The sequence below is a fragment of the Haematobia irritans genome, chromosome 5 (genome assembly GCF_050003625.1).
Source record: "Haematobia irritans isolate KBUSLIRL chromosome 5, ASM5000362v1, whole genome shotgun sequence".
NCBI lineage: Eukaryota > Metazoa > Arthropoda > Insecta > Diptera > Muscidae > Haematobia > Haematobia irritans.
This window is the reverse complement of record NC_134401.1, coordinates 39740341-39884519: the sequence shown is the minus strand read 5'-3', so window position 1 is coordinate 39884519 and position 144179 is coordinate 39740341. Positions and strand designations below refer to the sequence as shown.

Sequence of the window (144179 nt, the reverse complement as noted above, 5' to 3'; positions counted from 1 at the left end):
TATAGAAATAAAATTATGACAAAATTTTCTATAGAAATAAAATTTTGACAAAATTTTCTATAAAAATAAAATTTTGACAAAATATTCAATAGAAATAAAATATTGACACAATTTTCTATAGAAATAAAATTTTGAGAAAATTTTCTATAGAAATAAAATTTTGTTTAAATTTTCTATAGAAATAAAATTTTGTTTAATTTTTTTATTAAAATGAAATTTTGACCAAATTTTCTATAGAAATAACATTTTGTTTAAACTTTCTATAGAAGTAAAATTTTGACAAAATTTTACTTCTATAGAAATAGAATTTTGACAAAATTTTTCTATAGAAATAAAATTTTGACAAAATTTTTTATAGAAATAAAATTTTGAAACAAATTATATAGAAGTAAAATTTTGGCAAAATTCTCTATAGAAATAAAATTTTGACAAAATTTTATATACAAAATAAAATATTGACAAAATTTTCTTTAGGAATAAAATTTTAACAAAATTTTCTATAGAAATAAAAATTTGACAAAATTGTCTATGGAAATAAAATTTTAGTAAAAATTTTCTATAAAAATAAAATATTGACAAAATTTTATATACAAAATAAAATATTGACAAAATTTTCTTTAGGAATAAAATTTTAATAAAATTTTCTAAATTTCTAAAAATTTGACAAAATTGTCTATAAAAAGTAAAACTGACAACATTTTCTATGGAAATAAAATTTTAGTAAAAATTTTCTATAAAAATAAAATGTTGACAAAATTTTCTATAACAAGTATATACAGTAGTAAGTTTAGCCGGGCCGAATCTTAAATACCCACCATGAATCAAATATAATAGTTTCCTTCGAAAATTTCAGGGGAGGTTTGATGACAGATATTCTCCCAAGCAGAGCAGTTCAACTAGTACACTTCCCGAAGATAAATTTAAAGACTAGATAAGATTCTGAATTTATAAGAACCATTTTTTGTTTGAGTTTTAGAGGAATCACAAACATCTCTTGTAAGTGTGCAAGAAAATGACGAAATAACGCCTTGATTTGAAACCTAAAATCTGTAGATTTTAATCCCAATTATTTAAATGATTACGAGAAGTAACGTCTGGAAATTTTGCATTCAGTTTCAAGCAATTTTCATGATCAATGCGCCTTCTATACCCTCAATAAGTGAAATCGGTCTATATGGAGGCCTTACCAAATAGACCTATAAAACTAAATCATATACACTTTGTTATGGATCCAGTATATTTTCAATTTATGGCAAATCGGATAAAAACTAAAATTTCTACAAACCCTAGGAGTTAAATCGGGAGTTCGGTGTAATGGGGGCTATACCAAAACATGGAAGGATACACACAGTATTCAGCACATCTAATTTGTGTTCTAGAATCTAGACCCCAAATCGGAGGGCCGGTTTATAAGGGGGCTATATCAAAACCTGTACCGATACACAATATATTCGGCACACCTCTTTATGGTCCTAGAATACCTCTAGATTTCCAATTTCAGGCAAATTGGATAAAAACTAAGGATTCTAGAAGCCCAAGAAGTAATATCGGCAGATCGGTCTATATGGGGGCTATATCGAAACATGGTCCGATAATCACAATTTCAGCACATCTCTTTATTTTCCTAGAATACCTCTAGATTTCCAATTTCTGGCAAATTGGGTAAAAAATACAGATTCTAGAAGCCCAAGAAGTAAAATCGGGAGATCGGTCTATATGGGGGCTATTCAAAACATGGACCGATAATCACCATTTTCGACACACCTCTTTATGGTCCTAGAATACCTCTAGATTTCCGATGTGAGGCAAATTGGGTGAAAATTACGGTTTCTAGAAGACCAAGAAGCAAAACCGGGAGGTCGGTCTATATGGTGGCTATATCAAAACATGGACCGATAGGCACCATTTTCGGTACACTTTTTGATGGTCCTAAATAACCCTAGATTTCCAATTTCAGGCAAATTGGATAAAAACTGCCAAGACCCCAAATTGGGATACCGGTTTATATGGGGACTATATCAAAACTTGGACCGATATAGCCCATCTTCGAACTTGACCTGCCTGCAAACAAAAGACGAATCTGTGCCAAATTTCAGGACGATAGCGCCATTATTGAAGGCTGTAGCGTGACTACAATAGATAGACAGACGGACTGCTTATATCGTCTTAGAATTTCTCCCTGATCAAGAATATATATATTTTATATAGTCGGAAATCGATATTTCGATGTGTTACAAACGGAATGACAAACTTATTATACCCCCGTCACCATTCTATGGTGGGGGGTATAAAAATAAAATGTTGACAAAATTTTCTATAAAAATAAAATTTTGACAAAATTTTCTATAGAAATAAAATTTAGAAAAAAATTGTCTTAGAAATAAAATTTTAATAAAAATTGTCTTAGAAATAAAATTTAGACAAAATTTTCTATGGAAATAAAATTTTGACACAATTTTCTATGGTAATAAAATTTTAATAAAATTTGTCTATAGAAGTAGAATGTTGACAAGAGTTTCTATAAAAATAAAATTTTGACAAAATTTTCTATAAAACTAAAATTTTGACAAAATTTTCTATAGAAATAAAATTTTGACAATATTCTCTCTAGAAATAAAATGTTTTCAATATTCTCTCTAGAAATAAATTTTTTTTTGTATAGAAAAAATAATTTGACAAAATTTTCTATAGAAATAAAATTTTGGCAAAATTTTCTATAGAAATAAAAAATTGACAAAATTTTTTAATTGGATAGAAAATACAAATTTCAGGACGATAGCGCCATTATTGAAGGCTATACCCCCGTCACCATTCTATGGTGGTGGGTATAAAAATAAAATGTTGACAAAATTTTCTATAAAAATAAAATTTTGACAAAATTTTCTACAGAAATAAAAATTGGGACAAAATTTTCTATAGAAATAAAATTTTGACAAAATTTTCTATAGAAATAAAATTTTAATAAAAATTGTCTTAGAAATAAAATTTTGACAACATTTTCATGGAAATAAAATTTTAATAAAAATTTTCTATAGAAGTAAAATGTTGACAAAATTTTCTATAAAAATAAAATTTTGACAAAATTTTATATAAAAATAAAATTTTAACAAAATTTTCTATAAAAATAAAATTTTGACAAAATTTTCTATAAAAATAAAATTTTGACAAAATTTTCTATAGAAATAAAATTTTGGCAAAATTTTCTATAGAAATAAACAAGTAAGGAAAGTCTAAAGTCGGGCGGGGCCGACTATATTATACCCTGCACCACTTTGTAGATCTAAATTTTCAATACCATATATAAAGGTTTGTCCCAAATACATACATTTAAATATTACTCGATTTGGACAGAATTTGATAGACTTTTACAAAATCTATAGACTCAAAATTTTAGTTGGCTGATGCACTAGGGTGGAACACAATTTTAGTAAAAAATATGGGAAACGTTTAAATCTAAAGCAATTTTAAGGAAATTTCGCAAAAGTTTATTTATGATTTATCGCTCGATATATATGTATTAGAAGTTTAGGAAAATTAGAGTCATTTGTACAACTTTTCGACTAAGCAGTGGCGATTTAACAAGGAAAATGTTGGTATTTTGACCATTTTTGTCGAAATCAGAAAAACATATATATGGGACCTATATCTAAATCTGCACCGATTTTAATCAAATTTGGCACACATGACTATATTACTAATTGTACTCCTAGTGCAAAATTTCAACCAAATTGGACCAAAACTCTGGCTCCTGGGGCAATATAAGTCCATATCGGGCGAAAAATATATATGGAAGCTATATCTAAATCTGAACCGATTCCATATAGTAATGGCACACATGACTATACTACCAATTGTACGCCTTGTGCAAAATTTCAAGCTAATCGGGTTAAAACTCTGGTCTGGGTCCATATAAGTGCATATCGTGCGAAAGATATATATGGGAGCTATATCTAAATCTGAATCGATTTCAACCAAATTTGGCACGCATAGCTACAATGATAAATCTACTCCCTGTGCAAAATTTCAACCAAATTGGTCCAAAACTCTGATTTGTAGGACAATATTAGTCCATATCGGGCGAAAGATATATATGGGAGCTATATCTAAATCTGAACCGATTTCAATCAAATTTTGAACACTTGACTATACGACTAAGTGTTATGTTTGTACAAAATTTCAAGCAAATCGGTATAAAACTCTGGCTGCTGGGTCCATATTAGTGCATATCGGGCGAAAGATATATATGGGAGCTATATCTAAATCTAAACCGATTTACTCCAAAATCAATAGGGTTTTATTCTGACCCAAATTAGGAACATGTGCCAAATTTAAAGGCGATTAGACTTAAATTGCGACCTAGACTTTGATCACAAAAATGTGTTCACAGACAGACGGACGGACGGACGGACGGACATGGACATGGACGGACGGACGGACATGTACATGGACGGACAGGGACCCACCCTGAGCATTATTGCCAAAGACACCATGTGTCCAGATCGTCTCCTTCTGGGTGTTACAAACATATGCACTAACTTATAATACCCTGTTCCACAGTGTGGCGCAGGGTATAATAAAAATTGTCTTAGAAATAAAATTTTAATAAAAACGCCTTAGAAATAAAATTTTGACAAAATTTTCTATGGAAATAAAATTTTAATAAAAATTTTCTATAGAAGTAAAATGTTGACAAAATTTTCTATAAAAAAAAAATTTGACAAAATTTTCTATAAAAAAATTTTTTTTTGACAAAATTTTCTATAAAAAAAAATTTAGACAAAATTTTCTATAAAAATAAAATTTTGACAAAATTTTCTATCGAAATAAAATTTTAATAAAAATTTTTTATAGTAGGACAATGTTGACAAAATTTTCTATAAAAATAAAATTTTGACAAATTTTCTATCGAAATAAAATTTTGATAAAATTTTGAATAGAAATAAAATTTTGACCAAATTTTCTATGGAAATAAAATTTTGACCAAATTTTCTATGGAAATAAAATTTTGACAAAATTTTCTATAAAAATAAAATTTTGACAAAATTTTCTATAGAAATAAAATTTTGACAATATTCTTTCTAGAAATAAAATGTTGACAATATTCTCTCTAGAAATAATTTTTTTATAGAAAAAAAAATTGACAAAAATTTTTATAGCAATAAAATTTTGGCAAAATTTTCTATAAAAATAAAATTTTGACAAAATTTTCTACAGAAATAAAAATTGGGACAAAATTTTCTATAGAAATAAAATTTTGACAGAATTTTCTATAGAAACAAAATTTTAATAAAAATTGTCTTAGAAATAAATGTTTGACAAAATTTTCTATGGAAATAAAATTTTAATAAAAATTTTCTATAGAAGTAAAATGTTGACAAAATTTTCTATAAAAATAAAATTTTGACAAAATTTTCTATAAAAATAAAATTTTGACAAAATTTTCTATAGAAATAAAATTTTGACAAAATTTTCTACAGAAATAAAAAATTGACAAAATTTTTTATAGAAATAAAATTTTATATAAAAAATAAAATATTGACAAAATTTTCTTTAGGAATAAAATTTTAACAAAATTTTCTATAGAAATAAAAATTTTACAAAATTTTCTATAGAAATAAAATTTTGACAAAATTTTCTATGGAAATAAAGTTTTAATACAATTTTTTTATAGTAGTACAATGTTGACAAAATTTTCTATAAAAATAAAATTTTGACAAATTTTCTACAGAAATAAAAATTGGGACAAAATTTTCTATAGAAATAAAATTTTGATAAATTTTTCTATAAAAATACAATTTTGACAAAATTTGCCATAGAAATAAAATTTTGACAATATTCTGTCTAGAAATAAAATTTTTGTATAGAAATTTTTTTTTTGACAAAATTTTCTATAGAAATAAAATTTTGACAAAATTGTCTATGTGTTAGCTTCAGAAAAAAATCCCCGTCCTCTATGCTAAATATCCTACGACATTTAACCCAATTTGTGTGTGATTACTTTCCTAACAGATTCCAATTTTTCGATACGTCCCAAGATACGAAATTATGTTGCCTAAAACGAATACATAAGTTTTAATAAAATCATTTACTCTCCCTCGCACCAATTCGATGCACAGAAGCAGAAGAGGCGAGAAGACAAAGAGATTGTCGTCTTTTTGGCTTTATTTAAACGATGACAACGATAATAGCTGATAAATCCTTGAAATATCATGGTATACTCAATTAATTATGATCCTTATGCTTATGCCTTGATTTTCAGTGACATGACATTGTGGGATAACAGCAAGCAAGGGTAAATGAGAGGATGTCGCACATACCTACGATGAAGATGAGAAACCGTTGCTTTTAGGATTTGCGATAGAAATGTCTACTTAAAAAATTGTTTTCCTTATATAAGGCCTTCAAATTTTATCCATTTAGGTTCTTAATCATCCTGAAATCTAATTCGGTGAGTGACACAACTCACATCAATATGACATCCATATAGATGTAACTCCCTTAACGTCAATTCTTGTCACTTCAAAGTCATAATGACAAAATGCTAACACACACTAGAGATCATCTTCCATATAAAATTTGAAACTGAGTGATTGACTACAAAACCTATCAAGCAAGTGCTGCAGAAGCCAAAACTATCAATATGACAAAATGTTAACATATTCGATCATCATCGAATCAGACACCAGACATACAAAATCCCAAAATGGATTGAGTGACCGAGTATGTGTCAAGCAAGTGCAGCTGCCAAAACTATCAGTAAGTACAAATGTTTTGGTAGGCAAAAGATACAACATCCCAGTGCTACCTATGGCACCCGTAAGCTAAGTAGAGCGTAGAGATGATAAAACTAATTAATTACCCTGATACTGCATTCGCATTATAAACGAAATCTCGATATTTACCTACAGTTTTCTATAGCAATAAAATTTGGACAAAAATTTCTATAGAAACAAAATGTGTATAAAATTGTCTATAGAAATCAAATTTTGGCAAAATTTTCCTTTGAAATCAAATGTTGACATAATTTTCAATAGAAATAAAATTTTGTTTAAATTTTCTGTAGAAATCAAATTTTGAAAAAATTTTCAATAGAAATACAATTTTGACAACAATTTCAATAGAAATAATATTTTGACAAAATTTTCTATAGAAATAAAATTTTGACAACAATTTCAATAGAAATAAAATTTTGACAAAATTTTATATACAAATAAAATCTTTACAAAATTTTCTATAGAAATAAAATCTTGACAAAATTTACTATAGAAATAAAATCTTGACAAAATTTACTAAAGAAATACGATTTTGACAAAATTTTCCATAAAAATAAAATTTTGACAAAATTTTCTATAGAAATTAAATTTTGACAACATTTTTTATAGGAATAACATTTTGACAAAATTTTCTATAAAAATGGAATTTTGACAAAATTTTCTATAGAAATAAGATTTTGACAACAATTTCAATAGAAATAATATTTTGACAAAATTTTCCATAAAAATAAAATTTTGCCAAATTTTCTATAGAAATTAAATTTTGACAACATTTTTTAAAGGAATAACATTTTGACAAAATTTTCTATAAAAATGGAATTTTGACAAAATTTTCTATAGAAATAAGATTTTGACAACAATTTCAATAGAAATAATATTTTGACAAATTTTTCTATAAAAATAAAATTTTGACAAAATTTTCTATAGAAATTAAATTTTGACAACATTTTTTATAGGAATAAAATTTTGACAAAATTTTCTATAAAAATAAAATCTTTATAAAAATTTTCTATAGAAGTAAAATCTTGACAAAATTTACTATAGAAATAAGATTTTGACAACATTTTCCATAGAAATAAAATTTTGACAAAATTTTCTATACAAATTAAATTTTGACAACATTTTTATAGGAATAAAATTTTGACAAAATTTTCTATAGAAATAAAACTTTTGACAAAATTTTCTATAGAAATAAACCGAAAAAATGTCTTTATTTCCAGATCGGATAAAAATTGCGAAATCTAGATCGATCTACATGGGGGATATAGGTTAGGTTAGGTATAGTGACAACCCGACTATACCATCTCTCTTATCAGTGAGTGCTGCCCGATTCTATGTTAAGCTCAACGACGAGGGACCTCCTTTTTATAGCCAAAAGCCGAACGGAGTTCCATATTGCAGTGAAACCACTTAGAGAAGGTTTGTAGCACTCAGAAATGTCCAACAACATTAGTGAGAGGGGATAATCCACTGCTTTTTTTGCGGGTTTGATCGAAACTGGGATTGAATCCACGACTCTGTGTATGCCAGGCGGACATGCTAACCATTGCACCACGGTGGCAAAACCTTACAAATTAAAATGATTGAAGTAGGGAAGAGATTGCGGACGTCTATTTCGAATTTTGTACAAGTGTCTGATTGTAGTCCGATAGTAGATGAAGCTCAGAAAAGCAAGGAGCTTTAAAATATCTTCCATATTCGGTGGTCGTTATTTTCACCCAATTAACAAGTTCACTTTAGTACTCCTTTACAGGTTGGCTCAAACAAATGGATGACTTTTTGTTTTCCTTCAGTTTTTTTTTTTTTTTGCTTAAATTCCAACAAATTTTATTAACTTGTCGTTGGCAAACTCATCGAAATACGTATACTTGGCATACAATAGATTACTGCTGTTCTTCATACCAATGATATCTCAATCAATTTAGTTGTGACAGCTCTGTCTCAGTTTATATCGGGGGCAAATGGAGGGTCAAAGAAACCACAGGGGTGAAATGGCGCATTGCTGTTGTTGTCGCCGTCACTTGACTTTGGTCTTTTGGCCTGTGATAGACTTGATTTGGTAAGGATACATTTGTATATTACACACGGTGGGAGAGGCAGGAAGCTCAATGCTGAGAGGGAAGGATATTCTTATGCTCAATGGGGGGTCTGGTCATGGTCTGACTTGATATTCCAATAATCTTGCCCACCATTTAAAGTCCACTCACCATAGTCTCTATCCTTTGGCTTTTTGGTAAATTCCATTTGTTTATTTGCTGCGTTCTAAACAATGTTAACCATAACTTAGGAAAATGCTGTGATATGTTTGTGGTGCCCGTCCCCCAATGATGATGGGTATTGCGTGGCCTATACTAAGTGGTACAAAAAAGGATGGGGATCACTGTTGCCATAGTTGGTAGAATTCTACCTAAAATGGTAGATTTTTTACCTTTTGATAGATTGATAGAATTTTGACAAAATTTTCTACAGAAACAACATTTTCTATACAAAATAAAATTTTGACAAATTTTTCTATAGAAATAAAATTTAGACAAAAAATTCTATAGAAATAAAATGATGACAACATTTTCTATTCAAAATAAAATTTTGACAAATTTTTCTATAGAAATAAAATTTTGACAAAATTTTCTATAGAAATAAAATTTTGACAAAAAATTCTATACAAAATTTTGACAAAATTTTCTATAGAAATACATTTTGTAAAAATGTTCTATAGAAAGAACATTTTGACAAAATATTCTATAGAACTAAAATGATGACAACATTTTCTATACAAAATAAAATTTTGACAAATTTTTCTATAGAAATAAAATTTTGACAAAACTTTCTATAGAAATGAAATTTTGACAAAATTTTCTATACAAAATAAAATTTCGACAATTTTTCTATAAAAAATAAAATTTTGACAAATTGTTCAATAGACATAAAATTTTGACAAACATTTCTATACAAAATTTCGACAAAATTTTCTATAGAAAATTTTACAAAAATTTCTATAGAAATAAATTTTGTAAAAATGTTCTATAGAAATAAAATTTTTATATAATTTCCTATAGAAATAAAATGTTGCAAAATATTCTATAGAAATAAAATTTTTGCAAGATTTTCTATAGAAATAAAATTTTATTTAAATTTTCTAAAGAAATAAAATTTTGTTTAATTTTCCATAGAAATAAATTTCTGACAAAATGTTCTATAGGAATAAAATTTTATTTAAATTTTCTATGGAAATAAAATTTGGACTAAATTTTCATTAGATATAATATGTGGACACAATTTTCATTAGAAATAAAATTTTGCCAAAATTTTTCTACAGAAATAAAATTATGACAAAATTTTCTATAGAAATAAAATTTAGACAAAGTTTTCTATAGAAATAAAATTTTAACAAAATTTTCTATAAAAATAAAATTTATACAAAATTTTATATAGAAATAAAATTTTGACAAAATTTACTATAGAAATAAAATTTTGACCAAATTTTCTATAGAAATATAATTTTTACCACTATCTATATATATATAAAATTCAAATTATGTTTGTTTATTTGTTTGTTTGTTTGTTTGTTTGTTTATTTGTATGTTCCGGGTTGGCGCGAAAACGGCTGAACCGATTTACTTGAAACTTTCAGAGATCGTGGGGGGCACTCATGTGCTGAAAATAGGGTACCTCATTTTTTGACATATGGTCGCGGAGAGGAACCCCTCCTTTGTCCGACTTTTTGAAAATTAAACCAAACTTGACCGATTTGCACGAAGTTTTCAGGGATAGTAGGGGGTGATCCCTAGACAAAGATTCGCAATTTTTTTTTCGAAATTTGATCGGGAGGGGGTACCTCCCCTTAAGCGACTTTTTGTTTGTTTGTATGGTCCGAGTTGGCTACGAAACGGCTGAACCGATTTACTTGAAACTTTCAGAGATCGTAGGGGGCGTTCATGTGGTGAAAATAGGGTACCTCATTTTTTGACACCTGGTCGCGGAGGGGGACCTCCCCTTTGTCGGACTTTTTGAAATTTGGACCAAAGTTGACCGATTTGCTTGAAATTTTCATTGAAGGTTGGGGTTGGCAGCTAGACAAAGATCCGCTACTTTATATTTCGATATTTGGTGGCGGAGGGGGACCTCCCCTTTGTTCAACATTTTTTAAAGTACAGTGAAAAAACTAAAATTCTCTAAATTATCTGAGATTTACAAAGAACATGTGGTGAGGTTATTTAATTAATATCGGATACCTGATGATTTCATATGTCGACGGGGAGAGGGACCTCCCCCTTGCCCTACTTTTTGAAACTTGGAACAAAATTATGCGATTTGCTTGAAATTTTCATTGAATGTTGGGGTTGGCATCTAGACAAAAATCCTCTACATTACTTTTCGATATTTGCTCGGAGGGGGGGGGGGGGGGGTGGGTTGTGATCAACCCCTTTGCCCGACTTTTTTTTAAAGTACAGTGAAAACAAAACTAAATTCCCCCGACTGAAATTTTACGGAAAAAATGGGCGAGGTTATGAAATTTATATCAGGTTTCTGATTTTTTAATAAAAACAAAGGGGCATAGGGAGACATCGGCTTCTCTTAAGTACATACAGAGAAACAATTAAACTTTACCGAGTTACTTGAAATTTACAGAGGACTGGGGAGAGGTTACGATATTAATAGTTGATACCTGACTTTGTGATATTTGGACGGAAGAGAGGCCACCCCTTTAGGCTTATAATTCCGATATCAGGTCGGTGTGGAGTGAAGGTGGGGAAAGCGTTCCTTTTTGTCCGTTTTTTTTTTTCTTAAATTGAAAGTAGAGGGTTGTCCATAAATGGGAACTCGGTACATAATTTTATGATTTTTGCACAGGCTTCTGCCAGACTTCTTTTTAGTAACGAACTTAAATTTACATGAAATTGGCAGCCAACATAGAGGGTTAATGTGGTAAACTTTTTCACTACTTTTGCTTTTTCCGATTTATTGGATGGGAAACAGTAATTCTTTGTATGTTATTATAATATAGTGCTTAATTTTGAGGAGAAGGATACCTTTCAAACAAACCACACTTAAAATTCTCAAGAAATATAGAAGATTGTCCAACTACTTGAATACAGAACATTATATAAAAAATTTGGAGGAAAGGGTACACCCTCTCCCAGACATTTATTAAGACGAATCGTTTTACATATGAATATCCTCCGTATTTTCGAATTTGTTTTCAGTACGAAGGATATGGTTGACTAAGTTAACGCAAATTGTTCCTACAAATATGCTTCGGAATGCGCAGCGAAGCGGGCCGGGTTACGCTAGTTTTCTATAAAAAGAAAATTTAGACAAAATTTTCTATAGAAATAAAATTTTGACAAAATTTACTGTAGAAATAAAATGTTGACAAAATTTTCTATAGAAATAAAATTTTGACAATATTTTGTATAGAAATAAAATTTAGACAAAGTTTTCTATAGAAATAAAATTTTAACAAAATTTTCTATAGAAATAAAGTTTTAACAAAATTTTCTATAGAAATAAAATTTTGACAAAATTTACTATAGAAAAAAAATTTGGCAAAATTTTCTATAGAAATAAAATTTTGACAATATTTTGTATAGAAATAAAATTTTAACAAAGTTTTCTATAAAAATAAAATTGAGACAAAATTTTCTATAGAAATAAAATTTTGACAAAAATTTACTATAGAAATAAAATTTTGACAAAATTTTCTATATAAATATAATTTTTACAACATTTTCTATAGAAATAAAATTTTGACAAAATTTTCTATAGACATAAAATTTTGACAAAAATTTCTATACAAAATTTTGAAAAACATTTTTTTTTACACAATTTTGACAAAATTTTCACAAAATTTCCTATAGAAATAAATTTTGTAAAAATTTTCTATAGAAATAACATTTTTATATAATTTTCTATACAAATAAAATTTTTGCAATATTTTCTATAGAAATAAAATTTTTGCAAGATTTTGTGTAGAATAAAATTTTGACAAAATTTTCTATACAAAATAAAATTTTGACAAATTTTCTATATAAAATAAAATTTTGACAAAATTTTCTATAGAAATAAAATTTTAACAAAATTTTCTACAGAAAAAAAAATTTACAAATTTTTATATAGAAATAAATTTTTTACAAATTTTTCTATAGAAATAAAATTTTTTTGGTAAAATTTTCTTCAAATTGTGGTAGATTTTATGTTGGTTCGAGTGGCAACCATGATGGGGATGCGTAGTGTCTGACTTGCTGGTTGGTTTGTTGGCTGGCATTTTACATTGATTGGTTACGACAACCACTGCCGTTGACAATGGACAAGTTCTTGTGCGGAACATCGCTTACAATGGAAACTATTTATATTCTTTGTTTGTAGACATTGCACGGAGAAGACTCCGAGACCTCCAATATAGCTATGGCCACTATATCACAGCAGCAGCAGTAGTGGTAGCAAGAGCACCAACGAGAAATGCGGCTAACAAAAATGCGACATGTTGCGACAAATTTTCCAAAGTTCTTTTTATCATTCTCAGACTCAATTTTCGCCATAGCCACACCATCATCACCACAGCCGTCACCATGAACATCATCAATGTAGTCGCCATCGCCATCCATGTAGTCGTCCATGTAGTTATTATTGTTTTAGTTGTCACCCGATATATGACAATGCGGTAAAAATGTTCCCGGCCTCTGGCCCCCATTAGGGGGACCCTTTCTTTGCCCTTTTGCATGTAGGTATATTCCCTTTAGCCTGTCTGCAATAGCATTTGTTGCCTTTTACACACTCTGACTCTCTCCTCTCTCTCTCTCTCTAGATGTCGCTCTCATTCTCAACAGCCTAGTCAATTTGTGTGGTGCTTGCTTGGAAATGAATTAATTTTGCTGCTATTTGCTTGTGCACTGTTCAATATTGCATGCATGCATCCTGGCCGGGTACACCATGCCACCAATCAACCAAGTCAAAAGCACTTGTATGGCAAAGCGTTTACATTTATTATTGGATTAACACCGAGTGTTACGATTGTGATGTGAGTCTGTCTGTCGCTGGATACTCTGATGAAATGCAAAGTGTCATTAAGTTGGATTACATTGAGTCGTCATCGTCAGTGACACCACTACACAGCGGAGTGCGCGGTGCATCCTATCCAACCAAACGATATCATTGTGCGATGTAGCAATGATGTGCATGCATTTGTATGCCATTCACTGTTGGCTGTGTTATTTCAAGGACTTCATGAACGAAAGAGTTTAAAATTATTCTCAGCTCTTTTGTTTGGCACTGATTGTATTAGGGCAATAATAAATGCCTACAGCCATTTCACATATATGAATAATTCCCAATGATTTTGACATAGAGAATGAAAATCAATTTCCGATTATTATTCAATTTAGCGTAATAGGTACTTAATGGGAATTTCTAGTGTGGTGGTAGATTAAGACACTATGCAACGAAATTCAACGTCATCTAATGGGTTGTCACCTTCAGGACCCAGTGAGGGGGCTTTGACTCAAGTGAACAACTTGGGCAATGATCAAAACATAGACCCTTTAACAGACTCCAGATTATTGCATGTTGTCATAATAGGTAGTTACGAAATTCAACATCATCTACAGGCCTGCCAGGGTCCAGTGGACGGGTTTCGACTGAAGTTAACAATTTGGGCAATGACTAAGACTTCGACTCTATTAGTAGACGTGTAGACGGGTCGACTGAATGCGAATTATTTCAATTTCGCGTAATAGGTACTTATTACGAATTTTATGAGATACTAGATCAAGCCACCATGCAACGAAATTCAACGTCATCCACTAGATTGCCCACTTCAGGGTCCAGTGGAAAGGTTTCCACTGAAGTTAACAAGACTTAGGTCCTATTAGTCGACCAGAAGACGGGTCGACACACTGCACGTTATTTCAATTTATCTTAATAGGCAGTTACGAAATTCAACGACATCCACAGGCCTGTCAACTTCAGGGTACAGTGGACGGGTTTCCACTGAAGTTAACAATTTGGGGAATTATTAAGAGTCAGGCCCTGTAGACGGGTCGACAGACTGCAATCCTTCTTTGGAAAGTCGAAATTTTTGTACGGTAAAGACATGAAGAGATGGTAGTCCCTCAAGAAAGGGAAACAATACTTTGTTTCTCGTAAAAAATTAGGATCTGTAGGGCCCAGGCACATTGTCAGCTAAACAAAACAATTCCTTCCTTTTTTCTTGATCGGATTATTTCAATTTAGCGTAGGTACTTTTTTAATTTCAAGTGTGGTGGATCAAACCACCATGCAACGAAATTCAACAACTTCCACTGAGCTGCCTACTTCAGTGTCCACTGAACGGGGTTCGACTGAAATGAACAATTTGGGTAATGACTTAGATTAGGTTAGGTTAGGTTAGGTGGCAGCCCGATGTATCAGGCTCACTTAGACTATTCAGTCCATTGTGATACCACATTGGTGAACTTCTCTCTTATCACTGAGTGCTGCCCGATTCCATGTTAAGCTCAATGACAAGGGACCTCCTTTTTAAAGCCGAGTCCGAACGGCGTTCCACATTGCAGTGAAACCACTTAGAGAAGCTTTGAAACCCTCAGAAATGTCACTAGCATTACTGAGGTGGGATAATCCACCGCTGAAAAAATTTTTTGGTGTTCGGTCGAAGCAGGAATCGAACCCACGACCTTGTGTATGCAAGGCCGGCATGCTAACCATTGCACCAAGGGAGCCACCGTGGTGCAATGGTTAGCACGTAATCGACGGACTACAGATAATTTCAATTTATCGTAATAGGTACTTACGAATTTCAAGTGTGGTGGTAAATCTACCCATAATGCAACGAAATTAAACGTCATGCGAAGGGCTGTCATCTTCAGGACCTGGTTTCGACGGAAGTTAACAAGGGTAAGGCGCTATTAGTCGACCAATAGACGGGTCGACAGAATGCGACACTTCAATGGCAAATCGAACATCAAGAGGTGGTAGACCCCTAAGAAAACGGTTTAAGATTTATTTATCCTAAAGAAATTATATAAGATTTATTTATCCTAAAGAAATTAGGAGCAGTCGACCCAAGCACGTTGACGCCTAAGCAAAGCACTTCCTGGCGTTTCGTCTATATCGAATTATTTCAATTTAGCGTAATAGGTACAAATTACGAATTTCAAATGTGGTAGTAGATCAAGTCATCAATGAACGAAATTCAACGTCATCCACTGGGGTGCTTACTTGAGGGTTCAGTGGACGAGTTTCAAGGAAGTTAACAAATTGGGCAATGACCAAGAGTTAGCAATCTGTCGAGCTGTAAACGGACTGCAAAACCTCTTTGGCAAATCGAACCTTTCCTAAGGTAACGACATCAAGATGTGGTAGTCCATCAAGAAAACGGTTTAAGGACCTCATACATGATTTGTTTATCCTAAAGATATTAGTCGACCCAAGAACGTTGTTGCCTAAACAAAGCAATTCCTGACGTTTTTCTAAATCGCATTTTTTTTTCAATTTTTCGTAATAAGTACTTACGAATTTCAAGTCAAGCCACCATGCAACGAAATTTAACGTCATTCACTGGGCTATTAGCTTCAGGGCACAGTGAACGGTTTTCGACTACCCATTTAGGCAATGGTCAAAAGTTAGGCCTTATTAGTCGACCCGTAGACGGGACGCTAGACTGCTCCATTTTCAGGTAACGTCATCTATAGTTGATAATCCCTCAAGAGAGAAGTATAAAGACCGCATAAAGAATTTACCGAGTGTGACATTCTGACGCCAGTAAGACGGTCATGGAGCCATGGCACCCCAGAACAGATACCAGAGGGAAATAGCTGGATCGTTGAGAGGACGGGACTGTGTGTATATGTGGGGAACCCAGACACCGTGACCCTATACCGATTACAGCAGAATTGCAAGCAGAATTGTGTGCCATAACGGAATCTGTTAAATGGATCGGCCAAAAAGCGTACATTTTCACAGATTGCCTGAGGGAAATTAAGGCATTAGCAGACATTACAGCTCGATTGCGAACGGTATTGAAATGCAAAAGCATGAGCAACGAATGCTCAGAATACGGCAGAAACCGCATTATATGAATGCCAGAACATGCCGGAATCAGAGGAAAGATAAAGGCGATAAGAGCTGGAGATCTACTCAAGGAAAGTAGGGCGACAATCAGAATGGGTGTAGGAATAATAACCAGGAACATAAATGTAAGAGCACATCTGCGCTGGACAGTATCAGCAAGGGAAGAGGTAATTCGGGACCTTGCCAAGCTTGGAAATAAATTATTTAGGCACACAGAGTTCCTATAATAAAAGAAGGGTACGATGGAAAGAAGAAGTTAGAGCGCACAAGCTGAATAATGGCTTAGGTATATGTCAGTGGGTCAACTTATCCTAAAGAAATTAAAATCAGTCGATCCAAGCAGGATCGCTGAATAAGCTGTCAACTTCAAATATCATTTGCCTCAGTTGCAAACGATGGTTTTGCGATGTCTACCATTAACAAGAGATCAGTAGATAGTATAGGATCAAAAGAGAAATTGAGAATGCAATGTCTGGCGTTTACTCACAAGAGTTGGAAGAATTTCCTAAGAATTGGAAGAATTTCCTCGACACAAAGAGGCTGGATGGTATCAAGGACGATTTAAGCTAATCGCATTTGCAGTTTCTGATGTCTACTCACAGGTGGGGGAAAATTTCCCCTGTCCAAGTCCTCCACACCAAGTGGCTGGATGGTACCAAGGTTTATTTAAGCTTATCACATTTGCGGATCAGAGGTATATAGCTTGTTCTAAAGTCGGTTTGATGCTAATTTGGCGAAGTTTAGAAAGGAGCCGCTCTGGAGTTAGTCGAGAAGAAGGATGTACCGGCTAGACCTAGACCAAATGCATCAATACCTGCAAACCTTCCCGATCCTCAATTTTTATTAAACAGACTAAAGGAATATCACCCAGATCTTCCCACCGCTGATGGGAAAGTTGGCCGTTTGGATGAGGTGGACGGAACATTGCACATTCAGTCTTTGCCGCAGCTAGCCAAGCCACAGGGTCGTTAAAGTTATTGCTTGCATTATACCCATATGAAGGCATTCAAATGCGATCAGGCTAAGGATTCCGAAACGGACAAGTTTCCATCTGAGTCAGACAAGAACGAAGTAGAGGAAGATACAAAAGATTCAGACACGGGGTATGGGGAGGAGGTTTCTACAGTCTCAAATCTCACCAATGTTGAAGAGAGGGTTGTTGCAAGAGGGTGTCGTCTACTCACAGGTGCTGAAAAAAATTCCCGGTCCTAAACATCAACAGGCTGAATGGCATCAAGGAACAAGTAGGCTAATTTTGTGGACCAGAAGTCAGAGCTTGTTTTGCATTGCTCCCAGAACTCTGATTGGAAAGTTGATATCCCAAAACGATCTTACCAAGAATTCTGAGGAGAAACCTCCTTCCGATTGCGAGGTCGAGGGAGATATCGTATGAGGGAAGTTGTTGTGCCAGTCACCGAGATCTGTGAAGGGAGCATTCCTGATTATCAAAACGGTTGATGTTACGGTAGTTGAAAATGCACATGGTTCACCTATGTTGAAGAGAGGGTTGTTGCAAGAGTCTGTCGTCTACTCACAGGTGCTGGAAAAATTTCCCAGTCCTAAACATCAAGAGGCTGAATGGCATCAATGACCAATTAGGTTAATTTTGTGGAGCAGAAGTCAGAGCTTATTTTGCATTGATGCTAATTGCTCCCAGAACTCTGATTGGAAAGTTGATATCCCAAAGCGATCTGGCCAAGGATTCTGAAAAGGAGAAACCTCCTTCTGATTGCGAGGTCGACGGAGATACCATAGATTCAGACATAGTAGAACATCGTATGAGGGAAGTTGTTGTGACAGTCACCGAGAAGGGGGGAATTCTTGATGACTTGGTGATCAAAACGGTTGATATGACGGTAGTTGAAAATGTACATGGTTCTTCGCTTCCCCCAGAAAAATCTTCACCATTGTAAGGCAGCCTGTGATACCTTATAAGTCCTCCTGATGAAAGGGGCTTGGATGTGGCACTTATTAAAGAATTTGTATATAAGGTCATATTTGGTTCAATAGAAGAAAATAGTCGGCTGCGTTCAACGGAAATAATCGGCTGGGTTCCACCGTGGTGCAATGGTTAGCATAACCGCCTTGCATACACAAGGTCGTGGGTTCGATTCCTGCTTCGACCGAACACCAAAAAGTTTTTCAGCGGTGGATTATCCCACCTCTATAATGCTGGTGACATTTCTGAGGGTTTCAAAGCTTCTCTAAGTGGTTTCACTGCAATGTAGAACGCCGTTCGGACTCGGCTATAAAAAGGAGGTCCCTTGTCATTGAGCTTAACGTGGAATCGGGCAGCACTCAGTGATAAGAGAGAAGTTCACCAATGAGGTATCACAATGGACTGAATAGTCTAAGTGAGCCCGATACATCGGGCTGCCACCTAACCTAACCTAACCTAACCTAACCTAACGGTAAAAACTAGAAATGTAACCGGTATTATTAGTTTATGTGGTATCACGAGGGACCGAATAGTCTAAGTGAGACTGTAATAAAAAGGGCTACCACCCCTTACAATTCGCCTATCGGATATTCGCCATCATAACAGAGAGTCACCGGAGGGAGGCAATGGTTAGCATGTCCGCCTTGCATACAAAGCGTCGTGGGTTCAATCTCAGCATCCAACAAACACCAAAAGCGGCGGAAAATCAGTTCAGACTCTCTTATTATAAGGAGGTAATTGAGTTAAATATAGAATTGAGCAGCCCTTACTGATAAGTAATGGACTGAATAGATTAAGTGGTCCCAAACTGACGGGCTACCACAATACATTACCTAACCTAACAGGTTGGCTGATAAGTCCCCGGTCTGACACACAGATGGCGTCGCTAGTATTAAATGCATATTATTTTTATATAGTACCAACCTTCAAATGATTCGTGTCAAAATTTGACGTCTGTAAGTCAATTAGTTTGTGAGATAGGGCGTCTTTTGTGAAGCAACTTTTGTTATTGTAAAAAAAAGGAAAAAACGAATTTCGTGTTTTGATAAAATACTGTTTTCTGAAGGGAAAAAATACGGTGAAGCAAAAACTTGGCTTGATAATGAGTTTCCGGAATCTGCCCCAGGGAAATCAACAATAATTGATTGGTATGCAAAATTCAAGCGTGGTGAAATGATCACGGAGGACGATGAACGCAGTGGATGCCCGAAAGAGGTAGTTACCGACGAAAACATCAAAAAAAATCCACAAAATGATTTTGAATGACCGTAAAATGAAGTTGATCGAGATAGCAGAGACCTTAAAGATATCAAAGGAACGTGTTGGTCATATCATTCATCAATATTTGGAAGTTCTGTGCAAAATGGGTGCCGCGCGAGCCCACATTTGACCAAAAACAACAACGTGTTGATGATTCTGGGCGGTGTTTGCAGCTGTTAACTCGTAACACAACCGAGTTTTTCCGTCGATATGTGACAATGGATGAAACGTGGCTCCATCACTACACTCCTGAGTCCAATCGACAGTCGGCTGAATGGACAGCGACCGGTGAACCGTCTCGGAAGCGTGGGAAGACTCAAAAGTCCGCTGGCAAAGTAATGGCCTCTGTTTTTTGAGATGCGCATGGAATAATTTTTATCGATTATCTTGAGAAGGGAAAACCCACCAATAGTGACTATTATATGGCGTTATTGGAGCGTTTGAAGGTCGAAATCGCGGCAAAACGGCCCCATATGAAGAAGAAACAAGTATATACGGCCGTAAGTTCGGCCAGGCCGAATCTTATGTACCCTCCACCATGGATTGCGTAGAAACTTCTACGAAAGACTGTCATCCACAATCGAAGTACTTGGGTTGTGGTATCTTAAAACTGGTTGTTAATGACCATATACTAGCACAATGTACCAAATTTCAACTCACTCGGATGAAATTTGCTCCTCCAAGAGGCTCCAAAACCAAATCTCGAGATCGGTTTATATGGGGCTATATATGATTATGGACTGATATGGACCACTTTTGGCATGGTTGTTAAATATCATATAAGATCACCACGTACCAAATTTCAAGCAGATCGGATGAATTTTGCTTCTCCAAAAGGCACCGGAGGTCAAATCTAGGGATCGGTTTATATGGGACCTATATATAATTATGGGCTGATAGGAACCAATTCCTGCATGGTTGTTGGATACCATATACTAACATCACGTACCAAATTTCAACCGAATGGGAAGAATTGGGCTTCGAATTGCTTCCCCACCCACCGTATTCTCCAGATCTGGCCCCAGCGACTTTTTCTTGTTCTCGACCTCAAAAGGATGCTCGCAGGGAAAAAATTTGGCTGCAATAAAGAGGTGATCGCCGCAACTGAGGCCTATTTTGAGGCAAAACCGAAGGAGTACTACCAAAATGTTATCAAAAAATTGGAAGGTCGTTATAATCGTTGTATCGCTCTTGAAGGGAACTATGTTGAATAATAAAAACGAATTTTGACAAAAAAATGTGGTTTTCTTTGTTAGATCGGGGACTTATCAGCCAACCTGTTATGAGAGGCTTTTCAAGCAGGTAACTAGAGGCATATCAACATATTCGAGTTTCCCTGGAATATGTTAAGTAGTCCCCAGCCTTGCTAAATCATCAGCTTCGAAGTTCACTGGTATGTTCCTGTGATCAGGAACCCATATTAGGTGAATATCGTATTGCTCAGCCATCTCGTTGAGAGATTTGCGACCGTTTTAGTTTTAAGGAACAATCGTTTTAGTTTTTAAAGGGTGATACGGTCAGAATTTGGTCAAGGGAAAACGCGTTTAAATCGGTGAAATCGTTTATTTAAAAAATCAAATTAAATTTCTTTTTCAAGTTCAATTAGTATAAAATTCAGGAAAAATATTCAGTTAGGCTTTCGCTTTTCCAAATCCGAATTGCCGGGCCTCACGCTTGACACCTGCCATCAGATTTTGTACAGCCACCTTGTCCACCTTCTTCGCCGCAGAAAGCCAGTTTGCCTTGAACTGCTGCTCGTCCTTAGCAGTTTTTTGGTCTTCTTTAGGTTCCGCTTGACAATAGCCCAGTATTTCTCAATTGGGCGGAGCTCTGGCGTGTTGGGAGGGTTCTTGTCCTTGGGAACCACCTGCACGTTGTTGGCGGCATACCACTCATGGCCTTTTTACCGTAATGGCAAGATGCCAAATCCGGCCAAAACAGTACGGAGCAACCGTGTTTCTTCAGGAAAGGCAGCAGACGTTTATTCAAACACTCTTTCACGTAAATTTCTTGGTTTACAGTCCCGGAAGCTATGAAAATGCTGCTTTTCAAGCCACAGGTACAGATGGCTTGCCAAACCAGATATTTCTTTGCGAACTTTGACAGTTTTATGTGCTTGAAAATATCTGCTACCTTTCCCCTTCCTTTTGCCGTATAAAACTCCTGTCCGGGAAGCTGCTTGTAATCGGCTTTGACGTAGGATTCGTCGTCCATTACCACGCAGTAAAACTTCGTCAGCATCGTCGTGTACAGCCTTCGGGATCGCGCTTTGGCCGTCGTATCTTGTATATCATCGCGATTTGGAGTCACTACCTTCTTGTAAGTCGATAGTCCGGCTCGTTTTTTGGCTCGATGCACGGTTGTAGACGATACACCCAGCTTATTTGCGGCATCTCGGAGAGAGGTTAGGGTTTCGCTTGAAACTACCGGCAACTCTCTTTGTCGTCTTAGCGGCTTCCGGTTTTCGATTTCCCCACGATCCAGACTTCCTGGCTGTCGACAAACGTTCCCCAAACACTTTGATTACATTTGTAACGGTTGATTTGGCAACTTTTAGCGATTTTGCCAGCTTTGCGTGCGAGTAGCTCGGATTTTCGCGATGCGCGAGCAAAATTTTGATACGCTGCTCTTCTTGCTTGGACGGCATTTTGACAACTGAAGAGTGAATCAAATCAAAATAGGAGCAACATTCTACACACAAATGAGGGGTGTTCAGGTTTTTTAAATGCAAAATTGAAAGAAATACGTCAAGTTTATATTGACCAAATTTTGACCGTATCACCCTTTATCAACATATTCTAGTTTCCCTGGAATATGTTAAGTAGTTCCCATCCTTGCTAAATCATCAGCTTCGGAGTTCACTGGTATGTTCCTGTGGTCAGGAACCCATATTAGGTGAATATCGTATTGCTCAGCCATCTCATTGAGAGATTTGCGACAGTCTCTAACCGTTTTAGTTTTAATCATTTTAGTTTTTAAGTTAAGGAACAACCAATAAGGTCCATTATAATGAAACGTAGATTAAAGTATTATGCCTTCAAACTTTGTTTCCTTGTTGGCAAGTGAATATCCCCAGTATTCCTCTTAATTATATGCAATTCCAACTGCAGTAGCCCAATTAATATCAGGTAATCTGTTTTTCTCTACTCCATCTCTCTGCTCACACACAATTGCTCTGTAATCCTATTAATAGCACATTATGTCCATATGCATAATATTAAAATGCTCGAGTTAGCCAGGTGACTTCATGTTTTGTTCTTTATCGAAATGCGAAGGAGGAAGGTTTGGAAGGAAACAGAACAAATGCGTAAAATTATTCGTTGCCATGTCACCCAAGAAATCGAGCATTTAATAAAATCAACAATAAATTTCCCTGACACTACATACCAACTACCATAGACAACTAATGACTATGGGCTCTTTGATGGTGTGTGTGCTTGTTTTTTTTTCTCCATCTAATTAGAAAGCGTGTTTTCATCTTTTATTACGGATCTTTGACGACTCCAAGAAATAGGTAAATATCAGGCCGACGTTGTTGTCAAGGATACAGGCCACAGAGTTTATCGAAACAAAACGCAACATGAATACTAGGTGTTACCAAAAACCCCAAAATTAGTCAACATTAAAAATTAAAAGGTCATATGCCAGAGAAATCTAAGAATAGACTCCCAGTGCTTGTGGAATAATTTCCTACGGTGTTTGGGTGACAGAGAGAGAGACAGAGTCGTTTAATCATTCAAGCTAATAAGCAATCATATCATTCACTATTAATAAACCATAGTTGTTAGCATTAATTGTTACCCATGTACTATAAAAAATCTCATTCTTCAATTTCCCACTATCCGATGACTAATGTCTGTAGGTGGTCGCTTTTTGGAATATCTATGGAAAGTTCTAGTCACTTGGGTAATACCGTGAAATATTTAATGCCAATGGAGGGATAATGGTAGCCTGGGGCTTAGCTCAGACTACAATCGGGGACAGCTGGATGACCTATGGGTCAGCTGTGAAAAATAAGCAGCCCTCAACGAAGAGCGACGAAGATTGAGGACGTGCTATAAAAAAGCAAGTATATCTGAAGACGTCTTTGCGACATGGCGACCGGATGGATGCCGCCATTTAAGTAGGAATCCGCCACAAGGGTACACTATAGATTGGCGCAGTTAGACGAGTGATGCTCCCGTGGCAGATACCCGTATATTTGACCTTGGCGAAATGATAAAATGAATACGATTAGAACACGGATCGGAATTGTTTGCGATGAGCCGACGAGAGTATCATCCCCCATCCCGTTAAACCCCTGACAAGGCTTGGAGGACGCTCTGTGCCGCGTCGTCATTAAGTTGGCTATGTAGGTTCTGCAGCCAGTTAAGTAGGCATCCGCCCCAAAAGGGTACCCTATATATAGGCGCAGTTAGGAGAGTGATGCACCCAGGGAGTGCCCAATTAAAAAATCAGATTCCAGTATATTTGACCTTGGCGAACTGATTAGGGGACTACGATTAGGAAACGGATCGAAATTGTTTGCGACGAGCTGACAGCTGACGAGAGTGTTATACCGGTGAAATGGCTTTCAGATTAATGTTGCAGCTGCATAGGTACTGTCACCAGTTAAGTAGGCATCCGCTCCAAAGGTACCCTATAGACAGGCTCAGTTAGGCTAGTGATGCTCCCGTGGACTCCACAATCAAAAAAAAACAGATATCAGTATATTTGACTACGATTAGGAAACGGATCGGAATTGTTTGCGACGAGCTGACAGCTGTGGCGTTCAGTGAAATAGATGTCTGGTTAATGTTACAGCTGCCCCCATCCTGTTAAACCCCTGGCAGGGGGCCCCAAAGGTTACCCTTTAGATAAGCGCAGATAGGAGAGTGATGCATCCCGGGAGTGCCCAATTAAAAAATCAGATTCCAGTATATTTGACCTTGGCGAACTGATTAGGGGACTACGATTAGGAAACGGATCGAAATTGTTAGCGACGAGCTAACAGCTGACGAGAGTGTTATACCAGTGAAATGGCTTTCAGATTAATGTTGCAGCTGCGTAGGTACTGTCGCCAGTTAAGTTGGTAGGTACTGTTGCCAGTTAAGTACCCTATAGATAGGCTCAGTTAGGCTAGTGATGCTCCCGTGGACTCCACAATCAAAAAAGCAGATATCAGTATATTTGACTACGATTAGGAAACGGATAGGAATTGTTTGCGACGAGCTGACAGCTGTGGCGTTCAGTGAAATAGATGTCTGGTTAATGTTGCAGCTGAGGGTTTCAAAGCTTCTCTAAGTGGTTTCACTGCAATGTGGAACGCCGTTCGGACTCGGCTATAAAAAGGAGGTCCCTTGTCATTGAGCTTAACATGGAATCGGGCAGCACTCAGTGATAAGAGAGAAGTTCACCAATGTGGTATCACAATGGACTGAATAGTCTAAGTGAGCTTGATACATCGGGCTGCCACCTAACCTAACCTAATGTTGCAGCTGCCCCCATCCCGTTAAACCCCTGGCAGGGCTTGGAGAACGCTCTGTGCCGCGTCATCATTAAGTTGGCTCTATGTAGGTTCTGTTGATAAGATGTGCAGATTAATGACCGACCTGACTCTCAACAACAAGTTCTTATGTCAATCCTCGCGAAGACCATACTGCACGCAAAGGGACCCTTGGGGTCAACGACATGAGCGACTACATCTACAGGCACAGATAACGGCTCCAAGTAGGGACCCAACCCAAATGTCAACCAAGTATAATACAATGGCGGTAGAAAAGGAACTCATAAACGATTTTAGGAACAGCACGAGAACCCCACCCACGCTCCCCAGGGAGCACACCACGATCTTCCGTGGCAAACCAAAGAAACACAGCGGATAAAGATTTCTCCATCCCTGGAGATAACAGCGCTGAATCGCTTCACAATGGAAGTAAACGGACGGGAAGCTCTCCCCGTCAAGAGTTCATACCAAGGATGAGACAATCAAGTGAAGAAGAAGCGATTGAAAAATGTATAGACGTTCTCAAAAAGATGCGAAATGCGATCAGCAGACATAAGCATGGAAGTCCAAAATAGCGTTTCCGAACTGGATGAACTCTTAGATGTTAGGAGCAAATATCGCAGAAACTGACAGATGGCCGAAAAATATAGAGACGAATCAAAACCACGAACAACGACTTAAAGGAAACGAGTCGTATCAAACCCACCAGATGAAAATCCTGGTAAAAAAAGGCCGGCAGGAGGCAACTTCCAAATACAACTGTAGTGGCGGGAAATACTGAATCTAAAACGTCGATAACACCGAACTCCTATAGGAAGAAAAGGCAGAATGTGAAATCAGAAGCCTAGGAAACGGTCCGAGGCGGTAATAATCAAATTGAGAGAGGGACACAGCTTCGCCAAACGTGCTGAAAAATCTCAGACAAAATGTAAAAAAAATGTATAGAAAAATTTCTCAGTACTGAACCTAGGGAGGAAAGAACTCGTTGTGGAATCGTACCAAATACCCTACGTTCCGCTGTAAATAAGTAAAGTTCCCGCTCAGGAGGGAGGGAGGGAGGGAATAGATATTTCCGAGGGCTTGAATAGTACGAATATTAAACTTGCCTTGGTAGGTTGGCCAGCTACATGGAATTCAAAATACCACATGATTAACAAATAACCCATGCTGAAGATTATTCCATAGTCAGGGTAGGTAGATATGTCAAATAATCTACCTATTTCGGCGGAAATTCCATCTTCCAGCCCTCATGTTTAGCATGCCACGTTTACGAAAACAAAGGATCTTGGCTGAAGGATGCTTTAAGAACGTCACAAACTGGCAGGTTGTTATAATTTCTAAACTGCTCCTGCGACAGCTGAAAGACAACGGCAACAACACCTGAAATTATCTGAAAAGTGAAGGCCAATATTGATCGAATTCCCCGCGGCAGTGTTGGAAAATTTCCTCGCGAGGTGAACCTTTCACGAGAATGGATGCAACGCATATTGAAAAAAGAGCTTGGCCTAGAACCATTGAAGTTTCTCACCGATTCACAAAAAGTTAAACAAGAAGGAGCCAAAGAGTTGCTTCACTATGACCAGTTATTGAATTTGGTTTTCTCAGCTAAGAATCCAAAATGATAGGGTTTAGTACCCACAGAAGTCAGCAGAAATTTTACATTCTACTGGCCAGTAGATCACAAGCGCCGCCCACTTACACTATTCAGTCTACTACGACTATTGTGATACAAAGATTTAGCTTCTTTATTATCAATGAGAGCTGCCTGAATCTGTGTTAAGCTCTTTGACAGGGGACGAACCTCCTTCTTATAGCAGAGACCCGAACGTCATTCCACATTACGGTGAAACCACTTTAGAGAAGCTTTTATACATTCAGAAATGTCACCATCATTAGTGAGAAAGGATTATTCACCGCTGAAAAACTTGTTGGTGTTTGGTCGAGACTGGGATTGACGTTTTGTATGCAAGGCGAGCATACTAATCATAGCACCACGGTGGCTCCCAAATGGTATGGACGGCCGAAACCAATGCCGATAGTCGCTCCCCGCTCTTATTCGTCTACCGTGGGGTCAAATGTCGAATGTTTTTGACATAATGTCCTAAAGACTGTATTGAAGTCCTGGGCAAAACGGACGTTTATCGCTTCATTTCTACCGCACAATGCCCACCAAAATCTCCCGATCTCAATCCGTTGGACTTTTGCCCCTGAGGCATTTCGAAGTGTAAAGTTGACACTAAAAAAATACCAAAGTGTCGATCATCTCAAGACGTCCGAAAATGGGCCAGAATAGCACAGAGCGACTTTCGTCCACTGATTCTAACATTAGATGTTATTTCCGACATTTGACACTGCCCCCGAATATGTTGACTCATCTCGACTCAAATTTAGCCGTCAATTGATCAAAAATATTGATTAAAATAAGAAAAATGTATAAATAATTGTTGTATTTTTTGCCAAAATGTTGAACCTTTCGCGAACAATTGAAATGATCGTAAGATTTATTGTACTACTAATCTCATTACCATTCGGAATACTCAAATTTATATCGGCTTAGCCGTCAAGCCGCCACCGGAGGCAACATTAGGGCTGTTTTCTTTTAGCACTGGATACCCTCAGCCGTGGAGGACTAAAAGAAAACACGAGTACTCGTTTATCCAGGACATCTCCAATAATATGCAACAATGTCATCAGCTGTTTAAAAACAATCGCAGAAAAGAAGTGAAATCTTGTATTTTTAATGTATGAAATGCTCAAATGGTAATAAATATTTACTGCTGCGATCATTTATGACACTGTACCACATTGAAATTCATGTTTTTCGATAATTTAGTCACAATAAATTGCTATTGTGAATCGAAGAAGCGTCACTTTATCAAAATACAATCTGGCAACATCGGCGCGACTTGCACTGATGAGATGTTCTGGATATAACATCAGTGCAACGATGTTCTGGATAGCCCATACAAATGTTGCATCCAGTGCTAAAAGAAAACAGCCCTATTTTAGTGTCAGTCGTCGCCGACAAAAATGGGTCGACTTCATTCTCTGCATCACAGTGAGCCATTGTACGTCAATGTAAATTTAGGAAACGGTGCCATCACCTTTCTAGTCATTGGGGCAGTCAATCCATTTTTCGGAGCATCTTCCTCGGAAGCGGTCCACTGTTTTAACTATTCCTTGTTTCCGGACTGTGTGGAAACGTCACAAAAACTACATCGACTTGTATTTAAACACAGCTCCGAAATGGTCTCAGAGTTGCGCATTTTCAGATTCGAAATTCCGTAAGAAATATCACCCTCAGGACCTTCTGATATCTCGCGCAACATCCATTGGCGGCCTCACCATGGAAACAGTATTACTGAGAGGGGATAAACCACCGCTGAAAATCCTTTTGGTGTGCGATCGAAACTAAGATTGAACCAATCACTCTTTACATATGCTAGACGGACAAACAAAATTTTTTCTGATTCAATCACGAAATTAATTGATCCAATTAATATTTTAATTAAAATGTCTTCCATCACAGAAATGATAGTCTCAATTAAAACAAGTATATACGGCCGTAAGTTCGGCCAGGCCGAATCTTATGGCCAGGCCACCATGGATTGCGTAGAAACTTCTACGAAGGACTGTCATCCACAATCGAATTACATGGGTTGTGGTATCTTAAAACTTCTTAATATCGTTTTCTAAATTGTGAGTTAGTCCATACGTGGTATATATTAGAAAAAAAAAATTATGGAAATTGATATGTAACTTCAAATATGGGAGTCGCTTTTATGGGGGCTATATAGAATTATGAATTTGATATGGACCAATTTTTGTGTGATTGGGAATCGATTTATCTGAGGGCTATAAATAACTATAGACCGAAATGGATCTAGTTAGGCATGGTTGTTAACGGCCATATACTAGCACAATGTACCAAATTTCAACTCGGATGAAATTTGCTCCTCCAAGAGGCTCCAAAACCAAATCTCGGGAACTGTTTATATGGGGGCTATATATGATTATGGACTGATATGGACCACTTTGGCTTGGAAATGTTGGAAGACAACATTTCCGAATTTCTTCGGAAATGTTGTCTTCCAAAGCTGGAATAGTTGCTGGCTTATTTCTGTAGCCTTTAGACTTGACGTAGCCCCACAAAAAATAGTCTAAAGGCGTCAAATCGCATGATCTTGGTGGCCAACTTACCGGTCCATTTCTTGAGATGAATTGTTCTCCGAAGTTTTCCCTCAAAATGGCCATAGAATCGCGAGCTGTGTGGCATGTAGCGCCATCTTGTTGAAACCACATGTCAACCAAGTTCAGTTCTTCAATTTTTGGCAACAAAAAGTTTGTTAGCATCGAACGATAGCGATCGCCATTCACCGTAACGTTGCGTCCAACAGCATCTTTGAAAAAATACGGTCCAATGATTCCACCAGCGTACAAACCACACCAAACAGTGCATTTTTCGGGATGCATGGGCAGTTCTTGAACGGCTTCTGGTTGCTCTTCACTCCAAATGCGGCAATTTTGCTTATTTACGTAGCCATTCAACCAGAAATGAGCCTCATCGCTGAACAAAATTTGTCGATAAAAAAGCGGATTTTCTGCCAACTTTTCTAGGGCCCATTCACTGAAAATTCGACGTTGTGGCTCGTTAGTAAGTCTATTCATGATGAAATGTCAAAGCATACTGAGCATCTTTCTCTTTGACACCATGTCTGAAATCCCACGTGATCTGTCAAATACTAATGCATGAAAATCCTAACCTCAAAAGAATCACCCTTTACTACCACCACGTACCAAATTTCATGGGTGCTGTGGACTGATATGAACCAATTCCTGCATGGTTGGTGGATACCATATACTAACATCACGTACCAAATTTCAACCGTATCGGATGAATTTTGCTCTTCCAAGAGGCTTCGGAGGTCAAATCTGGTGATCGGTTTATATGGGTGCTATATATAATTATGGACCGATGTGGACCAATTTTTGCATGGTTGTTAGAGACCATACACCAACATCATGTACCAAATTTCAGCCGGATCGGATGAAATTTGCTTCTCTTTGAGGCTCCGCAAGCCAAATCTGGGGATCGGTTTATATGGGGGCTATATATAATTATGGACCGATGTGGACCAATTTTTGCACGGTTGTTAGAGACCATATACTAACACCATGTACCAAATTTCAGCCGGATCGGATGAAATTTGCTTCTCTTAGAGCAATCGAAAGCCAAATTTGGGGGTCCGTTTATATGGGGGCTATACGAAAAAGTGGACCGATATGGCCCATTTGCAATACCATCCGACCTACATCAATAACAACTACTTGTGCCAAGTTTCAAGTCGATAGCTTTTTTCGTTCGGAAGTTAGCGTGATTTCAACAAACGGACGGACGGACATGCTCAGATCGGCTCAGAATTTCACCACGACCCAGAATATATATACTTTATGGGGTCTTAGAGCAATATTTCGATGTGTTACAAACGGAATGACAAAGTTAATATACCCCCATCCTATGGTGGAGGGTATAAAAATTATTGAAAGTCAATTAAAAAGTTAATTTTTCAATAAAAAAAAAAATTATTGAAGCTATTAATGTTTGTGATTGATTTTTGTTTTTTTTTTTTTTTTTTATTGAATCAATCAAATTTTTAATTGACTATTTTTTAAAATTCAATTAAGACTTTAATTGGAAGAATTTTCGTGACAAAATGTTTCTGTGTATGTGCAACATTGCATTTCCAAAAAGGCCCAAACGTAAACAAATGTTCGCCTATCGCTTATCGCTATGGTTGTGTTTACACCTGTACCACATTACAGCTTGACTATCAAAAGAAAACAATCATATCGTTAGGTCCAAATATGCACAGTTTATTATTATTTTTAGGAAAATTGGCGATAATGTTATCATTCAAATTCCAAGAACATATCGCCATTGATAAAAACGGAAATATTGTACCCACTACTTGACTCTACCATAACGATCATAAAAAAACACATAAAAGAAAACAAATATGCATGCATTTGTCATCACCGTGCAATGCATAGGCGTGAAAAAAAAAAAAACTAAAAACAACTGCTACCATAAGTTGTGACCCTGGACCCTGTCATTGTTTATGCCAATAAACAAAACAAGAAAGTCTATAAATTTAATTACAGAAAACAAACAAACAACGAATGGAGTACAGAAGAGTACCTATCTATGCACATGAATACTCTTAGTAACACAAACACATACATAGAATAATAAAAAAAAATTGAGAAAACTTCACTACTTACTTTACCGTTAGAAAACCAAGTGTAATTCAAAGAAGAAAGTACTTATCCCATTATAGAGAACAAACAGCAACAACAGTAATAACAACTACATACTTGCAAATAAAGTAGTGGTAGATATACACTCAGAGATGTATGAGACGATGTTATCAGCTCAACATCAACAACGATGATGATGATGATGCTAATACAAAAGCAACTGCAGAGAGTACTGTGTATCACTGTCATTTTTGTCATTCTTGTTGATCGAAGTTCAAAGAGCCGTCATTTAGAACTCAATGATGTATGATGATATATCATATGTACAAAAACTTATCGATGATATATGTACGTACGTACGTACACTTGTTTGTAACAGCGTTTTTGTATCTACTGTTTTACCATATACATAGATTATGCACATTACATTCTTTCTTTATTCGAAAAGTTTGTGTGCATGGCCACGGTGGTTTGGTTGTCTCTCTTTGTGTATATTAGGGTGGGGGGAGGGGGGATACCACGGTGTAAGCAGAGCTTTGTACTGTTGGGCGATGTTCCAATGTTGGTTTTGTAATTTTTTGCAGAAATGCAGACAATACGGAGAAGTGTGTGTATTTATTTTATCTGTACAAAATGTTCTTCTTTAGCATAATTAGGGGAGCATTCTCGGTAAACTCATGCAAAGTGATGGTGAATGACAGAGAGAGAATGTGCGCATGCAGAGAAAAAATCAACATGTTCATATGGGTCATTCATATATAGGCTTGCCAGATTTTAAATTGCCAAAAACCAGTACATTTTTATTTAAGCAATAGAAACAAAAGAAAACCAAATTAATTCAAGAGAAAAATTATTAATAAAATAAATAACAAGTATATACGGCCAGGCCGAATCTTATATACCCTCCACCATGGATTGCGTAGAAACTTCTACGAAAGACTGTCATCGACAATCGAATTACTTGGGTTGTGGTATCTTAAAACTTCTTAACATCGTTTTCTAAATTGTGAGTTAGTCCATACGTGGTATGTATTAGACAATACGTAGAGAGCCAGAATTGAAATATGGGGGTCGCTTATATGGGGGCTATATACAATTATGAACTTGATATTGACCAATTTTTTTGTAATTGGGGATCGATTTATCTGATGGCTATATATAACTATAGACCGATATGGACATAGTTAGGCATGGTTGTTAACAGCTTTATACTAGCACAATGTACCAAATTTCAACTGACTCGTATGAAATTTGCTCCTCCAAGAGGCTCCAAAACCAAATCTTGGGATCGGTTTATATGGGGGCTATATATGATTATGGACTGATATGGACCACTTTTAGCATAGTTGTTAAATATCATATACTACCACCGCGTACCACATTTCAACCAGATCGGATGAATTTTGCTTCTCCAAAAGGCACCGGAGGTCAAATCTAGGGATCGGTTTATATGGGGGTTATATATAATTATGGGCTGATATGAACCAATTCCTGCATTGTTGTTGGATACCATATACTAACTTCAGGTACCAAATTTCAACCGAGTCGGGTGAATTTTGCTCTTCCAAGGGGCTCCGGAGGTCAAATCTGGGGATCGGTTTATATAGTGCCTATATATAATTATGGACCGATTTCGACGGGAAGGGATTTATCACGTGGAAAACAATTGATTATTAAAATCAGCTGGTATTCAATTAAGGGTTAATACAATTGTTGGCCCTTTTTACTTCAAAATGAGACCCAAATGCATACACACAAAGAAAATTTCATTAAAATTGAGCCAACAACACTTTTTTATTGATATTACGAAAGATTTTCGTTTACAGAATGAAATTTTTCGTTAATAGTATGAAATGATTCGTTGATTAACAGAAAATTCGTCATAATAGTGAAAATTTTCGTTAAAACATTTAATTTCGTACTGTTTTCAGTACATTTGAAAATTCGGTATATGTTCTGATTAAACCAGTACGTCTGGTAAGCCTAAATGGGAGCAGTGGAAATTTAAGCGTTATTGTATAGCTTACAAAAAAGTTTGCTTCCGAAAGAAAGAAGATGGTCCGAAAAGCAGTCAGCCTCACCATCTTATGCTTAGTACTAAGTTCGTTTCTGCGAAAAACGAATATTTTCATCTATCTCCATATATAGGGTCTCAAACCCAGGGATGTTACCTTATTTATGCGAAATAATATGCCTGCCTATTTTTTCGTGCGAAAAATTCAGGCTTTCATAACTATGTGCTTTAAAATGTTCAAAGCAAAGAATTCGCATTTATTCCGCGCTAATGCTTAGTACTAAGTTCGTTTCTGTGAAAAACGAATATCTTCATCTATCTTATCTATATAGGATCTCAAATCCAGGGATGTTACATTATTTATGCGAAATAATATGCCTGCCTATTTTTTCGTGCGAAAAATCCAGGGTTGTATAAATATGTGCTTTAAAATGCTCAAAACAAAGATTTCGCATTTATTCCGCGCTAACGTTTTTTATATGGAGTATAACAGTTTTTCGTGCGAAAACGTGATCTTAGTACTAGGCTTAACGCTTTTTATATGGAGTATAACAGTTTTTCGTGCGAAAACGTGATCTTAGTACTAGGCTTAAGCCAAGCATATGGCAAGAGCAATTTACTTCCTGTAGCTTATCCTTAATGAACATTTAATGTAAGAGTTTCCGCGGATTCTGTTGATAAGGCCGATATTCCGAAGCGATATAAAATAGTCTTAAAAACCACTAAAAAGGGCATGAAATTATTTTTTTTTTCGTTAAAAGGCTTAAAAACCAGATCTAGAGTGAAAACAAGCCAAATCGGCGACACTGCCCGTAGGGATTCAAACCAGAATCAAAAAGTCAACTTTTGGACTTATTAAAAATTGCCAAAAACTTGATTTTTCGATAGTTTGAAAAGGCTGGAGTTTTACGAAGATCAAATTTACTATCTTTTGTCTCAAAATTGGGAAATTTCCAGTAATAGATTAATTTGAAATTTGGAAAACCAATGTTTCGACTTTTTTTTTGTATCACGACAGCAGATAAAAACCCAGTTTGTTCATATTCTAATAGAACTATATCGAAAATATATATGATATGATGTTGTTTGTTAAAAGGGTTATAAAATGTCAGATCTAGCGTTAAAAAATACAAATTGGCAACACTGCCCGAGGGAATTCAAATCTGGATCGAAGAATTAACTTTACGACCTTTAAAAATTTCGAAAAGTTTGATTTTTGAAAAAGTCGGTTTCCGATTTTTACGAAGATCGACTTTACGACCTTTCATTTTCCCAAAATTGGTAAAATTCGTGGGCCGAAAAAAGGCTGCTTTGAAGGTAAGGGACAGTGTGATTCACATCAACAACCTTGAAAAGGGTAAATCGATGTCAGCGCTGTACTTCGCGGAATTATTGGGCGGAAAAAAGGAATCTTTCACCATGGTAATGCTCCAGTTTCACATCCCATTATGCCACGGTCAAGACTCTCAAATTGCTACCTCATTCACCGTATTTTCTGATTTGCCCTTATGCGACTTTTTTTGTGTCCAATCAGTCAATTATAAAAACTAAACGCAAGCTCCCTACATTGGAAGAAAAATTATATTTTTACATTAAAGGTGGGTCCCTGCCAGCATTTCAAAGTTCCATTTCGTCCTGTAATGAAATATATAGTTTCTTTTTTTAATATCCACATTTTGTAGAGGAATTTGCTAAGATGGAATTATTTACAATTGTAGTAGAGGTTTTCGTTTCCATGACCCTCTTCTTTATCCAAAGAAAATGGCAACACTGCTACCCTGAACTTCATAAGCTTTTAAATCTTGCCAACCCTCAATGAATTTGTGGAATTGGCAATCTTTAGATATGAACGACTCATAAGCACAAAAGTGAGAGACCCTATTTCCTTGTCATTCATAATCTGTGCAATATCTGCATAGATTTGAGAGAGTTGCAGATTTTGCCAATTTTCCCCTTTTTTCAATTTACTCTCCCAATGCAGATTTATATGTTGTAAAAATACCAAGCGAAACGGTTAAAATGAGATTATATTATCGGTAGGGGAAAATGTATGTGGAGAGAAACCAAAAAATACGCGGTATTTTAACTACTTTTCCCAAATACCAAGGTGTTGGTGGCGACGGCTCCCAACAAGCCTCAAAAAAAAAAAACGCACAAGTAGGCACTCTCTCATTTATTTATATGGGGCTATTACATTGAATTGAATTATCAAGAGGTATGGGAGAAGGGGTAGCTCGAAAACGAACAAAAGGGAATAAAAAACAGTGAAACAGCTAAACGCAAAAGAGTCGTACATTTTCAGCTCAGTTGCAATTGTGTTGTTGACCGTGCGAGTTCCCTTTAAATTTTACCGTGAGAAAAACACAGAAAGAATACATATATTTGAAGCAAAAAATTTTTAAAGAAAAATATATATTCTAAGAAAATTAAAAATAAACAAAATATAGCGGGTATATATCATCATTACTCACCTTTTCAATTAAAATGCAAAAAAAAGATAAACGATACGAAAAAAAGAAACTTGCCGAATAAAGAAAATTACACCTAAGAAACGACGGATGAAGAAAAATTAATATGAAATTGAAAAAAAAAAAAAACGAGAAAATCTCAAGAAAATTCACTTCTCTTCTTCAGAGACAACAACATATTCTTCTCAACAAAAACAAAAATATAATTAACATATTCTGTCTGGGTGCTTGGAGTCTAATTTTTATTCTCTATTCGATTTGTTTTTTTTTTTTTATTTGTTAAATTGGAGATTGTCCGTCTGGCTGGCTATTAGTAATATGGAAAATAATTAATCGTCTCGGAAAAGTTTTGTTGTAGAAAGTTCTTTTTTGCTACTTAACTCCGTGGCAAATGTTGCCACCTTTTTGAAAATTGTCATTGGTTTTTTTTTGTGTGTAATGAAAACACGTTTTCCTCAAAATCAAAGCCTAACGGATGAAGTATGTATTTCATTATAAATGATGAGCAATTTTTGTCTTATTCTTTTCTCTAATGATTCACTCGCATTACTTTATGCTCAGTTCTCATAGCTTCTCTTGTGCCCCCATATGTCATATATGTTGGGGTTGGCAACCCCATAATCATTAAGTCGTTTTCTTCAATCAAAAAAATATAAAAAAATACCAAAAAAAAAGAGAAGCTGCTAATAAGAAATAAAAAACATCAGCTACTTTAGGGTTTTTTTCATTTTAATCCCACAACCAAAGAAAACCCGAATTCATGGCAAAAACGTATTTCTTTTTCAGCAGTGTTGACCCTATATAAGAACGAATTGAAAAGAAAATTTGTTGTAAAAGAAATACCTACCTACCCCCTCTCTCGATCGCTCGTACTCTCTCTCTGTGAACGTCATCGTGAGCAGAGACACCGTCGCCGCAATCAATAGCAGCAGTCAGCAGTACACTGTCAGTTTAACCGCTGTAGTGTGTACCAGCACCACCACCGGAGAGAACTCTTAAGGCCGTAAGACTTATAACGGAAGCATTTTCTTCACACACATCCACATCTACTTCAGCCGTTAGTAGTTCGAAATTCCAAACCGGCGGATTTCCAACTACTTATAACTACAGCAACAACAAAACCAAACAGCTTTAATTTAACACAAAAACCCCTACCCCCCAACAAAAACAAACACATAAAATGGTGAGTAGTAAAAACCCTTACAGATCATCAAGAAAATTGCAAAAAAAAAATTAATTTTCGCTTCGTCCGTTCACAAACCAAAAATGAAACAAAAAAAAAAAAAACGCAAATTCTCTATGAAAAAAAGCAAGATTTATTATTTTTATTTCGAAATATATTTTTCGTGTGGTGTGGTCAACAAACAACAGTTTTCGTGTGTGTGTTTTGTGTGGATTTTTTTTTATATAAAAATAAAAATGTATTTATATTATGCGTATATCACATGTACCACTACTTGCATACGGCGAGTCATACTATACAAGTACCAAGTTTCATCCAGAAATACTTGTGGTTCAATGTTTCATTGTGACGATTCAGCTTTTTTAACCTTAACTTGATGTGCGAAATCGAAAATGTTTCAATTTTGCTGGAAATCTATGGACTTTCTCCGTGTGAAATGAAGCAGCTGTCAAAAATTCCATTTTCGAGGTAGACAACAATCAACAAATGCCAAAAGTTTAAAATGTTTAATATCCAATCGGCTATTGTCACTATGAAAACCATATAAAACGATTCTAAGGCCTTCTAAGTTTGTGTTTTCACCAAGGATGCTCTCTGATAAAATTGCGAAATTTGTCCAAACCATATGTAAAGAATTTAAAGTTTTGCCAAAGTTTCTAATATGGATAATTGGCCCTTTGGGCTTATATTAATTTCAAAGGTATGACTATTTTCTTTGTGGTTGCTTTCTTATGGAAACAAACTCAAAAATGCTGAAATACCCTAAAAGGCTCTAGGAGAACTCTGCTTTTATCACAATTGGGTTTGCCATCCACATTATGCTCAAAATCTCATTTTTTCGAGATTGGCAAATCGCTTTTCTTAAGAGAGCGAAATTAAAATGTCAAAAAAGGAGGATATTACGAGAATTGTGTGAACGCAATATAATACCCATCTGATCAGACAATACAAAGATTTCCAACTGGAATGTAAGAAAATGTGAACAGTGCTGAAGAAATAACCATAAAATAACAGTGGTTTTGCAGCCTCAAAGAGAATCAGGACAGCATTTTATTAAAAAGTTTTTTTAAATTTATTTTTCAGTCAATATATGCCCAAGGTATTAAAATATTGGGATGGAATAGGCTGCAAAATCCAAAAATTGGAGATCTAAGAATAACCAAAAAAATCTCAGAAGCCAATCAAAAATAAGCGATTCAAGGACTTTTGTCATATAGCTTTGACGAAATTGTCAACTATTACAAAATGTATTACGAGGAAGCTATCAATAAGCAATGGGCCACTCTAAAATCCTTATGTAGACTATAAACCTTAAAATATATTTGTTTTTGCTTACAGGTCCCACATCCATATAATCTTATTTTGTTGAAATACAACAAATGTTCAGCACAAAACAAATATGTTAATTGTCTGCTACATACAAAAATGCATATTTTCTTAACATGTTTGAAATATTATCTCATTAAAATTAACCCTTCATAAGTAGACATCTCACAAATATGGACAAAATTAAGGTAACCGTGGGTTTTCACTTCTGAGAAGTATCATTGTATGAATTTTCAAGGAGGTGTTCCAACAAAATTCTAGTCTATTTAGAGAAACTTCCAATAAGAAACTGCAATATATTAATTGGACGCGAAGGCTTCTGTGTGACAATTCTGAATTAATGAAATTTAATTCTGTACCAAGTACTACACAGATTTAACGATCATATTAATGTACTTCAAATAGCCAAGTATGCTGGACACATTTTTAATGTCTAAACAATGCAATTTCCAAAATTATCAATTTTTGGAATTACTCTCCCATCTCATTAAATCTGCATTAAAAAAGGACAGTATTTTTGATGCTCACACATAAATGGTACTATTAATACCGTTAACGTTACCTGTTTTAAAACCCCACAAGCACATCCAAAGTTTCATATGGAGCTCATCAATAATTCCCTAAGGTTCCATTCTCCTTAAGAATTACACGGCAAACTGCGATGTAATTCCTTGATAAGTTTTTTTTTATCCTAAACTCAATAGGGGCACCTCCAAGGAAAATTTCGTTCGCTTGCCAATCAACAAAAATAGTTTCGCCATTTATTTCTAATGGAAGCAAAATCCAGAATAACACCCCTATTGAATTTTTATCAACTTTCCCAAGATTTATACTTTTAATTGGCTCTACAAAGACCATATAAGGTCATATGCTGATTGGAATTAAAGTACTACACCTAAAGATATGTTTATCATTTTTAGATTTTCAATGTTGACAGCTGTTTACTTATCAGTTCTTTTATAGAGAGGGTTAATGATAACATTTGAACCTTTTGAATTTCTTTTTGTTCCCGAATATAACCAGATTATACTAGAGAAAGGATAAACCAAACCACTCTTGAAAAATTTATTGTTCCATTGAATCTGGTCTTGAATCCATGAACCTTTGTATTCAAAGCGGCCATTACTCCAAGGCGAAGTTACCCGACACTAGCTAATGTTATAATCTTAGGTTGCGGTCACTGTGAAAATCATTAAACTAAAAACTTTCAACTATCCAAAAATTAATTTATGACTAAGGGTCTTTATTAAGTTCGCATTAACGCACTAAAATAACCATGTTTTCAAGGTTACTTTAGCAATTTATTTCACAGAAAATAAACGTTTCAATAGTTGCATTGGATAATTTTATGGTTTTTGCAGTTTTAGTTTTGATATTAGTGGCTAAACTCAAACTTTGTAATGAAATCGAAGTTTAAATTAATAGTAAGGTCAACACGATGAAATTTTTGTAAATTACATACATATGTAAAATTATAAATCCTTTCATACCAAATATCAGTGTAGAATGGAATAATAGTGAGGGCGAGCTATGATTATGTACTTAAACAATCTTGTCTTCGGAGCTATAGATGGACCTACACCCAAAGAAATTTGTTAGTAGGGACAGCAGAAAAGTCTGCTAAAAAAGGGACAGCAGACACTGTTTGCTGAAATAGCAAACATTTCCCGCTATTTTTTAAGCTCGATTACATGAGTGTAAATATTTTCAATATTGGAAAATTGCTTTTATAATCTTTTACCTGTTTTTATTTCTTTCATATCTTTATTGATGAATACCTCTACATTCATTAGTTTCCTAGTTTATGTATACAAATTCCAATTATTGTAGAAAATTTTAGGATATATTTTTGGAAAACACTACTACCCTGCCAACATTTTTTGAATTTGGGGGCGCTTCTGAGAATCCCCACTACGTCGAAAACAGGCGTATACGATATCCAAAACTCGTCGGAAAAGCGCCGTCACTGTTGAGAAGTTGTACCACGCCAAGTTACTACAAAAAAGTATCAATTATTAGGTGCCTTTTTTAATAAATTTAGAACGACGCCAATAAGAGCCCCTTCAAACAAACAGAAAAAGTGCATTTTAAGATAGTTGTAAAAGAATCATTGTGGTCAAGTAAAACACGATTGTTTAGATGATTATTAATTTTATTAAACATTTATAAATTCTCGTAAATATAACATTTATACGACTATCACATCACATTTAACATATTTTTATGCATTAATAAAATATTGATGTTGAGTTACAAGTTGCAAGTTACATGTTGTAGCGTCTATCAGCTTTTATTCCCAATGGAGGCAGCGTGTCTGGAAAAATATTGGAAAAACTATCACTTTATTCCATTTGGAAAGTCAAAAATTGTTCACCAATATACCTTTCACAATTTTAAGCGAAATAACTATGTTTTCAGCACTTCATTATCATTTTTATTTAAATAAAATATAAGAAGCTAGTTGTGCTTGGTGTTTCACAAAATATAAAATGGCTCTTGTAACAATAGTGATGGCAAAATACTTCCATGTACATTTTGTACTTTTTGATATGTTTACCACAGTTGGCGATAGTTGCAGTGTCATTTACGAGTCTGTGGTAGCGATGAGGATGAAATGGAATGTTGAAATGCTGACAGGGTAATACATAAAATTTTCTCAGAGAAACAAAAAGAGTCTGCACTGAAATCAGGCTAACTTAAGAAAAGAGTTTTCACAAGATTTTCTGACAACTAATGAAATTTGTTAATTAAGGTCATTATTGAGTTGGCATTATCGCTCCAAAAGTAGCTATTTTTCCTCTCGGTTACATTCCACTAATAATTGATTTTAAATAACATCTTTTGATTCCAGTTTTTATCGTGTTTAATTTCGAACGTAATACCCATGTTCAAACTATGCTCGAAATCTTGCTTTTTGGAAATTTGCAAATTGTTTTCTATATAAAAACGAGATTTTAAATGTCAGATAAAAAAAAATTGAGCATAGAATAAACGTAGCGTCAGTAGTAAATTACCAATAATTTGGATTTGTGATAACAATGATTTTATTTTGATTGATTTCTGATGTTTATCAATCAACAATTAAGGATAGGGTTTGAAAACCTGTTGAATACAAACATTCTTTAAACATATGAGATTATCGTGATACCGTTATTTGACAATGCAACCTTTCAAAGTAGCGGTACTAGGAAAAACAGGAGGACAAGTTTATCGTTTTCCCACAATGCCAAACGTAATTTCTTGAAGCCACAATTTTGAGAACTAAAAAAAAAAACAGAATAAACGGAATTTCCTTCATTTCCTGAGTATCGTGGAAAATGTAAGCTAGAAGTCAATGGTTTCCGCCAATAATGTACATATGCATGTATTTTACTTCATGATATATCTATTGAAGAATTCGAACTGTCTTTATTTATGAGGTTTGCTTATCAATTCGGATTATCTGGATAACATTTTTGTGTTTAAAAAAAAATTATCTGAGATAACAAAAATCGATAAATTTGTCATCGATCCCATTAATAAGCTGCTCTATCGATTATGTCGTCCAACAAACATATGATGTCGCCAAAATTTGGAATTTGTAGCGAAAAATTGGATAGTAACATTATTGTACGAATAAAATCAAAGTATAAAGTATGGGAAAATTTAACCCCTGCAAAATATTTTCCCTAGCCCTGACCAGAAAAAATCAGCTGTTCGCTAAACCATAGAGAGGTGTCTACAGATAACCTTTTGTTTGGTAGATAGGAGAGACGTGTATTACTCCTAATTTAATCTGGACTTGTTTATAGTAAGCTAATTCGTTTTATTAAAATATGTATATGAATGTTTTAAAGTATTTGAATATGATAAGGAAAGAAAAAAAATAAGGAAAGCAAAAAAAAATTACGCGACCAACAAAAAACCCCAATGTGTCAAGCTTTAATAAAAAGGGTGGAGTAGTCGTGTTGGAGTAACAGGGTCGTCGTCATCATCAATTTACATACATTATGTATTTCCACCTTAATTCAAATATGAGGTAGAAAATATAACTGGCTTGTATATTATCTTCTTCTTCTTCTTGTACTACCTTGTTTTGTGATTTTTTTTATTGTTGCCTACTTTTTCTTTTGGAAGTGAAATGCGAAAATGAGGTTATTTCAAAGCGAAAAAGGCACAAAAATTTTATTCGACAAAAAAGTGTGTTGTTTTATATTCACGTGTGTGTGTGTTCTGGTCTCTCTCGTTTTTTCTTTTGCAAATTTCTCTCCCACTTTGCTCTTTGGTGAACTTGCTGCCCCTCTACCAAAATAAAAAAGAGAGCGAAACGGTTTAGTTTATTTTAAACCGTTTGGCTTACATTTGTTTTTCTATTTCATTATATTTTTTGTGTTTAGCGCTCTCTTTCAATTTGCTCTCTTCCCCAACAAATTTCTTTTCCCTTGTGCATTTCTACATTTTCCTGTGACATTCCATTGTGGTGGGGTATGCTGCTCTCCAACACTTGGGGTTGGGTGCGAGTGTGTGTGTTTGTTGGCATTGTTGTTATGAATCAAAAACAACCACTTTGCGACAACGAGACGACTACGTGTCGTCGTCTCACGATGACTGTTTGGTGGGCTTTGTTGTTTTGCAGATAAACACACACACACACCCCCCATGTTATTTTTGCGTGCGTGTATGCATTGTGTGATGATTATTCGCCTTGCTTTCTCCCGCTCTCTATCATTCCATCTGTTTTATTTTTGTGTATTCCTCTTTGTGCCAACCGTTTCATATGCCGCATTGCGGTTATCTTGGTTTAGCTTTTTCACTCGGTTTTCGTTTTTCGCATTGCGTTTATTTCTCTCTTTCGTGATTATGTTTATTTCGTTTTTGTTTCTGCTCTCCGCTTAGTAGAATCAGGGCTGCCAGATATCTTGATGATGTCTAAATGAGCGACAATTTGAAAGCATATTAAGAACAATGTAGAGAAGCCGACATGACGAAAACAAAGAAAAACTATGTTTTTTTGTATAAATATAAATTTTGTTTGGATAATTTGTTGATAATTGTAATGTATGCTCCATAAAGCTTTCGAAAGGATCTCTTTAACAAAGCCTTTTAAAAGTTTGGCGGAGAATTGTTGCAGAAACGTGGTCATTTAACCAGGGTAGATAATAAAAAGCTGGCAACACTGATTGTGCTCCAAAGCGGCCCTCACAGATAAAAGGTGGAAAATGTGCAAAATGCGACGAATGTGAATTAGAAAAAACAAAACAACGAAAACAAAAATTGTTGATAAAAGTGTTTGTTGTTTTTTGTTTCTTTTGCTTATGTTGTTGTTCCTAACTTTTTTTTGATAATTTGTTAAAATTTACTTTTACCAATAGGGAACTTCCTACATTGTATAGCCCGCCTTCATTTTGCATTAGCTTACAAGTTGTCGTAGGGAAGATTTCAATTTGACACCTCAAGGTGTTACAGAAGTAATTTTCCTCCAGTGACAGGCTAATTGTCCACACATGGCAAAACTTTCACATATGGTACAATGGTATTAATTAGGAAATATTGCTGAATTGAACTGGGCTTCGTTTCATTGATGTATCGAAGATGTTTTCTGGGAATTTTCATTTATACTTGTAGTTTTTTTATTTATATATTTTTTGCCATTTTATTTTTTTTTTATTTATTTAAATTATACTAAACTTATAGTAAATATGAGTGTGGGAAAATAGAGGGAAGCTTTAGCAACTGAGGCCATCAATTAGTTTATTATTTTTTTATATTACATATATTTTCGTGGTTAAATATTTTTATTTAAAAAATATTTTTATTTAAAAAATATTTTTATTTATTTAAAAAATTTTAGTACATATATTTTTTAATTTTTTTAATTGTAATATTTTTTGGTTTATTTATATATTTTTCCATTTTATTTTTTTAGTTTATTTTTTATATTGCATATATTTTCGTGGTTAAGGCCCGTATGCACCTCTAGCGAAATTTTCGGTAGCAAAAATTTATTTAAGTCTACAAAAAAAAAAAAAACAGGGCTGTGTACACAAATTTTAAACCCGCTAATCGCTTTTAAAAATTATTAATATATGTTCCAAATATTCCTCAAATAAATTGTTTATTATTTACAGACCTTTTAAAACTTTTACGCACACAATGATTGTAATAAATTAAATGTTTGCTGCCAAAATATGCTTTTGACAACCCTGTTATATTTATATTCATTAGAGGTGCGTACCAGCTCACGAAATTGAACGCTACCGAAATTTTCGTTGGCATAAATAGCAATGCATTTCTTATGGGAATGAAATTTTTCGCTAGAGGTGCATACCGGTCTTTAAATGTTTTTATTTACGAAATAGAAAATATTTATTTAATTATTTTTATGTTACATTAGTTTCTAATATTTTTCCTGATCAAATATTTTTATCAAATAAGTGAAAATTAATAACTTTATTTTGCTTTAAAATAAAAAAAAACAAATACAAATTTAAAAAAATTTTAATTTTCAAAAGGAAACTTCGTTTTCTTGGTTACTCTTTTGTTTGATTCAAATAATTTTTGTTTTCTTATTAATAAAATACCTACTTAAAATATCCGATAGTACAGATGATGGTACTTCCTCTTCTTGTGATTTTTGTTCATATATTTTATCCATTATCAATAATTAATAAAAATGCGTTATGGTGCTGGCTTTGAAAAAGAACATTTACAGCCAGTTTCTGTATGTCGAACGAGCTCTATCGATCGACCGAAATGCATAAAAACAGCTGATTTTTGGTTATAAATTCAGCTGTTTGTTTCCATTTCAGTCGATCGATAGAGCTCGATCGACATACAGAAACAGGCTGTTAATAGTTGTCACCTCAGAACCAGAATTTCTTCAAAGAAAATATTTTTAATGGGATTTTCCCCTCCGGTGTGATTGTCAAATTTGTTTTTTTATGGGACATTTTTTGTACCATAGTTGACCAAAAAGGCTTGTTGTTTCTTAATTTTTCACCAAAACACTAAATTAAAAGTACAAAAATCTATATTAAGACGACTATATTTTTATAAAGTCTTGTGAAATAAAGAAAGGAAAAGATCTAAGGAATTGATTGTGAACCATTTTATTTTTATAGTTTAATTAATTTAAAAAAGTAACCCTGAGAACAAGCTGGTTTCCAGCTTGAAAACTTAACATAGCACTCAGCTTTATATGTGTTTTTTTACCTACTGTATCGGTCAACCATATGTTATAAAATTGAGACCAATGCATGGGAAGTAGTTTAAAATCAACGAAAAATGGCGATAAAATATCGTTTACCTTTTAAAATATAGTTCTCATTAGAATAGAATGCTATTCATATTGGAATATTAAACGGAAATATCTAATTGACTTATATGTTTGCAACGAGTATTTACTTTTTGTTCCAATTAGAAGAAAAATTGGGAGAAAATTGTATTATCTGTGTGCAAATGAAATTACTGTTAATGTTTGGAATAGCCAAACTCCCCAAAACAAAACTATTTGGCAACTCATAAAATCACTATTTGGCAACACTGCATACTCTCAACTGTCAATGTGTCTCTCCTGCGATCGATGTGTCAATCCAATGACCAAAGCCGTTTGAGACAAAAAAAATATCAAAAAATTTGCATGTTTCATTAATTTCTGAACTCAAAATGATACAAAAATGGTCGTAGAAAATTAAAATGAAAGGTGTGTGTTCGTGAAAGTGAGGCTTATGGACAAACCGAATACATTCGTTCGACTAGGATGTCGAAAACCGCAAGAGTTAAAGAAAAATCTGCTGGTTTCGAGATTTCAGTAGAACGAGAAGCGTTAACTTTGGATATAATAAATTGGCTGTTATATTATCTACTTTAGCACAATTTATGTCATTGGCCAGGAAAATACATAGATTTTTCGATTTCAAAGCCTATTTTCGTATATTCGCAATCCACACGTTCTCACTTCTGTTTATATTAGAAACTCTCAAAAGTGGACAATCGCAGTCTCCTGAATTTTGTCCATATATGGAAAATGTCCACTTATGACAGATTAATTTTAATATAATAATAACAAACGTCTTAGGAAAGTTGTCCACTTTTGGAAGGTGTCCGCTTTTAAGAGTGTCCAAGTTTGAGAGGCATATGGTATCCAAATAAGATGTAAAAAAGCTTATATTTGGAGAGAGAATTCCACAAAAAAAATGGTCCTTGGAAGGGAAAAAAACAGAATTTTTCCACGTGTAAATCTTGTCGATCGTGTTAGCCTACTTTGGACTATGTCTACAGGAGAAAGCCTTAAACCCCGGGTAAAGGATTACTTTGGGTTTGCTTTAGCCGACTTTTGGCACCGTCATAGGAAAAAATCTGAAACCCCAATAGAATGTCGACCGCACGTATCACATTGGGTTCGCATGCCCGCCTTACATACACAATGTTGTGGGTTCGATTCCTGCTTCGACCGAACACCAAAAAGTTTTTCAGCGGTGGATTAACCCACCTCAGCATTGCTGGTGACATTTCTGATGGTTTCAAAGTTTCTCTAAGTAGTTTCACTGCAATGTGGAACGCCGTTCGGACTCGGCTATAAAAAGGAGGTCCCTTGTCATTGAGTTTAACATGGAATCGGGCAACACTCAGTGATAAGAGAGAAGTTCACTAATGTGGTATCACAATGGACTGAAAGTGAGCCTGATACATCGGGCTGCCACCTAACCTACTTTGGACTATGTCTACAGGAGAAAGCCTTAACCCCCGGGTAAAGGATTACTTTGGGTTTGGTTTAGGCCACTTTTGGCACCGTCATAGAAAAAGTCTGAAACCCCAATAGAATGTCGACCACACTTATCACATTGGGGTCTCGTTATCGCAATATGGATCTTGTACATAGGACAAAATCTCAAACTCCGACAGAAGGCTGGCCACGCGCATTTTTTTGGTTTGCGTTTTTCTCTTCGGTCCATAGAAAATTCTCAAACAACGGGCTAAAACGTACGCGGGTTTTACTTTGGCTTCGAGTTAGCCTACTTTTGACCCTCATCATAGTAGAGGCATTCTCAAACTCCAACAGTAGGCCGGTCAAACGTATCATTTTGGTTTTGCGTTCGCTCACTTTAGGTCTGTCCATATGTGAGATCATCGAACTCCAGTAGAAGCCCACATTGCGAAAGGAGAATTTGAAAATATGGTCACGTGTATTACGTTGGGTTCTCGTTAGTTCACTTTAGACCCTGTCAATAGGGGAAAGTTTCAAAGCCCAACAGAAGTTCGGCCACATGTATCACTTTGGGCTGTCGTTAGCCCATTTATGTTCTGTCCATAGGAGAAAGTCTCAAACGCCATTTTGGACCTTGTCCGTCGAAGAAATTCTAAAAGTCTCGTGAGGCTGTCCCCAGGCATTACTTTGGGTTCGCGTTATCCCAAAAATTAAAAAAGATATACGGGTCAATATCTCGAAAACTAAACTTTTCTCTTTAAAATGCATTCTTTCAACCTAAAAAAACTTTAATTTGGGGCAAAGTTGATTTGTTGCGAATGTAAATATTTGAACATATTGCCGTTTTCCTCGCTAGAGCTGCATTGAAGAAAAATGGACAAAAAAAGCAATATCTTCTCAAAACTCCCTATACCTTGACACCTTTTAAACAAGATTTCTTTTGGCACTCAATGCAAATTCATTGTCGCTTTTTTTTGGCGATTACTATCGAAAAAAGTTTTTTTTTTTTATTATAATCTATCCAAGGCGTTTATGTTTTTGCAATAAATTGTGGAATTTTATACCATGGACTATATCTTGTCTCATATTGAGAATTGCAAATCCCTGGATCTTATAATGAAAAATTCTGGAAACTCTCGGATTTTAATAGAATTTCAATTTAAACTTTTCAATAAAGGGAACTATATTGCTAAATTATAGGTGGTTCCTATGTTTTAGGATATAGAATATATAGCATTAGTGTAGTAACAAATCGGGTGCAAAGGGTCCAATGTAACTTATTGATCAATTGGAAGTTAGGCATATACGACCCAAGGTTAGGTTAGGTTAGGTGGCAGCCCGATGTATCGGGCTCACTTAGACTTTCAGTCCATTGTGATACCACATTGGTGACTTCTCTCTTATCACTGAGTGCTGCCCGATTCCATGTTAAGCTCAATGACAAGGGACCTCCTTTTTATAGCCGAGTCCGAATGGCCTTCCACATTGCAGTGAAACCACTTAGAGAAGCTTTTGAAACTCTCAGAAATGTCACCAGCATTACTGAGGTGGGATAATCCACCGCTGAAAAACTTTTTGGTGTTCGGTCGAAGCAGGAATCGAACCCATGACCTTGTGTATGCAAGGCGGGCATGCTAACCATTGCACCACGGTGACCCCATATACGACCCAAAATGGGTCATCTTCACACCTCCACATCTATCCTGAAGGCTATGGAAATTTGCTCTAGCCGGCGATGAAACATATATAGCATTTTGTAGCCTAAATTTCCTTATAGTTACATCTTGGGCTTTAAGGGCCATCTACTAATAAAACTCCAATTATTCGCTCCCATTCCCATAAACCCCAAACACCATATGGGCTTTTCTAGGAATTAATTAAAATTAATGGAATTTCGTCTCTCGCAATTGCAATGTGTCATTGCGTTCAAAGCGTTATACAAGTAACTTTTGTTGTACATTTTAGATTTATAATTAAATTTCAATATCGTCATGTACAACAAATGCCTGGTAAATTGTTCTTTTTTTATTGTTATTCAATGTTTTAATACTTTCGCTCTATAGTTACACACACATACTACCTGTTTTAAACCAATTAAAGGTATTGATCGACAATGTAACCTGTTGTTACACACAAAATGTGGTACTATACTGGCGTATATATGACTGGTTGACTGACTGATTTGTTGTTGGTTGGCTTTCGTGCATTAAATTGAAGAGGGCTGGGTGTGTGCAAGCAACAGTTTATATTGTAATAAACTGTTATAGTGATTTATAATGCATGAACGCCTCATTTTGCAATTTTCCTCGGTGGTGGCCCATACTCAGATAGTAGGGATTTTGTTGTGCTGGCATTTAATATATAGAATAGCTGCGTGTATGTCATTCCAATGTATACAATTAATTTATGAATCCATGTCGTGGTGATTTCCTCGCCTTCATACATAAAACTGTATGTGCATGTTAAAAAAAAACATTTTGATTTTAGTTATTTCGAAAATTATTAATTTTTAAATTCATGACTTGTAAGGGCCATTTTGCTAAAATTCAAATTAGCATGTATTCGAGAAATTTCACTAAAATATGACATTGAGTTCTTCCATTGCAATTTTTTAGATTTCATATTTTTTTTAATTTAAATATTATTAAAATTTTGTATATGTAAAAATGTACCCTATGTAAAATGTATGTTTTTTTCGAGTATTGCGTTGATCACATTTCTCAAGTTGAAAAAATTAAAATTCTCTTGTTTTTTTTTTTTATGACTCATATCCCGTGTTAATTTCTTATGATGCTCCTTTTATATCTCTTGGTCTTTCGAAATGGACTTGATTTTTTGCATTTATTTATCGTAATGGCCATGCTATTATTGTTGAACGATGATGCCCATTAAAGATAAATTCAAGTTGATATTGTTGAAATTACAATACTTAAATATTAATAAACAATTGTTTTATTTTTTTATATACTGTAGGGGCGGGAGTGTAATCTGAATTGGAACAATATGAGTTGTTTTTGAAAAGCTCTCATAAGAAAAAAAAAAATTGTAAACCCAAAAGAATTTCTTTTGGAGACACAGCTAAAAAAGCAAAATGTCTTCTGGTGAAGGGCTGAAACCCTATTCTTTAAGCTTAATAGCACTAAAACATGTTTCAGTTAAACTGTGGGCTATTGTGGCACTGTAAATATATTAGGAATAATTCTTGTGATTTTTTCTAAAAATCTGAATATTTATGAAATTAAGGCATAACAGCAAATAAAAACCGCGTTTAGAAGCTTTTAAGATAGCAGAGTGCAGGAATATACAAAAATCATTGGTTCTTTAATAGGCATTTGGGTAACATGAAATGCATGGCTTACGGTCACGCTTGTCACTGTTGCTAGAATTCTACCAAAAATGATAGTCGTTTTACCAAACACTAGATTGGTAGAAATCATATTTTTTTTGTAAAAAAATTTTCCTCTCCAACTAGGTTAGGTTAAAGTGGCAGCCCAATTAAGATTCAGGCTCACTTAGACTGTTCAGTCCAACTAAGAGGTACTTCATCAATTTTCTATAGAAATAAAATTTTAGCAAAATTTTCTATAGAAATAAAATTTTGTTCAAAATTTTCTATGAAAATAAAATTTTGGCAAAATTTTTTATAGAAACAAATTTTTGGTAAACATTTTCTATAGAAAAAAATTTAGGAAAAAATGGAGAAAAAATTCGTATAAAATGGAATTTTGACAAAATTTTCTATGGAAACGAAATTTTGACAAAATTTCCTATTGCAATGAAATTTTGGCAAAATTTTCTATAGAAACTAAATTTTGACAAAACTTTCTATAGAAATAAAATTTTTCAACTAAGAGGTACTTCATAAATTTTCTATAGAAATAAAAATTTGGCAAAATTTTCCATAGGAATCAAAATTTGGCAAAATTTTCTATGAAAATAAAATTTTGGCAAAATTTTCTATGAAAATAAAATTTTGGCAAAATTTTCTATGGAAATAAAATTTTGGGAAATTTTTCTATAGAAATAAATTTTTGGTAAATTTTCTATAGAAATAAATTTTTGGTAAACTTTCTATGGAAATTTTGTAAAAATTTTCTATAGAAATAAAATTTTGGCAAAAATGGAATATTGTAACAAATTCCTATAGAAATTGGAATTCTGAAAAAATTTCGTATAGAAATGAAACTTTTATAAATTTACCTATAGAAATTGGAATTTAGACAAAGTTTCCCTTAGAAATTAAATTTTAATAAACTTTCGTATAGAAAATGAAATTTTGACAAAATTTCCTATAAAATTGAAATTTTAACAAAATTTCATATAGAGATTGGAATTTTGGTAAAATTTTCTATTGTAATTAAATTTTGACAAAATTTTCTATAGAAATTGGAATTTAGACAAAATTTCCTCTAGAAATTAAATTTTAATAAAATTTCGTATAGAAAAAGAAATTTTGACAAAATTCCCTATAGGAAGTGGAATTTTGACAAAATTTCCTATAAAATTGAAATTTTAACAAAATTTCTTATAGAAATTGGAATTTTGGCAAAATTTCCTATAGAAATTAAATTTTGACAAAATTTTCTATAGAAATTGGAATTTTAACAAAATTTCGTATAGAAAATGAAATTGTGACAAAATTTCCTATAGAAATGAAATTTGACAAAATTTCCTATAAAACTGAAATTTTAACAAAACTTATTGAAATTGGAATTTTGGCAAAATTTCCTATAGAAATTAAATTTTGACAAAATTTCCTATAGAAATTAAATTTTGACAAAATTTCCTTTAGAAATGAAATTTTAATAAAATTTCGTATAGAAAATTAAATTTTGCCAAAATTTCCTATAGAAATTGGAATTTAAACAAAATTTCGTTTAGAACTGAAATTTTAATAAAACTTTTACAGAATTTCCCATAGAAATTGGAATTTTGACAAAATTTACTATAGAATTTGGAATTTAGTCAAAATTTCCTTTAGAAATGAATTTTTAATAAAATTTCGTTTAGGAAATTAAATTTTGACAAAATTTCCTATAGAAAATGAAATTGTGACAAAATTTCCTATAGAAATGAAATTTTGTCAAATTTCATTTCAATAGGAAATTTTGTCAAAATTGGAATTTTGACAAAATTTCCTTTAGAAATGAAATTTTAATAAAACTTCGTATAGAAAATGAGATTTTGACAAAATTTCCTATAGAAATGAAATTTGACAAAATTTCCTTTAAAACTGACATTTTAACAAAACTTATTGAAATTGGAATTTTGGCAAAATTTCCTATAGAAATTAAATTTTGCCAAAATTTCCTATAGAAATTGGAATTTAAACAAAATTTCGTTTAGAACTGAAATTTTAATAAAACTTTTACAGAATTTCCCATAGAAATTGGAATTTTGACAAAATTTACTATAGAATTTGGAATTTAGTCAAAATTTCCTTTAGAAATGAATTTTTAATAAAATTTCGTTTAGGAAATTAAATTTTGACAAAATTTCCTATTGAAATGAAATTTGACAAAATTTCCTATAAAAGTGAAATTTTAACAATATTTCTTATAGAAATTAGAATTTTAGCAAAATATCCTATCATGAGAACTATAATTTTGACAAAATTTCCTATAGAAAATGAAATTGTGACAAAATTTCCTATAGAAATGAAATTTGACAAAATTTCCTATAAAACTGCAATTTTAACAAAATTTCTTATAGAAGTTGGAATTTTGAAAGAAATGAAATTTTGTCAAATTTCATTTCAATAGGAAATTTTGTCAAAATTGGAATTTTGACAAAATTTCCTTTAGAAATGAAATTTTAATAAAACTTCGTATAGAAAATGAGATTTTGACAAAATTTCCTATAGAAATGAAATTTGACAAAATTTCCTTTAAAACTGACATTTTAACAAAACTTATTGAAATTGGAATTTTGGCAAAATTTCCTATAGAAATTAAATTTTGCCAAAATTTCCTATAGAAATTGGAATTTAAACAAAATTTCGTTTAGAACTGAAATTTTAATAAAACTTTTACAGAATTTCCCATAGAAATTGGAATTTTGACAAAATTTACTATAGAATTTGGAATTTAGTCAAAATTTCCTTTAGAAATGAATTTTTAATAAAATTTCGTTTAGGAAATTAAATTTTGACAAAATTTCCTATTGAAATGAAATTTGACAAAATTTCCTATAAAAGTGAAATTTTAACAATATTTCTTATAGAAATTGGAATTTTAGCAAAATATCCTATCATGAGAACTATAATTTTGACAAAGTTTCCTATAGAAAATGAAATTGTGACAAAATTTCCTATAGAAATGAAATTTGACAAAATTTCCTATAAAACTGCAATTTTAACAAAATTTCTTATAGAAGTTGGAATTTTGGCAAAATTTCCTATAGAAATTAGAATTTTGACAAAATTTGCTATAGAATTTGGAATTTAGTCAAAATTTCCTTTAGAAATGAATTTTTAATAAAATTTCGTTTAGGAAATTAAATTTTGACAAAATTTCCTATTGAAATGAAATTTGACAAAATTTCATTTCAATAGGACAAAATTTCATTCGAACTAAAATTTTGACAAAATTTCCTATAGAAATTGGAATTTTGACAAAATTTCCCATAGAAATTGGAATTTTAACAAAATTTCGTATAGAAAATGAGATTGTGACAAAATTTCCTATAGAAATGAAATTTGACAAAATTTCCTATAAAACTGAAATTTTAACAAATCTTATTGAAATTGGAATTTTGGCAAAATTTCCTATAGAAATTAAGTTTTGCCAAAATTTCCTATAGAAATTGGAATTTAAACAAAATTTCGTTTAGAACTGAAATTTTAATAAAACTTTTACAGAATTTCCCATAGAAATTGGAATTTTGACAAAATTTACTATAGAATTTGGAATATAGTCAAAATTTCCTTTAGAAATGAATTTTTAATAAAATTTCGTTTAGGAAAATAAATTTTGACAAAATTTCCTATTGAAATCAAATTTGACAAAATTTCCTATAAAATTGAAATTTTAATAACATTTCTTATAGAAATTGGAATTTTAGCAAAATATCCTACCATGAAAACTAAAATTTTGACAAAATTTCCTATAGAAAATGAAATTGTGACAAAATTTCCTATAGAAATGAAATTTGACAAAATTTCCTATAAAACTGCAATTTTAACAAAATTTCTTATAGAAGTTGGAATTTTGGCAAAATTTCCTATAAAAATTAGAATTTGGACAAAATTTCCCATAGAAATTGGAATTTTGACAAAATTTCTTATTGAAATTGGAATTTTGGCAATATTTCCTATAGAACTGAAATTTTGACAAAATTTCCTATAGAAATTGGAATTTTGACAAAATTTCCCATAGAAATTGGAATTTTGACAAAATTTACTATAGAATTTGGAATTTAGTCAAAATTTCCTTTAGAAATGAATTTTTAATAAAATTTCGTTTAGGAAATTAAATTTTGACAAAATTTCCTATTGAAATGAAATTTGACAAAATTTCCTATAAAATTCAAATTTTAACAAAATTTCTTATAGAAATTGGAATTTTAGCAAAATATCCTATCATGAGAACTAAAATTTTGACAAAATTTCCTATAGAAATTGGAATTTTGACAAAATTTCCCATAGAAATTGGAATTTTGACAAAATGATGGATCGGTAATTATTTGATCCATCATTAGATGAGAGTTGTCGTACTTAAGGTGGGAAAGTTATATTTTACAGCCAATTTTTCATGACCGAAACGAAAGATTTCGTTCGGTTGATACTCCAAAAACAGCTGATTTTTTCTTTATAATTTCTGTTGTTTTGGGTATCCTAGTTGTAAGATATAGAATACGTTTCGGATATGAGAAAATGTTCGTTAGATTCTATAGGTTCACCGTATATTTCTTTTCGATAGAATTTGTTATTAGAAAAAAATATATACATTCTTTCCAGTAGCTTGGAAATATTTAAACAAACTTCAGATGGTTACCTATTGCTTTTGTTTTCTCAATAAAAAAAGCTGAATGACCCGAAATTATAGCAAACATTTGATGAACGGTCATTATCCTCCTACCTAAAGTTGAAAGTATTTTGTGTGTGTTTTTTAATTATTTTAAGAATATTCCCTTGATATATCATTGTGGTGTTAAACACGCTGTCTTTGTCCACAAAAGAGAAACACTCTGAAATCATATACCTTGTTAGGAAATTATTCAAGGTAACAATACAGGCACAAAAACAAAAGGAACAACCATTAGTGTTATACGATATTTGGCTTTTTATGGTAAGAAAAACAAGTATATACAGCAGTAAGTTCGGCCGGGCCGAATCTTAAATACCCACCACCATGAACCAAATATTAGGGTTTCCTTTGAAATTTCAGGAGGGCTTGAGGACTTGAGGACACAACCCGAAGATAAATTTAAAGATTTCACCTATGAGGACTATATCACATTCTGGATTTATAAGAACCATTTTTGTTTGAGGTTTAGAGGAATCATTAACATCTCTTGTAAGTGTGCAAGAAAATTATAAAATAACGTCTTGATTTGAAATCTTAAATCTGTAGAAGTAAAATCTGGAAATTTTACATTGAGTTTCAAGCAATTTTCATGATCAGTGCGCCTTCTACACCCTCAAGAAGTGAAGTCGGTCTATATGGAGGCATTACCAAATGGACCGATATAAACTTAATCCGATACACGTTTTTGTGAGCCTAAAATACCAGAATATTTACAATTTCAGGCATATCAGATAAAAACTACGGTTTCTAGAAACCCAAGGAGTTAAATCGGGAGATCGTTCTTATGGGGGCTATACTAAAATATGGACCGATACTCACCATTTTCGGCACACCTCTTTGTGACCCGAAAATACCTCTAGATTTCCAATTTCAGGCAAATAGGATAAAAACTTCGGATTCTAGAAGCCCAAGAAGTAAAATTGGGGAATCGGTCTATATGGGGGCTACACCAAAATATGGATCGATACTCACCATTTTCGGCACACCTCTTTATGGTCCTAAAATACCTCTAGATTTCCAATTTCAGACAAATTGGATAAAAACTACAGTTTCTATAAGCCCAAGACCCCAAATCGGGAGATCGGTCTATATGGGGGCTATACCAAAATATGGACCGATACTCACAATTTTTGGCACACGTATTTGTGGTCCTACAATACCTCTAGATTTCCAATTTCAGGTAAATTGAATAAAAACTGCGGTTTCTATAAGCCCAAGAAGTAAAATCGGGAGATCGGTCTATATGGGGGCTATACCAAAATATGGACCGATACTCACAATTTTTGGCACACATATTTGTGGTCCTACAATACCTCTAGATTTCCAACTTCAGATAAATTGAATAAAAACTGTGGTTTCTATAAGCCCAAGACCCCAAATCGGGAGATCGGTCTATATGGGGGCTATACCAAAATATGGACCGATACTCACAATTTTTGGCACACATATTTGTGGTCCTACAATACCTCTAGATTTCCAATTTCAGGAAAATTGAAGAAAAACTGCGGTTTCTATAAGCCCAAGAAATAAAATCGGGAGATCGGTCTATATGGGGGCTATACCAAAACGTGGACCGATACTCACCATTTTTGGCACATCTCTTTATGGTCATAAAATACCTCCAGATTTCAAATTTCAGGCAAATTGGATAAAAAATACGATTTCTATAAGCCCAAGACCCCAAATCGGGAGGTCGGTTTATATGGGGACTATATCAAAACCTGGACCGATATAGCCCATCTTCGAACTTGACCTGCCTGCAGACAAAAGACGAGCTTGTGCAAAATTTCAGCACGATTGCTTCATTATTGAAGTCTGTAGCGTGATTACAACAGACAGACAGACAGACAGACAGACAGACAGACAGACAGACAGACGGACAGACGGACATCGTTATATCGTCTTAGAATTTCTCCCTGATCAAGAATATATATACTTTATATAGTCGGAAATCGATATTTCGATGCGTTACAAACGGAATGACAAACTTATTATACCCCCGTCACCATTCTATGGTGGTGGGTATAAAAAAATGGAATAGTATACAAATAAGTGATGTGGAACTAGGCAAAAAGTAATTTCATGCTTAAAACATCTCTCCTATTTCATATGAAACTCAATGAGCATCACATCACTAGCATCGGGCCAAAGCAAGAATATCCAATCTCGAATCATTCAATCTTTCAATATAGTCTGTCCGTCAGTCACATCATAGCACATCATCTTCATCTTTGCATAGAATCTCGAGTCGATTCGTCTCGATTTACTCCTTTTACTATAGAAAAATCAAAAGCTTACTAGCTGGCCAATCCAATGATGTGATGATGATGGTGGTGGGGATATACCACTAAAGCAGCAACAGCATGATGATTCATAATAATGTTAATGAGCCAACCAAATACCCAACAACGACAATATCATGATGATGTAGATGACAACAACAATAGATCATTGGTTTCATTTGTTTTAAAATATATGTGTGTGTGTATACATTCATATGTAAGGCAAACGCTTGCCTGAGGCGGCCTGCTGCTGCTTAACGACGACTAACATTGGTGGCGAAAAAAAACGCAAAACAACCAAGTTGATTCATTAACTTAGAAATTAAATCAGACGAGAGAATAGTAGGATTTTACACACAGTCGATCAACAATTATATCTTGTATATACATATTTAAATTTTGTATATGCTATTAGCGAAATTTGCACGTTTTTACACATTTGAGACAAATAAAATGCAATGTGTAAGCAAAGAGTGTACATTTGAAAAGGCCTAAAATATTAAGGCCTAGTAGAAAACATTTAGACAAACTACAAACGATCTATATTAAATTGTTTTCACTCCTATTAAAAAAGAAGTAAAAGAAGATTGACAATTATGTTCCTCGTTCTCAAATTTCATTTAGAGGGGAGATATCCTTTTTTGTTTTGGATGAGGAAGACAAAGTATATGAGAATAAACTCTGAATTTTTTTATACCCTTCCAAAAATATTCTAAATATTGTTTTTAAGAAGTCTCTATTCGATTGTTGTCATTTCTCGTAAAATAGCCAACTTTATTATTTCGTTTGTAAAACCTCGCAAATTTTATTTGGAACATTTTGTCAAAATTTTATCTCTACAGAAAATTTTGTCAAAATTTTATTTCTGTAGAAAATTTTGTCAATATTTCATTTCTATAGAAAATTTTTGCAAAATTTTATTTCTATAGAAAATTTTTGTAAATTTTATTTCTATGGAACATTTTGTATTTTGTCAAAATTTTCTCTCTACAGAATATTTATCTAAAATTTTATTTCTGTAGAAAATTTTGTCAATATTTTTTTTCTGTAGAAAAAGTTTTGAAAAATTTTATTTCTATAAAATTTTTATGCAAAATTTTATTTCTATAAATTTTATTTCTATTTCTATAGAAAATTGTTGTAAAATGTTATTTCTATAGAAAATTTTTGCAAAATTTTATTTCTATAAAAAAAAATTGTCAAATTTGTATTTCTATAGAAATTTTTGTCATAATTTTATTTCTGTAGAAAATTTTGTCATTATTGTTTTTCTATATAGAAAATTTTGTCCAAATTTTATTTCTATATAGAAAAAAGTTGTCAAATTTTTATTTCTATAGAAAATTTTTGCAAAATTTTATTTCTATAGAAAATTTTTGCAAAACATTATTTCTATAGAAAATTTTGTTAAAATTTTATTACTATAAAAAATTTTTGCAAAATTTCATTTCTATAAGAAATTGTGTCGTTCTCAAATTTCATTTAGAGGGGAGATATCCTTTTTTGTTTTGGATGAGGAAGACAAAGTATATGAGAATAAACTCTGAATTTTTTTATACCCTTCCAAAAATATTCTAAATATTGTTTTTAAGAAGTCTCTATTCGATTGTTGTCATTTCTCGTAAAATAGCCAACTTTATTATTTCGTTTGTAAAACCTCGCAAATTTTATTTTATTATCATTTCTATAAGAAATTGTGTCAAAATTTAATTTGTATAGGAAATTTTGTCACAATTTTATTACTATAAAAAATTTTTGAAAATTTTATTTCTATAGAAAAGTTTTGCAAAATTTTATTTCTATAGAAAATTTTGTCAAAATTTTATTTCTATAGAAAATTTTGTCAATATTTTATTTCTATAGAAAATTTTCGCAAAAATTTATTTCTATAGAAAATTTTTGCAAAATTTTGTTTCTATAGATAATTTTCGCAAAATTCTATAGAAAATTTTTGCAAAATTTTATTTCTATAGAAAATGTTTGCAAAATTTTATTTCTATAGAAAATTTTCGCAAAATTCTATAGAAAATTTATGCAAAATTTTATTTCTATAGAAAATGTTTGCAAAATTTTATTTCTATAGGAAAAATTTGTCAAATTTGTATTTCTATAGAATATTTTGTCACAATTTTATTACTATAAAAATTTTTTGAAAATTTTATTTCTATAGAAAAGTTTGCAAAATTTTATTTCTATAGAAAATTTTGTCATTATTGTTTTTCTATATAGAAAATTTTGTGCAAATTTTATTTCTATATAGAAAATTTTGTGCAAATTTCATTTCTATATAGAAAAAATTTGTCAAATTTTTATTTCTATAGAAAATTTTGTCAAAATTTTATTTCTATAGAAAATTTTGTCAAAATTTTATTTCTATAGAAAACTTTGTCAAAATTTTATTACTATAAAAATTTTTTTCAAAATTTTATTTCTATAGAAAAGTTTTGCAAAATTTTATTTCTATAGAAAATTTTGTCATAATTGTTTTTCTATAAAGAAACTTTTTGCAAAATTTTATTTCTATAGACAATGTTTGTAAAATTTTATTTCTATAGACAATTTTTGCAAAATTTTATATCCATTGAAAATTTTTGCAAAATTTCATATCTATAGAAAATTTTCGCAAAATTTTATTTTTATAGAAATTTTTTGCAACATTTTATTTCTATACAAATTTTTTGCAACATTTTATTTCTATGGACAATTTTGTCAAAATTTTATTTCTATAGAAAACTTTGTCAAAATTTTATTGCTATAAAAAATTTTTGCAAAATTTTATTTCTATAGAAAATTTTGTCATTATTGTTTTTCTATATAGAACAAATTTGTCAAATTTGTATTTCTATAGAAAATTGTTTTCAAAATTTTATTTTTATAGAAAATTTTTGCAAAATTTTATTTCTATAGAAAATTTTGTCAAAATTTTATTACTATAAAAAATTTTTGCAAAATTTTATTTCTATAGAAAAGTTTTGCAAAATTTTATTTCTATAGAAAATTTTGTCAATTGTTCTTCTATATAGAAAATTTTTGCAAAATTTTATTTCTATAGACAATTTTTGTAAAATTTTATTTCTATAGAAAATTTTTGCAAAATTTTATTTCTATTGAAAATTTTTGCAAAATTTTATTTCCATTGAAAATTTTTGCAAAATTTTATAGCTATAGAAAATTTTCGCAAAATTTTATTTTTATAGAAAATTTTTGTAAAATTTTATTTCTATAGGAAAAATTTGTCTCAAATTTGTATGTCTATAGAAAATTTTGTCACAATTTTATTACTATAAAAAAATTTTTGAAAATTTATTTCTATAGAAAAGGTTTGCAAAATTTTATTTCTATAGAAAATTTTGTCATTATGGTTTTTCTATATAGAAAATTTTGTCCAAATTTTATTTCTATATAGAAAAAAATTTTCAAATTTGTTTTTCTATAGAAAATTTTTGCAAAATTTTATTTCTATAGAAAATGTTCACAAAATTTTATTTCTATTGAAAAATTTTATTTCTATAGAACATTTTGTCAAAATTTTATTTCTATATAGAAATGTCAAAATTTTGTTTCTATATAGAAAATTTTGTTAAAATTTTATTTCTATAGAAAATTTTGTCAAAATTTTATTTCAATAGAAAATTTTCGCAACATTTTATTTCTATATAAAATTTTTGCAAAATTTTATTTCTGTAGAAAATTTTGTCAACATTTTATTTCTATAGAATTTTTGCACAATTTTTCTATAAAAAATTGTTGCAAATATTTTTTTTTTTCTATAGAAAATTTTGTCAAAATTTTATTTCTATAGAAAATTTTTGCAAAATTTTATTTCTATAGAAATTTTTTATAAAATTTTATTTCTATAGAAAATGTCAAAATTTTATTTCTATGTAGAAAATTTTGTCAAAATTTTATTTCTATATAGAAAATTTTGTTAAAATTTTATTTCTATAGAAAATTTTTACAAAATTTTATTTCTATAGAAAATTTCACGAAGGATTCATAGGGGCTTACATGCCCACATATACATATATTTTTGAAGGCCTCTTATAACGAAATCTTCCTTATAACCAAATCTGTGAATGGCTACGAAACTGATAATCTGATACAGTGATGTGTGTCAAAAGCAACAAAATTAAATTGTGGTTCTTTTCCTTGAATGAATAACGCTTGGTATGGTTGTCAGCTGTATTATCTATAAAATGAATGTATTTGCTAGACAAAAAAATTGTGTTTGCTTTCTTTTATAGTTTTTTTTTTGTTAATTTCAAAGTCATAGTTATAAAAGAAAACGATAGAATTTAATCTTATCATTTAGATTAACGTTTAATAACCAATAAGTAGCAACAAATCACACACACACGAAAAAAAAGTTGGTCACCAAGGTAAGGAGCGAGAGGCTTAGATACCTTAAACAAATTTGTTTATAGAACCTTCATTATGGGGTCCTACATTAGTTGAACTCTCTTCTTGTTTGGTTGACTTCGTTTTTGTCGTTCTTCTTTCCCCGTTTTTATTTTTTGGAGGAAAGATTAAAGGAAGGAAACCAATTAAAATTACCGCATACTTTGTGCCAAGAATACCACCAATAACATTATCTTGATTAAATTATGAGTTTGAATGTTAAATAAGAAGCCAATAAAGCTAATCGCTATTTCTTATATAATTTTTCCAATTTCCTTTTGGGGAAACGTTTTCCGCTTTTTTTTATCTTAAAGCAGAAAAAAAATAATCAAAAACCTCGAACCACCATACACAAGCCATAAAATAACAGTCGGCCATAAAAAAAGCAAATGAGCAATACCTTTTTGTTGATAATCTAGGCAAAAGAAATTGGAAATTGTTGTTAGAAAAATATACAGCCGGCGGCATTTAAGTCCCACCACCACCACCAAGGTAATGGGGATTTTTTTCGTAACATGATTGTTAGCTTAATGTTTTTGTCTAAGGGTGGATTTGTGGTGGGGTCTGGTGATTATACTTTAAATGGTTATGGAATGGTGGTTGTTTTGAAGGATTATAAATTATACTTATCATTTAATGATTATGGAATATATATGGCAATGTATTGTGGTGGTTGGTCTTGGCAAGCATAAGCATAATATTGTTGTTGTTGTTTTCATTCTTATTGTCACCATATCTCATGCTAATTATTATGGTTGTGATATTGAGCAACCTCTCCTCCTTTAGGGGGTTGAGTTAGAGGCCTTAAATTTTTTTACTAGAAATTTTAAGAAACTGTTTTATTGCTAAAGTTTGAATTTTTTAGTTTTTTTTTTTATTAAAATTTATGGCTTAATCATTCGTATATATAGAATTTATTTTCTTAATAGGAATAGTATTTAGAAATTTTATTTTTTTAATTAATTTAGAAAGAACATAAGTCTCTGAAAGTATATTTCTATCAAATTCTCGTAGATTAGATTAATAAGAATAAACGACTTTTTACTGTTTTAGCAGATTTTTCTGCTGTCTACTAACAAAATTCTTTGGGTGAATAAATGTTTTAGCACCCGACCAATGTTTGTTGTTCCTTTTTCAGCAGTTTTTTTATCTCTTTCAGCAGATTTTTCTGTTGTAAAAACAAAGTTTTAGTCCCTTACCAATGTTTGCTGTTTCTGCAAACAGTGACTGCTTTCTCTTTTTCGGAAGACTTTTTGTTGTATTATCAGATTTTTCTGGTGACCACTAACAAATTTCTTTGGGTGGAGACAAATTTTTAGCACTCTGCCAATGTTTGCTATTCCTTTCTCAGCAGATTTTTTGCTGTTTTAGTAGATATTTCTGCTGCCTACTAACGAATTTCCTTAGGCTTAGAAAAGTTTTAGCCCCAACGGTCAGTGTTGCCAGTATTGGGGATTCCCCCAAATTGGGGATATTTTTTTTGTGAATGGGGACGAATATTCTGAGTTGGGGACTTGGGGATTTGGTGGGGAATTGCCAAAATTTTATTTCTGTAGAAAATTTTGTCAAAATTTTATTTCTATAGAAAATTTTGTTAAAATTTTATTTCTATAGAAAATTTTGTCAAAATTTTATTTCTATAGAAAATTTTGTCAACATTTTATTTCTATAGAAAATTTTTTCAAAATTTTATTTCAATAGAAAATTTTGGCAAAATTTTATTTCTATAGAAAATTTTGTCATTATTTTATTTCTATAGAAAATTTTGTCAACATTTTATTTCTATATAAAAAATTTTCCCAAAATTTTATTTCTATAGAAAATTTTGTCAAAATTTTATTTCTATAGAAAATTTTGTCAAAATTTTATTCCTATAGAAAATTTTTTCAACATTTTATTTCTATAGAAAATTTTGTCAAAATTTTATTTCTATAGAAAATTTTGTCAAAATTTTATTTCTATAGAAAATTTTGTCAAAATTTTATTTCTATAGAAAATTTTGGAAAAATTTTATTTCAATAGAAAATTTTGGAAAAATTTTATTTCTATACAAAATTTTGGCAAAATTTTATTTCTATAGAAAATTTTGGCAAAATTTTATTTCTATAGATAATTTTGGCAAAATTTTATTTCTATAGAAAATTTTGTCAAAATTTTGTTTCTATAGAAAATTTTGTCAAAATTTTATTTCTATAGAAAATTTTGTCAAAATTTTATTTCTATAGAAAATTTTGTCATTATTTTATTTCTATAGAAAATTTTGTCATTATTTTATTTCTATAGAAAATTTTGTCAACATTTTATTTCTATAGAAAATATTGTCAACATTTTATTTCTATATAAAAAATTTTGTCAAAATTTTATTTCTATAGAAAATTTTGTCAAAATTTTATTTCTATAGAAAATTTTGTCAAAATTTTATTCCTATAGAAATTTTTTTCAAAATTTTATTTCTATAGAAAATTTTTTCAAAATTTTATTTCTATAGAAAATTTTGTCAAAATTTTATTTCTATAGAAAATTTTGGCAAAATTTTATTTCTATAGAAAATTTTGTCAAAATGTTGTTTCTATAAAATTTTGTCAAAATTTTATTTCTATAGAAAATTTTGTCAAAATTTTATTTCTATAGAAAATTTTGTCAAAATTTTATTTTTATAGAAAATTTTGTCAAAATTTTATTTCTATAGAAAATTTTGTCAAAATTTTATTTCTATAGAAAATTTTGTCAAAATTTTATTTCTATAGAAAATTTTGTCAACATTTTATTTCTATAGAAAATATTGTCAAAATTTTATTTCTATAGAAAATTTTGGCAAAATTTTATTTCTATAGAAAATTTTGTAAAAATTTTGTTTCTATAGAAAATTTTGTCAAAATTTTATTTCTATAGAAAATTTTGTCAAAATTTTATTTCTATAGAAAATTTTGTCAAAATTTTATTTCTATAGAAAATTTTGTCAAAATCGTATTTCTATAGAAAATTTTGTCATTATTTTATTTCTATAGAAAATTTTGTCATTATTTTATTTCTATAGAAAATTTTGTCAAAATTTTATTTCTATAGAAAATTTTGTCATTATTTTATTTCTATAGAAAATTTTGTCAACATTTTATTTCTATAGAAAATATTGTCAACATTTTATTTCTATATAAAAAATTTTCCCAAAATTTTATTTCTATAGAAAATTTTGTCAAAATTTTATTTCTATAGAAAATTTTGTCAAAATTTTATTCCTATAGAAAATTTTTTCAAAAATTTATTTCTATAGAAAATTTTGTCAACATTTTATTTCTATAGAAAATTTTGTCAAAATTTTATTTCTATAGAAAATTTTATCAAAATTTTATTTCTATAGAAAATTTTGTCAAAATTTTATTTCTATAGAAAATTTTGTCAAAATTTTATTTCTATAGAAAATTTTGTCAAAATTTTATTTCTATAGAAAATTTTGTCAAGATTTTATTTCTATAGACAATTTTGTCAAAATTTTATTTCTAAAGAAAATTTTATTTCTGTCAAAATTTTATTTCTATAGAAAATTTTGTCAAAATTTTATTTCTATAGAAAAGTTTCTCGAAATCATCAACAATTTCACCAAAAAAAAGTACCATTTTTTTTGGAAATTTTGAAACGTGTCTACCACCTAATTTTACTACTTGAAGATTTAGAAGTAAATTTTTGTTCATAAATATAAGGTCACTATTTAGGAGCCACCGTGGTGCAACTTAACCATTCTCTTGGTGTTGTGGTTCGAAATTGATGGATTTGACAAAATGTTAATTTTTAAATTATTACTGATTTTCTACAGCAGAGCTTTATTTAAAAAAAACTGGTCAAAAATGTTTTGGGGATTTTTGTGAGGAATTTAAGTTTAAATTGGGGGACGAAAACATAATTTAGGGAAAAGAGCCAGAAAAATACTGGCAACACTGCCCACGGTTATGCAAATTAGACTTTAGCTCTATCTTAAATTAAATGTTCAGATGGAGAGCAATCTTTAGAAACTCTTGTGGTAAAAGCTAATGAATAGTTCACAATATATTGTGAATAAGATTATAATTTTCTACATTCCCATTAATTTATATAAGCTTTTGATTATTGGTATTTTTCCACTGCAAAAATTTAAAAAAAAAAATCCACAAATAATAAAAATGGAATAATAAAATTTATGTTTGAAATTTAAATGACCGAATTAATATTTATATCCCATTTAAAATGTTGTTATCTCTATAAGTGAATAAAAATTTGAATCTGTATTCAAAGCATTTAACTATGAAATTTTATTTCCATTAATCTATCAGAAAATACCATGCCTTAATTTTGAGATTGACTTGCTAATACAAAATGCTAACAATCAAACCTGACTTCGATGAAGCCATGAAGTCATTTATTTACCACGTTCTTATGACACATTCACTTCTATATAAAATTAGTAATTCACAATATAGTCACATGAAGCCCGGGAGAGGTAGACAATAGAGGGGATGGTCTTCGCTTAATCACTATTATACCAAATAAGGCATTGGCAAAATTTTATTTAGATATCATATTTTTGTCATTTTTGCAAACAATATTGATAATGAATGATATAATGTTGACTCTAGAATTACAAAAATAAAAGCACGCAATTTATACAAAGCTCCTTTTTCCTTTTCTACACAGACCCAAAACAAACATCCTGTTGTTTTCAAAGAAATATACTTCAAATTAATACTCCCCCATTAATGTAGATCATGGTGATTAGTGTTCCTCCTATATAGACACTATTGTATAGTGTCTCTATACAAATAGAATGTGGAAGCGCAATTTATAATATCCCCAAAGTATACAGCAACCTGTTAAGTGAAAGCATGTCCCCGCCGTATTGGTGATGGCGTTCTTCTTTCGTATATGTGTGTATGTGAGTGTGTCTTTGACACCGTAACTTATGATTGATGACAAATGGATATTTATCATTCTATAAATAATATACTGTTTGCTTTTTTGAGGAAATTGAGGCAGGGACAAAAATTGACAATTCTCAATGAAAACATAAACAACAAATAGTGAATTAGTAGGGGAAAGAAAATAAATTTTTTAAATATGTATAATAAAATAAAAAATCAATAAAATAAAAGATTAATAAATAAAATAAATGAAAAAATATAAAAATATATAAATGAAAAAAAAAAAAAAAAAACAATGAAAAATGTACAACAAATAGTTTTCAAATAGTTAAATAAAAAATATAGTGGATTATAGTAGGCACGGTTGTCACAGATGGTAGAATTCTACCTAAAATGGTATATTTTTTTACTGTTTGCCCTCACCAACTACAACCAGTAGTACAAATAAATCTTTGGCCAAATTTTCTATAGAAATAAAATTTTGACAAAATTTTCTATAGGAATAAAATTTTGACAAAATTTTCTATAGAAATAAAATGTTGACAAAATTTTCTATAGAAATACAATTTTGACAAAATTTTCTGTGGAAATAAAATTTTGACAAAATTTTCTATGGAAATAAAATTTTGACAAAATTTTCTATGGAAATAAAATTTTGACCAAATTTTCTATTGAAATAAAATTTTGACAAAATTTTCTATTGAAATAAATTTTTGACAAAATTTTCTAACAAAAAAATTGACAAAATTTTCTATAGCAATAAAATTTTGACAAAATTTTCTATAGAAATAAAATTTTGACAAAATTTTCTATAAAAATAAACTTTTGACAAAATTTTCTATAAAAATAAACTTTTGACAAAATTTTCTATAGAAATAAAGTTTTGACGAAATTTTCTATAGAAATAAAATTTTTGACAAAACTTTCTTTAAAAAAATTTTTTTGACAAAAAAAAAAGAAATAAAATTTTGACAAAATTTTCTATGGAAATAAAATTTTGACAAAATTTTCTATAAAAATAAAATTTGACAAAATTTTCTATAGAAATAAAATTTTGCCGAAATTTTCTATAGAAATAAAATTTTGAAAAAAATTTCTATAGAAATAAAATTTAAACAAAATTTTCTATAGAAATAAAATTTTTGACGAAACTTTCTATAGAAATAAAATTTTGACAATATTTTCTATAGAAATAAAATTTTAACAAAATTTTTTATAGAAATAAAATTTTGACAAAATTTTCTATGGAAATAAAATTTTGACAAAATTTTCTATAAAAATAAAATTTGACAAAATTTTCTATAGAAATAAAATTTTGCCGAAATTTTCTATAGAAATAAAATTTTGAAAAAAATTTCTATAGAAATAAAATTTAAACAAAATTTTCTATAGAAATAAAATTTTTGACGAAACTTTCTATAGAAATAAAATTTTGACAATATTTGCTATAGAAATAAAATTTTAACAAAATTTTCTATAGAAATAAAATTTTTGACGAAACTTCCTATAGAAATAAAATTTTGACAATATTTTCTATAGAAATAAAATTTTTACAAAATTTCCTTTAGAAATAAAATTTTGACTAAATTTTCTATAGAAATAAAATTTTAACAAAATTTTCTATAGAAATAACATTTTGAAAAAATTTTCTATAGAAATAAAATTTTAACAAAATTTTCTATAGAAATAAAATTTTGACAAAATTTTCTATAGAAATAAAATTTTGACAAAATTTTCTATAGAAATAAAATTTTGACAAAATTTTCTATAGAAATAAAATTTTTGACGAAACTTTCTATAGAAATAAAATTTTCACAAAATTTTCTATAGAAATAAAATTTTTACAAAATTTCCTTAAGAAATAAAATTTTGACTAAATTTTCTATAGAAATAAAATTTTAACAAAATTTTCTATAGAAATAACATTTTGACAAAATTTTCTATAGAAATAAAATTTTGACAAAATTTTTTAAAGAAATAAAATTTTGACCAAACTTTCTATTGAAATATAATTTCGACAAAATTTTCTATTGAAATAAAATTTTGACAAAATTTTCTAAAAAAAAAATTGACAAAATTTTCTATAAAAATAAAATTTGACAAAATTTTCTATGGAAATAAAAGTTTGACGAAATTTTCTATAGAAATAAAATTTTGACAAAATTTTCTATAGAAATAAAATTTTGCCGAAATTTTCTATAGAAATAAAATTTTGACAAAATTTTCTATAGAAATAAAATTTTGACAAAATTTTCTATAGAAATAAAATTTTTGGCAAAGTTGTTTGTCTATAGAAATAAAATTTTTGACAAAACTTTCTTTAAAAATTTTTTTATGACAAAATTTTCTATAGAAATAAAATTTTGACAAATTTTTCTATAGCAATAAAATTTTGACAATATTTTCTAAAGAAATAAAATGTTGACAAAATTTTCTATAGAGATAAAATTTTGACAAAATTCTCTATAAAAATAAAATATTGACAAAATTTTCTATGGAAATAAAATGTTGACAATTTTTTCTATAGAAATAAAATGTGGAGAAAATTTTCTATAAAAATACAATTTTGACGAAATTTTCAATAGAAACAAAAATTTTGACAAAATTTTGTATAGAAATAAAATTTTGAGGAAATTTTCTATAGAAATAAAATTTTGACAAAAGTTTTGTATAGAAATAAAATTTTAACAAAATTTCCTATAGAAATAAAATTTTGAAAAAATTTTCTATAGGAATAAAATGTTGACAAAATTTTCTATAGAAATGATTTTTTGACAAAATTTTCTATAAAAATGAAATGTTGAAAAAATTTTCTATAGAAATAAAATTTTGACAAAATTTGCTATAGAAATAAAATGTTCACAAAATTTTCTATAGAATTAAAATTTTGACAAAATTTTCTATAGAAATAAAATTTTCACAAAATTTTCTATAGAAATAACATTTTTGTAAAAGTAGTAACTTACCTTTGTTTGCACAAGCTAAAGTCATTAAAACATTTAAAATGTAACATATTTACAATATTAGAGCTATTTATACATTTTTTTTAATGTGATAGATTTAGGTAAAATTTGGTAGATTGTTTTTGGCACGAGGTAGTAGGGCAAAAGAATAAAAAATATAAAATAAAATAAAATAAAATAAAAAAGTATGTTATTTTTCCAACACTCATCATAATATTGGATGAATTACATCAAATTCGAAAAAGGTTAAATATCCACATTTCATAATCCTTGAATGAACATCCATTTTCCAAATTGCCGATGTGTTGCTGCTACAAAAAACGCTAAAGGTTAAATGTCGCATATTTCATCCAGTTTACAATCGCAATAATTCGCAAAATTGCAGATGTGTTAATGTTACAAAAATAAACGCTAAAATAGCAGCACTCATAGAAAAAAGTCTACACAAAAAACCACAATCTGAGTCTGCGTTTATTTTTTTGTTAAAAAAAAAATGTTGAATGTCCATATTTCATTCAGCTTGAAATTCAACCATTTACAAAATTGCAGATGTGTCGAAATAGCAGCAGTCTATTTTTGCAGTTATATTTTTTTCTTAACTCGCTTAATTTTTTTATGATTTTGAAATGTTACCCAAAAATATAAATTAAATGAAAATTATTATTAGTTTTATCCAGTATATTCAAACTTTTTGGGTCAAATAAGAAGGATTTTATTAATGACTCGGAGTCTGTTGTTGTTATACGAGTCCTTAAGTTTTACTCAACAGTGGGTGTAATATTTTTGTTGTTTTCAAACATTTTTTCCCGATGAAGTCTTTCAATGAAAAGACGAAATATTGAATACAAAAAGCTCGTTTTTATCAATAATTTTAATTGGAATTAAATTAATGTTTAAAAATAAAATTAAAAAAGTTAGTCCACCTATTTTCCCTGCATCCCATCATGACCCAAAAAGTTGAAATTTAACAAATTGTTTTTTTTTTTTTTTATTTGATTGTAAGAAAAACCAAAAAAATCCGCCTTTTCATCTATATTTTCCCTATGTCCATCTATTTGCATCTCATCTAATAACATTCCAAATGTCAATATTTTCCAAACTATAGCCGTATTTTTTTTTTTATTTATAAAAATGTGTGCCACTTTTTTTTGAAATTATGTACCATCAGTGACACCTTTTGTGCCACGTTTTAGGAATTCTGAACAATAGCGCTAGTGGAATATCACGACGCCAATCTTTTAAAAAAGTCCAAAAATTGATTTTTCCAAATTTGCTTCATTTCATCAAAAATCAAAGCTTGAAATTAACATGGGAGACCGCGATTTACCTACTAAAGAAAATTTTCATTGCATATCGTCAGGCGATATGCAATATTTTTCGCTTCATACCACTATGATATATGAAGAAAAAAAGTGCTCAAAAAAACATTTTCTTAGCCTCTTAATAAAATATTTTCTAAAATTACTCATCCATCCATTGAATTGATTATAATGAAGTTTTAATCCCCGTGTATTTGGTATTCAGAAGCAGAAGCAGTTAATGGGGCACATAGAGTTTTAAAATTCATTTTGTTTTCTACCAAGCCAAGCCATACATGCCATTTATATGTAAATATATCATATCAGCAATCTATTGACGTCAACCGATATTACCTTCAAGACCCGAAAGAAAGAGAATGACCGAGCGACCTCCTCCTCCCTAGAATAATGTGTGATGTTATTTTGAAATTTAACACCTTTTTCTTGGTGATAATGGTGTTGCTGTTATTGTTGCAGTTGGGTTTTTTTTTTTTTGGTAGTGGGAGCTTGGTAGGGCCATTCTAATGGCTTGCGCTTATTTATTTACGCCATGAAATTTGCATTCCTCTCGTAATTGTATATTCATACCTACCTCCCAATAACAATAGTCGTGATTGTTATATAGAACGATTTGGAAATGAGTTTAAAAAAAAATATTGAGTTGTGTGAAATCGTTTAGCATTTGCTTAACAATTCAAATTACTTACTGACACATACACAAAAAACAATTAGGAGGAGAAAAAAACAACATACGAAAAAATTGATAGAAAAAAAAAACAACCGACAAGGAATAAAAATAAATCCAAGTTTGTGGGTATAACAAATAGAAGGAATTTTACCATAGAGATTTTGGGGCTAGTTTAGAAATAACCTAGCCAATAAAGGTTCCAGCAATAAGAAGCCGGTTTTGTAAGATTTTTTTCATAAAATCGTGGCAAAAGGGAGGTTATCTTTTCTCCCTCTGAAGTTTTTTTTTTGTAATCATATTTTTTGAGGTTTTAAATCGAGTGTGAGAATTTTTTTGTAAACGGAAACCAAATCATATTTGAGAAAAAAAAATGGTAATTATTGAATCTAAACCACATATTAGAATGTGGTGGGCCACCACAGCCCCCCATGTTGAACACAAATAAATCTTGCTTTTTTTTCATAAACGTTTCTCATGTTTTTCCTTTTTTTAATTTAATCGTTTGTGGTTTATGGTAATCTAATGTTCATAATATTTTTTTTTGTTCGTTATAGGCCGATCAACTAACAGAAGAACAAATCGCCGAATTCAAAGAAGCCTTCTCACTATTCGATAAAGATGGCGATGGCACCATCACAACAAAGGAATTGGGCACAGTCATGAGATCACTTGGTCAAAATCCCACAGAAGCAGAATTACAGGATATGATCAATGAAGTCGATGCTGATGGTAAGTTAATTGTTAAAGGCATTTTATAAATTATTTTATAGCTAAAATAAGAGGTTAGGAGGGGGAACATGTGATTACAAATTTAATAGTAGGGAAAGACAGGCATTATATACTTACTGGCATCGAACATTCCATAAGGACAATCCATTTAGTATTGTATAATTTTTGGTGGAGAACAAACACCAGTTAAGTTGTACCACCAGCCTGTACATCTGTACCGTTAAGGTGTACCAGCCTGTACATCTAAATTTTGAGTATCATAAAAAAGTTCTTGTTTTTTGTTTTTTTTTAATATTTGAAGAAATCGACACTTTCATTGATCTACTAAAACTGGTAGATTGTTACTGTTTGGTAGAATGTTCGAATTCTTGATGTTTTGGTAGATTTTGCAAAATAGTCTCCCCAGTTAAGAGGTTATTCACAAATTTTCCATAGAAATAAAATTTTGCAAAAATTTTCTATTGACATAAAATTTTGCAAAAATTTTCTATTTGAAATAAAATTTTGCAAAAATTTTCTATAGAAATAAAATTTTGCACAAATTTTCTACAGAAACAAAATTTTAACGAAATTTTCTAAAGAAATAAAATTTTGACAAAATTTTCTACAGAAATAAAATTTTGCAAAAATTTTTGATAGAAATAAAATTTTGTCGAAATTTTTTATAGAAATAAAATTTTGAGAAAATTTTCTATTGAAATAAAATTTTAAAAATTTTTCTATAAAAATAAAATTTTGACAAAAATTTTCTATAGATAAAAAAATTTTGCCTAAAATTTTCTATAGAACTAAAATTTTGCAAAAAATTTCTGTAAAAATAATATTTTGACAAAAATTTTCTATTTTCTTGTAAAATTTTGCAAAAATCGACCAAAACATCAAGAAATCACCAATCTATCAAATAGTACAAAATCTACCAGGGTTGGTAGAATTTTAGCGACTGTGGCAACCGTGGTTATCTCCCCTTTACTGCTCTCAGTTTAATGTTATTAAGTATGATATAAAAAAAATTTAATATTTTTGTTTGTTTTGTTATGTCAAAAATAATTGGATTTTATGGGAAATTGGATTTTTTCGGCATTATCCTTTCTTTAATTATCTTTTTATCCTTTTATCTCATCGCTCAGATATTTTTTCCTTTTTGGCCATTTAAAAAAAAATATTTTTTTTTGCTTACTTCTTCACTACTCATTTTGTCCATAATAACTAACTGGTATTGTGTGGGTGGACAATAATGATGCAGTTCCACTTTTGTTTTGGCACAAAATCTAAAACTATTATGTAATAAAATACATATGTATGTTAATTATATATATATTTTTCCTTGTATATACTTGTAATACATTCAAACGTCAGCTTTACATTCGTGTAGAGACTAAAACTTGTTGTAAGTTACATATAACTTCTGTAAAGTATACGATTTACCCTGGATATATTTGAGAGCTTTTTTTTTGCTGTATTATGTATCGATGATGTATTCATTGCAGCAGAATTTTGGTTTTGGTCCTGTATACATATGGATGTATATGGAGTAGTTTCCCGGAGAATAAGAACCAAACTGTGCTAAGGCACATGCGCATTTCTATATTTATAGTCCTTTTTTCTGTGTACTAGATAAATATAGCACAGCGAAAAAAAAAGAATCTTCGGTTTAACTGAAACTCCATTTTCTGACAATAGTGTTAACAACTCTCCAAATTAAACCGAATGATGCGACATTCCACATATTTGAATATGAAAAATGTCAATTTCCTTGACTTACTCCATATATTATGGAAAATCGATGTTTTTGCAAAAAAAAAAATGTATCGAACTCGACCTTTTGTAATCAAGATCGACTTTAGATTTTCTATAGAAATAAAATTATGCCAAAATTTTTCTTTAGAAATAAAATTTTGCAATAATTTTCTATAGAAATAAAATTTTTCAATAATTTTCTATAGAAATAAAATTTTGCAAAATTTTTCTATAGAAATAAAATTATGCCAAAATTTTTCTTTAGAAATAAAATTTTGCAATAATTTTCTACAGAAATAAAATTTTGAAAAAATTTTCTATAGAAATAAAATTTTGAAAAAATTTTCTATAGAAATAACATTTTGAAAAAATTTTCTACACAAAAATAAAATTTTGCCAAAAATTTTCTATAGAAATACAATTTTGAGAATTTTTTTTCTATAGAAATAAACTTGTGCTAAAATTTTCTATAGAAATAAAATTGTGCAAAAATTTTCTATAGAAATAAAATTTTTCAATAATTTTCCATAGAAATAAAATTTTGCAAAAATTTTCTATAAAAATAAAATTTTGCAAAAATTTTCTAAACAAATAAAATGTTTACAAAATTTTCTAAAGAAATAATATTTTGACAAATTTTTCTAAAGAAATAATATTTTGACAACATTTTCTAAAGAAATAATATTTTGACAAAATTTTGAGAAAATTTTCTATAGGAATACAATTTTAAGAAAATTTTCTATAGAAATCAAAATTTGAGAAAATTAGAAAATAAATAAATTGAAATAAAATTTTGAGAAACTTTTCTATAGAAATAAAATTTTGAGAAAATTTTCTATAGAAATAAAATTTTGAGAAAATTTTCTATAGAAATAAAATTTTGAGAAAATTTTCTATAGAAATAAAATTTAAGAAAATTTTCTATAGAAATAAAATTTTGAGAAAATTTTCTATAGACATAAAATTTTGAGAAAATTTTCTATAGAAATAAAATTTTGAGAAAATTTTCTATAGACATAAAATTTTTCAATATAAAATTTTGAGAAAATTTTCTATAGAAATAAAATTTTGAAAAAAATTTTCTACAGAAATAAAATTATGAAATAAAAGTTTGCCAAAAGTTTTCTATAGAAATAAAATTTTGCAAAAATTTTCTATAGAAATACAATTTTGAGAAAATTTTCTATGGAAATAAAATTGTGCTAAAATTTTCTATAGAAATAAAATTGTGCAAAAATTTTCTATAGAAACAAAATTTTTCAATAATTTTCCATAGAATTTTTTTCCATAGCAAAAATTTTCTATAGAAATAAAATTTTGACAAAAATTTTCTATAGAAATAAAATTTTGAAAAAATTTCCATAGAAATAAAATTTTGAAAAAATTTTCTATAGAAATAAAATTTTACCAAAAATTTTCTATAGATATAAAATTTTGTAAAAATTTTCTATTGAAATAAAATTTTGAAAAAATTTCTATAGAAATAAAATTTTGTACAAATTTTCTATTGAAATAAAATTTTGAAAAAAATTTCTATAGAAAAAAAATTTGACAAAAATTTTTTATAGAAATAAAATTTTTAAAAAAAAAAAACTACAAATAAAATTTTACCAAAAATTTTCTATAAAAATAAAATTTTTCATTAATTTTCTATAGAAATAAAATTTTTCAATAATTTTCCATAGAAATAAAATTGTGCAAACATTTTCTATAAAATTTTTTTTTCTGTAAAAATACAATTTTGCAAAAATTTTCTAAAGAAATAAAATTTTTTGTTGATATTGTTGACCTTTTATTTTAATTTTTATGATTTTTATCTCATAATCTCGGCTGTAGATCTATAAATTAAACTCGAAATTGTGATCACCAGTAGAAAACCAGACAGCGAAGTAACAAGACATTGGATAAAATGTAAATGACAATAGTTTGACTTTAATTCGTGAATTTTGTAATTAACTTTTGTTTAATTTTGTAATTTGTAGCCTTGAAAACGGTCTGACGAAGTCAACCGAAATATCGGAAAATAAAAAACTAGAAACCAACAATTTCGAGTTTAATTTATAGATCTACAGCCGAGATTATGAGATAAAAATCATAAAAAAATAAAATTTTGACAAAATTTGCTAAAGAAATAATATTTTCACAAAATTTTGAGAAAATTTTCTATAGAAATCAATATTTGAGAAAATTTTCTATAGAAATAAAATTTTGAGAAAATTTTCTATAGAAATAAAATTTTGAGAAAATTTTCTATAGAAATAAAATTTTGACAAAATTTTCTATAAAAATAAAATTGTGCCAAAAATTTTCTATAGATATACAATTTTGTAAAAATTTTCTATAGAAATAAAATTTTGAAAAATTTTCTATCGAAATAAAATTTCGAAAAAAAAATCTATAGAAATAAAATTTTGAAAAAATTTTCTATAGAAATAAAATGTTTTATTTCTAAAGAAATAAAATTTTGCCAAAATTTTCTAAAGAAATAAAATTGTGAAAAATTTTCTATAGAAATAAAATTTTGACAAAAGTTTTCTGTACAAATAAAATTTTAACGATATTTTCTAAAGAAATAAAATTTTGACAAAATTTTCTAAAGAAATAAACTTTGACAAAATCTTGTATAGAAACGAAATTTTGATAAAATTTTCTAAAAAAAAAATAAAATTTCGACAACATTTTTATAGAAATGAAATTTTTCAATTTTTTTTTTATAGAAATCAAAATTTGAGAAAATTTTCTATAGAGAAAAAATTTTTTAAAAATTTTCTATCGAAATACAATTTTGACAAAAATTTTCTATAGAAATAAATCTTGTTCAAATTTTCCTTTCCCCTTTCCCCCACTCATTTACTTTGTTGTTTTCTGTTTTCTGAGGATTTTAACCTTTCCAAAAATAGATCTTTCTCTATATATTTGCTTACGCATATGCAAAAATGTAATATTCACAAAATATCTACGAAGCGACACGTCTCCTCTGCTGCAATTATCAACTGTGTCTACACCCCCCACTCCGTAGCAGTGCAATGCGCCGAGCAATAATACACCAAAGAAATTTTCGCTTACACACGTTTTGTTTTTTAGTATGAAGCGACACTTTTTTCCACAGTTGGTGAAAACAAAAAAAAAACATTTAAACCAAAACAAAAAAATTAAATACTAAAATAAAAACGACTGTAGATGCATTTATATGTACATTTATATGCACACTATTTTTACTTGTGAGTTTTATGAATAAAACACCTATAAAAAGATGATGAGTGGGAAATATATAGAAAAAAAAACAATAAAACAAAAATATTGAGGAATTTTCCGTAGATGTTGTGTGGTGGACAGACCCCAGTGCAAATTTGTTTGCAACTACCAGACAAACAAATTAATTAAAATTTTCCGTAAGTTTTTGTTTTTTGTTAGATATTTCAGTTTGTGGGTTAATATGGGTGATAATTAGCGTTAGTGGGAGGTTATGCTGTGTAACCCTCAAATAAACATGTTTTAACAGCAAAAATTTTAGTTGTTGCAGTTACGACTGAATAAATAAGATTATCTGCTAATATTCATATAGACAGAATTTTGTTGTTTTTTAATTAAATCCTGCGGATTTTTTCCTTTTTTAAGAAAGTAACATCTTTTGCCCCAAAAAATGAAGGCTCTCTTCTTAAGTTGTGCATATTTCTAAAATTATATTTCGGTCTCATTTAATGGACTTTGTCATTTCTCTGTAGCGTAAAAGGTTATCATTAAAAACCTGATAAGATATATTTCATCAAATGTTTATTCTATTCTTCTTTATTACTCATAATTTTTAATTATTTTAATTTAATATTCTGTCTTATATTGAAGAATATTTCTGAAGAATATTTATTATTTATTATCTTATCAATGCCGCCAATTGTTCTTATATATTATCTCAAAGACAAATTGATGGCACATGGGCTATTAATTAGGTACTTTCATTTAAAATTGATATTAAAATCATGTTAGTTGTTTTTTTGTCGAAAAAAATATCAGAAATAGAGTGATAGAACAATATTAAATAAAAAACTACAACTACAGTCGAACAACTTTTGAATGATCTATCGGTTATAACGAATAGTTTTTTAGATGCCAGAGATTATTCTTGAATGCTCATTAAAAAAATAGAAAATTTTATCAAAAGTTTATTTCTATAGAAAATTTTGTCAAAATTTTATCTCAATAGAACATTTTGTCAAAATTTTATCTCAATAGAAAATTTTGTCATAATTTTATCTCAATAGAAAATTTTTGCAAAATTTTATTTTATAGAAAATTTTTACAAAATTTTATATCTATAGAAATTTTTGGAAAATTTTGTGAACATTTTATTTATATAGAAAATTTTTGTGACATTTTATTTCTACAGAAAATTTTTGCAAAATTTTATTTCTATAGAAAATTTGTGCAAAATTTTATATCTATAGGAAATTTTGTCAAAAATTTATATCTATAGGAAATTTTGTCAAAAATTAATAATCAGAATAAAAATTTATTTCTATAGAAAATTTTTGAAGAATGCAAATTTATTATTTCTATAGAAAATTTTTGCAAAATTTTGTTTCTATAGGAAAATTTTGTCAAAATTGTATTTCTATACAAAAGTTTTGCAAAATTTTGTGAAAATTTTATTTTTATAGAAAATTTTTTGCAAAATTTTAATTCTATTGAAAATTTTTAATTCTCTAGAAAATTTTTGAAAAATTTTATTTCTATAGAAAATGTTTGCAAAATTTTGTCAAAATATTATTTCTATAGAAAATTTTGTCCAAATTTTTATTTCTATAGAAAATGTCAAAAATTTTGTTTCTATATAATATTATATCAAAATTTTTTGTTTCTATAGAAAATGTTGTCAAAAATTTATTTCTATAGAAAAATTTTCCAAAATGTTATATCTATAGAAAATTGTATAAAAATTTTATTTCTATAGAAAATTTTGTGAAAATTTTATTTCTTTAGAAAATTTTTGCAAAATTTTGTGAAAATTTTATTTTTATAGAAATTTTTTTTTGCAAAATTTTAATTCTATTGAAAATTTTCAATTCTATAGAAAATTTTTGAAAAATTTTATTTCTATAGAAAATGTTTGCAAAATTTTGTCAAAATTTTATTTATATAGATAATTTTGTCAAAATTTTATTTCTATAGAAAATTTTGTCAAAGTTTTATTTCTATAGAAAATTTTGTTAAAATTTTATTTCTATAGAAAATTTTGTCAAAATTGTATTTCAATAGAAAATTTTGGCAACATTTTATTTCTATAGAAAATTTTCTCAAAATTTTATTTCTATAGAAAATTTTTGCAAAATTTTAATTCTATTGAAAATTTTACTTCTATAGAAATTTTTTGCAAAATTTTATTTCTATAGAAAATTTTTGCAAAATTTTGTCAAAATTTTATTTATATAGAAAATTTTGTTAAAATTTATTTTCTACAGAAAATTTTGTCAAAATATTATTTCTATAGAAAATTTTGTCCAAATTTTTATTGTCAAAAATTTTGTTTCTATATAATATTATATCAAAATTTTTTGTTTCTATAGAAAATTTTGTCAAAATTTTATTTCTATAGAAAATGTTTGCAAAATTTTATTTCTATAGAAAATTTTTGGAAAATTTTATATCTATAGAAAGTTGTATAAAAAAAAATTGTCAAAATTTTGTTTCTTTAGAAAAGTTTTGTCAAAATTTTATTTCTATCGAAAATTGTTGCAAAATTTTATTTCTATAGAAAATTTTTGTCAAAATTTTATTTCTATAGAACATTTTTGCAAAATGTTACTTATGTAGCAAATTTTGTAAAAATTTTATTTCTATAGCAAATTGTTGCAAAATTTTATTTCTATAGCAAATTTTGTCAAAATTGTATCCCAATAGAACATTTTGTCAAAATTTTAACACAATAGAAAATTTTTGCAAAATGTATTTCTATAGAAAATTTTTGCAAAATTTTATTTTGTCAACATTTTATTTCTATAGCTAATTTTGTCAAAATTTTATTTCTATAGAAAATTTTTGCAAAATTTTATTTCTAACGAAAATTGTTGCAAAATTTTATTTCTATCGAAAATTTTTGTCAAAATTTTATTTCTATAGAACATTTTTGCAAAATGTTATTTATATAGCAAATTTTGTCAAAATTTTATTTCTATAGCAAATTGTTACAAAATTTTATTTCTATAGAAAATTTTGTCAACATTTTATTTCTATAGAAAATTTTGTCAAAATTTTATTTCTATAGAAAATTTTTGCAAAATTTTATTTCTATAGAAAATTTTTGCAAAATTTTATTTTTATAGAAAATTTTTGCAAAATTTATTTTCTATAGAAAATTTTTTGAAGATTTTTTTCTATAGAAAATTTTTGCAAAATTTTATATCTATAGAAAATTGTTAAAAAATTTTATTTCTATAGCAAATTTTGTCAACATTTTATTTCTCTAGCAAATTTTGTCAAAATTTTATTTCTATAGAAAATTTTGTCAAAATTTTATTTCTATCGAAAATTGTTGCAAAATTTTATTTCTATAGAAAATTTTTGTCAAAATTTTATTTCTATAGAACATTTTTGCAAAATGTTATTTATATAGCAAATTTTGTCAAAATTTTATTTCTATAGCAAATTGTTACAAAATTTTATTTCTATAGAAAATTTTGTCAACATTTTATTTCTATAGAAAATTTTGTCAAAATTTTATTTCTATAGAAAATTTTTGCAAAATTTTATTTCTATAGAAAATTTTTGCAAAATTTTATTTTTATAGAAAATTTTTGCAAAATTTATTTTCTATAGAAAATTTTTTGAAAATTTTTGCAAAATTTTATATCTATAGAAAATTGTTAAAAAAATTTTATTTCTATAGCAAATTTTGTCAACATTTTATTTCAATAGCAAATTTTGTCAAAATTTTATTTCTATAGAACATTTTTGCAAAATTTTATTTCTATCGAAAATTGTTACAAAATTTTATTTCTATAGAAAATTTTTGTCAAAATTTTATTTCTACAGAACATTTTTGCAAAATGTTATTTATATAACAAATTTTGTCAAAATTTTATTTCTATAGCATATTGTTATAAAATTTTATTTCTATAGAAAATTTTGTCAAAATTTTATTTCTATAGAAAATTTTGTCAAAATTTTATTTCTATAGAAAATTTTTGCAAAATTTTAATTCTATAGAAAATTTAGCAAAATTTTATTTCTATAGGAAATTTTTGTCAAAATGTTGTTTCCATAGAAGATTTTGTCAACATTTTATTTCTATAGAAAATTTTGTCAAAAAATTTTTGCAAAATTATATTTCTATAGAAAATTTTTGCAAAATTTTATTTCTTTAGAAAAATTTTGCAAAATTTTATTTCTATAGAAAATTTTTGCAAAATTTATTATCTGTAGAAAAATTGTTGAAAAATTTATTTTTATTTCTATAGCAAATTCTGTAAATTTTGTTAAAAGATCAATATTTATTTAAATCACTCACTTCTACGATAGGCATTAGAAAAATAATGTAAAATGTTTGATTTTATTTAATTCTCATATTCTACGATTTTAATGTCCACATGATGATCCATTCATTATTAGTTTTTTTTTTTATCTGCCTATCAAAGAGCTTACTAATAATATCCATATAAGATAATTTCAATGATTCACTTACAAACTGAATGATGAAAATATTGCCATTGTAGTTAGCAAAAACAAAATTTTCTATAAAAATCAATTTGTGAGAAAAATAAAAACAAAACAATACGTATATTTGATTTTTTTTTCTTGAGAAAAGTAACAAATGAGAATTATTTATGTATTGTTTTTTGTTTTTTCTTTTTTAAAAAATTAATTTCCATGTGCTTTTTGTTTTATTGTTATACCATTATTTTTATTTTGTTTTAATAAAATCCAAAACACACACATTAACAAGAAAAATCAATATAAACTTTTCCTAGTAAAATGTTCTAAAAGAGCGATTTTTGTTTTTTTGTTTTAATATATCATTTGTGGGTGGATCTATCAAAGAGCAAATAGGCAGTAATGATGGATATTAATTGTCTATTAAGGCTGCTGTGTTGTGAGGATACGCTTGGGCTAAAATTTCTATAGCACTTTGGTTGTCTGGCCATATTATCATCATCATCATCTTGAAATTTGTATTCAAATGTCTGTGCTAATATACTCGTGAATACAATGCAGTCATTTGTTGGACTACTTTCTTCACTGCCTGCCCCTCCTTTTCCTTTAATAATATTAACCTCTTCATTTGTCTTATATTGTTTTTTTGTTTTTGTTTTTGTTTGTGTTCTTTTGTTTTACAAAAACAAGTAATTTTAAAAAAGTACTTAAATAAATATCTACATGGTTTTCATTAAATATGGTATAGATGATGAATGGAGGAAGATTAGGGGGATGGTTATAAGCCAGCCAACGAATTTTAATTTGTATGGAATCAAATCAAAAGAAAAATTCTAATAATTTTCCATAGAAATAAAATTTTGCAAAAATTTTGTATAGAAATAAAATTTGCAAAATATTTCTATAGAAATGAAATTTTGCACAAATTTCTATAGAAATGAAATTTTACAAAAAATTTCTACAGAAATGAAATTTTGCAAAAAAATTCTATAGAAATAAAATGTTGACAAAATTTCTTATAGAAATGAAATTTTTTGATCGAAAAAAGAAATAAAATTTTGCAAAAACTTTCTATAGAAATAAAATTTTCTATGAAATAAAATTTTCTATAGAAATACAATTTTGTTCTATAGAAATAAAATTTTGACATTTCTTATAGAAATTAAATTTTGACAAAATTTCTTATGGAAATGAAATTTTGAGAAAAAATTTGCAAAATTTTCTATAGAAATAAAATTTAGTCAAAATTTTCTATAGAAATAAAAACTGGGAAAAAAGTTCTATAGAAATAAAATTTTGACAAAATTTTCTATGAAAATAAAATTTTGACAAAATTTCTTATAGAAATGAAATTTTTGATACAAAAAAGAAATAAAATTTTGCAAAAGCTTTCTATAGAAATAAAATTTTGACAAAATTTTTTATAGAAATAAAATTTTGACAAAATTTTCTATAGAAATAAAATTTTCTATAGAAATAAAATTTTCTATAGAAATAAAATTTTGACATTTCTTATAGAAATGAAATTTTGACAAAATGTCCTATAGAAGTAAAATTTTGCAAAATTTTTCTATAGAAATAACATGTTGCAAAAACTTTCTATAGAAATGAAATTTAGACAAAATTTTCTATAGAAATAAAAACTGGGAAAAAAGTTCTATAGAAATAAAAATTTGACAAAATTTTCTATAGAAATAAAATGTTGACAAAATTTTCTATATAAATAAAATTTTAACAAAATTTTCTACACAAAATAAAATTTTAAAAAATTTTCTATACGAAATAAAATTTGGACAAAATTCTCTATAGAAATAAAATTTTGACAACATTTTCTATAGAAAAAAATTTTGCAAAACTGCTATAGAAATTAAAATTTTCTATAGAAATAAAAATTTGACAAAATTTTCTATAGAAATACAATTTTGCCAAAATTTTCTATAGAAATGAAATTTTGCAAAAATTTTCTGTAGAAATAAAATTTTGCAAAAATTTTCTATAGAAATAAAATGTTGACAAAATTTCTTATAGAAATGAAATTTTTTGATAGAAAAAAGAAATAAAATTTTGCAAAAGCTTTCTATAGAAATAAAACTTTACAAAAACTTTCTATAGAAAAAAAATTTTGACAAAAATTTTCAATAGAAATAAAATTTTCGATAGAAAAAAAATTTTGACAAAATTTTCAATAGAAATAAAATTTTCTATAGAAATAAAATTTTGACATTTCTTATAGAAATAAATTTTCGACAAAATTTTCTATAGATATAAAATGTTGACAAAATTTTCTGTGGAAATAAAATTGTGACAAAAATTTCTATAAAAAAAATTCGAAAAGTTTTCTATGCAAGATAAAATTTTGACAAATTTTCTGTGGAAATAAAATTTGGAAAAAATTCTCGATAGAAATAAAATTTTGACAAAATTTTCTTAGAAAAAATTTTGCAAAACTGCTATAGAAATTAAAATTTTCTATAGAACTTATTTTTTTTTTGCAAAAATTTTTGATAGAAATAAAAGTTGGACAAAATTTTCTATAGATATAAAATTTTGACCAAATTTTATAAGTTTGCAAAAATTTTCTTTAGAAATAAAAGTTTGCAAAAATTTTGTTTAGAAATAAAAATTGTGCAAAAATTTTTTATTGAAATAAAATTTTGTGCCGTTTTGTTTTTTAATTTCAACGGCAATAGTGCTGTAAAGTATATCCGCTTCGCCCTGTGGTTAATACTTACTCGATGTTTTGCATATTTTTCGCCTTTTCGTTAACTGCAAATGTACCATATTTATTTTGCTATATTTCTGTGTGTTTTATCCAGACAGACAGACAGACAGACAGATGAAAAGACAGGCAGGCAGACAGACAGATGTGTTATCTGCAAATGATGAACACACTGAGGCCATAACAAAGACAACAAAGCTCCGTAATAAAACAAAAATTATAAGCAAATGAAAATGCTGGTGATTGTGCTCTGCTTGGTATTGTTGTCTGGCACCGTGGAATGTCTGTAGACACTGGCACTAACTAATCATGCCGGAGTCGTCTCGTATGATCGGGGAGAATTATTGAATCTATCGGAAGTGAAAGTATTGAAAGAGGCCAAAACTTATGGCGAGACACCACCACCTCCGTACTCCCACACTTTGCATAAAAATTCTCACAATTCTCGTTGTAGACTAACTGGGAAAACTCATATAGCGCAAATCACTACCAAGAGTATAGAGTACAGAGAAAAACGCCATAATTTTTTGAATTTTAATGACTTTTTTTTTACTTTGTCGAGAGTAAAATATTTGAAATATTTATTTTCAATACCCCACAATTGTCGAAGTGAATGAATGATGTCTGTTTGTTGTTGTTGTTGCTGTTGGTTTTTTGGGCCCATGCCTTGTTATTGTTTTTGGCCTTTGGATTCGAAAAAAATTTTGGCGATCTTTTGTTTTTATTGCTTTAGCTGTTTTTGTTTGTCTATTAAGTGTTAAATATCAATTAGTTGGAATTTCCTAAATTAAAACAATAAGCGCCAAAATACACAGCCCAGACCCATTTTATGTTTTTATTTTTCATTTCTGTTTCCCCCTTTCTCTCTGGTTGATTTTTCTCTTGAATGAGTTTGTTGTTTTTTTGTTTGTTTGATTTTTGATCAGGTATTGATTTTCTTTGTTGGCAACAAAGAAAATTTTGTTCATCATAGACTTGTGTATATGGATTTTTTTTATACAATATTTTATCAAATATTCAATAAATTTTTACATTGATTTAAACATTTTGATATAAATTTAGGACCAAAGTTACCTTTATATCTTCACATGCTAAAAATAAATAAAAAAATAAATATCTTCAAAAATACCACATAGTAAAAAATAGTAAAAATAGTAGTAATTAAAAATTATAATAATGAAATAAAATCGAAATAAAATAAATTAAAATACAAAAAATAAAAGAGGACAAAAAGCTAAAATTAAAAAAAAAAACAGCAAAAACAAAACAATAATATAATGGAAAAATAAGTAAATTATTTTTCGACGTTATTTCTTCCAGTGTTTCCTCAAAAATCCCACATAATAAAAAGTAGTAGTAATTAAAATTGCAATACAGTACCGTCTGCATGCAAGGCGGGCATGCTAACTATTGGACCACGGTGGCTCCCAAAATAAAATAAAAATAATAAATAATAAAAATAATAATAAATGAAATAACAAAATAAAAACTAAAAAATAGAAATTAAAAACATTAAATTTAAAAATAAAAATAATAAAATTAAAAATAAAAATAAAAAATTTAAAATAATAAAAAAAAATATAAATATAAAAAAATTAAAATTAAAAAGAAAACAAATAAAAATAATAGAAAAATAAAATGAAAAAAATTAAAAGAAATAAAATAAATAAAAAACATACAATAAAAATAAAATAAAAAACAAAAACAAAATAAAGAAACAAATAAAAATAAAAAGAATAAAGAAAAAAATAAAATAAAGAATATAAAATAAAAAAAAACAATAACATAAAAAACCATAAAATAAAAAAAATTAAAAAAAATAAAGTAAAGAACAAAAACAAAATAATGAAACAAATAAAAATAAAAAAGAATACATTAAAAAATAAAAATAAAAAAGAATACATTAAAAAATAAAAATAAAAAAGAATACATTAAAAAATAAAAAATAAAAAAGAATACATTAAAAAATAAAAATAAAAAAGAATAAAAATAAAAAAAAAAATAAATAAAAATAAAAACAAAATAAAAATAAAAATAAAAAATAAAAATAAAAAAAAAATAAAAATAAAAAAGAATAAAAAATAAAAATAGAAAAATAGAAAAGTAGAAAAGAATAAAATATAAAAATAAAAGAAAATTAAAAATAAAAATTAAAAGTAATAAAAAATTAAAACAATAAACTAAAAATTATAAAATAAAAAAAAATTAAAACAATAAACTAAAAATTATAAATAAAAAAAAATAAAAATAATAAAATAATAAAATAAAAAATTAAAAATAAAAAATAAAATAAAAAATAAAATACTAAATAAAAAAAACTATTAAATAAAAAATAAAAATAATAAATAAAATAATAAATGAAAAAACAAAATAAAAACTAAAAAATAAAAATTAAAAACATTAAATTTAAAAATAAAAAAATTAAAATTACAAATAATCAAAAAATAAATAAAAATAATAAAATTAAAATTGAATATAAAAAAAGTAAAAATAATAAAAAAATAAAAATAAAAAAATTAAAAGTAAAAAGAAAACAAATAAAAATAATAGAAAAATAAAATGAAAAAAGTAAGTAAAATAAAAAAAAACATAAAATAAAAAAACATAAAATAAAAAAAAATAAAATAAAAAAAAATAAAATAAAAAAAATAAAATAAAAAAAAAAATAAAATAAAAAAAATAAAATAACAAAAAATAAAATAAAAAAAAAAAAATAAAATAAAAAAAATAACATAAAAAAATAAAATAAAAAAAAAATAAAATAAAAAAAGTAAAATAAAAAAAAATAAAATAAAATAGAATAAAATAAAAAATAAAAAATAAAAAAACATAAAATAAAAAAAAAAAAAAAACAAAATAAAATACAAAATAAAGAAACAAATAAAAATAAAAAAGAATAAAAAATAAAAATAAAAAAGAATAAAAAATAAAAATAAAAAAGAATAAAAAATAAAAATAAAAATAAAACAAAATTTAAAAGTAATAAAAAATTAAAACAATAAACTAAAAATTATAAAATAAAAAAAAAATTAAAAATAATAAAATAAAATAGAAAATTAAAAATAAAAAATAGAAATAAAAAATAAAAATAAAAAATAATAATAATAAATTAAATAACAATATAAAAACTAAAAAATAAAAATTAAAAACATTAAATTTAAAAATAAAAATTAAAAAATAAAATTAAAATTGAAAATAATAAAAAAAATAAAAATAAAATTAAAATTGAAAATAATAAAAAAATAAAAATAATAAAATTAAAATTGAAAATAATAAAAAAAATAAAAATAATAAAAAAAAATAAAAATAATAAAATTAAAATTGAAAATAATAAAAAAATAAAAATAATAAAAAAAAATAAAAATAATAAAAAAATAAAAATAATAAAAAAAAATAATAAAAAATAAAAAAATTAAAATTAAAAAGAAAACAAATAAAAATAATAGAAAAATAAAATGAAAAAAAAAGAAATAAAAGAAATAAAAAAAAACAAAATAAAATAAAAGAAAAAAAAACAAAATAAAATAAAAGAAAAAAAAAACAAAATAAAAAATAAAAAAAGTAAAATAAAAAAAAATAAAATAAAATAGAATAAAATAAAAAATAAAAAATAAAAAAACATAAAATAAAAAAAAAAAAAACAAAATAAAATACAAAATAAAGAAACAAATAAAAATAAAAAAGAATAAAAAATAAAAATAAAAAAGAATAAAAAATAAAAATAAAAAAGAATAAAAAATAAAAATAAAAATAAAAAATAAAAATAAAAATAAAACAAAATTTAAAAGTAATAAAAAATTAAAACAATAAACTAAAAATTATAAAATAAAAAAAAAAATTAAAAATAATAAAATAAAATAGAAAATTAAAAATAAAAAATAGAAATAAAAAATAAAAATAAAAAATAATAATAATAATAATAAATTAAATAACAATATAAAAACTAAAAAATAAAAATTAAAAACATTAAATTTAAAAATAAAAATTAAAAAATAAAATTAAAATTGAAAATAATAAAAAAATAAAAATAATAAAATTAAAATTGAAAATAATAAAAAAAATAAAAATAATAAAAAAAATAAAAATAATAAAATTAAAATTGAAAATAATAAAAAAATAAAAATAATAAAAAAAAATAAAAATAATAAAAAAATAAAAATAATAAAAAAAAATAATAAAAAATAAAAAAATTAAAATTAAAAAGAAAACAAATAAAAATAATAGAAAAATAAAATGAAAAAAAAAGAAATAAAAGAAATAAAAAAAAAACAAAATAAAATAAAAGAAAAAAAAAACAAAATAAAAAATAAAAAAATTAAAAAAAATAAATAAAATAAAAAACAAATAAAAATAAAAATAAAATAAAAAACATAAAATAAAAAAAATAAAATAAAATAAAAAACAAAATAAAGAAACAAATAAAAATAAAAAATACATTAAAAAATAAAAAGAATAAAAAATAAAGAAGAATAAAAAATAAAGAAGAATAAAAAAATAAAAAAGAATAAAAAATGAAAAAGAATAAAAAAGAATAAAAAATTTTTTTATTCTTTTTTATAGAATAAAAAAAAAATAAAAAAGAATAAAAAATAAAAATAAAAAAATAAAAATAAAAAAGAAAAAGAATAAAAAAATAAAAATAAAAAAAAATAAAATAAATAAAAAAGAATAAAAAATAAAAATAAAAAAAAAATAAAAATAAAAAAAAATAAAAAAAATAAAAAGAATAGAAAAATAAAAATAGAAAAATAGAAAAATAGAAAAGAATCAAAAATAAAAATAAAAGAAAATTAAAAATAAAAATTAAAAGTAAAAGTAAAAGTAAAAGTAAAGTAAAAGTAAAAGTAAAATAAAACAAAAAAACTAAAAATTATAAAATAAAAAATTAAAAATAATAAAATAAAAAAAAATAAAAATAATAAATATAAAAAAAAAATAAAACTAAAACCTAAAAAATTAAAATTAAAATTAAAATAAAATAAAAAATGAAATAAAAACTAAATAAAAAAATAAAAATAAATTAGACATAAAATAAGAAAATAAAACATAGGTTAGGTTAGGTGGCAGCCCGATGTATCAGGCTCAGTTAGACTATTCAGTCCATTGTGATATGTGATAAAAATAATGAAGTGAAATAAAAAATAATAAAGTGAAATTAAAAATAATAAAGTGAAATATAAAAACATCTCTAAAAGAGTAACAAAATCAAACATTCCTTATAATTGAGCAACATTTTCACTCAAATGAAATAATACATAACCGTCTTTGTCCGCTAGAAAGGGTAGTTTCTGTTTAGAAGCTTAGCAAAATTAATGCAGCAGAAGTTTGGATGTTTTAGCAAAGTTTTCTGCAGTGTCTGCAAATTTTTTTTTTTTGCTTAAAATTTTTCTTTGAGAATTTGACCAAATTGGAAATTTTGCAAAAATGCAAAATTTTATATCTCCAAGAAAATAAAATATTTTTTTTGGTCGCCATATACAAAATAGTTTGCATCACACTCTCAATCTCCTTGGACTTGACATCATCTCATCTTGCCATTTACAAAAATCACTGCATTACAGACAAGGGCAAATATAAAGTAAATTACTTTCCAAGAAAAATTGAATCTTAGCGAAGCCAAACAGCTATTATAGCAAAGAATATTCTCATGGAAGAAAACAAAAAAATAAAACCCAATAATAAATTTCTTCTCATTTTCATAACTTAAGATGGTTTTTTGTTGTTTTTTTTTTGGATAAGAGTGGCGTTGAAATAATTTCATAAACTTGCTCCATTAAAGAAAAACCTAAAAGTCAACAGACCCATCATCATCATCATGACATAAATGACGTGTTAATGTTGTTGAAGAGAAATTGGCAAAAAAATGGAAAATAGTAATTGAACGGAAGTGGAGGAGAAGGAGTGATGGTAAGGAGATAGGGAGGGGAGGTATATTATGACAGCGATGTGGGTGGATGATTTTCCATAAATTTTGAGCTTTTATATAAAATGTGATAATGAATTTTCCTTTTATTGAAATTCGTTTGCTCTATCTCCTATTACAAATGTGATAAGAAGTGGGAAGTAGTAACCGGCCGAAGTTTTTATGTATTGGGTCAAGGCTTAAGTTTAGGCGAAATAAAAAAAGAAAAATCAAGTAATACCAATTTTTATAAAATTAAATTACAAAAAAAAAAAAAAAAACAGGAACTCATTTCAACATTCGAGATTAAAGTTCAGCTTTTTGTGAAAAATAAATATAACGAATCGTTAATTTGACTTTATGGATTGTAATATGGGTCAGAATTGATGCAAATATTTCAGTTTCATTGAAAAATCCCAATTGTTTTAATTGAAATATTAAATTTATTTTTTAAAGTTTTTCTTTTTATTAAAAAATAATATTTAGTAATACTAAATATAATCTCCTCCTTTGGTTAATTCGGAAAATTATTAAATTTGGCAATGGCCTAATGTTCGGCCGTACACATGATGGCTGTGCGAAAAAATAATTCCTAAAATCCCAATTTTTTTTCCGTGCAATATAACTAAATATTTTCATCTACACTTTTTTTGAATTAAAAAAATAATAATATTTATTAATAGAAAATATAATATACTCTTGCGGTAAATTAAAATATAAAATTTGTTAATGACCGAATATTCGGCCGTATTCAGGATTTCCGGCAAAAAAAAATTCGAAAATTCATTGTACCATTAAAAAAATTCTTCTGCCCATTTTTTATTAAAAAATAATAATATTTAATAATAATATGTTATAGTGAGGTCTCGTGATTGCTGGCGCAAAAATAATTATCGTAATGCTTCAATATAATTTTTAATGTAGTAGAATACTTGTCTTACTTCAAACTATGATTAATTCAAAATGATTAAAATTTTGTCATGGCCGAATATTCGGGTGTACTCTAGGGTGAAAACCTCAGTGAGGTCTAGGGATTTATAACGAAAAAATTATTGATTTTTTTGACTATAGTATAGAACATTTGTCCTTTTATATCACCCCAGTGCCTTTCAATGATGGCCGAATATTCGGCCGTATTCTAAAGAGAAACCCATAGTGAGATCTCGTGATTGCTGACGAAAATATAATTTTCATAATGCGTCAATATCATTTTTTTTCGTATATTAGAATACTTGTCTAATTTAAAACACTCCACACAGACACTTGGTTGTCATGCAAATTGTTTTGTGATCCTATCTCCTGGCGGTACATATTCTCCAAATAATGGAAGAAAGTAAATTACAAAATAAATAAATTTTTTTCATAGCTTGCTTGTTTGTTGTTTAGCAATATTTTAAGGATTGGTGTTTTTTCTTTATTTAATATTCCTCTCTTGCATTCCTCGCTTACAAAAAAAAAAATAAAACATATATATTGAAGGAGAGCTCCAAAATGGTATAATGTTGTTTGTGGATGGATGGTGTGTCAAATTATTTAAGTATTCCTTTTGCAAAATATATAACAAATTCCATTATCTTCATGGCCTTTGGCGGATATGTTGTCAGAAACACCACACCTAAATGTGGGTGTTGTTGGAAGATTTTGTTTTTTTTTTCCAATTCATTCAAATAAAGTCCTGGATTAAGTGTTATGGTGATGTAGTGTAGCGTCTCTATAGTATATATGGGTGGAAAGGGGGGGAAAGTGTGAATACCTAGTTATCAGGTTTTTTTTCCCTCCATTCTCAATTTAAATTTAATGGTACCCCTAAGATAAACAAGCATTTAAATATGCAAATGCTGTCCGCAACAGTTTCACTTAATTATAATTGAATTTTCCAAGGTCCTAGGTGTTTTTTGTTTAGTCTATAGTAATGGCAGTTTTGTTGGCAAAAAATGTATTTGTCCTTGAGTAAATAAACTAGGATTTATTTCTTTTTCTTTTCAAAGTCATTAATTAAAATTTCACTTAAATTAATTTCTCTCTTTTTGCCCGCTCTCTCCTCTTAGGCAACGGCACAATTGATTTCCCTGAATTCTTGACAATGATGGCCCGTAAAATGAAGGATACCGATAGTGAAGAAGAAATCCGAGAAGCCTTCAGAGTATTCGATAAAGATGGCAATGGCTTCATTTCAGCGGCTGAATTGCGTCACGTCATGACAAATTTGGGTGAAAAGTTAACAGACGAAGAAGTCGATGAGATGATCCGAGAAGCTGATATCGATGGTGATGGTCAAGTCAATTACGAAGGTAAGTGTTGGAAGTTTTTTTAAATAATAAATAAAATTATAATAATAATAAAAACAGGGCTTTAGCATTTAATAAAGGGGGGAATTGCCACCGTTCGTATATTTTCGAACCAGTCGTAGTACCCAAAGATTTGCGATTCCGAATATTGGAACATGAAGCTTAAAGAAAAACTTCAAAGGTCCATATAGAAAATTGATCTATATATGCCAGCTTTGAATTTAATGTGCCTGTATATAAAAAAGAGCAATTTTTAAACCATTATGGTTATATTCTTTTAGAGGCCTTAGGTGTTACGATTACCAGTTACCAATCGAACACTTCCGATCATTAGAAACTAGGTATCGATTTCAGTGATTTAAAAAATTTTAATTTTTATTTCGAAAATTGCGAGTCGATTGCAGTTTTTGAGATTTGCGGCAGTCTATAGCGAGGTGAATATTAATTTGTTCAGCCATCTCGCTGAGAGATTTGGGGCCATCTATAGCGAGGTGAATATTTAATTGTTCAGCCATCTCGTTGAGAGATTTATGGCCATCTATAGCGAGGTAAATATTGAATTGTTCAGTTATCTCGGTGAGAGATTTACGGCTATCTAATGTGAGGTGAATATTAAATTGTTCAGCCATCTCCTTGAGAGATTTGTGGCCGTCTTATAGCAAGGTGAATATTAAATTGTTCAGCCATCTTGTTGAGAGATTTGTAGAAGACCAAAGCAGTTTTTCAGTTGACGAAAAGTCCAAGGTGATGATTTCAGCCTGAAAAACAACAATTAATTGGTTTATAGTCCACATTTCACAGGGCTCTGAACCGCAGAATGCACGTACTATAGTTCGCGTGACCTTATTGCTATTGTTGCAGCCATCTCGGTGAGAGATTTGCGGCCGTCCATAGCCAGGCACCCATATTAGGTGAATATTTAATTTAATTGGAAAACTAAAACTGTTTTCAAGTTGAGGAAGTTTAAGTTAATGAACACAGAGTCTAAGGATTTGATTGCAGCTTGCCTGTCTGAGCCCCTCTTACATTGCTAATATTGGAATATGCGCTTGTTAGACCGGATATATCTAACAAAAGCCAATTGGATATTGAAAAAAAATTCTATAGAAATAAATAAAATTTTGCAAAAATTTTCTATAGAAATAAAAATTTGCAAAAATTTTCTATAGAAATAAAATTTTGAAAAAATAATTTCTTTAGAAATAAAATTTTGCAAAAATTTTCTATAGAAATAAAATTTGTAAAAAATTCTATGGAAATAAAATTTTGACAAAATGTTCTATAAAAATCAAAATTTTGAAAAAATGTTCTATAGAAATAAAATTTTGCAAAAATTTTCTATAGAAATAAAATTTTGACAAAAATTTTCTATAGAAATAAAATTTGTAAAAAATTTTCTATAGAAATAAAATTTGTAAAAAATTCTATGGAAATAAAATTTTGACCAACATTTTCTATAGAAATAAAAATTGCAGAAATTTTCTATAAAAATAAAATTTTGTAAACATTTTCTATAGAAATAAATTTTTGACAAAATTTTCTATAGAAATAAAATTTAGAAAAAAAAATTTCTATAGGAATAAAAATTTTCTATAGGAATAAAATTTGTTAAAAAAAATTCTATAGAAATAAAATGTTGACAAAATTTTCTATAGAAATAAAATTTTGCAAAAATTTTCTATAGAAATACAATTTTGCAAAAATTTTCTATAGAAATAAAATTTTGCAAAAATTTTCTATAGAAATAAAATTTTGCAAAAAATTTATATAAAAATAAAATTTTGCAAAAATTTTCTATAGAAATAAAATTTTGCAAAAATTTTCTATAGATATAAAATTTGTTCAAAAATCTATGGAAATAAAATTTTGACAAAATTTTTTTTATAGAAATAAAATTTTGCAAAATTTTTCTTTAGAAATAAAATCTTGCAATAATTTTCTATAGAAATAAAATTTTGCAATAATTTTCTATAGAAATAAAATTGTACACAAATTTTCTATAGAAATAAAATTTGTAAAAAAAATCTATGGAAATAAAATTTTGCAAAAATTTTCTATAAAAATAAAATTTTGTAAACATTTTCTATAGAAATAAGATTTTGACAAAATTTTCTATAGAAATAAAATTTTGAAAAAAATTTTTATAGAAATAAAATTTTGCAAAATTTTTCTTTAGAAATAAAATTTTGCAAAAATTTTCTATAGAAATAAAATTTTGCAAAAATTTTCTATAGAAATAAAATTTTGCAAAAATTTTCTATAGAAATAAAATTTTGCAAAAAATTTATATAAAAATAAAATTTTGCAAAAATTTTCTATAGAAATAAAATTTTGCAAAAATTTTCTATAGATATAAAATTTGTTCAAAAATCTATGGAAATAAAATTTTGACAAAATTTTTTTTATAGAAATAAAATTTTGCAAAATTTTTCTTTAGAAATAAAATTTTGCAATAATTTTCTATAGAAATAAAATTTTGCAATAATTTTCTATAGAAATAAAATTGTACACAAATTTTCTATAGAAATAACATTTGTAAAAAAATTCTATGGAAATAAAATTTTGCAAAAATTTTCTATAGAAATAAAATTGTACAAAATTTTTTTATAGAAATAAAATTTTGCAAAAATTTTCTTTAGAAATAAAATTTTGCAAAAATTTTCTATAGAAATAAAATTTTGCAAAAAATTTCTATAGAAATAAAATTTTTACAAAATTTTCTATAGAAATAAAATTTTTACAAAATTTTCTATAGAAATAAAATTTTGACAAAATTGTCTAAAGAAATAAAATTTTGACAAAATTTTCTATAGAAATAAAATTTTGACAAAATTTTTTATAGAAATAAAATTTTGCAAAAATTTTCTATAGAAATAAAATTTTGCAAAAATTTTCTATAGAAATAAAATTTTGCAAAAATTTTCTATAGAAATAAAATTTTGCAAAAAATTTCTATAGAAATAAAATTTTGCAAAAAATTTCTATAGAAATAAAATTTTCCAAAAATTTTCTATAGAAATAAAATTTTGCAGAAATTTTCTATAAAAATAAAATTTTTTAAACATTTTCTATAGAAATAAAATTTTGCACAAATTTTCTATAGAAATAAAATTTTGCAAAAATTTTCTATAGAAATAAAATTTTGCAAAATATTTTGTTTTTGGTTTGGTTTTCAAAGTCCTTAATAAAGCAAAACGGAAGATAGGATCATATCAGAATTATATAAGCAAATGGATCGGTAAAGCTTATTTTTCAACTTGAGGAAAGTAAAATAGAGAGAAAACTTTTGCCAGCTTCATTAAGACTGTTGCTTGATTCATACTGACAGACCTATAGATAGATATCAGTATCTTGAAATTTTATCCTAATCAAAATCAAGAATGTATATACTTTGTATAGACCGGAAATCTATATATCAATATATTATAAATGGAATGAAAAAACTAGGTTATACCTTCCATTGTATGGTGATGGTGAAGGGTATAGAACATTTGAAGGAGCCCCCTTCATTGTTACGTGTCTTAATGTAGCCGTTGTCTCATTTCTCCTTGTAAGGGCAAACGTTAACTACTGCGGTAAAACTGAAAACGGGCACGACGGACAGACAGATGCCATTATAAGGTTATTAAGTAAAAAATAATTACTATGATTACTCATGATGTAACAACGCCCCGTTGTGTGGTTAGCCTCTTTTTTTAGGAATAATGTCGTTATTCCATTAGTTTTATTGGTGCTTGCTGTGGTATTTCTATAGTGGTTCGTCATATCGACACAGTAATAATAATAAATGAAAGACCTTTTTGTTTTATAGAAAACGTACTTGGCATTATAATTAGATCCTCCATATATGTATATACAAAATATTTTTTTAATTTACTTAGGTTTGGTTTTTATACAATTTCGTGTTATTATTTTTTGTAGGTGGATTAGATTTAATATTGAGCTCGTTTTTGAATATATTTATAATGAAATTGGTTTTTCTCATAACTATTGATTTAGACCTTGAAATATTATTACACCACTACACGACGACCGACCTACATACAAAATATAATTTGTAGTAATCCTCTTTAAGCCTAAATAGGAAATCGAAAAATTATAATAGAAATTGTTTTATTGTGATTTATGAGATACGGTAGACGTGAGTAAAAAAAATGTGATATTGGGTATTGTTTTGAGGTTGCTGGACAGAAGTTCTCAAAATGCAAAAGTCTACATTTTCAATTAATCGAAATTTGAATAATTAAAATTTTCGTTAAAAGAAAATTTTCTATAACACTTTTGGGATAATCGAGAATTTTTTGACCAATCAATTTTTTTGTCAAGTTAAAAAGTCGATATTTTCAACTTATCGAAATTTAAATAATTCGAAATTTAAATAATTCGAAATTTAAATATCGAGAAAATTGAAAAGTGAAAAATTCGATTTTTCGTTAAAAAATCGAACAAATTGAAAAGTGGAAAATTAAATTTTCTATTAGTAAAACTTTTGAGATAATTGAGTAGAAAAGTCGATTTTTCCATTTATCGAAAGTTGACAATTCGATTTTTCCTTTAAAAAAATTAAAACAAAAAAAAAACTGAAAAGTGAAAAATTTTTTATTAATGAAACTTTTGAAATAATAGCTTTTTTTGGGCTAATTAATATTAACAAGTCGAAATGTCGATATTTTAAGCACGTCGAAATATGTCATTTATCAAAATTTTCTTAATTCGAGTTTTCTTTTTAAAAAAGTCGAAATGTGAAAAATTACATTTTCTTTTAATTAAAATTTTGGGATAAAAGATGTTTTGGTGACTAATAATTTTTTTGGTCAAGTCGAACTGTCGATTTTGACATCAATTCGAAAAATTTCATTTAACGAAATTTGAATAATTCCGGGTTTTCTTAAAAAAATAGAAAAAATTGAAAAGTGTAATATTCAATTGTATATTAATAAAACTTGGAATATTGATTTTTTTGTGGACTAGTCAAGTCAAAATGTCTATATTTTAATCAAGTCGAAATTTACCATTTATCGAAATTTGAATAATTCGATTTTTCGTTAAAAAAAAAATCGAAAAGCTTGAAACGTGGATAATTTATTTTTCTATTAATAAAAAATCTGGAATAATCAATTTTTAGTGGACTATATTTTTTAGCAAGTCCAAATGTCGATATTTTAATCAAGTCGAAATATGTCATTTATCGAAATTTGCATAATTCGATTTTTCTTTTAAAAGAAAAAATCCATTTTTTTATTAATAAAACTTTTGGGTTAATCGACTTTTTGTTAATTAATCACTAATGACTAATCCACTTTTAATGTAGTTCTAAATCAATTCAAATCATTTTTTTCGTGTTGGTCAAAATCGATATTTTTTATATGAAATCGACTAATCGATTTTGTTGTTGGTCCAATCGACTTTTGTCAAAGTGACCTTTTGGGGAGCTCATCGATTAATTGAATTGTGATTTTCGAAAAATGCGACTTGTCCAAATTTTTATACAGACGACCTTTTTGAAAACCAAACTTTTTAAAGGTCCCATTTTTTGAAAATCAAAAGTCGTTTAATCCAAATGTCCCCCTTTACAAAGGCCAATTTCGGAAATGCCGATCGGCTTGTCAAGGACAACTCATTGACTGACTAATCGCCTTTTGATTTTCGAAAAGGTGGAAATGTCGATTATCAAATTTTTTTGAAATTCTTAAAAGGTCGTTTTTGCAAAAGCCCAAAATCGGTTTTAGAAACGTCGATTAACCAACTTTTTAAATTTTTTTAAAGGTCCCATTTTTCGAAAATCAAAAATTAGTCCAAATGCCCACCTTGACAAAAGCCTATTTTGGAGAAGCCAATCGGCTTTTGATTTTCGGAAAGGTCGGTTTTTTAAAAATGTGGAAAAGTCGATAAGCCAACTTTTTCAAGTCGCTTAGTCCAAATGTCCACCTTGACAATAGTCGATATGTCAAAAATATGGCATTTAGGGAATCTGTACCTGTGTTAAAGAATGTGTCTGAATGTTTGGTCAATATGTCTAAAGCCTATAGATGCAATATGGCATTTGGGGAATCTGTGCCTGTCCTTGTAACTTCGTCTGTTTGGCCATTATATATATAACCAATAGATGGAATATGGCATTAAGGATGTAGGTACCTGTGTTATGAAATGTGTCTGACTGTTTGGCCAATATATCTGAAGCCCATAGATGCAATATGTCAAACTTTACCTGTCTTACTAAAGCGCCGGAGGCTCTATAAAATGCCTTTTACAGAATTTTAACCAAATGCATTTAAAAATATATCGGAAATATATTTTAGAGAATAAATAAGTGAAGCTCATTTTGTCTTTTGTCAAGATGAACTCTTTGGTAAGATCAACTTTTTAAAAATTTAAAAATTCGATTAGCCAACTTTTTCAAGTCGATTAGCTCAAAAGACCACCTTGATTTTCGAAAAACCGATCGATCGGCTTTTGTCAGGATCAACTCTGACTTTTCCAAACTTGACTTTAGATTTTCGGTAAGGGCGTCCTTTTAAAAATTCGGAAAAATCGAAAAATCGAAAAAAAAACCCGAATCTCATAAAAATTTTAAAAATATATATTTTTACATGGCTAAATACATACTGTGTTTTTTCGGCATATATTAATCGATAAATATTTTCACGTGGCTTAAAGCAAGTAATACCAAAAGTCATAGCCAGCCATACTCTGCTCCCGAATAGAACACAGAACAAATGTTAAAGTACACTTGTAAAACATTTACTGAGGAATTTTTCTACTTTTTTTTTTACTTTTCGAGGTAAAGTTAGTCTGTCGTCTCTATTGTTGCCAGTGTGTAAATATTTCATTTGCTCTGCTGCTGGTGATGATAATGATGGCGGCGATAGTAGTTTCTATTCAACATGTGAAACACTTTTATTTTAGCTAATTTTCCTCATTCTTGGGATATGTTAAATATTTGCCTTTTTTCTGTTTGTATTTTTTTGCTTAACTACAATATTAAGAATAAAAAAAACAAAAACTCAAAGAATCGTCGGTATACAGACCCCCACACTTAAAGGGGAATATAACGACGGAAGGACGGACGGACCAACCGGCGGACATAACCGAAAAGAATAGACTACACATAGGTTATTTTTAATCATCGAATGCAAACACCTGCTAAAATTGGGGGCACAACACATTCTCTCGACACCGCCATGACTACGATGGTGTTGGTTAGAGGGCTGGGAAACCGAAGGCGGGCGGATATCAGAGAAGAGGTGTATAACTATTCAATAGTTTATGTTTCTTTAATTTCTTGTATTCCTATTTTCACATTTCCGAATGTATATTTCTATACAGAAAAGGGGAGGAGAGGAGGTCTTCAGACCGGGAAATGAGAACTGTGAAGACGGGACTCTGCCTGCCAACACGACAGCAAGCATAGTCACACAATAATTCTGATGTATTAGTAATTTGTTTTTATTTAGTTCATTATTTATGCAAATATTGCATTTAATTGCAATAAATTTGTAGAGTCACATTGTTGGCAGAAAGCAAAGGCGAGCCTTCAGATCGGTTTATGAGGATGCTGAGGCACATTAGAGAATAAAAAAGCAAATGCGAGCCTTTCTTGTACTCTCAGATCAATTTCCAAGGTTTCTGAAGCACACATGAGCAATTGGCGCCCGATCCAAAAAGACTAATTTCGATAAATTTTGTCCGCCCGCAAAAGCGAGCCTTTCGCCTATCCTTTGATCGATTTATGCGAATTTTTAAGCACATTGGAGAAATTGGCACCCGATCCAAAAAGACTAATTTCGATAAATATTGTTCGCCCGCAAAAACGAGCCTTCCGCCTATCCTCTGATCGTTTTATGAGAATTCTTAAACACATTGGGAAAAATTGGCGCCCGATCTAAAAAAAAATATTTGGATAAATTTTGTCGGTCCGTCCCATTTGTTTTTGTTCGATCGATCGATTTAGGAGAATTTCTAAGCACATTGGAGAAATTGGCACCCGATCCAAAAAGATTTATTTGGATAAATTTTGTCCGTCCGTCCCACTTTTTTGTCCATTTGCCCGCCTGTTTGGTTAGCTTATCGTAATAATTTTTTATTTAAGAATTTTTATTTTTATTCGATTTACGAAGATGCTGAAGCACATTGGAGAAATTGGCGCCGGATCTCGATCCCGATCTTCGTCCTATTTTTTCCGGTTCTCCCGTCTTAGGTTTTATTATGCGAACAGTTTACAAAACCTTAATAATTTAATTGAATATCAATATTTTTATACTTAAAAAATATTATTGCTAAAAAGGCGTAAGCATAAGAGTCTTCCGCTTACCCTGAGATAGATTTATAAGGATACTGAAGAATATTGGAGAAATTGGCGCCCCATGTCAAAATTTTAATTATATAGAAAATTTTGTCAAAATTTTATTTTATTACATGTTATTTCTATAGAAAATTTTGCCAAAATTTTATTTATAGAAAATTTTGTCAAAATTTTATTTCTATAGAAAGTTTTGTCAAAATTTTATTTCTATAGAAAATTTTGTCAAAATTTTATTTCTATAGAAAATTTTGCCAAAATTTTATTTCTATAGAAAATTTTGTCAAAATTTTATTTCTATAGAAAATTTTATCCAAATTTTATTTCTACAGAATTTTTTTGGAAAATTTTATTATTACAGAAAATTTTGTCAGAATTTTATTTCTCTATAAAATTTTGTCAAAATTTTATTTCTACAGAAAATGTTTGGAAAATTTTAGTTCTATAGAAAATATTGTCAAAATTTTATTTCTATAGAAAATTGTGTCAAAATCTTATCTCTATTGAAAATTTTGTCAAAATTTTATTTCTTTAGAAAGTTTTGTCAAAATTTTATTTCTATAGAAACTTTTGTGAAAATTTAATTTTTATAGAAAATTTTATGAAAACTTTATTTTTATAGAAAATGTTCTCAAAATTTTATGAAAACTTTATTTTTATAGAAAATTTTCTCAAAATTTTATTTCTATAGAAAATTTTGTCAAAATTTTATTTCTTCGAAAATTTTGTCAAAATTTTATTTTTATAGAAAATTTTGTCAAAATTTTATTTCTATAGCGAATTTTGTCAAATTTTTATTTCTACAACGAATTTTGTCCAATTTTTATTTCTATAGAAAATTTTGTCAAAATTTTATTTCTATAGAAAATTTTGTCAAAATTTTATTTCCATAGAAAATTTTGTCAAAATTTTATTTCTATAGAAAACTGTGTCAACATTTTATTTCTATTGAAGACTTTGTCGAAATTTTATTTCTATAGCAAATTTTTGCAAAATTTTATTTCTATAGAAAATTTTTGCAAAATTTTATTTCTATAGCGAATTTTGTCAAATGTTTATTTCTGTAGAACATTTTGTCAAAATTTTATTTCTATAAAAAATTTTGTCAAAATTTTATTTCTATAGAAATTTTTCTCCAAATTTTATTTCTTTAGAAAATTTTCTCAACATTTTCTATAGAAAATTTTGTCAAAATTTTATTTCTATAGAAAATTTTGTCAAAATTTCATTTCTATAGAAAATTTTGTCAACATTTTATTTCTACAGAAAATTTTGTCAAAATTCTATTTCTATAAAAATTTTGTCAAAATTCTATTTCTATAGAAAATTTTGTCAAAATTTTATTTCTATAGAAAATTTTAATTCTATGAAAATTTTATTTCTATAGAAAATTTTGTCAAAATTTTATTTCTATAGAAAATTTTGTCAAAATTTTATTTCTATAGAAAGTTTTGTGAAAATTTTATTTCTATAGAAAATTTTGTCAAAAATTTATTTCTATAGAAAATTTTGTCAAAATTTTATTTCTATTTTATTGAATTTATTTCAATTGAATATTAATATTTTTGTTACTTTACTACCGGGTAACCTCTGGTTCGATTTACTATGATTCTGAACCACATTGGAGAAACTGGCGCCCGATCCAAGAATAGTAATTGGATGCATTTTGTTTGTCCGTCCCCTATTTTTGATTTACTTTTCGGTTAGCTTACAAAACTGCAATAATTTAATTGATTATGTATATGATTAGTAAACATTTCTTTTGAACTGCATTTATGCTACTACATACATTGTTAGCCAACAATTGTCAATTTATTAAAGAGTTTATAAAAGATTAGCTGTGAAAAAAATCTGCTATCAACATTTAAAAATTGTATATCCGCCCAAATGTTATTGGAGAGACCCCTCTAGATGCCACAAACAAAAAAAAGCAACAACAAGGAATAAAATTTGGCCTAAGGCCAATAATTATCATAAGAAAATCCAATTCAGCAAATTTAAAATATTAGGCAGAGCGCAACATTGCACGTTGTTATGCTAATATATATATTTTGTATAAATTGTGTTTTTTTGTTTGGTTGTTTTTACGACAACTCACCAGTAAAATCAATATGAAAATGAAGGAAAAAAGAAATGTAAACAAAAAGTGGTTAAGGAACAAATGACCAAAAATAGAAATGCCAATTTAGGAATGATTAGAAATAGCTACAGTGAAATCCGGTATTTCAATTGTGTTTTAAGGATTATCAATAAATAAATCTATGCATACAAATATGAAAATGAAGAATAGGAAAATCTCTAAAGATTGTATTTAAGTTCATAATAAAAGTTTACTTTTTGAGCTATACAACAAATAATAAATTGAGGATTGAGATTTTTTTTATAAATAAAAATAAAATTTGTCTCTTTGACAGAAAGTCAATTAATCGAAATCGATATATTTGGATATTTTGACAAAATTTTCTGTAGAAATAAAATTTTGACAAAAGTTTCCTTAGAAATAAAATTTTGCAAAAATATCCTAAAGAAATAAAAATTTGCAAAAATGTTCTATAGAAATAAAATTTTGCAAAAATTTTCTATAGAAATAAAATTTTGCTTAAATTTTCGATAGAGTTAAATTTTTGAAAATATCTATAGAAATAAAATTTAGGCAAAATTTTCTATAAAAATAAAATTTTGACAAAATTTTCTATAGAAATAAGATTTTGACAAAATTTTCTATATAAATAAAATTTTCACAAAATTTTCTATAGAACTAAAATTTTGACAAAATTTTCTATAGAAATAAAATTGTAGCAAAATTTTCTATAGAACTAAAATTTTGACAAAATTTTCTATAGAAATTAAATTTGAAGCACATTGAAGAAATTGGCGCCCAATCTAGGAAGATTGTTTTGGATAAATGTTAACAGGTCCATCCCACGGTTTTTTCTGCCCGTTCGCCCGTCTTTTCTTTAAAATAAATAAAAAAATAAAAAAACAAAAGCGAACCTTCCACGTACCCCTCAGATTTTTTTATGAAAATGCAGGAGCACATTGTATAAATTGGCGCCCGATCGAAGAATATTAATTGGATGAATTTTATGTAGTGCAATAATTTTGTAGCTATTAAAATTTTTCTTATTTGTTCTTATCACGGATGGGAATAACAATGATCATTGATAAGAGATTTTTGTTTTTATTACCTCGGGGGCCTTAAGTATTTTCTATGTGTGTGTATGGCTTGATTTTAAACAAATTTGGCAATGAATTTGCCAAATAAAAAACTAAATCTAATTTATGATCGAAGCTCTAATTAATCAGCTAATTGATGTATAGATAAAAAGAATTTTGTTTAATTTTATTTAACATCACGAGACTGAAAACAGATGTACCTATCTAAAAAAAAAATTGTGTACTTGTATTAGCAGCAGTAGGTATATGTATATCGTTACCTTAATATACAAAGGCCCTAACTCATGAAAAACAAAGTTTACAGGAGGAGGAAAAAACTTAATAAAACAAGAAACGCACCAGATACAAAAAAATTTTAAATGCAGTTTTTATTATTAACATCAGACAAATTCAAAATTATAATAATTTTTTTAATATTTACGTTTTTAATTAATTTGTATGACTTAGGGCTTTTTGGGTTTGAATTTTTGAAAAAAAAAAATGAGTTGGGGCTTTTTCTTGCACAACTTAAAAGAAAACAAAATAATATATCAATTCATATTTAAGTAAAGCAAATGTTAGAATTGGTAAAACAGTTTATATTTTAAGAGAATATAAACTTAGGTTTTATAAGGTAATTGTTCATAGAAGTGATGGCAGTCTTTTGGTAGTAAATTTTTTAAGTCTTGCAAATGGTCCCACTTCTTTTTGGATAGTTCAATTTTGTTACTATAAAGTGGACTAGGTTGGGCAGATTTATAAGTCGTCGCGCGTCTTTGTGGCAAAATCACGTACTCGGCACATATATCTGTTTTGTAATATATATATCCTGAGTTGTCATAACCCAATGCTCGTAGCTTGTTAACAGTTGGGTCGCCACTGCTTCTACCTAATTTTAAAACTACAATTTGAATTACAAACAATTTTACTAAACAGTAATACTAACCTGGGCGAATTGATGTGTATCGCTTGGGAATGCTTTCGAAGTCTAAAAAAAAGTCATAATGCAGTTGGTGTGCTTTTAAAGGTGAAGGGGATTGTCGAGCCTCTTTTATCAGTTCCGCAAATTGAGAAGGTAAGTATATTTGCTTTCTTCGCACCTTTCTCTCAATAAGGGAGTGTGTGGAGTCGCATTCCATCTGTGTGTGTCCACTTACTAGGTACTTCTGCTCTATTGATATATTTGTCTCCATACAAAATGTAAGCAAGGCATTGGACAAGGTAACATTTCGGTTTTGGTAGAAGCAGCCATCAGAATAAATGATTATGTGGTGGATTTCTGGACAATAAGCAACAAAGTTTCTTAAATGTTTTATAATGCATGTCACAAAAACAGACGCTACGAGACTTCCATCAGTCTCATCCCACACGAAATTATCAGATTCATGCGTGATGACATTGTACATTGTGAAATTGTGAACTTGCAATTTCATTTTATAATATGCAGAGCTTGCATTTAATTGAGGCACTAGCTTAACTGCTTGCATATCCATACAAAAGACTGCACATAATCCGGAATGTGCATTCATTATGTCATTCCGTTTCTCTTCCCGCATCTTCTCTATTTCTTCTCTGTGTTTGTTGTAGTTTTCGTCAGACACATTCTTTGCCTTATACGATATGCAAATATCACATTCGTCTTTTCTAGGCTTAAAAATTGAGTAATTAGATTCTTTCATTATATTTGCAAAAACTGGATATGACAATTTTTTTATGGCACTTTCATTGCGTGATGCACATTTATCGACGTAAAGCTTATAAATCTCTTGTTGTGACGTAAATGGATGTTCAAAATATAACTTCTTCGATCTCTTTCTACAGTAATGCGATTCCATTTTCGGCAACTCATCTAGCCATTTTTGAAGAACTGCTCGTCTTTCCTTATTGCGTTTGCCATTGTCGGAATATATTTTAGATTGTATGGAAGAAATTGAGTGCTTCTCTGGACTGATTACTGTGCCGTGTTTCTCACCAGAGCGAATCCAATTTCGAAGCATTTTTTCTTTCAATCCTAATGTTGAAAGAAACATTGGCCGGCACACTTGCAATCGGGTAGAATTCTGTCTTAAGAAAAATGCTTTGGATTGCGTCCGTGTTGAATTTTCTGACAAAATTTGTTTTTTCAGCTCCAAAGATACAAGACTTATTACATATAGACGTTTTTGCTCCCATGACATCTCCCAAAACGATTTAAAAATTTCTTTTCGCGTAGACTCCCTCAACTTCGAACAATGCCTTAAAGCACTTCTTTCGCAAAAATTTGATGTGCAAGTTGCACCTTGCTGTCTTGGAGGCTTTTGGCAGAAACGATTGTCTGATATTCCAGAATATTCTTTACCTTTCATCCGATTCATTTTATTAACATTTTGCTTCCATTCTGATTGCCTCGGAACAATTCCTCTAATGCGTTCCACAACATTTGATTTGTCTGCAGAATTTTCGGTGACAAGATCCATAGTTTTTTCTATGTATTATTTTTTCACTATTTATTTAACCGCAATAACCGCTCACAGACATACATAACACAAAAGCAATAAGAACAAAATCCGAAAATCTATGCCTGCTATGTGTTTTGGCAGTAATAAATGAGTTAGGGCTTTTTTTTTTGTACTTATTGTGTGGATATGAGTTAGGGCTTTACATTATTAACTTATAACTTCGCTATTTTTCAACGTATCTCCGTAAATTTTTTATGGAAGGTGTATCTGATGGTGCTCTGTCAGAATCGACAAAAAACGCGATTTTGAAAAATTATGAGTTGGGGCCTTTGTATATTAAGGTAACGATATACATGGCATATATATGTATAGAAATAAATAAAAAAAAAACATTTCAAAATCAAAGAAAGCATCTGACTACTACTAAATCTCACCTTAAACCTCCCCTGACTTTCATCGACAATTAGCATTAACATTTTATTGTTCATTGAATTTAAAAATAAAATCGTATCAACAATTCATTGGCCAATGAAAGGAAACTTTGGGATGAAATAGAACAAATAGAACAATTAAATGGTTTTACATTTAATTTTTACCATAGGTCAGAAGTCTAATAAGAATCTATAAATGAAATTTTTGAAATAAATATAAAAATTAATTTCAATATTCAAACTTTATACAAACTTTACAAATTTCTTCTAGAAATAAAATTTTGGAAAAAAATTTTATAGAAATAAATTTTTGAAAAAAAAATCTATAGAAATAAAATTTTGTAAAAAAAAATCTATAGAAATAAAATTTTGTAAAAAAAAATCTATAGAAATAACGTGTTGACACAATTTCTATAGAAATAAAATTTTGACAAAATTTTCTATAGAAATAAATTTTTGACAAATTTTTCTAGAAAATTAAATTTTCGACAAAATCTTCTATAGGAATAAAATTTCGACAAAATTTTCTACAGAAATAAAAATTTGACAAAATATTCAATAGAAATAAAATTTTCTATAGAAATAAAATTTTCTATAGAAATAAAATTTTGACAAAATTTTCTATAGAAATAAAAGGTTCACAAAATTTTCCATAAAAATAAAATTTTGACAAAATTTTCTATAGAAATAAAATTTTGACAAAATTTTCTATAAAAATAAAATTTTGACAAAATTTTCTATTAAAATAAAATTTTGACAAAATTTTCTATAAAAATAAAATTTTGACAAAATTTTCTATAAAAATAAAATTTTGACAAAATTTTCTACAAAAATAAAATTTTTACAAAACTTTCTATAGAAATAAAATTTTGACAAAATTTTCTATAGAAATAAAATTTTGACACAATTTTCTATAGAAATAAAATGTTGACAAAATTTTCTATAGAAATAAAATTTTGACTAAATTTTCTATAGGAATAAAATTTTGACAACATTTTCTATAGAAATAAAATTTTGAAAAAAATTTCTATAGAAATACAATTTTGACAAAATTTTCTATAGAAATAAAATTTTGACAAAATTTTCTATAGAAATAAAATTTTGACAAAATTTTTTATAGAAATAAAATTTTCCAAATTTTTCTATAGAAATAAAATTTTGCAAAAATATTCCATAGAAAAAAAATTGGCAAAATTTTCTATAAAAATAAAATTTTGAGAAAATTTTCTATAGAAATAAAATTTTGCACATATTTTCTATAGAAATAAAATATTGACGAAATTTTCTATAGAAATAAAATTTTGACAAAATTTTCCATAGAAATAAAATTTTGACAAAATTTTCTATAGAAATAAAATTTTGACCAAATTTTCTATAGAAATAAAATTTTAACAAAATTTTCTATAGAAATAAAATTTTGACATTTTCTATAGAAATAAATTTTTGACAAAATTTTCGATAGAAATAAAATTTGTCAACATTTTTTATAGAAATAAAATTTTGACAAATTTTTTTGCAAAATTTTATTTATTTGTTTATAGAAATAAAATTTTGACAAAAGTTTCTATAGAAATAAATAATATTTTGACAAAATTTTAAATAGAAATAAAATTTTGACAAAATTTTCTATAGAAATAAAATTTTGACAAAAATTTCTAAAAAAATAAAATGTTGACCAAATTTTCTATAGAAATAAATTTTTGCAAAAATATTCCATAGAAAAAAAAATGGCAAAATTTTCTATAAAACTAAAATTTTGAGAAAATTTTCTATAGAAATAAAATTTTGCACATATTTTCTATAGAAATAACATTTTGACGAAATTTTCTATAGAAATAAAATTTTGACGAAATTTTCTATAGAAATAAAATTTTGACAAAATTTTCTATAGAAATAAAATTTTGACAAAATTTTCTATAGAAATAAAATTTTGACCAAATTTTCTATAGAAATAAAATTTTAACAAAACTTTCTATAGAAATAAAATTTTGGCATTTTCTATAGAAATAAAATTTTGACATTTTCTATAGAAATAAATTTTTGACAAAATTTTCGATAGAAATAAAATTTGTCAAAATTTTTTATATATATAACATATTGACAAAATTTTTTATAGAAATAAAATTTTAACAATTTTTTTTTGCAAAATTTTATTTATTTGTTTATAGAAATAAAATTTTGGCAAAATTTTCTATAGAAATAAAATTTTCTATAGAAATAAAATTTTCTATAGAAATAAAATTTTGACAGAAGTTTCTATAGAAATAAATAATATTTTGACAAAAGTTTCTATAGAAATAAATAATATTTTGATAAAATTTTAAATAGAAATAAAATTTTGACAAAATTTTCTATAGAAATAAAATTTTGACAAAAATTTCTATAGAAATAAAATGTTGACAAAATTTTCTATAGAAATAAATTTTTGACAAAATTTTCTATAAAAATATAATTTTGACAAAATTTTCTATAGAAATAAAATTTTGGCAAAATTTTCTATAGAAATAAAATTTTGGCAAAATTTTCTATAGAAATAAAATTTTGACAAAAGTTTCTATAGAAATAAAATTTTGACAAAATTTTCTATAGAAATAAAATTTTGACAATATATCTACAGAAATGAAATTTTGACAAAATATAAAATGAAATAGAAATAAAATTTTGACAAAATTTTCTATAGAAAGAAAATTTTGACAAAATTTTCTATAGAAATAAAATTTTGAAAAAATTTTCTATAGAAATAAAATTTTGACAAAATTTTCTATAGAAATAAAATTTTGACAAAATTTTCTATAGAAATAAAATTTTGAAATTTTCTATAAAAATCAATTTTCAATAAAAATTTCTATAAAAATAAAATTTTGACATTTTCTATAAAAATAAAATTTTTACAAAATTTTCTATAGAAATAAAATTTTGACAAAATTTTCTATAGCAATAAAAGTTTAAGAAATTTTTGGATAAAAATAAAATTGTGTATACATGTATTTTTGTGAACCTCTACTGAACCCCATCTCAAACATATTGTTTTATTTGTTTGCACTCCTCAAATGCTATATAACACTCCTCAATCGTGCCTAATAGTGACGTAAACGAGTAGTTAGGTAAACTTATGATAACCTGGAGAAAAGTGATCTCTATTTATTTTATTTATATGCAAAAGTAATATGCGTTCATTATGCGTTTCATTTTTTTGTTTTTTTTTTTTTGTTTATTTAACTATTGTCAAAAGGTGTGAAATCGCCTCCAAATTTAGATAAAAATAAGAGAACACAAACACCTTACAAGCAAATATTTTTCTCCGAAAATTTTGATAATGAAAAAAAAAGAAACAAAATAAAAAATACAAAATCCCCAAAGTAAGCAGCAAACACACAATGACTTTATTACCTGTGTCTTCTATATAGTCCTATAATGGGGGCGGGGGCTATACATTTGCGGACTTACGTTACGTTGGCGTCGAGAAGGGACTGAAAGTGTGAAATACCCATGACGACGATGAAAAAATGCCACTGTGCAAACATGTCGGCGACGATGGCGGCGGTCTCTCACATACATATTAGATTGCTTTTAATTAACTAAACAAAATATAATCAACTATCAACCAATGAACTAGAGTAGTATGAAAGAGGAAGATAAAAGGAATTAATATCTATTTGAACTAAGCAAGCAAATGCATGTACGCGTACCTTAATGTTTGATGGTATATACATCCCTCCTCCCCCATGCTAACCAAATATTTTGATGGAAGACTTAATAATGCGCGATAAATATGACTCCCTTGAAAAAAGAAAGCTCATAGAAAAACAAATGTTCTACATTCTCACATGATTAATTGTTAACTACTCGGGGGGTTATACAAGGAATAAAAACAAACATCATAAGTATACTGAAAAAAAAAAAATTCCTAAAATAAAATTAATTTAATGGTGATAACAGCAACATTAATAATAAAAAGTAGAAATATGGTTAGGAGGGTATTCAATGTTTTTGATAAAATAAGAGAAGTAGTATCAGTTCTAAAAACGTCAATAATTCTAACTTCCGGTTGCACCGAAAGTATCCAAATTTGGTATATTGAATTGGAATTTATTATAAAATTTGCAGAACTTTAGTTACCCATTACCATTATGCACTGTTAAAACGATGATGTTGGCGAACTTTACCTGTTTCAGAGATGTCACCTTGTTATAACATTATGGTCTCATCATTGTGGCCAACTGTTAGTTAGATTTTTTTTGTGTGACCGCTTTTTGTTTAATTTTGTTTATTTTATTTAGATAAAACATGTATGACATGTAAATTGCAAGCTAATGCTCGCGCCACTGTGGCTTCCTTTAATTAGGATTTTTTTAATTTGTTAGAGGCGTTTTTTAATTTGATTGAAGGCGTTTTTCTTTTTTTTTTAATTTTGTTGAAATTTAAATATAAAAATTATTTTAAAATTGTTAGAATAGCAAATATTGAAAAGTGTTGTTTTTTTTTTAAACCATGTTTTAAGTGGTGGTGAATTCTTAGGTCAACATGTATTTGTGGTCTGGATTAAGTTCTGCCTGTAAGATAATACATCGATATGTATAAAAGTCAATTGGAAACCAATAATCGTATCAATATACATATTTTCTTTTTAGCAGGATTTTTAATTTGACATTTTTATACCCACCACCATAAAATGGTGACGGGGGTATAATAAGTTTGTCATTCCGTTTGTAACACATCGAAATATCGATTTCCGACTATATAAAGTATATATATTCTTGATCAGGGAGAAATTCTAAGACGATATAAGCATGTCCGTCTGTCTGTTGTAATCACGCTACAGCCTTCAATAATGGCACTATCGTCCCAAAATTTGGCACAGATTAGTTTTTTGTTTGCAGGCAGGTCAAGTTCGAAGATGGGCTATATCGGTCCAAGTTTTGATATAGTCCCCATATAAACCGACCTCCCGATTTGTGGTCGTGGGCCTATAAAAACCGTAGTTTTTACCAGATTTGCCTGAAATTGGAAATCTAAAGGTATTTTGGGACCATAAAGAGGTGTGTCGAAAATGGTCCGTATCGCTCCATGTTATAGTATAGCCCCCATATAGACCGATCTCCCGATTTTGCTTCTTAGGCGTCTAGAAACAGTATTTTCTATCCGATTTGTCTGAAATTGCAAATCCAGAGGTATTTTAGGACCATAAGGAGGTGTGTCGAAAATCGTTCGTATCGGTCCATGTTTTGATATAGCCCCCATATAGACCGATCTCCCGATTTTGCTTCTTGGGCGTCTAGAAACTATATTTACCATCCGATTTGCCTGAAATTGGAAATCTATAGGTATTGTGGGACTATAAAGAGGTGTGTCGAAAATGGTCCATATCGGTCCATGTTTTGGTATAGCCCCCATATAGACCGATCTCCCGATTTTGCTTTTTACGCCTCTAGAAACAGTATTTTCAATCCGATTTGTATGAAATTGAAAATCTAAAGGTATTTTGGGACCATAAAGAGGTGTGCCGAAAATGGTGCCCATCGGTCCATTTTTTGGTATAGCCCCCATATAGACCGATCTCCCATTTTGCTTCTTGGGCTTCTAGAAACTATATTTAACATCCGCTTTGCCTGAAATTCTTGAGCTACAATAAACTGTATTTATTACATGATTCGCCTGAAATTCAAAATCTATAGGGATTTTTAGACCACAAATAAGAGTGCCGAAATTGAGGTATATCGGTCCATTTTTTGGTATAACCCCCATATAGACTGATCTCTCGATTTTTACTTCTTGGGCGTCTGGAGAATATATTTTCTGGCCGATTTGTTTGAAATTGAAAATCTGGAGGTATTTTAAGATCACAAATATGTGAGTAGCAAATGGTGCCTATCGGTTCATGTTTTGGTATAGCCCCCATATACACCGATCTCCCGGCTTTATTTCTTGGGCTTCTAGAATCCGTAGTTTTTATCCGATTTGCTGGAAATTAGTAATCTATAATACAATTTTAGACAAACGAAATTTCTTTTTCTTATAAAGTGTTTTCGTTTATTCAACGATTGTCTCTAAATTTTGTGTCAAAAGAAAACTTTGCTTGTCTAAAATTACGTTTCTCAAAAAAGAAAACACTTCTTTCAGGGTATAGCAGGCGCACTGATCATGAAAATTGCTTCAAACTGAAAGTAAAAGTTCCAGATTTTACTCATCGTATTTAAATAAATGCGGAAAAATCTACAGATTTAAGATTTTAAGTCAAGGCGTAATTTCAACATATACACGATATGTTTATATTTTCTCTAAAACAAACAAAATTGGTTCTCATAAATCCAGAATCTTATCTGGCCTTCATAGGTAGAATCTTTAAAGTTTGTCTTCGGGAGCTGGCTCGTTTGGGAGAAGATTTGTCATGAAACCCCCTACAATTCTATATATTATCAAGTAACCCACTACGACGAAGAGTTTTCATAGTAAACTATTATACTTGATTCATGGTGGTGGGTATTTAAAATTCGGCCCGGCCGAATTTACTGCTTTATATACTTGTTACTTTGTTTTTTATTTATCTTTTTATACCCTCCACCATAGGATGGGGGTATTTTAACTTTGTCATTCCTTTTGTAACACATCGCAATATTGCTCTAAGATAAAGCATATATGTTCTGGGTCGTGGTGAAATTCTGAGTCGATCTGAGCATGTCCGTCAGTTGAAATCACACTAACTTCCGAACGAAATGAGCTATCGACTTGGCACAAGTAGTTGTTATTGATGTAGGTCGGATGGTATTGCAAATGGGCCATATCGGTCCACTTTTACGTATAGCCCCCATATAAACCGATCACCAGATTTGACCTCCGGAGCCCCTTGGAAGAGCAAAATTCATCCGATCCGGCTGAAATTTTGTACATGGTGTGATATATGGTCTCCAACAACCATGCAAAAACTGGTCCACATGGGTCCATAATTATATATAACATCCATATAAACGGACCCGAAATTTGGCTTGCCGATTCTCTAAGAGAAGAAAATTTCATCCGATCCGGCTGAAAGTTGGCCCAATGTTGTTAGTATATGGTCTCTAATGACCATGCAAAAATTGGTCCACATCGGTCCATAATTATATATAGCCCCAATATAAACTGATCCCCAGATTTGGCTTGCGGAGCCTCTAAGAGAAGCAAATTTCATTCGATCCGGCTGAAATTTGGTACATGGTGTTGATATATGGTCTCCAACAACCATGCAGAAACTGGTCCACATGGGTCCATAATTATATATAACCCCCATATAAACCGATCACCAGATTTGACCTCCGGAGCCTCTTGAAAGACCAAAATTCATCTGATTCAGTTGAAATTTGGTACGTGATGTTAATATGTGGGAGCCACCGTGGTGCAATGGTTAGCATGCCCGCCATGCATACACAAGGTCGTGGGTTCGATTCCTGCTTCCACCGAACACCAAAAAGGTTTTCAGCGGTGGATTATCCCACCTCAGTAATGCTGGTGACATTTTTGAAGGTTTCAAAGCTTCTCCAAGTGGTTTCACTGCAATATGGAACGCTGTTCGGACTCGGCTATAAAAAGGAAGTCCCTTGTCATTGAGCTTAACATGGAATCGGGCAGCACTCAGTGATAAGAGAGAAGTTCACCAATGTGGTATCACAATGGACTGAATAGTCTAAGTGAGCCTGATACATCGGGCTGCCACCTAACCTAACCTAACCTAATATGTGGCCTCAAACACCCATGCAAAAATTGGTCGAAATCGGTCCATAATTATATATAGGCCCCATATAAACCGATCCCCACATTTGACCTCCGGAGCCCCTTGGAAGAGCAAAATTCATCCGATTCGGTTGAAATTTGGTACGCGATGTTAGTATATGGTATCCAACAACCATGCAGGAATTGGCTCATATCAGTCCAAAATTATATATAGCTCCCATATAAACCGATCCCCAGATTTGACCTCCGTAGCCCCTTGGAAGAGCAAAATTCATCCGATTCGGTTGAAATTTGGTATGTGATGGTAGTATATGATATCCAACAACCATGCAGTAATTGGTTAATATCAGTCTATAATTATATATAGCTCCCATATAAACCGATCCCCAGATTTGACCTCCGGAGCCCCTTGGAAGAGCAAAATTCATCCGATTCGGTTGAAATTTGGTACGTGGTGGTAGTATATGATATCCAACAACCATGCAGGAATTGGTTCATATCAGTCCATAATTATATATAGCTCCCATATAAACCGATCCCCAGATTTCACCTCCGGTGCCTTTTGGAGAAGCAAATTTCATCCGATCTGGTTGAAATTTGGTACGTGGTGGTAGTATATGATATTTAACAACCATGCAGGAATTGGTTCATATCAGTCCATAATTTCACCTCCGGTGCCTTTTGAAGAAGCAGAATTCATCCGATCTGGTTGAAATTTGGTACGTGATGTTAGTATATGGTATCCAACAACCATGCAGGAATTGGTTAATATCAGTCTATAATTATATATAGCTCCCATATAAACCGATCCCCAGATTTCACCTCCGGTGCGCCTTTTTGAAGAAGCAAAATTCATCCGATCTGGTTGAAATTTGGTACGTGGTGGTAGTATATGATATTTAACAACCATGCCAAAAGTGGTCCATATCAGTCCATAATCATATATAAGCCCCCATATAAACCGATGCCGAGATTTGGTTTTGGAGCCTCTTGGAGGAGCAAATTTCATCCGAGTCAGTTGAAATTTGGTACATTGTGCTAGTATATGGCCGTTAACAATCATGGCTAACTAGGTCCATATCGGTCTATAGTTATATATAGCCATCAGATAAATCGATCCCCAATCACCCAAAAATTGGTCCATATCAAGTTCATAATTGTATATAGCCCCCATATAAGGGACCCCCATATTTCAATTCTGGCTCTCTACGTATCGTGCAATCCATGGTGGAGGGTACATAAGATTCGGCCTGGCCGTATATACTTGTTTTTATTTCTTTTTACTATTTATTTTTTATTTAATTTATTTTATCCTTTTATATTTATTTTTTTAAATATGTTTATTATTATTTTTTATTTTATTTTATATTTCTGTTTTTTTCTATTTTTTTATATTCTTGTTTTTAAATTTTTTGATTTTTTTGTATTCATTTTTTTATTATTTTTTATACTTTTTTTATTTTTTATATTTTTATTATTTTTTATATTTTTATTATTTTTTATATTTTTATTATTTTTTATATTTTTATTATTTTTTATATTTTTATTATTTTTTATATTTTTATTATTTTTTATATTGTTATTATTTTTTATATATTTATTATTTTTTAATTTTTTATTTAATTTTTTTTTCGATTTCTTAATTAAGTTTCTATTTTTTTTTATTTGTAATATACTTTACTTCATATTTTTTTTTATTTTATAGTTCTGTTTTCTCTATTTTTTTATATTCTTGTTTTTAAATATTTTGATTTTTTTTTTTTGGTTTCATTTTTTTATTATTTTTTATATTTTTATTATTTTTTATATTTTTATTATTTTTTATATTTTTATTATTTTTTATATTTTTATTATTTTTTATATTTTATATACGTTTGTTGTTTTTGTTTTTTTGACCTTTTGTTTATTACCTTCTGTTTTCTTTTTGTAAATTCAAGCTCGAGGTCAGAGTTTTATTTTCTGTTTTATTTTTTACACTTCGATATTTCGATCTCCTTCGGAAATCATCGACGGGAATAAATTAAATACATAAAATTAAAACCTATGTCACTGGTGTTGTCCTCTCATTTTTGTTGCTGTTACCAGTGTGGTTACCAGTGTGGTTACCAGTGTGGTTACCACACTGGTAACAGCAACAAAAATGAGAGGACAACACCAGTGACATAGGTTTTAATTTTATGTATTTAATTTATTCCCGTCGATGATTTCCGAAGGAGATCGAAATATCGAAGTGTAAAAAATAAAACAGAAAATAAAACTCTGACCTCGAGCTTGAATTTACAAAAAGAAAACAGAAGATTATTTTTTATATTTTTATTATTTTTTATATTTTTTATATTTTTATTATTTTTTATATTTTTATTATTTTTATATTTTTTTATTTAAATTTATGTTGATTTTTTAATTAAATTTCTATTTTTTTATTTTTTATTTGTAACATACTTGCTCATATTTTTTATTTTTTTTATTTTTTTTTATTTTTTTTTAATTTTTTTTTACTTTTATTTTGTTTTAATTTATTTGTTTTTTTTTTTAATCAATTTTTTATTTATTACTTTTTCTTTTAATTTTTAATTTGTATTTTATTTTACTTTTTGTTGAAGAAAATCCCTCTATTTTTTCAAAAAGTTATATATAGGTCATCTGAAGGTTTTCATATAGTGGTTTTAAGTTGAGGTTTTCTATAGAGTTTAGAAATTTATGTAGTATATATCAATGTTCGAAATTTGCAACTTTGCCCATATTTGTATATTTTATAAATAAAAAATTTTAAATTTATCGTTTTTTTTTTTTTTTTAATTTTTTACTAATAAATCCTGTTTGTTTTCCTTTTCTCGTTTTAGAATTCGTGACTATGATGACATCGAAGTGAGCAGCTAAATTACTTCTTTTTAAGCTTTTCTATGTTTTTAAGATGTTGACGAAGACTGTAGCTGCTGTGCGCTCCAACACCGCGCCATTGCTATTGCTATGGATTATATAACATGAAGAAACAACAACAACAAAAATTAAAAATATATAAATATATAAAAGAAAACCAACAACTATAAACAAAATCTTTAAAAAAAAAATAAATTAAATTAAATTTTACTATAACACCCCTCAACAACAACAACTTCAAATTATGATGAAAATCACCCAGAAGATGAAATAAATAAATAAAAAACAAAACTTGAATAAAACAAAACATTTCTGTATGGAAACAAATATAAATATATGAAGAGAAACAGCAACAGCAACAACAACATTTAAATATAAATTATATATATATATAAAAAAATTAATAATGAAAACCCAGAAATATATTATAATAAAAAAAATCCAAACAAAACAAAAAACAACAAATCAAACTTTAATATTATTATTAAAACAACAACAACAAGAAAAAGAAGAACAGCAACAACAAAACAAGCAACAGAGAAGAGTTTATTCAAGAAAGAGAAATTTACGAAAATATTACTACAACCCAAAAACAATACACACAACAACAGTTCAGATTAAGGCTAATTTAAAACAGAAACAATTTTTTTTCCAATATCAGATCAGATCTAAAATTCCCGTAAGAAATTGAAAAGATTACAAACAGAGAGTAATGAAACAGAAAGAAAAATTAGAAAAGAGCAGCAAAGCATGAGTAAAATATGTTTAAGCGAACAACAAAAGAACTTACATACATTACAAATTAAAAACAAAGAGAAAAGAAAATAATAAAAAAAATAATAATAATAATAATAACATAAAACAAAATAGCTATGAAAATATAAACTTTGAAGAGAATCTTTTTTATTATATTATGATTATATAACATATTATGGATTATTATTATGATTATAATTACTATAACTATTATTATAATTAATATTAATTTTATTGCCTTTTTCCGCCCCCCCACAAAAAAAAAACAAAAGAAATTTCCCCCCCAAAGACCTTTTTCTATACAATATTGGTTAACAAAAAGAAAAGTTGTAGTTTTTAAATGATAATTTTAAGGTGAAAATACAACAACAACAAGAACAACAAAGATGATGATGAAGAAGAAGAAGAAAATAAAAGCAAAGCAGTCAGCCACAAAGATATCTTAAAGAATTAACTAAAACTATAAAGCCAAGGAGCGGCGGCAACGGAGAGCTATAGAGACATAAAGGAAAATTCGTTCAAAAACAAAAAGGGAAAGGATATTTTAAAAGGGGCCCTTTTTTGCATCAACTGGAGTCGTGGGCCCGCCTAATTCTTTAAACTACTCTAGACATTCGATAAAGCCTAGACCTAAGCTAATGGTATTTCACAAAGGAAACTTTGGCTTTTTTAAGGCAAAAGACCTGGCTGGAATGCCATTGGGTTTTAGTTAGTTTTCCATTAAGAGATTCTATTACACAACAACAACAACATACACACTTGCAGTCCTCGTTGATAGTAAGTTAGTTAAAAGAGAAAAAACAACAACAAAAATATAATTATAAAACAAACAAAAAAAAGAAGAAAAATAATTTAAAAAAAAACACACACACTCTTTATTAAACATATTTTGAATCCAGATACTTAAATTTAATTTTTAAACTTAAAAAAAATGAAACTTTAAACTTAAAAAAAAATTGAAATGAAATCAACCACAACAAATTACCAACAACAACAACAACAAACGCTCTTTATCACTCACACTTTCTTAAGCAAAACTTGATGAAATTAAAAAAAAAAAGAAACCAAAAAACACACATACACGAAAAAGAAGACAAAGAAATATCAAAGCCAGAAATCCCAGCATATATAAGAGCCTAAGAAGAACATAAGGAAAAAAATACAAGGAATTCTCTGACCTATATGGTTTAAGTTCTTTAGAAAGCAAAAAGAAGGGACATTGATAAATGATATGAGAAAAAAACTAAAATAAAAAAAAATTGGAAACTACAATGGTACAAGGGGATGGTGGTGGTGTGTCATATAAGCAAAACACAAAAATAAAGGGTAATGGAGAAATGATTGACCCGGGGAAAGAAAGGAGTTTTATGCTAAGGATGTTTAGCCCCAAAAAACCAGGCGGCTAAACAACTAATCGACTATGTCTGGAATCTCGAATTATTTGATTTGTTTTCGTACATACCTAACACTCCTTTCGCTCTTCACTTAACACTCTCCTCCCCACCCAGCCCTCTAAATAGCTATACAGCTGCCTATTGACTAACATCATCATTGCCTACCATCTCCTGGTCATATGGTGAATTTGTTTTTTTCCCCATAGCAAACATAAAAAAAATAATTTTTCTTTGCCATTCCTCTTGTTTTTTTTTTTATCTTAATTCTTTTCTCATCCCATTTATCCATATATATATTTCTCTTTATGCGCGTGCTTATAATCATGTTCGTCGTATGAATGTTGTATAGAAAACCAAAAAATAAAATCATCATATTTTACTGGATTCTGATGATGATGATGATGATGGGAAGAGGTTAAGAAGAATATCATCTCATCTACAAATGCTCTAATGGCAAAAGTAATGGAATATGATAATTATGATGGATGATGTTGCTTTGAGTTAATAGTCCATCTAATGTTAATTATATCTACTGTTTGTATATTTGTGTGTTTTTTGAAACGCCTAATTAACGTTAGACACAATTAGCTCGGTTTTGAAGTAAGTTTGTGCGAGTATTGAAGATTTAAATAAACAAGAAAAATTTAAAATAAAAAAAAAAACAAAAAAAAACACACCAATGACTTTTTCTAAGTGTAGGGAAAAGGAAAATTGTATAATTTTTTCTAAGGAAAACAAAATGGGGTAAGTAAAAAAATTAGGATTTAGAATTGGCCAAAGTGATAAATTTATAATAAACAAGTATATACGGTCGTAAGCTCGGCCAGGCCGAATCTTATGTACCCTCCACCATGAATTGCGTAGAAGCTTCTACTAAGGGCTTTAAAAAGTATTTCAAGCGGTGGATTATCACACCTTAGTAATGGTGGTGACATTTCTGAGGGTTTCAAAGCTTCTCTAAGTGGTTTCACTGCAATGTGGAACACCGTTCGGACTCGGCTATAAAAAGGAGGTCCCTTGTCATTGAGCTTAACATGGAATCAGGCAGCACTCAGTGATAAGAGAGAAGTTCGCCAATGTGGTATCACAATGGATTGAATAGGGCTGCCACCAAACCTAACCTAAGGGCTTTAATCCACAATCGAATTACTTGGGTTGTGATAATATCAAACAATGGCAAGGTATCTTTAACCATCTTAACATCGTCTTCTAAATTGTAAGTTAGTCCATATGGGATATATTAGACAAAAAAGGCCGATTAAATACTTATATAATTCAGTCCTTAGTCCGCATATATAGGGGAGTCTATAAATAATTACGAACCGATATGAACTGTTGCGTGGTATTTAGATAGCCAGAAGAGAAATATGGGGGTCGCATATATGGGGGCTACATACAATTATGAACTGATATCGGCCAATTTTTATTTTAATGGAGGGTCGGTTTATCTATAGACCGATATCGAACAATTTTGGCATAATTGTTAGCGGCCATATCATTGCACAACGTACCAAATTTCAACAGAATCGGATGAAATTTACTCCTCCAAGAGGCTTCGGAGGTTAAATCTGGGGATCAGTTTATATGGAGGCTATATATAATTATGGACCGATATGGACAAATTTTTGCATGCTTGTTAGAGGGCCATGTATAAACACTGTCGAATTTCAACCGTATCAGATGGAAGTTGCTCCGTATGTCAAATCTGGGGATCGGTTTATATGGAGGCTATATAAAGGGTGATTCTTTTGAGGTTAGGATTTTCATGCATTAGTATTTGACAGATCACGTGGGATTTCAGACATGGTGTCAAAGAGAAAGATGCTCAGTATGCTTTGACATTTCATCATGAATAGACTTACGATCTGCCACAACGTCGAATTTTCAGTGAATGGGCCCTAGAAAAGTTGGCAGAAAATCCGCTTTTTTATCGACAAATTTTGTTCAGCGATGAGGCTCATTTCTGGTTGAATGGCTACGTAAATAAGCAAAATTGCCGCATTTGGAGTGAAGAGCAACCAGAAGCCGTTCAAGAACTGCCCATGCATCCCGAAAAATGCACTGTTTGGTGTGGTTTGTACGCTGGTGGAATCATTGGACCGTATTTTTTCAAAGATGCTGTTGGACGCAACGTTACGGTGAATGGCGATCGCTATCGTTCGATGCTAACAAACTTTTTGTTGCCAAAAATGGAAGAACTGAACTTGGTTGACATGTGGTTTCAACAAGATGGCGCTACATGCCACACAGCTCGCGATTCTATGGCCATTTTGAGGGAAAACTTCGGAGAACAATTCATCTCAAGAAATGGACCGGTAAGTTGGCCACCAAGATCATGCGATTTGACGCCTTTAGACTATTTTTTGTGGGGCTACGTCAAGTCTAAAGTCTACAGAAATAAGCCAGCAACTATTCCAGCTTTGGAAGACAACATTTCCGAAGAAATTCGGGCTATTCCGGCCGAAATGCTCGAAAAAGTTGCCCAAAATTGGACTTTCCGAATGGACCACCTAAGACGCAGCCGCGGTCAACATTTAAATGAAATTATCTTCAAAAAGTAAATGTCATGGACCAATCTAACGTTTCAAATAAAGAACCGATGAGATTTTGCAAATTTTATGCGTTTTTTTTAAAAAAAAAGTTATCAAGCTCTTAACAAATCACCCTTTATAATTATGGACCAATATGGATAAATTTTTGCACGTTTGTTAGAGACCATATACTAACACTACGTACCAAATTTCAAACGGATCGGATGAATTTTGCTCCTCCAAGAGGCTGCGGAGGTCAAATCTGGGGATCGGTTTATATGGGGGCTATATATAATTATGGACCGATGTGGGCCAATTTTTGCATGGTTGGTGGAGATCATATACCAACACCATGTACGCAATTTCAGCCGGATCGGATGAAATTTGCTTCTCTTAGAGGATCCGCAAGCCAAATCTGGGGATGGGTATATATGGGGGCTACATATAATTATGGACCGATATGAACCAATTTTTACATGGTTGTTAGAGACCATATACTAACACCAAATTTTAACTGGGTCGGATGAACACCATGTAACATATTTCAACCGGATCGAATAAATTTTGCTCCTCCAAGAGACTCCGGAGATCAAATCTGGGGATCGGTGTATATGGGGGCTACATATAATTATGGACCGATATGAACCATTTTTTACATGGTTGTTAGAGACCATATACTATCACCATGTAACCAATTTCAACCGGATCGGATGAATTTTGCTCCTCCAAGAGACTCCGGAGATCAAATCTGGGGATCGGTTTATATGGGGGCTATATGTAATTATGGACCGATATGGACAAATTTTTGTATGGTTGTTAGAGACCATATACTAACACCAAATTTTAACTGGGTCGGATGAATTTTGCTCCTCCAAGAGGGTCCGGAGAAATGTGGAGATCGGTTTATGTGGGGGCGATATATAATTATGGACCAATATAGACAAATTTTTGCATAGTTGTTAGAGACCATATATTAACACCATGTAACAAATTTCAACCGGATTGGATGGAAGTTGCTCAAATCTGGGGATGGGTTTATATGGGGGCTACATGTAATTATGGATCGATATGGACCAATTTGTGCATGGTTGTTAGAGACCATATACTAACACTACGTACCAAATTTCAACCGGATCGGATGAATTTTGTTCCTCCAAGAGGCTGCGGAGGTCAAATCTGGGGATCGGTTTATATGGGGGCTATATATAATTATGGACCGATGTGGACCAATTTTTGCATGGTTGTTGCAGACCATATACTAACACCACGCAACCAATTTTAACCGGATCTGATAAAATTTGCTCCTCCAAGAGGCTGTGGAGGTCAAATCTGGGGATCGGTTTATATGGGGCCTATATATAATTACACGCAGAGAAGGAATATGATCACCTCAAAAATATTTCAAGAGCAAAATGTTATTTTTGGACGGTGAACATGCAACATTTTTATCGCAAAAATTTTATTTTCTCGGAAAAAATATACATGGTTGCCGAAAGTAGATACGTACTTTTTGGAGAACATTACATGGTTGCGACAAACATGTTACATGTTCCTCGTCCAAAAATAACTATTTGCTCTTGCAACATGTTTGAGGTGATCATATTCCTTCTCTGGGTGTATGGACCGATGTGGACCAATTTTTGCATGGTTGTTAGAGACCATATACTAACACCATTTCACTAATTTCAACCGGATCGGATGAAATTTGCTAGGGGTCTAGGGGTCGATTTATATGGGGGCTATAAGTAAAAGTGGTCCGATATGGCCTATTTGCAATACCATCCGACCTACATCAATAACAACTACTTGTGCCAAGTTTCAAGTCGATAGCTTGTTTCGTTCGGAAGTTAGCGTGATTTCAACAGACGGATGGACGGACATGCTTAGATCGACTCTGAATGGTTAGCATGTCCGCCTTGTATACACAAGGTCGTGGGTTCGATTCATGCTTCGACAGAACATCAAAAAGTTTTGCAGCGGTGGATTATCCCGCCTCAGTAATGCTGGAGACATTTCTGAGGGTTTCAAAGCTTCTCTAATTGGTTTCACTGCAATGAGGAACGCCGTTCGGACTCGGCTATAAAAGGTCCCTTGACATTGAGCTTAACATGGAATCGGGCAGCACTCAGTGATAAGAGAGAAGTTCACCAATGTAGTATCACAATGGACTGAATAGTCTAAGTGAGCCTGATACATCGGGCTGCCACCTAACCTAACCTACCACCCATCCTATGATGTAGGGTATAAAAATACAACAACCCTCCTCTAGCAAACCTTGGCACTTCAAATCACAACAAGAAAACTACTATATGAGAAAAATTAACACTTCTATATGCTAATCTATTATATTGTATTCATATATAGATGTGTAATTAATAATGAAATGATTTTAAGAGGGGAAAAAACAATAAATCCAACAAGAAAATTGGAACACAAAATTAATATAGTAATAAACTTTAATTTTTCATGATTATAAAAATATAGTCAATCAATTAGATATAATAATAAACAAAAAGAAAGAAGTTGATTGATTGATTGATATATAATAACAATAACATGTATTTGATCAAGTTATTATTAAAAGGCAATATGAAAAATTTTAAAACTAAAAATATATCCAAAAGTTTTATTATCGGAAAAAATGTTGGGTTTCTAGTGTACAGTAATGGTCGGAATGGATTAAGGTAAGTATTAAATTTATATAAATTTTCAATAAAAATAAATACATGAAAAATAAAATATTTTCCCAAAATTTAGTTTTTTTTTTCTGTGATTATTTTGTCCCCACTGTTTCTAGTAAAAAATCCGATATTATGATATTTGTTAATTTTGTACTAACGGCAAGGTCGCATAACATTAAACTGAAGCAAATTGAATGGCATTGTTCTAATAGTGACATCTAGTGTCTCATCGGTACAATCTTTATTAATGTTATTTGCCTGATATATGCGTTTTAAGTTGAATATATTTGGTGAAATGGCAACACGTTTTACCTGGTACCAAAGAGTATAAAAACACAAGAGAACGAAAATTTCTCTTCTACAAAAACAACAAATGTCACCCGTATAGATGTCGCACAAGGTCTACAGGTTTGGTATTACCGACGTTGCGGTCGAAGCGCTGTTTTGATAAATTGTTTTTAAAGGCGTCGGCAGTTATAATATCAAATTGTCTGCCAAAAAATTTAATAGAATGAAAAGATTTATATAAAATAATTTTTTTTTGCAAAGTAGGTTCTAAATCCTATTTCCCTTACGTTTCATAAAGCCGTCAGAGAACTGAACTGGGTGACGCCGACGCAAACTGTATGATATTTGAGAGAAGCGTCGACAAAAACTGCATGATATTAGAGAAATTTCCCTCATGACTGCCACCTACTGACGCAGTTTCGCTTGACAGTTTCGTTCTCTTGTTGTTTTTTTTATACACTCTGCTGGTACATTCACCATACACCATGAATAGCCACCCGGTCGTTGCCAACTATCGTTTGGTTAACATAAAGTTTGGCAATGCTGTAGTGTAACCGTTAAATTTTTGGTTTGCTATTGTGAATGACGTCGTTAGAGTTATTACGTTACAAAAAGGAACAAATAAAATATGACGAAGAAATCTGTAAAGGGAAGCAGAGATAAAGTACACACTGCAAGAAAATTCTGTGGGGACAATATATCTATGAGCTCCAAGTTGGATAGATAAAGAATTCAGTGTTTTGTGTTTTATTAATTGCCTTTGGCGTTGAGTTTTTGGATTTGCCTTTTAGAAAACTGAAATTTAGTATCTTTTGTGAACATTCAAATAACTGGCTTAGAAAGCTTTAATTCATTAAAATTTTGATAGTATTTTAGTATTCAAATAACCCCAGCTATATGTAATTTCGAAATTATTCTAACCAAAGACCGATGCTATGAATATTAAGTTCACAAACCTTTGGGGCCTTTGAAAGCTTCTCTAAAGTATGAAAAAATACCACCATAAGAGGTGAAAGCTTTCTTCTCTCTTCCTCGCTCTCAAAGAGTAAATCCATGGTAAGTTTTGTGACACGTGCAGCCAAATGCCAGAGTTTATATGGAAATAATCAACAGCACCAATGAATCTCTAGCTCTCAAATATAAATGCTGTGGAACTTTTCCTTTTTTTGTGAAAGTTTAGTTTTGTTTTTGTTATTGCATTTACTTTACCATAGAAGAACAAATAAGAAAAACAAGAATATCAAAACAGTCAACATTGCCAGATCTATGTAAAAAAACAAAATACTCAGAAATGTAATTTTTTTATTGGAAATTTTCAAAAATTTCGTACAAAAATTAAATTTTTGGAAAATTTATAATTGAAATGAATGTTTTAGAAAATTTAATATAGAAATGAGACTGTTTCGTAGAAAAATGAACTTTTCAGAAAACACATTATAAATGTAAAATTTCCAGACAATTTGCTATAGAAATTTAATTTTTCGAAATTTTATTTAGGACATGAAATTTAAAAAAAATAAAATTAAAAAAATTATAAATTAAAAAATTTTCTATAAAAATAAAATTTTCAGAAAATTTATTATGGAAATAAAAATTTAATATTGACATGACATTTATTATGTACATGAAATTTTAAGAAAATTTCCTATAAAAATTAAATTTTCAGAAACAAACCAAGCCAAATACATTCAAATCGATGATTTGAGTTTGGCAAAGGAAAAGAGATATGCTGGCAAATTTGTTTAGGCAGTAGCCGACTATCAAACCCTTTTTCGGGAGGTTCAAGTGTAGTTCACGTTGGGTTGAGTGAATTACCCGAATTTATTCTGATAATTGGTTGATAGTTTTGCTGCAAGTAGAGGATGCTGATGAGGAATGTGGTAATTCCGAAACAGCTGTACATCCAACCATCTTGCAGTCTATAGGGCTTTGCCCAAATAAATTTGACAAGCATACTTTTCCTCTGTTGGTTAAGCTACACTTGTAGTTTAGTCAATGCATGGCTTTAAGCTGAGATCAAAAAAACAACAATAACGATTGAAGAGAAGCCAACAATAACAAACAAAACGAATTTTCAGAAAATTTTTGATAGAAAAGAAATTTTAAGAAAATTCCTTATGGACATGAAATTTTAAGAAATTTTATTATAGAAAAGACATTTTTAGAAAATTTCCTATAGAAATACAATTGTCAACAAATTTCACATACAAATGAAATTTTCAGAAAATTTTCCTACAGAAAATTTTATTATAGAAATGAAAGTTTAAGAAAATTTCCTATAGAAATGACATTTTCAGAAAAATTATTGTATATATAAAATTTTCAGAAAATTTATTAAAGACATGAAATTTTAAGAAAATTTAACAAAAAATAATTTTAACAAACAAACAGAAATATTATTATAGACATGAAATTTAAAAAAAAAATTATTATGAAAAAAAAATTTTATTGGAAATTTGCAAAAATTTCCTATAGAAATTACATTTTTGGAAAATTTATAATAGAAATGAATTTTTTATAAATTTAATATAGAAATGAAATTTGAGGAATGTTTCGTAGAAAAATGAACTTTTCAGAAAACATATTATAAATGTAAAATTTCCAGACAATTTCCTATAGAAATGGAATTTTCCGAAATTTTATTTAGGACATGAAATTAAAAAAAAAAAATAAATAAAATTAAAAAATTATAAATAAAAAAATTTCTATAAAAATAAAATTTTCAGAAAACTTATTATGCAAATGAATATTTAATATTGACATGAAATTTTCAGAAAATTTTTTATAGAAATAAATTTAAAAAAAATCCTTGGGGACATGAAATTTTAAGAAATTTTATTATAGAAAATACTTTTTTAGAAAATTTCCTATAGAAATACAATTGTCAACAAATTTCACATAGAAATGAAATTTTCAGAAAATTTCCTGTAGAAAGTGTTATTATGGAAATGAAAGTTTAAGAAAATTTCCTATAGAAATCACATTTTCAGAAAAATTATTGTATATATAAAATTTTCAGAAAATTTATTAAAGACATGAAATTTTAAGAAAATTTAACAAAAAATAATTTTAACAAACAGAAAAATTATTAAGGACATGAAATTTTAAGAAAATTTATTATGAAAAAGAAATTTCCTATAGGAAATTTTTGCAAATTTAAAAAAAAAATTTATAGAAAAGAAATTTTAAGAAAATTCCTTATGGACATGAAATTTTAAGAAATTTTTTTCTAGAAAAGAAATTTTTAGAAAATTTCCTATAGAAATACAATTGTCAACAAATTTCACATAGAAACGAAATTTTCAGAAAATTTCTTATAGAAAATTTTATCATAGAAATGAAAGTTTAAGAAAATTAACATTTCCTTATATCAGATTTCCAGATAATTTATTATAGACATGCAATTTTAAGAAAATTTATTATGGAAAAGACATTTTAAGAAAATTTCCTATAAAAAATGGAATTTTGATAAAATATCCTATCGAAATGAAATTTACAGAAAATTTCCTTTAGAAATAAAATTTTCTGAAAATCTCCTACTGGAATGAAATTTTCACAGAATTTATTATGGACATGAAATTTTAAGAAAATTTTCTATAGAAATGAAGTTTTCTGAAAAATTTTTATAAAAATGAAATTTCTTATAGAAATGAAATTTTGCGAAAATTTAGAAATTAAATTTTTATATAATTTTTATAGAAATTCCTTAGAAATTATATTTTAACAAAATTTCCTTAAGAAATATAATTTTCTGAAAATCTTCTACAGGAATAAAATTTTCAGAAAATTTCACATAGAAATTAAATTTTCAGAAAATTTCCTATAAAAAAATTTATTATAGAAATGAAAGTTTAAGAAAATTTCCTATAGAAATGACATTTTCAGAAAAATTATTGTATATATAAAATTTTCAGAAAATGTATTAAAGACATGAAATTTTAAGAAAATTTAACAAAAAACAATTTTAACAAACAAACAGAAAAATTATTAGGGACATGAAATTTAAAAAAAAATTATTATGAAAATGAAATTTTATGAACATTTCCTTATATCAAATTACCATATAATTTATTATAGACATGAAATTTTAAGAAAAATTGTTATGGAAAAGACATTTTAAGAAAATTTCCTATAAAAAAAAGGAATTTTGATAAAATATCCTATTGAAACGAAATTTACAGAAAATTTCCTTTAGAAATAAAATTTTCCGAAAATCTTCTACTGGAAGAAATTTTCACAGAATTTATTATGGACATGAAATTTTAAGAAAATTTTCTATAGAAATGAAGTTTTCTGAAAAATTTTTATAAAAATGAAATTTCTTATAAAAATGAAATTTTGCGAAAATTTAGAAATTAAATGTTCATAGAAATTCCTTAGAAATGAAATTTTAACAAAATTTCCTTAAGAAATATAATTTTCTGAAAATCTTCTACAGAAATAAAATTTTCAGAAAATTTCCTATAAAAATTAAATTTCGACAAATTTTCCTAAAGAAATTTTGGGAAAATTGCTTATAGGCAAGAAACATTCAGAGAAGTTTTTGTAGGCATGATATTTTAAGAAGATTTTTTATAGACATGGAATTTTAAGAAAATTTATTGCATACATAAAATTTTAAGAATATTTCTTATAGAAATTAAATTTCGACAAACTTTCCTATAGAGAAGAAATTTTCGGAAAATTTATTATAGACATGAAATCTTCGGAAAAATTATTATATAAATGAAATTTTCAGAAAATTTTTGTACAAATGAAATTTTCAGAAAATTTATTATACAAATGAAATGTTATGAAAATTTATTATAGACGTGAAATGTATTCAAATGAAATTTGGACAAATTTTTCTATAGAAATGAAATTTCCAGACAAAATTTATTAAGAAACCAATTTTTCAAAAAAAAATAGTATGACAGAAATTTTCAGAAATCTTGGTATAGGAAATTTCCTATAGAAATGAAATTTTGACAAATTTTTTTCTAGAAAATGAATTTTGAGAAAATTTGTTATGGGCATGAAATTTTAAGAAAATTTATTATAGAAATGAAATTTTTAGAAAATGTATTATAGAATTTTGTATAGAAATGCAATTTTAAGAAAATTTCCTATAGAAATTTAATGTTCAGAAAATTCCTAGAGAAAATAAATAATCAGAAAATTTCTTTGGAAATAAAATTTTCTGAAAATCTTCTACGGACATGAAATTTTCAGAAAAATTTTTTATGGACATGAAATTTACTACAAAATTTCCTATAGAAATGAAGTTTTCTGAAAACATTCTATAAAAATGAAATTTTGGAAAATTTTGTATCAAAATTAAGGTTTGCGAAAATTTCGTATAGAAATGAAATTTTTCGAAAATTTATTATATACATTAAATTTTCAGAAAACTTACTATAGAAAAGAAATTTCCAGAAAACTTACTATAGAAAAGAAATTTCCAGAAAATTTTCTTAGAAATGAAATTTTGCACAAAATTTTGAAAATTTTCTAATTGAAATTTTGCAAAAATTTGCTATAGAAATGAAATTTTTGGAAACTGTATTATAGACATTTAATTTTCAGAAAATTTCCTATTGAAATTAAATTTTGACAAAATTTATTATTGCCATGAAATGTTTAGAAAATTTATTATTTTGAGAAAATGTATTAAAGAAAATAAATTTTTAGAAAATTTCATATAGTGGTGAACATTTCACATAGAGGTGAAATTTTGAAAAAATTTCCTATGGAGGTGAAATTTTCATAAAATTTCCTATGGAGATGAAAATTTCAGAAATTTTTTTATAGAAATGAAATTTTTAAAAATTTCCTATAAAAGTTACATTTTCAGAAATTAAATTTTTTGAAAACTTCCTGTAGAAATAAAATTGACTGAAAATCTTCTACAGTTTAAGATAATTTATTATAGAAATGAAAATTGTTTACAAAAATAAAATTTTCAAACATTTTTCTCTAGAAATTTTTGGAAAATTTATCGTACACACAAAAAAAAATCTGATTCAAACACGAAATTAATTAATCCAATTAATTTTTTAATTGAAATGTCTTCAATCAAAAAAAAAAATTATAATAGAAATGAAATTAAAGAAAAGAATGAAATGAATTTAAAGAAAAAATCTATGAAAAAATTTAATAGGAAAAATCTATTAAATTAAAAAAAAAATTAAAAATGTATTATAAATTTAGAAATAATTGTAAAAATTTTTTTAAAAAGAAAATATTCAAAATTTTTCAGAAAAAGATTATATTTGCAAAAATTTTCCAAAAAAAATTTTTAGAAATTAAATGTTTAAAAATTTCTTTTAAAAAATGAAGTTTTAAAAAACATTTTGAAAAATTCTTTTAAAAATGAAGTTTTCAAGAAAATTTTGAAAATCTCTTTCAGAAACTAATTTTGCAAAAATTTCTTTTAGAAATGAAATTTTGCAAAAATTTCGTTAAAAAATAAAATTTTCAAAAATTTCTTTTAAAAATAAAATTTTCAAAAATTTCTTTTAAAAATAAAATTTTCAAAAATCTTTTTTTTCCATTTGTTTTGTAGAATGCAAAATATAAAAATGTGTCGGAATATGTCCTATGGAAATGTAATTGTTCCCCTTAGTCGTGAAAAAAAAATTCCCTCAGTCCGATAACTCTGTTAACTAGACGAAGCAGCCTCCTCTGGAAAGTGCTTGCTGTCTGTCTGCTACCGATGGGACCCCAAGAAAAAGCCGCCTGTGTTATTTAGTTGCTCAGTTGTAGGCAGGATATTGCAGGCAAAAGTACTTCAAATTGACGAAGCGCGCGTGTCGGTTTGCTAGGTGTTTTTGTGCGTGGAAGCAAAAAATGTAGAAAAAAAGAAAACAAACTAAAAGTGAACGTACCAGGGTATAAAAATTTCCAAAATAAGGAAGCAACTTTAACCACGGAAGAGTTGATGATGTAGAATATATGCACGGTTGTATGGTTGCACGAGAAAAAAAATGTAAATAAAGCTAAGAAACAGAAAAAAATGCGAAAAAGTGTGCAATTTGTAAGCTAAGGAAACTACAAAAAAAGAAAAATGTTTCTAAAGTCAAATGAGGAAAATGAAAGTACCTCTAGATATATATAGTACCCAAGGAAGAATGTCAGAATTTTTAAATTAAGCCAAAGTATAATCACCAACCAACCAGATAAGAATGAAAAGAAGTGAAACTCTTTTGTGTTAATGATTAAATAATGCTGAGATTATACGTGCCACAAAAAAAAAAAATCAGTCTTTAGTGGTCTAGCTACTTGGAATATTAATGGGAAATATTAACGAAACGGAGGATTCAAGGCATTTTGAAAGCCTGCATATTAAAAACTCTTTTCATAACTCTCATACTATTCATACTGAGAGAATAGTAGAGCATGTTAGAATATCTAAAGAACCACACACACACACACACATATATATGTGACAAACAAAAAAAGAACAAAAATAATAGCATAGAGTATATTTAATTATCTGTAGAACTGAGGAGATATAATAGAAGTAGCAATTGTTTTCTTTCATTTACATATGTGCGTGTGTGTAAGTATTCTGTTTAGCAAAAACAATACTAGGCTCCATTTTAACCGTTACATTTATTTTTTTTTTTCTATGATTTCTTTATGGTGTGCGAGAGTAAGAGTGAGAAGAGCTATTAAGAGGTTTATGTTTGCGTGTTTTTATTGAATGTGCCATTGTGTACCGCATATCACATATTATATTGACGCTTATGTCCTTGTGATTCTTTACATTTCCGCCACAACCATCAATCCAAACAATTCTAGTTGAGACCTAACACTCACCAACTCTTACTACTCACTCACTCACTCTCTCATACTATATGTCATTGTTGATGGCTTTATTGTTGTTGGTTATTTTTGTTTTCATTGTTATTGTCATTCAGTTTGTTGTGTTGGTTGTGCTTGTACTGTTGCTCTTCTTGATGTTATCATATCGTCCAACATAGAATTAAAGATTCTTTTGGTTTCTTTATTCCTTGAAGTAACGTCTGCACTGAACAAAATGAAAAAATAAAACAAAATAAAATCTGGGGAAAATTGAATTACTTGAGGAATTTTTTTTTTAATATTTTATTTTAATGTAGAGCATTTTAAGCAACAATTAAGACATTTTTTAATAAAAGATGATATTAGTTTGAAGCATAAAATGCGATTTTTTACAGGAAGAATATACAATTCGCTTATTTAGCTGCTGCGGGATCCCGGTAATTCAAAGTTTTTTTTCCCAAAGATTTATGAATCAACTTACGAGCCATATAGAAATAAAATTTTGACAAAATTTTCTATAGATTAAAAGTGTGATAAAAATTTCTATAGAAATGAAATTTGGACATTTTTTATAGAAATACAATTTTGCAAAAAAATTCTATAGAAATACAATTTTGCAAAAAATTTCTATAGAAATACAATTTTGCAAAAATTTTCTGTAGAAATAAAATGTTGACAAAATTTTCTATAGAAATAAAATTTTGACAAAATTTTCTATAGAAATAAAATTTTGGAAAGATTTTCTATAGAAATAAAATTTTGACAAAATTTTCTATAGAAATAAAATTTTGGCAAAATTTTCTTTAGAATTAAAATTTTGCAAAAATTTTCTATAGAAATAAAATTTTGACAAAATTTTCTATAGATTAAAATTTTTATAAAAACTTCTATAGAAATAAAATTTGGACAATATTTTCCATAGAAACAAAATTTTTAAAATATTTTGTAGCAATAAAATTTCGACAAAATTATTCTAAAAAATAAAATTTGGCCATATTTTCCACAAAAACAAAATTTTTACCAACTTTTCTATAAAAATAAACTTTTGACAAAATTTTCTATAAAAATAAACTTTTGAAAAAATGTTCAATAGAAATAAAAAGTTGACAAAATTTTCTATAGAAATAAAGTTGTGGCAGTATTTTCTATAAAAATAAAATGTTAAGAAAATTAGAAGAAAAAAAAACAATTTCTATTAAAAAAAAATTGACAAAGTTTTCTATAGAAATAAAATTTGACAAAATTTTCTATAAAAATAAAATTTTGACAAAATTTTCTATAAAATAAAATTTTTAAAATATTCTGTAGAAGCCAATTTTTCAAAAAAAAAACAACAGCATTTTCATTGCTTTTTTGGCTATTTATACCTTAAACATCATAGAGGTCAGCATTTAATAACTTCGATCTGCAAAAAAATGTGCCTACAAGAAATATTGATTTTAGACCCCATAAAATATATACCGATCGACTCGGTGTCCATCCGTCTGTGCATGTACTTGTTGTTCGCAGGATTTCGGTCGCAATTATTAACCGATTCTTATGAAATTTGGTACAGAGTTTTCTTTTGACACATAATTTTATAAAAAATAAATGTTGACAAAATTTTCTATAGAAACAATTTTTCTTAATATTTTGTAGACATAAAGAATGATACGGTCAAAATTTGGTCAAGGGAAAACGCGTGTAAATCGGTGAAATCGTTTGTTTAAAAAATCAAATTAAATTTCTTTTTCAAGTTCAATTAGTATAAAATTCAGGAAAAATATTCAGTTAGGCTTTCGCTTTTCCAAATCCGAATTGCCGGGCCTCACGCTTGACACCTGCCATCAGATTTTTTTTTGGTCTTCTTTAGGTTCCGCTTGACAATAGCCCAGTATTTCTCAATTGGGCGGAGCTCTGGCGTTATGGGAGGGTTCTTGTCCTTAGGAACCACCTGCACGTTGTTGGCGGCGTACCACTCCATGGCCTTTTTACCGTAATGGCAAGATGCCAAATCCGGCCAAAACAGTCCCGGAAGCTATGAAAATGCTGCTTTTCAAGCCACAGGTACAGATGGCTTGCCAAACCAGATGTTTCTTTGCGAACTTTGACAGTTTTATGTGCTTGAAAATATCTGCTACCTTTCCCCTTCCTTTTGCCGTATCAAACTCCTGTCCCGGAAGCTGCTTGTTGTCGGCTTTGACGTAGGTTTCGTCGTCCATTACCACGCAGTCAAACTTCGTCAGTATCGTCGTGTACAGCATCCGGGATCGCGCTTTGGCCGTCGTATTTTGTTTATCATCGCGATTTGGAGTCACTACTTTCTTGTAAGTCGATAGTCCGGCTCGTTTTTTGGCTCGATGCACGGTTGTAGACGATACACCCAGCTTATTTGCGGCATCTCGGAGAGAGAGGTTAGGGTTTCGCTTGAAACTACCGGCAACTCTCTTTGTCGTCTCAGCGGCTTCCGGTTTTCGATTTCCCCCCGATCCAGATTTCCTGGCTGTCGACAAACGTTCCCCCAAACACTTTAATTACATTTGTAACGGTTGTTTTGGGAACTTTTAGCGATTTTGCCAGCTTTGCGTGCGAGTAGCTCGGATTTTCGCGATGCGCGAGCAAAATTTTGATACGCTGCTCTTCTTGCTTGTACGGCATTTTAACAACTGAAGAGTGAATTCAAAAATCAAAATAGGAGCAACGTTCTACACACACACCTTCAAAAAGAGGAGTGTTCAGGTTTTTTAAATGCAAAATTGAAAGAAATGCGTCAAGTTTATATTGACCAAATTTTGACCGTATCACCCTTTATATCTAAATCTGAACCGATGTCAACCAAATTTGGCACGCATAGCTACAATGTACAGTGTCGTGAGGGCGGCCAAAAATCAAAAATATCACTGTACTAGTTTTTAAAAAAGGTTGATTTCGTTTTACAAACAACACTTCATTTATGTTAAATCAAAAGGAATTTTTAAAAATGTTATATATCCAAAAAGTTATGAGCATTCAAAATTAAAAAGTTCTAGTGAAAAAAATATCGATATATAAAAATTACCCAAATTTAATTCGGTAAGTTAAAATAAAAATTGTCGGTAAAGCAGTATAATTTAGGATTGGATAAACGTGTTAGAATATAATGATATGGCAACTCGCTATTTTGGGGTTTACCGTTACACCGAATGTAAACAAAAAGCGAAAATCGAAGTTTGTTAAAAACATTCAAGTTCAGTGGAGTGTAAGAAAAAAACAAGTATATACGGCCGTAAGTTCGGCCAGGCCGAATCTTATGTACCCTCCACCATGGATTGCGTAGGAACTTCTACTAAAGGCTGTCATCCACAATCGAATTACTTGGGTTGCGATAACACTTGCCGATGGCAAGGTATCGTAAAACTTTTTAAAAATTTTGACAAAATTTTTCTATGGAAATAAAATTTTGACAAAATTTTCTATAGAAATAAAAACTTGACAAAATTTTCTATAGAAATAAAATGTTGACAAAATTTTCTATGGAAGTAAAATGTTGACAAAATTTTCTATAGCAATACAATTTTGACAAAAATTTTTATAGAAATAAAATGTTGACAAAATATTGTATAGAAAAAAATTTTGACAAAATTTTGTATAGAAATAAAATGTTGACAAAATTTTCTACAGAAATAAATTTTTTACAAAATTTTCAATAGAAATAAAATTTTGACAAACATTTCTATAGAAATAAACTTTTGACAAAACTTTCTATAGAAATGAAATTTTAACAAAACTTTCTATAGTAATAAAATTTGACAAAATTTTCTATGGAAATAAAGTTTAGGTAGATTACAAAATTTTCTATAGAAATAAAATTTTGACAAAATTTTCTATGGAAATAAAATTTTGACAAACATTTGTATAGAAATAAACTTTTGACAAAACTTTCTATAGAAATGAAATTTTGACAAAACTTTCTATAGTAATAAAATTTGACAAAATTTTCTATGGAAATAAAGTTTTGGTAGATTATTTTTGGCGATATGGACCAATGTTTGTGTAATAAGTCATCGGCTATATATAACTAAAGACCGATATGGACCAATTTTTACATGGCTGTTAGAGGCCATATATTGACAAAATGTACCAAATTTCAACCGTATCGGATGACTTTTGCTCCTCCAAGAGGTTCCGGACGTCAAATCTGGGGACGGTTTATATGGGAACTATATATAATTATGGACCGATATGGACCAATTTTTGCATGGTTGTTAGAGACCATATACTAACACCATGTACCAAATTTCAACTGGATCGGATGAATTTTGCTCTTCCAAGAGGCTCCGGAGTTCAAATCTGGGGATCGGTTTATATGGGGGCTATATATAATTATGGACCGATATGGACCAATTTTTGCATGGTTATGAGAGGCCGTAAACTAACATCAGGTACCAAATTTCAACCGGATCGGATGAATTTTGCCCCTCCAAGAGGCTCCGGAGGTCAAATCTGGGGATCGGTTTATATGGGGGCTATATATACTTATGGACCGATATGGACCAATTTTTGCATGGTTGTTAAAAACCGTATACTAAGACCACGTACTAAATTTCAACCGGATCGGATGAATTTTGCTCCTCCAAGAGGCTCCGGTGGTCAAATCTGGGGATCGGTTTATATGGGGGCTATATATAATTATGGACCGATATGGACCAATTTTTGCATGGTTGTTAGAGGCCGTATACTAACATCGGGTACCAAATTTCAACCGGATCGGATGAATTTTGCCCCTCCAAAAGTCTCCGGAGGTCAAATCTGGGGATCGGTTTATATGGGGGCTATATATAATTATGGACCGATATGGACCAATTTTTGCATGGTTGTTAGAGACCATATACTAACATCAGGTACCAAATATCAATCGGATCGGATGAATTTTGCCCCTCCAAGAGGCTCCGGAGGTCAAATCTGGGGATCGGTTTATATGGGGGCTATATATAATTATGGACCGATATGGACCAATTTTTGCATGGTTGTTAGAGACCGTATACTAAGACCACGTACCAAATTTCAACCGGATCGGATGAATTTTGCTGCTCCGGGAGGCTCCCCAAGCCAAATTTGGGGATCGGTTTATATGGGGGCTATACGTAAACGTGGTCCGATATGGCCCATTTTCAATACCATCCGACCTACATCAATAACAACTACTTGTGCCAAGTTTCAAGTCGATAGCTTGTTTCGTTCGGAAGTTAGCGTGATTTCCACAGACGGACGGACGGACAGACGGACAGACGGACGGACGGACGGACATGCTTAGATCGACTCAGAATTTCACCACGACCCAGAATATATATACTTTATGGGGTCTTAGAGCAATATTTCGATGTGTTACAAACGGAATGACAAAGTTAATATACCCCCATCCTATGGTGGAGGGTATAAAAAAAACACCAAAAAACACTTTTTTAATATTTTAATATAATATTTGGGCAAGTGTGTAGAGTATAAAAAATTTAGTTTCGCGTCCCCGTTCATCCCCCTTTCATTTATTCTTTAAATTTCGACAAATTACGCTTGGTATTACATGCCAGCCACAGTTCATAAAATTCTTGTTCATGGTGTAGAATTCATAAAACATTCAAAAATGCCTGTTGGAATGCTGTCGGAGGAAGCTATAGAAGCAACTCATAAAGTTTTTAGAAAGACCCGATTAAATCATACCAGAAAAAATAGTCGTGAGTCAACCAATAAGGATTTAATTGAAAGAATGATTTTGCAATCTGAACCAAATATTACTATTCATAGAAAAGCAAATAATAAGAAGGCTAAGAATTGTAATGAAATAACTCAATTTCTTATCCAAAGTGAATCCAATTCTGAGGAATGTTCTGAAACTATAATTGCAGAAAATTTTTTGAGTCAGTACGAATCGAGTGATAGGGATTATGACAGCTTTAGTGAATAAGGAAAAATATTTAGTTTTATTTATTTAATCATTTCCTTAATATTTTGTTAATCAATAATAATGAATTTGAAAAATATCTGTTTCCTATATCTTATTAAATATAATAATAGTAATTGGCAAATAAAAAAAAAAGTATATATAATATTTAAAATGATTTTCTTATTTGGTATCAAGGACATATGGGATGCAGACGTATTTTGTAAGATGAAATTAAATATACTAATCAAAAATTCATTAAGGACAAATCAAGCCAACTTTGGTTCAATTCCAACAACAATTTTGGAAAATATAATTTTTTGTTGATTTCAGGATATATGGGAGGTGGGCGTGCTCTTTGAGATAATTTCATATAACTCACCACAGTTATCAGTAAGATATCAGAGATAAATCGAGCCAAATTTGGTTCAATTCCAAGAACAATTTTGGAAAATATAAGGTTTTTTCATTTCAGGATATATGGGAGGTGGGCGAGTCCTTGGGCCGATTTTCGCAAAACTTCGTTTTTTTCCCTTCCTACTTATAATAATAATGTGTACCAATTTTCATTCTTCTACTTTTGGCCGCCGTTTATATGAAAACACGACACTGTGCAATTCTAATTCTACTCCCTATGCAAAATTTGAACTAAATCGGAGCAAAAAATTGGCCTATGTGGGCAAATGAGTGTAAATCGAGCGAAAGTTATATATGGGAGCTATATCTAAATCTGAACAGATTTGGCTGATATTTTTCAAGTTTTTCGAGACTCATAAAATATTCGGATGTACGGAATTTGAGGAAGATCGGTTGATATACACGCCAATTATGACCAGATTAGTGAAAAATATATATGGCAGCTATATTTAAATCTGAAACGATTTTTTCCAAAATCAATAGTTATCGTCTTTGAGCCGAAACAGGACTCTGTACCAAATTTTAGGACAATCGGACTAAAACTGCGAGCTGTACTTTGCACACAAAAATACATCAACAGACAGACAGACAGACAGACGGACATCGCTAAATCGACCCAGAATTTAATTCTAAGCCGTTCCGTATACTAAAAGGTTAGCCTATGATTACTCCTTCTTGGCGTTACATACAAATGTACAAACTTATTATACCCTGTACCACAGTAGTGGTGAAGGGTATAAATAGAATTTGGAAAATATCGGATTACATTTAGATATAGCTGATATAGCTTCCATATATATGTCTCGCTCCATTTCCATTATTACACTTATTTACTAATCGATCATCGTATAATTTAATCGTATACAGTGTAGGTTTTGGTAGTGCCCTTCATTGCCATCGGTTCTGATATATATATAGCTCTCATATATTTGTAACGCCCGGTTTTCCCAAATTTAGCTATAAAACCGATCTCTCTCAAGTTGGCAAAATCTAATCTTCTTTTGTAGTTACTATACCTGCAAAGAATCAACGAAATCGGTTCAGAGAATATAGCTCCTATGATCTGGCATTTTTGTTTAGATTGATATAGAGTTCGTACAAAGATGTGTCATTTAATTTTCTATAATATGGAACTACGTTTTATCCCCCAAACCTATTTCAATGATACCCCACAAATTCTTATTTTTACTAATTCAGTAGGGGTGGTATAGGGTACGATATAGTCGCCATCGCCCGACTTTTTACTTTACTCACTTGTTTTTGTTTTTTGGTGGGTTTGATTATATATTAAAAAAGCTACGTTCTACCCTATTATACATCATCTTATACTTTGGTTTTTATTTCTGTTTGATTGTACATCTGTTGTATCACAATATTTTTGTTACCTTTGTTTTTGGATTCTTTTATTTACGTGGTTGTTGTTGTAAAAAAAGGCTTCATCACAACTATACTCGGCGTATATCGTTATGTACACATGTACAGAGTTTAGTTGTTTTTTTTTTCTTATTTCTTGTCGGATATATGCAGCAAAAAGAAAGCGGATTGTGAAATGAAAAGAAATTTTAAGAGTCATTGTGGCTTCAAAATAACGTTAACCCAGGTGTACAATATCACCTAACACGTAATAGGATGTTGATGTTTTCCTACCCACAAAAGTAGGCTGGTATATATATTTGCGGATTATTATAGTATGTTTGCATGTGAGTGTGGGTGTGTGTGTTAATAGTTTATACCACATATACATCAAGATGAGTCCTTTTTTTTTGTATATCTATGAAATTTTAAGCCTGAAAGCTTTCTGGAATTACAATTGAAAATTTTATTGGTTTTGAAATATTCCTTGAATTTTTCAATTGATTTGATATCCTACAGAAATATAAGCCAAGAGTAGAAGTGACTTTGATATGCATGAAAAGTATGGTTGCCACAATTTGTGGAATTCCATCAAAAATGGTAGATTTTTTACTGTTTGGTAGAATTCATGATGTTTTGGTAGAGTTTGGAAAATATTTCTCTCCTACTAAAAGGTTTTTTTTTCCCAAATTTTAATAGAAATAAATTTTTGAGAAAAATTTCAATAGAAATAAAATTTTGACAAAATTTTCTATAGAACTAAAATGTTGACAAAATTTTGTATAGAAATAAAATTTTGCCAATATTTTCTATAGAAATAAAATGTTGACAAAATTTTCTATAGAAATAAGATTTGGTCAAAATTTTCTATAGCAATAAAATTTTAACAAAATAGTAATAAAAATTTATATTTTCAAATTTTTATTACTATTTTGACAAAATTTTCTATAGAAATAAAATTTTGACAAAAAAAAAATTGTGAAAAAATTTTCTATAGAAATAAAATTTTGCAAAATTTTCTATAGAAATAAAATTTTGCAAAGTTTTCTATAGAAATAAAATTTGGAGAAAGTTTGCTATAAAAATAAATATTTGTCAAAATTTCTTATAGAAATAAAATTTTGAAAAGATTTTCTATAGAAATAACATTATGACAAAATTTTCTATGGAAATAAAATTTTGACAAAATTTTACTGCATGTAGGGGATGCTGATGAGGAATGTGTTAATTCCGAAACAGCTGTACATGCAACCATCTTGCAGTCTATAGGGCTTTGCCCAAATAAAATTGACAAGCATACTTTTTTCTGTTGGTTAAGCTACACATGTAATTTAGTCAATGCATGGTTTTAAGCTGAAATCAAAAACAACAATAATGATTGAAGAATAAACCAACAATAACAAACAAAACGAAAGAAATAAAAATTTTTAAAAATCTTCTTCAAAATGAAATTTGGACAATATTTTCTATAGGAATAAAATTTTGCCAATATTTTCTATGGAAATGAAATTTTGACAAAATTTTCTGTAGAAAAAAAATTTGAGAAAAATGTCGATAGGAATGAAATTTGACAAAAAAATTTTTAGAAATAAAATTTTCACAACATTTTCTATAAAAATAAATGTTTAACAAAATTTTCTATAGAAATAAAGTTTTGCCAATATTTTATATAAAAATTAAATTTTGACAAAATTTTCCATCGATATAAAATTTTGACAAATTTTCTATTGAAATAACAATTTCAAAAAAATTTTCTATAGAAATAACAATTTCAAAAAAATTTTCTATAAAATGAAATTTGGACAATATTTTCTATAGAAATAAAATTTTGACAAAAAAAAATTGTAAAAAAATTTTCTATAGAAATAAAATTTTGCAAAATTTTCTATAGAAATAAAATTTGGAGAAAGTTTGCTATAAAAATAAATATTTGTCAAAATTTCTTATAGAAATAAAATTTTGAAAAGATTTTCTATAGAAATAATTTTTTTTGTTTGTTATTGTTGGCTTCTCTTCAATCGTTATTGTTGTTTTTGATCTCAGCTTAAAGCCATGCATTGACTAAACTACAAGTGTAGCTTAACCAACAGAGGAAAAGTATGCTTGTCAAATTTATTTGGGCAAAGCCCTATAGACTGCAAGATGGTTGGATGTACAGCTGTTTCGGAATTACCACATCCCTCATCAGCATCCTCTACTTGCAAGAAAACTATCAACCAATTATCAGAATAATTCGGGTAATTCACTCAACCCAAAGTGAAATACACTTGAACCTCCCGAAAAAGGGTTTGATAGTCGGCTACTGCCTAAACAAATTTGAAGTAAAATTTTGACAAATTTTCTATGGAAATAAAATTTTGCAAATATTTTCTGAAGAATTAGAGTTTTATCAATATTTTCTATAGAAATAAAATTTTGACAAAATTTTCTTTAGAAACAAAATGTTGACAAAATTTTCTATAGAAATAAATGTTTGATAAAATTTTCTATAGAAAAAAATTTTTGACAAAAACTGAAGAAATAAAGTTTTGCCAAAATTTTCTGTAGAAATAAAATTTTGACAAAATTTTCTATAAAAATAAAATTTTAACAAAATTTTCTTTAGAAATAAAATTTTGACAAAATTTTCTATAGAAATAAAAGTTTGATAAAATTGTCTATAAAAACAAATTTTGAGAAAAATTTCGATAGAAATAAAATTTGCCAAAATTTTCGATAGAAACATAAAATGTTGACAAAATTTTCTGTAGAAATAAAATTTTGACAAAATTTTCTATAGAAATAACAATTTCAAAAAATTTTCTATAAAATGAAATTTGGACAATATTATTATATAAAATCTTGACATGATTTTCTATAGAAATAACATTTTGACAAAAATTTTTATAGAAATAAAATTTTGACAGAATTTTCTATACAAAAAAATTGACAAAATTGTTTATACAAATAAAATTTCAAGAGAAAAAAACAACATTTTTACAAAAAAATTCTATAGAAATAAAATTTTCACAAAATTTTCTACATAAATAAAGTTTTGCCAATATTTTCTATAGAAATAAAATGTTGACAAAATTTTCTATAAAAATAAAATTTTAACAAAATTTTCAATAGAAATAAAGTTTTGCCAATATTTTCTACAAAAATTC

General features: G+C 29.0%; 2 protein-coding genes across 2 annotated transcripts; one reads left to right on the top strand and one right to left on the bottom strand.

Moving 5' to 3' along the window:
• Positions 1 to 36102: 36102 nt before the first annotated feature.
• On the top strand, positions 36103 to 118239 carry Cam (Calmodulin). The gene is made up of 5 exons (XM_075310211.1): positions 36103 to 36244; positions 37052 to 37445; positions 72557 to 72731; positions 92782 to 93024; positions 117896 to 118239. The coding sequence occupies exons 2-5, from the start codon at positions 37443 to 37445 to the stop codon at positions 117922 to 117924; spliced, it is 450 nt and encodes a 149-aa protein (XP_075166326.1). The 5' UTR covers positions 36103 to 36244; positions 37052 to 37442; the 3' UTR covers positions 117925 to 118239.
• On the bottom strand, positions 104761 to 107234 carry LOC142239044 (uncharacterized). The gene is made up of 2 exons (XM_075310809.1): positions 105423 to 107234; positions 104761 to 105365 (listed from the first exon to the last, which is right to left on the bottom strand). The coding sequence occupies exons 1-2, from the start codon at positions 106930 to 106932 to the stop codon at positions 105097 to 105099; spliced, it is 1779 nt and encodes a 592-aa protein (XP_075166924.1). The 5' UTR covers positions 106933 to 107234; the 3' UTR covers positions 104761 to 105096.
• Positions 118240 to 144179: the final 25940 nt, after the last annotated feature.

Coding starts and splice junctions, on each gene's coding strand:
- Cam (XM_075310211.1), top strand. Junction 72,732..92,781: donor CAATGAAGTCGATGCTGATG/GTAAGTTAATTG, acceptor CTCTCCTCTTAG/GCAACGGCACAATTGATTTC. Junction 93,025..117,895: donor TGGTCAAGTCAATTACGAAG/GTAAGTGTTGGA, acceptor TTCTCGTTTTAG/AATTCGTGACTATGATGACA.
- LOC142239044 (XM_075310809.1), bottom strand. CDS start 106,932: ATGGATCTTGTCACCGAAAATTCTGCAGACAAATCAAATGTTGTGGAA. Junction 105,366..105,422: donor ATACACATCAATTCGCCCAG/GTTAGTATTACT, acceptor TTTTAAAATTAG/GTAGAAGCAGTGGCGACCCA.